The sequence below is a fragment of the Platichthys flesus genome, chromosome 4 (assembly GCF_949316205.1).
Source record: "Platichthys flesus chromosome 4, fPlaFle2.1, whole genome shotgun sequence".
Classification (NCBI taxonomy): domain Eukaryota; kingdom Metazoa; phylum Chordata; class Actinopteri; order Pleuronectiformes; family Pleuronectidae; genus Platichthys; species Platichthys flesus.
This window is the reverse complement of record NC_084948.1, coordinates 26,015,631-26,143,986: the sequence shown is the minus strand read 5'-3', so window position 1 is coordinate 26,143,986 and position 128,356 is coordinate 26,015,631. Positions and strand designations below refer to the sequence as shown.

The 128,356-nt window shown below is 44.5% G+C and overlaps 4 protein-coding genes across 5 annotated transcripts; 2 read left to right on the top strand and 2 right to left on the bottom strand.

Moving 5' to 3' along the window:
* Positions 1-8,375: 8,375 nt before the first annotated feature.
* eml2 (EMAP like 2) lies at positions 8,376-37,108 on the bottom strand. The gene is made up of 22 exons (XM_062386016.1): positions 36,836-37,108; positions 27,792-28,022; positions 27,150-27,267; positions 26,674-26,775; positions 20,499-20,527; positions 19,862-19,991; positions 18,604-18,753; positions 15,414-15,483; positions 15,161-15,271; positions 14,950-15,045; positions 14,679-14,813; positions 14,478-14,577; positions 14,242-14,396; positions 14,001-14,126; positions 13,770-13,901; positions 13,606-13,673; positions 12,587-12,675; positions 12,394-12,491; positions 12,193-12,280; positions 11,683-11,778; positions 11,043-11,173; positions 8,376-9,977 (listed from the first exon to the last, which is right to left on the bottom strand). Exons 1-22 carry the CDS (start codon positions 36,906-36,908, stop codon positions 9,852-9,854), a joined length of 2,454 nt encoding a protein of 817 aa, XP_062242000.1. The 5' UTR covers positions 36,909-37,108; the 3' UTR covers positions 8,376-9,851.
* Positions 37,109-39,151: 2,043 nt separating this feature from the next.
* On the top strand, positions 39,152-44,322 carry rhbdd1 (rhomboid domain containing 1). Its single transcript, XM_062386630.1, has 8 exons — positions 39,152-39,383; positions 40,026-40,201; positions 40,460-40,739; positions 40,973-41,105; positions 41,729-41,817; positions 42,095-42,160; positions 43,036-43,170; positions 43,501-44,322. The coding sequence occupies exons 2-8, from the start codon at positions 40,049-40,051 to the stop codon at positions 43,590-43,592; spliced, it is 948 nt and encodes a 315-aa protein (XP_062242614.1). The 5' UTR covers positions 39,152-39,383; positions 40,026-40,048; the 3' UTR covers positions 43,593-44,322.
* Positions 44,323-50,155: 5,833 nt separating this feature from the next.
* On the top strand, positions 50,156-66,718 carry galnt17 (polypeptide N-acetylgalactosaminyltransferase 17). The gene is made up of 11 exons (XM_062385207.1): positions 50,156-50,663; positions 52,247-52,430; positions 55,153-55,319; positions 59,944-60,118; positions 60,923-61,120; positions 61,787-61,904; positions 62,560-62,745; positions 62,930-63,067; positions 64,068-64,163; positions 64,763-64,924; positions 65,550-66,718. The coding sequence occupies exons 1-11, from the start codon at positions 50,420-50,422 to the stop codon at positions 65,682-65,684; spliced, it is 1,803 nt and encodes a 600-aa protein (XP_062241191.1). The 5' UTR covers positions 50,156-50,419; the 3' UTR covers positions 65,685-66,718.
* A 3,522-nt stretch (positions 66,719-70,240) lies between these two features.
* On the bottom strand, positions 70,241-120,411 carry caln1 (calneuron 1). 2 transcript variants are annotated; one of them, XM_062385179.1, is made up of 6 exons: positions 120,047-120,411; positions 109,065-109,186; positions 97,589-97,732; positions 92,751-92,863; positions 77,771-77,927; positions 70,241-73,157 (listed from the first exon to the last, which is right to left on the bottom strand). In XM_062385179.1, exons 2-6 carry the CDS (start codon positions 109,177-109,179, stop codon positions 73,030-73,032), a joined length of 657 nt encoding a protein of 218 aa, XP_062241163.1. In that variant the 5' UTR covers positions 109,180-109,186; positions 120,047-120,411; the 3' UTR covers positions 70,241-73,029. The 2 variants fall into 2 exon arrangements, with proteins under 2 accessions (XP_062241163.1, XP_062241162.1); XM_062385178.1 differs by lacking the exon at positions 120,047-120,411 and adding an exon at positions 118,017-118,508.
* Positions 120,412-128,356: the final 7,945 nt, after the last annotated feature.

The window sequence follows — 128,356 nt, the reverse complement described above, 5'->3', positions numbered from 1 at the left end:
TACAACACGACACCAAAGCGTCAGAGAACATGTGTTTGGGCTCAAACCTGCAAACCCCCAGGACGCTGATCTGATCTCAGGTCTGTGGTTTCTACAGATGTTTGAGACGAGTGCTCCAGCTGCAGGTCGACTCGTTGTGACCTGACAGAACACAGGCTGGTCCGCTCCACTGGGATCTGCTATCTCTCCGGCTGCACACTCCACTTCCTGGCTCTGCTGGAATCTGCAGGTGGGAGACGACGGAGGAATCAGAAAAAACAACGTCCATTTGTTTCTGTTTGGTGTCGGCTGATTGCTCAGTGTTTGAGCTGCAGGAGGCCGGCTGTGTGTTAAATTACCTTTAATTGTGTTATCATTCGATTTGCTGTCTGATTGAACCTGGCAGAAAACGAGGGAGAGGAGGGGGGAGGGGGGGGGTTCAGGTCCGTAGAGCAAATGAGATCCGCAGCCTCCGGATTGTTTTCCTCCCTGGAGCTGCTCTGTTTGTGAGCTGCAATAAGCAATGCATTGTGGGAGAAAAGTGTCAAGTGTGTCAGTAAATATGTTGATCTCTGACTCAGAAGAGTTGCTGTTGGAAACGGGGGGGCACATTAGTTTTAAATGGATTTATTATGGCAGTTTAAATCACATTAAAACTGCTTCCAGCTCATTAACTGTGTTTGTGTTTATGTCGCATCACTGACTGAATCTTTATGGAAGACTGACGCTAATCCATCATTGGATAATTATTGAGTAAACACCACAAACAAAGTCAACGATGAATAAACTAAAATCAAACCGGGATAAAAATAGTAACTCTGACGTTTCTAAGAACTAAGCCGTCCTGGGTTCAATCATTAGCTCGTCAGTGGGGACAGCAGCTGCTTGTTTGTCCAGGTCGTTAATGATGCTGCCTGTTTGGTCCAGAGTGAAACGTCCTCCTCCGTCCGCCTGAGCCCCGTTCACTGAGCCGTGTCAGACCAGGTGAGATACTCTGTAAAGTACTCTGTAAAGTACTCTGTAAAATACTCTGCTGCAGCCTCTGGTTATCTATGATTCACTTTTTGTCACTAATCACGTCCAGCTGCCGATGATGATAGCACTCAGAAATCAAAGGCCCAATTATCTGTGTCGCCCCCTGGTGGCTGGCTGCAGTTAAGACCCCATCTCCTCCAGGTTAGCAGATGGGACATGGGTCCAACTATAGAGTTTAAGTCAAGTAAGTCTTTCTCCAAGATGATTTCTGTCAGTTCTTACCACACTGATGTTCATGTTTCTGAGAAAGGGTTCAAACATGATGATTGACAGCAGCTAGTTAGCTAGTTAGTTTAGTTTGATTCTTCCTTGAGGCAGTTTAGTGATTTATTGAACTTAATCTAACTTCATGTCACATGTGATATCTTCCTGAAACACTAAACATTGTTATTCAAGTCATTCAGTATAAATATTTCTTCCACATGTTCCCATGCTGCACTAAAGATCACATGTTCAAGCTTTGATCTCCTGTGTGTATGATGTTTCACTGTGTCTGTGTGTGTGTGTGTGTGTGTTGTGTGTTTTTAGGGAGCAAGTTCAGAGCAGCATGTTTCTTTTCACATGTGTCCCACCCATCGTCCCCCTGAACCAGCAGAGGACACGTGGAGTCTGGATCCAGACCGAGCCCCTGACACACGGGGAGACTCCACAGCATGCCGAGATGAAAGCCCCGTCTTCACACACACACAAACAGACACACACAAACACACACACACACACACACAGACACACACAGACACACACACACACACCTTATGACTCAAACCAACAGGTGTGTGATGCTGGCGAGTCCGGAACAATACACAGAACTGATTTCAGCCAGTTCACACTAATGTGGAGATTTTTACAAACTGCTTTCAAAGATTTTTTAGATTTTCTAAAAGTTTATTTGTTATGTTCGTGTGTGCACGTGTAAAACTGAGGTTTGGGGAAACTATGATGTCACAGTCCAGTCGGTGAACGCCCCCTGTTGATTTGTGTAACGACTCAACAAGAGAAACGACGACAATGGTCGACAGCAGAAAAGGCTCAAATGCTCACAAACACACAGCGCCACCTGCTGGTCTGGCATGCTTGTTGAAGCGTTTGTCCCAAAACTCTAATATGCAGTCTTTGGTGTAAGTTGAAGTTATTACTGATAATTGGATCTTTTTAGTTGTAAAATGTGTTTTTTAAAGTTATAGCTCTGTAGAGTCTGACTCATACAGTGAGTCAACCTCTTTGTTTCAGACTGATCGGCTGCCATGTGATCTGCTGCAGACATTCATGATCCCCAGAGGATGGATTTCCTACAGACCTCCGGAGTTTTCATCAATCCAGCTAAACCTCATGTTTACTTCAGTGTCACGGCTGCGAGTGCAGCTCTGTGATTGGTTCAGTTTACTGAGGGAACTTGGTTTGTTTAGTTCACACTGCTGTGGTTCAAGGAGCTGCGACCTCCTGGAAGTCGTTAGAGACAAACCGCCGCCTCCGCTCGCACATCACACCCCCGGCCTCTCCGTCCCCGGGAGTCATCCGAGGCACCTGCCCTCTGCTGCGTCTGTATTTCACACGTGAAACTGGAAAGTTCAGAGCTTTGTTCTGGGACGATAAAGATTCAATACCCTAAATATAAATATTTAAAAGATGCTGGTAAATTCATAGGAAGACTTTGTCATATTAAATCACCTTCTGTTCTGCTCCCCCCCCCCGTCTAATCCCCATGACTTCCCAACGTTTTAATATAAACACGCACTTTGTTGTGCACGGCCATAAAAATGTTTGTTTAACCGTTAAATTAAAATTTGATGAAATATGGCAAATCAGATCTGCACCTGTGTTCCTGCAGCTGCACAGATGTCCTCTCCCTCTCCAGTGTTTTAGTTTCGGCCGCCAACAGAAACCTCCTGCACATAAAACGGTTCTCACGTGTTTTTTGTTTTTTCCCTCCTCTGCAGGATTCAACAACGCCCGGTACATCAACACGTTGCTCAACAGGCCCTCGGCAGCCGCTCAGACACCCCGGGGGGAACAGAGAATAGAGCGCTGGACAACCATCTACATTCTTGACCTTCTCTCCGTGCTCCTCCTTTCCTCCACTCCCTCTCTTTTATCCCTGCCCCCCCTCAGCTCGCTCTCCATCTGTTTTCTTTACCTCCGCACTCCTTCTCTCTGCGGCAGCGTTCCCTCAGAAGATGTACAGGGTCGCAGAGAGCAGCAGCTAGAAGGTCAGTTTGTTGATTTAAGATCCAAGCCACACGGGGCAATTCTTCATTTCACTAAATCACAGGTGAGAATGTGTGGTGCTCTAAAACAAACTAAAAAACAAACAACTACACAGTTGATTTCTCATTTAGATGAATATTAAGGGCTTTTTTATTTGAATAATTTATCCAGCTTCTAGTTTTAGTGCATTTGACCTTTGCAGATTAATAAAATAAATTGCTCTCTAGAATCTAGTTTCATTCTTTAAATGCAAAATTAAATCTTCCTCCTCTTTCTTATGTTTGGCCCGATAAGCTTCATACAAAGCTTTGACATGTATCTCTGCTGCTCATCAAACAAATCTTCTTAAATCATCAAGAATCAGATTATGAGATTCATGTTGCATCCAAGATTCTCAAAACCACAAAGAAACACAGCTTCTCTATCAAACTCACACACATGAGAGGTGGTGGTCCAGTGGCAGGAACTTGGACTATGGGCAGAGAAGGTCTCTGGTTCGACTCCACGGAGAGACAAAAAAAGACGAACCTGGATTGATCTGTCCAAAAATCCAAGAGTCTCCCTACCCTGTCTAGTGCCCCTGAGCAAGGCACCTTACTCCCCCAACATCTGCTCCCCGAGCGCTGTACATGGTCGCTCACTGCTCTGTGTGTCCTGCACCAGATGGGTCAAAAGCAGAGGTTTAATTTCCCTACCTGCATGAGTGTGTCTGTGCATGTCTGTGCATGTGTTTGGGACTAATAAATGGATCTTATGAGAACAGGTTTAAATATTATCTACATTTACTTATATTCATCTTTACTGAGAATTAAGAAACTACCAGAAATTGAACAAAACTATAACATGACATTTTTTATTTATTTCACAGAACCTTTATTTATCTGATACGAGGTGAAATCTTTAAGAAAGTTCCCATTTCAACATGTCACAGTTCACTCTTCATACACGAGCCTCTATTAGTCTGATGTTGTTATGAAAGCGTCTCTGGAATATTCATTTATTCTAAACAGGACATTTGGCAGACGCTGCTGTGTTTTAACTAAAGTGCAACACATGATAAACGTGTTCATAAACCTCAAGTGTTGAGAGAAATATTATTTTACTCAAGATGAATTATAGTAATAGATAAATAACAGATATACAACATTCTTGTTTCCCTCTCATCACGTCTATTAAATGAGTTTGTTGTTAACTAACCAATGAATTGAATCCTAGACCATATTATTTATCTTTACAAGAAAGTTTCCGTAATCATTTACTGCAAAAATGCAAACGTCTGATTCAACAACACGACTAGTTCTCTTTTGTGTGTCGTCTCTGTTGTGATTCACTCACAAGTTTTTGTGTTATTTATCGTCTCACTTCATCGTTTGTTGCCCTTTTGTAAATTTCACTCCCCAAACAGAAGAACCAGAGGTGGAGAGAAGCTTTAAAAGTTTGACTTCTGAAATAACAACACCCCCGAGTTGTTAGTAGCAGATAAATCTGTGTATCAGGAGCTTGAACCGGTTTCACATCTGTTGATACACAATCTGAATCCTCAGCACGACCTTGAAAGGAAGGAACCGGTCAATTCAACCTCCGTCACACCTCAGTCGTCCTGTTTGACTAAAAAAGGATCAAATGAGAACGTGGAGAAGTTTTCATGTGAAAAACGAGTCCAGGAGTTTATCTGCAGCTTCTTATCTCATTTATCTTCTCAAACAGTGGAAGCTCCTCCGCAGCTTCGTGTGAGAGTGACGCCCGGTAGAAGATTGACCACAGATAAACTGATTAGATGTGTATACACATACAATCTAAGGTTACATTATGTGTTTGTACCAGGGGAGAACAAATTCAAACACTTATAATAACAAACATTTAAGAAATCACTTGTCTCAGTTGATTATTTTGTCCTTAACAGTTGATACTGAGTGATAAAGTCTGTCGTCCAGGGGTTATGAGCTAAAAGTCAACTTACATCCTGTAAAGACCACAGACTGGAAATAAAGATGGACAGGAAGTGAAGCCAAAACGTCTCTATCGCCCCCTGGTGGGTGGCTGCAGTACAGGTCATAAACCCCGCCTCCTTCATGTGATAGACCAAATAAAAAACACCAGTCTGGGATAAAACCTCCTACGTCTGGGAGACACTGGTCTGTGGTCATAGATGGTCTAAAAAGTTCAAGTGCCCTTCGTTTGTGTGTGTGTGTGTGTGTGTGTGTGTGTGTGTGTGTGTGTGTGTGTGTGTGTGTCAGCCTCAGGGTTGTACATCTTGTGGTTTTCCATCCTGCCTTTTTTAATCAAGAACAACTCAGACTGATTCCGTTCTCACGACTCGTCTTCCGTCAGAAAACAAAATCTATCTCCGTCTTCAGTTTTTTACTTCAGAACATGTTTGGTTTTTATTAGAATTCGTCTCTTCCTCCTCTTCTTCTCTTCTGCTTCGTCTCCACGTCCGTCCTCTCTCCTCCACTGATTCACACCGAACACATGGTTAGTGCGTCGGCCTCGTGCAGAGAGACAAACAGTGCGACTGCATCAATCTGCTCTGATGTGCAGCTCACTCCATCTTCCTGGAGAAAAGGCCGGGGAGAGCAGACGACTCCTTCAGTGAGAATCAATAAATCTCAGCCCACGTCTCCGACTCACATTGAATCCTCTGTGTGTTGTGCTCAGGCTGAAGTCGCCCTCTTCAGGCTTCAGCCTCTGTTGAAGCAGAAAGCAGCTGTGAGCCCACTCCGGTGTTGAGATAAATCAATCAAGAAAACAGGTTAAAGATTCTGTATCTTCCATTTACATATGTGTGATTATCAGTTTATCTGATTAACCATCTATAGGTATGTGTGGAAATCAAATTCTTGTTCTATTCTTTAAACCACTGACATTTCTCCCAAATTCTTAATTCAACAGACGCTGCCATCGAAGGGCTGAGAAGCAGATTTAAGAGAAATCTGCAGAGTTGTATCTTTTAAGACACTTTTCAAGAGATGTTTCACTAAATAAAGGAAAACATTATCAAATGTCCTCTGTGTGGTAGATTATCAGAAGACATGAGAGGAAACAGCTTCGGTTGTTAAGTGTCTGTGGTTGAACACGTGACTCATCCTGACGAACATAGCAGTCGTACCAGCTTCCCTGAAGGTCTGTGACTGTCAGTGGTGATTCTACAGTTCTGATCAGTTGCTCCTCCGTGTCCTCTGCGTCGCCCTCGTCCCGTAAAGGTCAGTGTGTATTGTGTTGAACTTTGTTCAGAGAACTTACTGGGACCAAGTCAAGCTGAAGATATGGAACTGATTAAGAAGGAAAGTTTGATTAGTTTTACTTTTAAAATGTCTTATTTTAAATCACATGGACCAGTTTTCACCTCAGAACGCTCATTCTGTTGATTTGTGTCACATGTGTGTTTCCATTGATCATTGATCAGTCTACTCCCAGTTATGGATCCACAAGGATTATTCATAGTCATATTCATTTACTGTTCAATCACAAAAAGAGCTTTTAAATATTTGTGTAACTTTTAGTTCTCACGTGTTTCAACTGTCTTTGATTTTCATGTTGTTTTACATTTTGAGACGAATAAACAAACCCGTTATAATATAGTTTGGTTTGTTCCTTTCAACTTTATCAGGGAAAGGATATTTAATTTACTTCACGCAGTTTGCAGAACATTCCTGTGGACAAGGTTTCTGATCTTAGTACAGGTGCAGCAGCTCTTTTTCTTCATATGTTTCTCATGTTAAACCCTCAGAGTCCTGTTTTACTACGAGGACGTCCTCTTCCCCTCAGGTGTTGACAGACAACAGGACGTTATGACCACAACACCAGTTTGACCTGACCCCGCTCACCTGCCTGCTGCTCACTGGATAAACACTGAGGTCTTCCTCCTGGGCTTCGACCACCTCCTCCTCTTCCTCCCTCTCCTCCTCTTCCTCCTCACTTTAAAGACAGAAAACACCTAAGTTCCATAGCATCACTCCAGCTTTTATATTGGTATTTGTGATGAAGAGCTGGAGCTTTACTCATCTTCCTCAGTTTGAGTCTCAGCTGTGGAGATCTGCTGGATTGTTGCATGTCAAGCGATGAAGAGCGATGAAGAAAACACAACATACTGAGATGGTTCTGGTTTGATGAGCTGCTGCACAGACACTAATACTTCGGTCACTGCAGGAGGTCAGAGTTCAGTGTGAGTGTGTGTGTGTGTGTGTGGGGGTGACTCTGACAAACAACAAGGACACAACTGGAAGGGTTTTAGTTTGAAAAACCAGTAAACATTAATGTTTATATACTTATCTTACTCATAGTGTATTCATCGTACTTATATTATTCCATACCTCTTAACTTACTCTGTTTATAATATTACTACTACCTCATTCATTTCATTTTTGTCATTTTCATTTTACTACCACAACTTATACTTACACCTGCACTTTATATATATTTATCATATCTACACTACCTACTTCTATTGCTGCTACTCTTGTATCACTACTGTTCATATCCATATCTATATCTTACTGTACGTATCTTATTTATTTACATATTCCACTTTACATATGCACATACTCTGCACTTTTACTGTTTGTTGCACTTCTGGTTAGACGCTAAACTGCATTTCGTTGTCTCAGTACTTTGACTCTGTGCAATGACAATAAAGTTGAATTTAACTGAATCTGGTTCACTATTAACTCCAGGTGAGGCTGTGGGTGATCTGGGAATCGAACCCCCCCCCCCACACACACGTTTACCGTCAGTGGATCATAAAGCTCTCATCACATCGCCTCCTGTTCAACACCTAACTCTTTTTTTATTACGCACCAGTGACTCAAAGTGGAATGTTTTCACTTCTGTAAAGACTTTGTGTCGCCTTGGACTCAAGGTCAAACTTATTATGATCAAAGGTCAAAGGTCAAGGTCCTGTCACCTTCAAAAACATGTTTTCGGTCTTTTCAGTGCAACGTCTCAGGATCACTTTGGGTATTTCTTCACACTCAGTAAAAAACTTTGACTTGGACTCAAAGAACAAGTTGGTAGTTTAAGTTCATAGGTCAAAGGTCAAGGTCACAGTGACCCCCAAACCCCTTTTGTCTTGAGAGCACTTTGTCTTAATGTACTATCCAGAGAGAATCTTTTCTGGTTGGTGGAGGCTTGTTATCGCAGTGATGATTTAGAGCCACTTTAAGCGAATCATTTATTGAACACATTATCACATAAAAAGACAAAAGAAAGATTAGTACCATGTTTATTTAATATCTTATATATTCGTAGCCAATTCATCGTGAGGAGAAGAGCTCCCACTCGGGTCAAAACTTTAGAAACCAAACAGAAGAAGGCAAAGCACAGCTCAAGCTTCACTCAGCACAGTCGCCCTCTGTCGCTAAAAGTGCCACAAGATTATTAATAACATCCATCATCGTTACAGTTCAATATTAAAATAACACAGCCACTTGGATATACTGCATAATATATTTATATCAACTCTAGAGACCTTTGTAACTTGAACAGCGTCTACAGGATCATGCTCATTCTCTTAGTGCCATCTAGTGGCCTCTCGGAACAGTTACAGTAGTAGTACAATCAGAAACACAGCAGTTTGGGGGGGTGGGGGGGGGAGGAGCCAGCACTTTGCACCATTTACAATCTCTAGGAGGACATCAGTAATACTCATTATTATTATTATGATTATGATGTTAGTCAGGCAGAGGGATGGAAACAGGGTCAGAGTAACGATGTTGAAAAGGGGGATTCGACCTATTTCAGGGGTTTGAATACAATCTTCCTTTGCAGCTGGAGGAGTTTGTTGGTTCCTGGGAACACGCGTCACTCGGACTTGAAGCCAGAAGTTCATGAAACCTCGACGAGGCCACATTCTGTTTTAATTCGTCATAATTTCACATTTATTTATTTTATTTCAAGCTTTTCACTTTCACATGAATCAACAACTCCCCGGAGAGACTTTTTTTTAAAGGGACGCGTGTTTTAACCCCTTTATATCAACACAAGTACAGTTTACATAACAGTGCAGCATCTTTAAACAATATTTAATACATAATTAGGTGTATTTTTCATTCCTTGGTTTTCAATAAGGCATTGTTCCCATGCACTGATTTCAGAACTGTTGCATGCTTTTTCTCGTGCAGACTGATTTGAAATCTGCTTTAAATCATCGAACTAAATTAACTTTCAAGAGTTTGCAAATAGATTTTCGCTGCTTGATAAAAAAAAGAACAAATTAAACTCTGATATCAAACCCATACATATAAATACAACCCTAAACATGCGTGTGTAGCAAAAAACTAACTGTAAAGTGCACGTGATTTATAATAAAGGAGCTAAAACACGCTTGTCATGTAAAACAGGTGGATTAAGATAAACACGCTGTAGGCACAGTTAGCACTAACGCTAAAGTCACAGGCCACTTCCTGCTTCGTCACTTCCTGCCTGTCTTCTCTACATTCTATTACAAACAAGCTGGACACTAAATAATATTCCATTTATTACAACGATGATCTCGTCTGGTGTTTCTAAGTTAAGATGCGGGTGTGTACATTCCGGTAGGCACAGAGGAAGTGCTGCCCCCTGGTGGCAGGAGGGTAAAACAGTGTAGAGGTGAAGATGCTGGATTCGAGAGGTGGACTGCCACTCGTCGTGGTCTAGGCGACCACCCACTGCAGGATGCTGGTGTCTTTCCCCCCCGTGGAGATCAGGTGACTGTCGTCATGCAGGAAGGCAACGTTGGTCACGTGACTGCTGTGGCCACCGTACTCGTGGCTCGGAGCCTGGAACCGTGCAGAGGAAGAAGAGAAATGGTTTTAATGGTGGAGACGATGACTACAACAGGATCAGATGTTCAGCAGCGACAAGTTCAATTCAACACTTTTTAATTTAAGACCAAACTTGTAATGGAAACGCAGACAAATCTGAAAATACACTTAGACTCCAGCGCCTTGATTCCCATTGTCCCCAGTTTGAAAGACTTTGAACAGCAAAGATTGCTTCATGAGAACTTTGAGGGTTTATTAACAAGCTACTTATCGTTAAACTTGCATTCCTCCATCTTCATAAACTAACTAATCAATTTCTTAATATAAACTTAAGAGTAGAGACATTTTCATAGTGACGGGCCTAAGAGGTTAGGAGCCATCTAATCTGAATTTAAGACTTTATTTTTAAGAGTTTATTATGTCTTAGGCTATTTATCTGCTAAATTGAAATCAACACATTCTCAGACTTTTTAAGGAGCCACGTCCACCCTGGTAATAAATTCTCTAAGTTTATCTAAAGCCTGTTTCTTCAGGAGTCATCTGGTGCCAGCTCTGTGGTTGTGAGAGAACCAGATATCGGACTCATGGATTGAATTCTTCACTTGCACATTTAAATATTTAGCAGTGAATTGAGCTTTCGTCTTTATATTTGTACGGAACTGGTTGGTTGACATCAAACCTTTTGTGTCAATCAGATTTTCATGAAGTCCAAACGTGACTTTTTGGTTTCAGCCACTAAATGTGTGTAAAACTTTAAAGAGCAGTGTTTCTAACTATAAACACACGTTGGAAGTATTTACAGTGTCTGTGCTAACGGCCTCCAGCTCCTCTGCACAGACAGTTACGTTTACTGCTCCACTTTAAAAAGGCTGAGGCTCAAAATGACACCTTGCTGAGAAGAAGCCAAAGTCTCCATGTGGTTGTGGGCAGGAAAACACCTGGAAGTATTGAGGTGGATTATCTGCTGGTGAATCTGTGGTTGAGTATTCGGTTATGTCTGCTGAGCTTTCATTGTGTTTCACTGAGTTTGTTAACAAGTGGAGGGGAGCAGCGGGGGCTTGGCTCAGGAGGTGAACTGACCCTTGGTTGAGAGCAGGGGAAGGAGAACAAGTGCACTTTGCCGAAGTCGTCGGCAGAGGCCAGCAGGGATCCGTCATGTGACCGGCACACGGCGTTGAGGTCGGTGCCGTCCGCGCCGTCGGGCCAGACTCCTGAGAGACGCAGAGAGAGGGAGGTCAGTGAGCGGCTGAGAGAGGAGGTGAAGGAGGTCAGTGAGCGGCTGATAGAGGAGGTGAAGGAGGTCAGTGAGCGGCTGAGAGAGGAGGTGAAGGAGGTCAGTGAGCGGCTGAGAGAGGAGGTGAAGGAGGTCAGTGAGCGGCTGAGAGAGGAGGTGAAGGAGGTCTGTGAGCGGCTGATAGAGGAGGTGAAGGAGGTCAGTGAGCGGCTGAGAGAGGAGGTGAAGGAGGTCAGTGAGCGGCTGAGAGAGGAGGTGAAGGAGGTCAGTGAGCGGCTGAGAGAGGAGGTGAAGGAGGTCAGTGAGCGGCTGAGAGAGGAGGTGAAGGAGGTCAGTGAGCGGCTGAGAGAGGAGGTGAAGGAGGTCAGTGAGCGGCTGATAGAGGAGGTGAAGGAGGTCAGTGAGCGGCTGAGAGAGGAGGTGAAGGAGGTCAGTGAGCGGCTGAGAGAGGAGGTGAAGGAGGGCGAGGGAGTTTCATCCACCTACCAAAGGTGGTAAAGGCCAGAGTGCAGGTGGAAGTGGCCCAGTCCAGGTTACGCACCGTGTCCATGCTGGTCACATGTTTACCACTGGAGGCCTCCCCTGAGAAGTACAAACCAAAAAACACTTTATTCAACAACAATCCGTGTTTTAAACATGAATTTATCGTGTTAAAGAAACAGGATTCAGCTTTTTAAGTCACAGCTTCATCTGTCAGAACCAGCTGCAGCAAGTTGAAGAGTGAAGCTGAACTGAGATCAGTTAAAAAGACTCAGAAGTTAAAAAAACCAGAGTTAATCTCCAATACTCAGCAGGAAACTTTGAAATGTGATGAATTCTGAACAGAGTTTGGTGGATTTGTTAAAGCTGCAGCTCTCCTGGGTCAGGAAGCAGAGGATCATGGGTAATATCACGCCTCAGTTGTGAGTTTCCCTTTATGACTCAGACTTGTGGCTGCAGGGGGCGCTGTTGCCCAGTGAGTTACACAGGTGTTGCTCTAGAGGGCGAGTGACGTACAGAAGAGGATCTCGTAGTCTCCTGAGTTGGTGACGAGGTACTGGCTGTCCTGGGACCAGTCCACGTGGGTGACGAAGCTGGAGTGACCCTGAGGACCGAGGAAAACACCGAGCACGTCAGAGAACATGAAACTCTCAGGCAGTTTGTTGTCTAGTAAACAAACAAGGAAACCAGGTGTTTATTTCAGGAAGGTGAACGCACGGTGCATTTCCCCACGCGGCTGTACTTCCGTCCGTTCTCCGTCACGGCGTAGATGTAAACAAAGTTGTCGTGTGAAGCCACGGCCAGGAAGTTCCCGTCTGAGGGAACAAGGAGAACAGAGAGATCAGCTGACAGCTGGAGTGACATCGGAGTCCTGAAGGTGTGCCGGGTCGTGAACAGCTGATGTTTTTACCTGGTGAATACCTGATGTTGGAAATGATCTCGTTGCCGTCCGTGTGCATTGACACCAGATCCCGGGTGTCGGTGTCCAGCACCAACCACCTGCAACACACACGGGCCACAGTCCGGCTCAGTGGCCTCATCACAGGTTCAAGTCTCCAAACAATAACTCATCTGTCACATTCCTGCCGACCTCAGCACTTTGTCTTTAAATGCATAAAACTACTGCAGCTTTGCAAACCTGTCTCTTGATCATAGTCATCTCTTGATTTAATGTCTTGTTTACAGGCTAATTCTATTTAGTACTTTACTGTGTATCATTTACTTTGTTTTTACTATATTTTATGTGCATTACAATCTATTTTGAGCTATTTTATTTATTTGGATCTGTTTTATTGCTGCTCACTGACTAACTGACTGATCTTTATTATGACTACTATATTTCCATTATATTGTTAATTTTATTGTATTTATTTGTTTATCTGACCAGAACTATGCAGAAAAACCTTCGAACACGTCCTAGGACCTTTATTCACATGTCATTTACCTTTTGACCTTTTGATTTGACTTTTTAAAATCTAAAATAGTCACAATACAATGTTAAATAAAATTATACGTTAACCCAACACAAACAAAAAAGATCTAATTACATAAATCAATGATTGACTCAATTTTTGTGCACAAATCTAAAGTAGCATTTGTGAAAAACTGTAAATCAGCCATTTATGCTCTGACAGTTTTTAACCAAGAAATTAATTAGGAAAAGTGTATAAATATGGTACAGTATTATAGTACAGTTAGAGTATTACTTCTTAAATAGTATATTACACAGTGCTATAGTTTATATAATTTACCTTATCTTTAAACAAAGACATTATTTCATTATGAATTAGTTTACTTTTTAAGTGCCTGTAAAATCAACTGAGCTCTACAGCTTCTCATGATTATTGTTGTAAGAGATCGATCAGTTGTCATCTTGTGTAATGGTTGTTCCACGGGTTGTGGATGTTGTGTGAAGCGTTCGATGCCGACCTTCCAGTCATGGTCCCGACGGCCAGAACGGCTCCGCTGGGATGGAAACCTGCCGACCGGCCTGGATCCTGCAGCGGAGGAAGACATGAATCAATCATAATGATCTAACTGTTAAAAACAGAATCCCTCTCTCAACATCCTGATGTTCTCCCCCTCCTCCTCACCTCGATGGTCTTGCTCCAGAGGGGCTGATGGGAGTTGGTGTCCCAGAGGTGAACCTGCTTGTCCTGGGAGCAGGTGGCGAACTGCTCCATGGTCGGATGAACATCCAGACCCCACAGCTCGTCGGTGTGACCCTGGAACACATCACGCCTCCGTCAGTTCAGGAGGGAAGGTGGAGAAACTACATCTGTAAAGAGTGTGTGTGGAGGAAGGTCTTTGAAACGTGTGTGTACCTGTACAATCGGGGTCAGTGTGTCGGGGAACGCCGCTCTGATGATGGCGTTCTTTGTGGTTCCAACAAAAAGCTCTCCTGGTTTTCCCTCAGTCAGAGCTCGAACGGGACCAAAGGCCTCGCCGACCTGGACACACACACACACACACACACACACAAACACAAACACACACACAACACACACGTTTAAAGACTTCTCTTTCCTTATTCTCTCTCTTTCATCCACAGTCCAGCTCCATCACCTCCATCTCCGACTGCTTCCTGTACTCGTGGTCCCACAGCGCCACCTTGCGGTCCTTGCCTCCTCCGGACACCATGGTGCCGTCCTTCAGGACACACAGGGAGAAGATCCCGCCCTCGTGGGCCCCCGACACCACCTGGCTGATGCGGTGACCACCTGTCAATCACAAACAGGACGTGAACACCGCTGGAGATTCAAAGGTTTGGCTGAGGAGGAGTTATTCAGGTTTTTTTTTACCTTTGGCCCAGATGTAGATGTTCCCACTGGAGTCTCCAGTGATGGCGTCTCCGTTCTGAGCGAACGCCACGCACAACACGTACTTTGGTTTCTCATGTTTCTGGAAGGGAAAGAGAGAGAGAGGACATGAGGCTCAGTTCCTTTAATCCGATTAGAAGATTGCTTTGAGGTTGTCGGTTGTGTTTGACCTGTTCTTCGTACCTCGAACAGGCCCTGTCTCTTGCTCAGAGTGTTTCCCTCCATGGTCCAGAAGTTGATGTGAGACTTTCCACAGGTGACGATCAGGTTGGCGTCCGTGGGATGGAACACGGCGCCCAGCACAGAGTCGTTGGAGCACTGCAGGGACGGAACACAGGACGAGATAAAACGCAGAGTTTACAAACATTCGTATTCATTCTGGTTATTCATTAAGTGGAATCCATCACGACAGATGTATGAATGAGAAAAAGGTCAAAGGTCAAGGGTCAGATACCTTCACATCAGCCAGTTGTTTCTCCTTCTGCCAGTTCCAGACGGACAGGACGTGATCGTTGGCGTCGTCCACGGCGCAGAGGAAGGCGCCGCCGTTCTGAAAAGACGAACAAGGAGTCAGAGTCGGATCTTAGATGGAATTTATTAAAACAGACGAATGTGAACCACCAGTCGGTCGCTCACTAAACTCGACAGGACGTGAAGCTGCTCACCGACTTGGAGAACGTGACACAAGTGACGGCTCGGTCGAACACGCCCATCCCGAGGACGTGCAGCGTGTTGAGACTCACAGAATCCCAAACGCGAACGTGAGGAGCCAGCAGCTGAGTCAATGAAAACACACTGACAATCCATCACAAGAAACTAAAAACATTTTAAAAACTTTGTTCAAATGCAAAATGTGTTTATTCCTTCATCTTAATGTTTAAGAGCCGAACTATGTCTGGATGTAGAAGGAGGAGAAACCTTTCCATCTTTAGAGGTTCCGGCCATTTGCCCCGTGGCGATGGTCACCATGTCAGGATGGACACTCAGGCTGATGAGAGGAAAGAAATCGAAATATTATCTCATCTGCCTTATATTTAGGGCCCGAGCACCGAATGGTGAGAGGCCCTATTGAATCTGTAAGGATTTTTATTATTATTATTATTATTATTATTATTATTATTATTATTATTTCCCTTTGGGGGGCTTTTTCAGGGTCTAGACATGCTCAAAAAGTTATGAAACTTTGCAGGAAATTCAAGGTCTGCGGATATTTTAGTATTCTGGAGTAATTGGAATTGGGCGTGGCAAAATGGCTCTACAGCGCCCCCTGGAACCAGCCCCTAGGTTTCCACATAACGGATTTTCATCAAAATCTGGATATAGGTGTATCGTGACCAGTCATGAAAAAAAGTCTCATGGAGCATTATGAAAAACGCAACAGAAGTCCGCCATTTTGCTTTTAGTGGCCATTTTGGCAATATTCCACATTTTTACTTTTACGTACTTGTCCCAGGGCTTTCATCAGATCAACTTCAAATTCAGATGAGTGTCATCACAACAAGATGGAGATAAAAAATGATTGAGGGATTTTTTTTTTATCACACCGTGTGACCGTGGCATGGCGTTAAAAATTGGTTACACGCCATCAAAACACGGGCATCTGTATCTCGGACATACATGTTCCAATCAAGTCCAAACTAGACATGTAAGACAATAGTCCCCGCCTGATGACATCTATGCATAAATGATGACTTAAAACCGCAGCGCCCCCTGGTGGCAACAGGAAATGTCTTGTTTTTTGCTTGTCTTACCATTGGATGAATTTCTCCTCATCCACTGACCTCAACCATGTCAAACTGTATCACATGGGTCCCAAGACATTGACAATGAAGACATAAGATTACCGTGACTTTTCGTCAAACGCCATATGAATGGCGTGGCATTAAAGTTCATCAACTCGCCGTGAAACACGAAATTGCTGTAACTTCAGTGTTCATGATTCTATCTCTCTCAAACTACATGTGTGTAACAACAGCCCCCCCCTGAAGATATTCATATGGTTTTAAGAAATGGGCGTGGCAAAAAAACTGACCAGCGCCCCCTATAGGGCAACCCCGGCACTACGATGGCCGACATTTATACAAATCTATCGGGACATGTGTCGTTTCATAACAAACAAAAAAATATCTTGGATAGGTATGCTTGACCAAACAGGGAGGCCGCCATTTTGGATTAAGTGGCCATTTTTTTTCCATATTCCACATTTTTACTTGATGCACTTGTCCCAGGGCTTTCATCAGATTAACTTCAAATTAAGATCAGTGCCATCACAACAAGATGGAGATAAAAAGTGATTAAGAGATTGACCTTTCGTCACACCGTGTGACCGTGGCGTGGCGTCTTGAGTTTGATTAAACGCCATCAAAACACGAGGTTCTGTATCTCGGACATACATTGTCCAATCGAGTCCAAACTAGACATGTAAGACAAGGGTGCCATCCTGATGACATCTACACAGAAATTATGACTTGAAATTACAGCGCCCCCTGGTGGCAACATGAAGTGACATGTTTTATACTTTGATGAACTGCTCCTGGCTGCTTTAAGATATACAGCTCAAATGAACTCAGTCAAGTCATTGAATCAAGGTCAGAATTGTGACATTTCCTCAAACCGTGTAAACATTGATGTTTGGCGAAGGATCATCCTTCGCCAAAGGACACGATGTTTTCATAATTACACTGTGCATTGTCCTATCACTACCAAACTTCTGTCACATGATAAGAGTACAAGCCTGAACAGCTCTATGTGTCAATATTTCCTCAGTGTCATAGCGCCACCTACTGATTCACCAGGAAACAGGAAGTACTTTGTTAATCCACTCTGCATTATCCAACCGGCTCCAAACTACTGACCTATGATCACAATCCTGAATAGAACAGCTCCATATATGAATATTAGTTCAGGATCATAGCGCCACCTATTGATCAGTGTGAAAATTAAGTTGCGGAAACATTGTCCAATTGACACAAAATTGCTCACGCTACATCAGAGCGCCTAAATGAACAGATATATATGTCTGTGCGTAATAATAGTGATGGCGCCACCTACTGGCAAACCTACTGCCGCAGAGCGCAAAACGCATGCAACGTGGAGAAGTGCATGCTCGATCGATGATGTGCGCTTGGTCATCGATCGCTCTCTCCACCGACCGCAACAGGCTTCAACGTGCGGGTGCTCGGGCCCGCAAGTGCTACAACGTAGCCCTAGTTGTATTTACATTTTCTTTATGGAGGAAGGAGTCAAATCCTGGAGGAGCTGATTCAGAGTTAAGAACAGTGAAGAAACCAGGACCAAGATTTATATAGACAAGATAGTATAAGGAACTCAATTTAAAGCCCAAAACATGTTTTTAAAAGCTCATCGACACTTGAATTTGTCAAATTCTGTGAATATCTTTCATGTAATTCTGACTGAATGAAGTTCATTTAAGTGAAACCACAGTTTTATGATTCTGGAGCTGGACTCGAACCAACGGCGTGGGAGAGGAGACCACATTTGTTTCCCTGCAGAGACCAGCGTCTTTTCCCAGCATGCCCTGGGGGGATTGGGTTTGTTTACGTCCCAGTGGCTCCACTTCAGGAAGTCCACTGGCGCTCGTCAAGTAAACCACAACTCCCAGTAATGTTTAACCCAGTCAGCTGCAGGAAGACGTCACTGACACGAGAACAAGCGTCATGAGAGGAGCCGAACCTCGGCTGATGTACGAGGAATATTGAATTTGTACGACAACGTTATCCCCAGTACGATCAATAAAACCAAAATTCCCATAACATATGATAATTCCATCTTTTAGATAAAACTAATAAACAGTGATGTCATCAGGCGACTCATGGTACGTCTGTGTTTATGTTTCTTGTGTTATCTGCGAATGCAAATCAAAAATCAGTTTTTTATGCTTCTCTTCTTACGAGAAAAATATGAAAGAATTTAATTTGTACTATTTATTTATTGTTTATGAATCTTTAGTGTTTTCTCACTAACTCACTCACTTCCTCCCATCGCTGGTTTGGACTGAATAACACACGTGGACGACCGACAGGAGAAATAACAAATCAGATATAATAAATCTAATTCTGTGTATTGATGAATATCGGTGTCTTCTCACCATTTGACGTCGTCGTTGTGGCCCAGGTAGTGTCTCTGCTGCTGCTCCTCCGTGTTGTACAGAACCACCACGGAGGCGTTGAAGTACACGATCTCTCCCGTGGGCAGCAGGTAGAGGTTGGAGCGGCAGTCACGACCACGGTATCCGTACCTGGGCTAAAGTTAGGGAATCGAACCGGAGCGAGCTGGAGAGCTGAGAACCCAGAATGTTCTCAGGAGTTCAGTTCCAGCTTCTTACTGCACGTTATTCTACTTTAGACATTTCTGGATGAACAACAAATAAAAAGCTGCATCTTCGAGAACACATTTCAAAAAGCAGAGTTATAAGGAAAGATAAAGGAAAGATTCTATGACGCAGATTATGCTCTATATCAGAGGTCTTCAACAGGAGGTCCGCGACCCCTAGGGGGTCCGCGGAGGTACTGCAGGGGGTCGCAAAATGTTTGGCTGATTTTTTATATTTTTGGATTTATTTTCAAACCAATTTTTTTTCAAACCACAAAATTAAATCTCTTTAAATTCACATTAACATGCATCCAACATATTGAGAGGCTGATTTAAATTGAGAGATAAGATATTGAGACATAAGTTGTGTTTTACCCATCAGGGTCCGACATCTCACTAATGTTGGAGTATGTGTGCCCTCCACAGATGGCTTGAGGATTCACTGTCTCTTCTACATGTTTAAAGAAAAACATGAATCTGTGAATTATTGTAATAGCTCAGTGTTGTATGCAAGATGTATGTTTATAAATGGCAGTGGCATGGTCACCCTGTACCGTGCACATGTTTAAATTAAAAACATGAATATATGAGCCTGTGTTATATTTGAATAGCTTAGTATTGAATGCACAATAACAGGGGAGCTATGTTTATATATGGAACTAGGCCCAGTTTAATATAAAACACAATTTTAAACAATAAATATAGGGGTCCCTGCTCCATCTCTCCACCAGTTTGGGGGCCTTGGCCTGAAAAACGTTGAAGAGCCCTGCTCTAAACTATAAATTGAATGATAATAAAGTAAAATATCCACTTTTAACCAGTGGAGCTTTAAGCCATTAGCAAATGATTGACCCTTTCTCTTATACAGATGACAAAAGCATATAAATAAATACAGAAATCAATCATTTAATACATAAATATAATATATGTATATATGGTACAGTTATTTCTGTATGTATTTCTTATTTATTTTTGTCCTTCCTAGTACGCCTCATTCACTTCTCCACTTTACATCCACTCAGTGTGAAGGATACACCCACTGCAGCTTCAGCTTGCGGTCCGGCAGCGCCACCTTGTGGTCGAGGCTGTAGCTCTCCCTCTGCTGGTCGGGGAGGTGCATGGTGACGGGACGTCCTCTCAGGAACATCCTCACGTATCCGTCCTCTGACGGGACGAGGAGAGAGGAGAGAGGAGAGGGAACGAGTGAGGAAAGGAAGAGAGGAACAAAAAGGAGGAGACGCAAGATGCACGTCTGAACTTGAAGACATTATAGATTGATGATATCTACAGTTCATTCATTAGTTAAAGTTATTAGCTGTAATGATCTAACATGAGTCAGCAAATCCAGTTCTTCAGGAACCTTTAAATCGATACTGATGCTTGAGAAACAAACACATGCTCCCTAGTTCCTCCCTCTGTCCACTGGTCACTGCTGCTGTTTTAATAAGCTGCTTCAGAATCAGTTCTTCCCTTAAAGACCGAGGGACGACTTCTCCAGGAGGTTTGATGTTTCTCACGAGAGTGAATGGCTCGAAAGGACAGAAATAAAAATCCTTCAAGGGAACGTCGAGGCTCCTTCAGCCTAATTACCTATCACACATCATCTTCCTCTTTAAAGCTCATTACATCTAATTAAATCAGACACACAGATATAAAGCTTCAGCTTCTCACCTGAGTTCAAGGCGCATTCTTTTGATTTGCTGAAAAAGAAGAAGAAGGAGAAATTAATGAAACGTCTCCTGTGAAGTTTGATCTGCAGATCAGCTCAGTCAATATCAGTTTCATCATCATCAGTTCACACAGAACATTACAGTGTTTATTAAAGCTCCCATCAGATCCTCCTATGAGACTGTGAATTATTCATTCTCTCTTCATCTATCTGGACTCGTCCTCACTCGCTTTCACAGTAGCTGAGATGTTCATGGAGAGAAGAGAGAGAACAGGTCCCAACTCCAGTGAGGAAGAAAAACTCTTCAGATCTGTAACTGCTGTGAAAATTACTTCATCCAACAATTAGAAGTTTGCAAATAAAAAATGTAAAGCGTTGTATTTAAACCAATTACACAATGTTAACTTTTCATCACTGAAATAAACGCGTTTGTAGAAAGACTTTAAATGTTGATTTTTGATCCATCTCAGCTTTAGATCATCTGTCGTTCTATTGGTTGCAGAGATAGTTGGAAAAATGCTTTTTTTATCTATGCATGACATCATTTTATAACTTTTTTATGATGTCACTGATAATATGACATCATATCATGAGACATAACCAATAGCAGTATTAGATTGTCTCTTATTTTATAGAAATATTTTGGGGAATGTGTTTTTCTGACCATATTTTTGTCGACCTTGAAAGTTGCTGATCATCTTGTAAAGTTAATAACCTGCCGATAAACTCCAAAGTAATATTGAGAGTAGATCTGGAGCTGAGAAATCATCAAGGAGTGTTTCTTTCAAGACGGTGAGAAGTGACTCAGAGTAAAAGTGACTTCACATGTGCTCTGAAGTTTTTAGAACTGGACGGACTCTTCTGTGTGTGTCTCATGTAAAGAGACGTTTGGTGTTAAAAGCAGCACGACATCGTTCCAGCCCAGATTTAAAATCCTGACAGAACAAGTTCCAGATCATTTATCTCACTGAACGAGAGAAGCGTTGAAGAAAAGAGGAAAAGACAGAAAAAAGAAAAAGCAGCCGTTAAACTTCCTGCTCGGGGGGCAGTGGGTAAACAGAGAGAACTGAATAAAATCCTGCTTCTCGCACATCATCACAAAACTGAAGGGAGGGGAAATAAAAATAGAACTTAGACAGGTGAAGAACTTCAGCTCAGTTCTGTAAACTTTACAGATATTCCTGTGAGTATAAAAACTCATCCTGCTCTGGATCCTTGTGGGTCTGTGTTCACCTGCACTCACATTCTAGTTTGGTGCCATTGTACTGATTCACAGTTGGAGAAATTAACATTAACACAAATGAAAAAAACAACCAGGGAACAAGGACGTGAACCAAGAGAAACATGGTTTAAGATATTCAAGTAAATTAGCTTTGCATCCGGAAGGAAACGTGTTCCAAGCATAGTCTGACATGAAAGCTCCCAAAAAAAAAAAAGAGGCTCAATCATCTTGATCGCCCCCTGGTGGTTGGATATACGTCATAAATCCGGCCTCCTCCATGTTAGCAGATGGGACGTGGCACAAAACAACAAAGTACACACAGAATAAATCTTTCTCTAAGATGGTTTGTTCGGCTCAACATCACGATCACCACGGCACAGACTTAACCACCGGAGGTGTAAATGACGGCGCCCGAGTCCGACATGATATTATCTTATCTGTATTTACAGTTGAAGGTTCCACAGTTATTACAGGTGTCTGTGTGTAATTTGAAGTCCTAGAACCAGGATGAGCAGTGTGCGTCTACACAACCTGACATTTGTTTAACAGGGAGTTACTCCGTGTCGCTCTGAACAAGTCACATCAGGTTCTCATTCTGTCTATAGAAGCCACCGTGTGTTTTTACAGATCAACGAGAGGAGGGAACTAAAGTTAAATCTATCTTAAAAAGCTCATCGGACTTTTGTCTCTTCACAAATTCTGTGAAGCCGAAGAGAAAAGATGAAAAGACAAAGTAAACAGTCGACTGATCTGAGGCGCGGCTGCTGGTCTCTGGTCAGCTGGAGGCGAGCAGCTCTGTGAAGGCAACACATAAAGGCCTGTTTGTCTGTGTGTGTGTGTGTGTGTGTGTGTGTGTGTGTGTGTGTGTGTTTGTGTCTGGTCTGCCAGTAAGCTGAGGCATGGCCTGGCTCTAGCCAATGAGAGGACGGGGAGATTGATCCAGAGCCTGTAATTAGTGCAGGGGCATGCTGGGTAACGGGCAGGGCCCATGTGGCTGCAGTCCGTGTCACCAGGTTTCCAGGGAGATGGAATGCACCAACACACAGACCACTCGTGAACCAGGAGCGCTGACCTGCCTGCTCACTGGGAACACAGGGAACCAGAGCACTGATGAAGACGAGCCAGGCTTCCTCTGAGGAACGCTGCATCATGGGAGAGTTTCGTAAACGTCAGGAGACTTTGAGAGGAGCTTTGTTGAATTTGGCTTGAATGTCAAACTACTTCAAAAGTAGCTTGAGCTGCACTAATGGGCACAGAGACCCAGTTCTGAGAGAACCCATCACAAGTGTTCACCTCTTGTATTAAAACGCTTGAATTCGTCTTAAATGATTTATGGGATGAGGATTCCTCTCAGCAAAGTGCTTCATGCAGAGACCACAGAGATGCAGGCTGTGGTCTGAGTGGTGGGCCATAACCCCCTGAACCGTGTGAGTGCTGGGAACAGTGGGAGTGTTCCGGCTCCATTAGTACTGCGTTGGTTCGGCTAATGGACACAGACACGTCGGTTCAGCTCCGTGGTGAATATGACACCAGACTAATCCGACACTGACAGACAATGCGGTTTATTCAAGAGAGGAAGTGAGAGAGGAAACGATGTTAATCTTTCACACATGATTCAGATTATTTTATAGCTTCCTCACTCAGAATTTGCATCTTTTCAGTCGGTTCAAGGTTTAATTACATATTTTAATTTTAGAATATGGAAGAGCTATATCTGTGGATCTGTCCCAGACAGATACACAAGATGAAAATGATTTCCCTCTTCCTTGTATTTGCATGAATTCACACCTGTTGCAGTCATTACCCTTGATTTTTTAAAGATATGTCTTGAAATGAATAGAAGAGGCAGTCACTTTGGTTCATTGGTGTTTTTGGTGCAACATGCAGTCAGAGACGTGGTCGATATATCTGCTCCATGTTGAGCAGGAGCTGCGATCGATGTTGTCAGTGTTTCTGCACGCTCAGCAGAACTGGTTTTCGTACCATCGGTCCGTCTGTCTGTGGTCGTGACGCTTGTCCACATGTCCACAAAGGAACTGTCTCTGCAGCACTTTGTGTGAGACGCTCGGATAGAAGCCGTCCTGCACGCTCGAGAAATTAATGAGTTGATTAGATCCACAATGGAAATTCTCCCTGATTAAAATGTGCCTCTGCAGTGTGTGATGTGTGTGTATTGTGTGTGTTGTGTGTGTTGTGTGTTCAGAGCAGCTGAGCACAGTGTGACTTGTTCCTGTCGCTTCACATTCACTCTCACAATCTACGTGTTTCATAATAACTGAGCAGGAATGTGACGAGTTTCATTTGTGCCGACGATCATTAGAGAAACAACGGAGCCACTGACGACACGTAAACACAAGAATAAAACACAACACAGGTGTGTGTTTGGTGTGATGACAAACCTCTCGCTCACAACACATCTTGCTTCAATTAAAGTCAGATGTCTTTTTTTTAAGACGACAAACAACAAGACTGTAGATTATCGTCGTCTCACGTTTCAAATCAGCAACAGAAACTTTCAAACCAAACAGAATTTAAATAATTGGTATTTTGTGCATTTGTGTCCAACCTCCCTGTTGTAATCTGATCTGTTTTGCATCAACACAAATGTTCTAATTGGTTTCATGTTCTCTCCACACAGCCCCCCCCCCCCACACACACACACACACACACCCACACCCACAAACAGGGAAAAACCCTCTGCATCAAACTGCTTGCTTGACAACAGAGTTTTGTGAGACAACACAACTTTCATGTGTGGTTGTGAAGCAACACAACAGCCGCTGCCTGTGTTTGAACGGGAAAGAACTAAACAGCTGCAGAAACAAAGCAAACCTCTCTGAGCTTCACTGTTTAATCTATTCAAACATTAGTTCAACTATGAATGAGGGAGAAGCTGGGTGTGGCACCTTAAAGAGCTGATTCTGAATCTGCCTTATGCATTTTGAATGAAACTAAAGCTACTCAACCTTTTCTTTATGGTTTAGCAATGAATCATCAAGAGCTTCTCCTGTTAAAAAAAAAGAACAACCTTTACCCATAAACCATCTGTGCTGCCAGTGTCTCTGTCAATCATTGAGTATCTGTTGTAAACGAGCCGTTTACCTGGAGGACTTCTTCATGTCGGCGAGTGTTTCCGTTAGAGTCGAGAGCAGAGAGCAGTCAGAGCCGTTCCTGTTCTGTTCACCCGTCACAGCCACAAAACAACTTCCTCCTTCTCTCTGCAAACTTTTAGCTCTGCCCGAGGGCCCCGGCAGCCAATCACAGCGCACTTCCTGACTGTGCTGACCCGCCCCCTCATGCAGGGGAACCACAGCCCTCCCTCGTTTAACATAGAGCTGCATGAAATGTGATCCATCAGCAGAGGAGGGGGGGAGGAGGGGGAGAGAGAGAGAGAGAGAGAGAGAGAGAGAGGGGAGTGAAAGACAAGAGAGAAGAGAGAGAAAGAGAGGGGACGGGAGAGAGAGAGGGGAGAGAGAGAGTAGAGGGGAGAGAATGACAAGATAGAAGAGAGAGAGAGAGAGAGGGGAGAGAGAGGGGGAGAGAGGGAGGGGAGAGGAGAGAGAGAGGGGAGAGGGGAGACAGAGGAGCGAGAGAGAGGGGTGAAAGAGAGAGCGTAGAGGGGAGAGAGAGACAAGAGAGAAGAGAGAGAGAGAGAGGGGAGGGGAGAGGAGGGGTAATAGAGAGAGGAGAGGGGAGAGAGAGAGAGAGAGAGAAAGAGAGAGAGAGAGAGAGAGAGAGAGAGAGCGTAGAGGGGAGAGAGAGAGAGAGAGAGAGGGGAGATAGAGAAAGGAGAGGGGAGAGAAAGAGAGAGAGAGAAAGAGAGAGAGAGAGAGAGAGAGAGAGAGAGAGAGCGTAGAGGGGAGAGAGAGAGAAGTGATGAAACGAAAGAAAGGAAACTATTGGAAAAGACAGATAGGAAAGGAAAGTAGAAGAGAGGAAAGGAAAGGAGAGAAAGGGAAATGTAAGAAGAGAGGAGGTAACAAGGAAAGGAAATGGAAAAGGATAAATGAGAGGAGACTAGAGGAAAGTACAGTTTGTCTCCTGATGCCCTTTGTGTTGTGTCCACTCGTCTCTGGGACACGTGGACACTCCGCTGTCCGTCAGACTCACGGCCTGTTACACAAACTCATGGTGACACCTGAGTCACTGCAGGTCGACGGGAGGAGCTGACTGAGGATCAGCTATGATGACGAGACACATTCTACTGAGGAAGACGAAGACGAAGACGTGCTTCTCTCTCTCCTCTCCCAGTCTGAATAATTCAAAACCTCTCAAACATCATGAGAGCAGCTTTAAAGTTGAAGAAACTCTGAACCACCATCACCATCATCTTCATCACATGCACAGAGGTTCAGTCATCTGTGAACCATCCTGATGACAAACACGATGAAGATATAAAAACTTTGACCTCAGAAACTTTTCTAACGCTTCAGTGAAGTTCAAGCGGCTGGAGCGAATCCCAGAGAACTGCTTTTAGAAGGAGACAGGCTGCACCTATCACATCTGAGTTGATAAGGTCATGTGACATCATCAGGATCAGTTGTGAGTAGGGGTGCACCGATTTGGAAATTCTTTGATAGCCGACACCCATGTTTGTTTATTTTGTTTTTGTTGTTCTTCATTCACTCTTTTGTGCCAGGAAAATAATTAAATGATTACTTAAAAAGCTCTATTTTAACTTATTTCAGCCCTTTATCACTCTTTTATTTTAATGAGCACAAATTCAATCAGATTCATGAAACAATCTTTAACTAAACTTTATTTAAAGGAGACATATTATGCCCATTTTAGGTTGATATCTACCACTAGTCTTTAAAGATGATGTTCATGGAAACACTGGAGACATTTTTTCCACCTTGACCCAGGAGGTTATGTTTTCACCCCCATCAGTGGATTTATTAGTTATAGAGAATAACATCTAATTTCCTCTCAATCCAGCAGGATGGAGTCGTTACCTTTTGCCCCCGGAGGAGCTGCTGGAGGAGGTGGTTCGACTCCGACTCTCCGCCCCCATCTCCCTCCTCACCAGGGTGAGGCGCTCTGTGGACATACTCTTCCTGTTATAACAGAGAAATAAAGTTTAATCAAATCAAGCAAAATTTCACTTAGAGCCCGACCGGGGTGAATACCAACAGTAACGTTAGGACATAGAGGATTCAGATACCAATATATCAGCTTATATATTTATATTTTTTTAAATAATGCATCAATGTTGTTATCAAATCCTTGTGACAAGTAAACTGATGCTTGATATTTAATATATTAACAATAAACTTATGAATAAAAAGAAAACACAAATACAACCAAGATAAAAGAACTTCTTCTCTACTTTGTTTGTTCTGTAAAATAAAAGTTTTATACGATTTGACTGTGAAAAGATTTGATCTGACTGTTTGTTTTCAGGCTCTGATGTCGACTGCTCTCTTCTTACCTCTTATTGGACTGCAGCACTTCTTTCTTGGGAGAAGACGGGGAGGACAGGAGGCGTTTCTGTTGAGTGTAGCCGTTACTCAGAGGTCGGGAGGGAAGTGCCTGCAGCAGCTGACGCACTGAAATCAACACAAACATCATGAGGAGAAGAAGAATAAACGATTTCACACACAATTCATACAACAACTGACCAGACCTTTGAGCTGCATGTGAGCTGGTGTTGTTTTAAAATCCATTTAATCATTATTTTCTGTATTCGACACGAACATGACGAGAATCCGACTCCCACACGTTCCCACAACTTTCATTCTTTCCACTCAGTTGAATCGGTTTTCAGCAGAGGAGGTGAACATATGGAATAAAACATCAGTTTAGAGTTGAAAGAAGCTTTCAGCGGTTTATTCTCTAATCTGACAATAATTACTACAGCTCCGGTTTGGGTTTGACAGAGATTCAGGCCTCGTCTCCTGTGGACACGTCCCCACTGTCCACACCCCTCAAACAAGCCTGCCAGGCCAGTAGGTGGCGATACAGTCTATCAACTATTCCAGGCAACAGACACCAGTATATAAAGAGTACTTTGAATCACAAAAGATGAATCAATGCACCACCATTTATATTTAATTAAAGTTATGGTACTAACCCTTGTTGGGCGCTGCTGAAGCTGCGGTGGCCAGAGGTCTCCTCCCGGCAGCATGGCCGCCCCCTGGTGGCTTCCCCTGGCTCTGCTCCTCGCAGTAGCCCAGTCGGCGCAGGGCGTCGGCCAGAGCGGCTTTCAGCAGCTGGATCTCATCCTCCTGCAGCTGCAGCCTCTGCTCCAGGTGGGACACCCGGTCCTCCACGTCCATGTTGCTGCTGGCCGACACCGTGTCATCTGGACGGGGGGGGGGGGGGCAGAGAGGGTCACAGTTTGAAATTAGATTTAACAGAGTATTAAAGTGCGTAGTTTAAAAGAGAGCAACATCTGTTTATTATGGGAAAAGTAATGTTTCAGATTTCAATCCACAATATTTTACTGATTTTACTGAGATGCAGAGATCATGACGCTGTTGCTGCTTGAGCATCTGAATATTTAGACAAAAACACAAAGAGCAGCTTTAGGTGTAAAGAACTTCATCTGCTGCTGCTGCTGCTTTGTCCACCGATGGTTTGAGTTTCTGTCCCTGAACAGGATCCTTCTCTGGTTTTAATAATTCAGACTCCGAGAGAAAGAGAAAGAAAAACACGCAACAGCAGGTTGTGTGTTTGTTTTGTTTGGAGCGAGGTGGCGACCATGACACTTTGGCTTCACTAGTGCAGAGCCTTCACGTCGTCCATCTTTATTTACAGTGCATGATCTCATGTGCTTCATATTTGCTGTCATTTCTCAAATGAACTTCTGGGTCACGTTTACGATTTAATAAGGAACCGTCGCGGGGAAAACCGGGTTTAACCTGCAACAGGTGAAATAATTAAACTCCAACGTAAAGCATAGTCTTTTTAGGTATTACCTTTATTTGTATTTATGATTATAGGACAATTTTAGAGCTGCTGCTGATTTCAACTGCCCCCCCCCCCCCCCCACACACACACACACACACACACTGCTTCCTCTGCCTGTGTTCCTCTTGAACCTCCTCCAGCCTAATCGGCCACCATCTCATCCTGATGACGTCACTGGACGGAGGCCCACAGCGGATTATCAGCCCGAGGCTCAGGTTAACAGATTAACCTGAGTAAGTCAAAAACTAATTTGGTCAGAACATCTCATGTGAAGCTCTCGGTTAAAAGACTCTGCAACAACCACGTCCTCGTCCTGAGGAATCGAAATGTTCGTACAACTTCCAAACTCTTTTAGTTTATAGCTTTCTATGTTATTGTATTCATTTGATATTAATTCCCTTTTGTTTTGTAAGTTTACAACACTTAAAGCTGCTTAACATATACATGTAGGTCTTATATTCTCCACATAAAAGAAACTGATGAGGGATTTAATGTAAATTAAATTTGGTAAATTTGGTAAATAAAGAGTCAAACACTCATTCAGTTGAGATGAATGTTTCTCCTGAACAAGAATCTCCACAGATTTCAACCCTTAAAATTTAATTTAATTTTCTCTATGTACATTTTATTATATTTTAGTTTTTTCATGAAAACAAAACAGTGAATACTCAATTTTTCAATTAAAACATCCATTTAAAAGTATTGGATCTTGTATTTGTAGAATAACACAAATTCATTGAAGGAAAACACCTTAAAAATTGAAATATAAATACAAAGCAAATGCTAATCCCTAAACTTCCTTCCCTGTTGTTTCAATGCAAACATCCCAGTTGTCACATGTTCACTATCCAGAGCTGTGAGCCGCAGCAGAGTCAAATATGAACATTAAACCAGCAGTAAAAGATCCCGACTCTTCCAATTCGTTACAGGCCACACGGCTGCTCCCAGCATGCATCACTTCAGCACAGGAGTGACTGTAACTGTATCACATCAGTCAAATGAGGCAGGAAGCAGCCGCAGGGAAATCAAGAGTCAGATTTACATACAGAGGAGAAGTTTGCATGTCAGGACCTGTGGCAGCGTGAAGTCGTAAATTACTGATAAACATCGAGCGACTGGCTTTTTATTTCCTTCTTCGTTAATAACAAACTTTAATAGCTTTAACTTTCTGCTGAATCATCCGCTGCAATAACTAAATACCCCAAAACATGTCCAGGTCCACTATCAGAAATGTGGCTCTGATCAAAAGCTTCAGCGATTAAGAAGAAAAATCTAATTACATTATTACATTTGTTCTTCTTACATATATTAATAATTCATATCATGTGATGCAAATGTATAACATAGTTTCCATAACAGCTGTTAAGGAGGTTCAGCTTCTTTCTTTTTTTTTTTTTTAAACAGCTGCCATCTTGTAAAAGCTTTTCATTCGTCTTCATTAATGTTTAAATAATGTTTCACAATCAATGGCCCATTTAAAATTCCAGACAATGTATATTAATAATGGAAAGTTAATTTCAAACAAAGTATTATTTCTATGATTGAGATAGAAAATCTTTCCTGAGAATGTTTCTTACTTCAAAATCCGTCATTTAACAGCAACTGAACATATCATTTATTTCTCTATACTCACAAACAATGTGGAAAAAAACCCACAAGGCAATAAAGAAAAACAGAGATGAGCATTAATAGAAGTAGGCGAGAACAGATTGTAGGTGGGAGGAAAGTCAGAGTGAGAAAAGAAACGATTAGAGAGAGAGAGAGAAGATGATTAATTATAAACTGACCAGTGTAATAATCCTGTTTCTAAACCACTTCAACCATTAAGTTCACTGAACTGATCAGAACGAGGAGGAGGCAGCGACATAATGAAAAGATGCGGAAGAGACGAGTTCAGGCCTGAGATGAACTCGCTCTTTAACGTGAACGTTACTATGAACTACACGTGTTACTGGAGGACGCCTCTAGAGGGCACACACGAGCTCGGCACTATAGAACTACATATAGAAGTATCCGATTCAGATGATGGCGCCGTCATCGACATATGGCATCCGTCTCTATCTATCTATCTATCTATCTATCTATCTATCCATCCGTAAATATCTTTTTATCTGTCTATATGTCTGTCTATCCATATATCTATCTATCTATCTATCTGTCTGTCTATCCATATATCTATCTATCCATCTATCTGTCTGTCTATCATCTATCTATCTATCTATCTGTCTGTCTGTCTGTCTGTCTATCCATCCATCCATCCATCTATCCATCTGTCCGTCTGTCTATCTATATGGCCATATGTCTGTCTATCATCTATCCATCTATCTATCTGTCTATCTGTTTATCTGTCTATCTATCTGTCTATCTATCTATCTATCTATCTATCTATCTATCCATATATGTATCTATCTATCTGACTGTCTATCTATCATCAATCCATCTATCTATCTATCTGTCTGTCTATCATCTGTCTATCCATCCATCTATCCATCTATCTATCTAAAGATGAAGTTTGTCCTGAAGGAGGCACCGTACAGAGTAAAGTTCCCGCTGTGACCTAAATCACTGTCTAGGCTTCCTTCCCATCTAAGCTACACTGAGCTTTGACTTGAGGTTTACATGCACGTCAGCAGGGATTTGACCAACATCCAACTCTGGGATGTTGACTTGATGAACTTTAGCATCTGGGAGTTCATTTAACATTAATTTTTAAGTTTTAATTCAACCCCTAAAAGGAAATTGTGTTTATACGCAGGTCCATGAGCAAGAATATGAGAAGCGGATTTCTGGAACCTTTAAACTTTTTCTCCCCGAGTCTGTTAAAACTCACACAGATCTGAACATTTTAATAATAAAATAGATATTTTTGATAAATCCCTTCTTTGTCCCTGTAGGGAAAATGGTTTGCAGCAACAATTACAATTCAAACTAACTGTGGATTGGCCGAGGTACATTCGGTACACACCAGCTGAACAACCTCATTTCTGTGTGTGTTTAGTTTGTGTTGTGTGATAACAAGGAAACGACAGAGCAGGAGAGGAGGAGGACACATGATGAAAGAAGAGGAGAGAAGAGGACTCATGATGAGAGAAGAGGAGAGAAGAGGACACATGATGAGAGAAGAGGAGAGAACCACGATGGAGAGATCGGCCGGGTTCACCTTCGTCTCCTCTACTGTCAGGACACCTGTGTAAAAACACTGCCAGGCTCTTCTTCAATTTGCCCTTGAATTAATCTCACACACATACACAGACACACACACACACAGACACACACACACACAGACACACGCACTTCTCGCGATAGTTGTGAGGACACTCGTTGACATAATGCAGTCCCTTGTCTCTTACCGGAACCTCAACCATCACAACTAAACACCTAACCCTCAAACAGGCCTTGGACATTCTGAGTGAACATTCACAGTGATGGTACTGAACAAAACTTGTCCCTCATAACTAAAGATAGACAAGCGCACACTCACACCCACACACACAAACACACACACATTGTAAGTGTTACTTTGACACCACTTCACATGAGACATGGCTGCTAGATAACAAACAGAGAGGAGGTTGGTGGAGAAAAGAAGTGAATGGATGAGAGGAGGAAGAAGCCAAGGGGGGATGGAGGGGAGACGGCCATTAAGATATGGATGATGAAACACGAGGGGGGGGGGGGGGGGGGCTGTCTGTGTGTGTGTGTGTAAGACATCTGCTGGAATATTCATGGTGCAGTCAGGTGATGGTGCAGGTGGAGCTGGTCTCGCCTACCTGCCATCGTGCCTCCTGTCAATCAAGCAGTCGGTCGGTCCACAGAGAAACAGACAGGTCTCCCACTCGCTCTCTCTCTCTCTCTTCCTCCCCGTCAGCCTCTCTGGACTCAGACTCCCTCCCCCCTCCCCGTCTGTGACCACTGGTCGATCACTCTCTCTCTCTCTCACACACACACACACACACACACACAGACACACTAACACAAACTCCCATCCCCTCCTGCCAAACCACTCCCTCCTCCATCTCCACTTCCTACAAGCTCCCTCGCTTCCAGGTCCACCTCCTCCTCCTCCTTCCTTCTCTTCATCCCCTCCTCCTCCTCATCGATCTGAGCCAGAAGAGGGTGGAGCCTGGACCCACGCACACACTCACAATCACGCACGCACACACACACACACACAAACACACACACTGCTGCAGCAGCATCAGCATATATACAGCCAGGCACCACCAGGAAGAGAGACCACACAGCCAACCTCCAGGATCAATGACACACGCACACACACAAACACACACACACACACAGACACACACACACACACAAACGGTATGACATCATCACACGTGTGTCACTCGTTCTTTCACAAACAACTGTAGTTAACTTTGAGCCCTCGTGAAACATCCTGTCGCCACAAACATGCACATGAGCAACAAATGAGAATCATCCACAGCTGAAAACTGTTTACTGAGAAACGACAGCGTCCAGATGTTACAGAGGAAATCACTAAACTTTTAAAACATTCAACTATATCAGTGATTCTCTTTTACACACCACTCTTTCTTATAGAGATGTTCCAAATACATCTGTCTCCTCCCCAAACCGATTCCAATATCTGAACTTTGGGCATCGGCCAAGTTCCGATCTCAAACCAGTGCATTTAAAGAAGACGTCACAAACCGTCTCTGACAAATCCTTTAGGCTTTGGAATCAATCCCATCGGTAAACTGTGAAAAACACTGTGACTAAATCAGTTAACGTGCCGTGATTGACAGCTCTTGTTGCTTTACCCCCCCACACACGAACTGACTCAACCATCAATCATTTCACTTTGCAACAGCTGAAAGAACAAACTGTACTCTGCACTGCTAACAGACACACACAGGATGCATGTGTAGCATCGTGCAGGTCCCACACCGTCTCTTTACACCGTGAGAGTTCATGGTGTCACCGTGTGAACGAGCTGCTCCTACAGAACTGCACAGATAAAACCAGACGCACCAGACAACAGCTGATCCCCTCGACTCTGCCGACGCCGAAGAGGACGACGTTTAATCAGTGACTCAGTAAATCATTTAAATGCTTCTAAAAGTATTAATTTAATGGTAAGTTTGCTTGTTTTATATACTTAAATCTCTGAGCTAATGTTGATAAATTGATTAATATTAAAAATGAATATGTTGCCAGGGGCAGTTGTATTCGACTGATATAATGCGAGTCTTGGTGTTTGTTTTAAACAGCCTGGAGTCCCAGACGGGTGGAGTTTACCTCAGCGGGATAATTTAGATAAAGCCGTGAAGATTCTCCGCAGTAGAGAATCTAAATCAACTCGCTGTTTGACCGGACATGACACATTCGATGTTCCCGAGACCAATAAAGCTTTAAAGATGGTGAGCTGTGTTTGGCTGAAGGTGCGAGCAGGTGGCAGAGGAGAACGGATCTGAAGAGCGTGGACGAGCTCTGGTTACAGTCAGAGGGCAGATGGTGGAGGAGCAGACCAACTGAAGGAGGAGAAAGAAAGGAGGGAAGCAGATGGATGGATGGAGAAATAAAAAAAAGAGAGAGAAAGACGTTGGCAGATGCAAGATGAGGAGATAGAGACTCTGCTCTCTGTGATACACACCTATTCACTGTTTCCCTCTGACTTCATCTCACACTCAACACACACCTATTTTCAGCATCAGATTTCAGCAGTTTCCACTAATGTGCTCTTATTCAAAATTCATGTAGTAAATGTAATGTTCATGTAGTTCTGCTGCATAAAAGTTGTTCAATTACATTTATTTTGCACATACAAATACCATTAAATGCAAAACTCCTTACAACTTTACACAACAAAACCACACAATATATAAAAACTTACCCTACTACAATCACTTAACAATAAACAACAGTGTCACTGCTTAATACACTACACCTACTTGGAAATAAATACTTTCTGATTCTGATTCTGAATTAACATATCTGTATTCAGACACCTGTTAATGGAGATTAGTCTAAATGTCTTCTGGATCTAAAAGGCCTTCAAAAAGATTCACTGGTTATGTTTTGTGTGGAGAAACATTCAAGTCTTGTGATGAAAGAAACGAGTTGGACTGAAAACTGTGTACGGAGAACAGAAGATGGAGTCTTGGCCCAGATATATGTTGTCTACACCCAAATATTCTACAAAATATGATAAAACACAAAGTATGAACAACATTACACAATCCGACAAGATCTAGAATCAATGCAGATTTAGCATGTGCTGCCCACTGGTACACGACCACGCACAGAATCTGCCTGAGCACAAAACAGTGTCAGAGTGGGTTGAATCAGCTGTGTGGTGGATGAGAGGCTGCCGACTCCTTGTGTTTCACAGTAACAACGAGAAAGACACAGAATCTGTCCCAGCTCTGCAGAGTGTGACCTCTGACCTCTGAGTCAGGAGAACGACCTCCCTCTCTCCCTCTCTCTATCTCTCTCTCCCTCAGCAACACACACGGGCCTGTTTTCCTTCTCTGGTGAGGACCATCAGCAAACATTTGTTTCCTGATCAATGACCTTTTAATTAATTGAAATCCTAAATGGACCATAAACCAGAACTGAACCCATGTCTCTCTCTCTACACACCTCACTGAATGCGTCTCTCTCTCCTGCCCCCTATCTGCAGGAGCAAATTCAGGTTTAGTCTAAAGCAGAAATGTGCTTAAATTAAACCAACAGGTAGAAACAAGCAGAATCAATTAAAGTTTTTTTTTCTTTGCTAACTGCTACAGATATAAACTTGAATGCCTTTATTCAGGATGACACTGGATAGACAGCCTAATATAAAACACACCAATTAGCCTCAGCTTCTGCGGAGCTCCCTAAGCAGAGCCGGTTCTATTCTCACTGACGTCCCCGGGCGAACCCTGATCCCGGCCAGGAGCTGCACGAGGCTTCGGACGACAACACTCACCAAACGGTTTGCATCACGGCACACGTTACAAACATCACAGCCTCGATCAGACGGCCATCGCCCCTCGCTGCCTCGCCACCTGCCGCTCAATATGTTCGTCTGAGGAGTCGGGGACGGCGTCAGAGAGCCACCTCAGTTTAATTTGACTGAACTCAATGATATTCACACTGAGTTTGTAACACAAAGAGATAACTGGCCTCATGTGAAGCTTCTTTCTTTGTCACCACAGATATAATCAGGCCTGGTGGAGTATTTGCATTATGTTTGTGAAGCAGGATGTGATCGACACACTGGGCTGCAGGAGGAAGAGGAGATAATGGATCTGACACATCAGAGAAATGAGATACGAGAACACGATCCCTCACTTTCCTCATCAGATGACGACCAGCATCCTTCCACCTGGTTAGTGTTACAGGTTCAGAGCCTGAGGAAGAAGCTAAAAGCCAAGAGCAAGAAGAACTACACAGAAATGGATGCTTCCTCTATAGGGCTGGACAATCTGGATACAAATTATGAATAAGATAAACGATGAATGTCCCGTATTTCTTTTAAAGTTTGAAGATTGGACTGATGTGTTTTATCTCCTCACTGATTTTGTACGATGCATTATTGGTTATATCATTTTATGACTTTGGCTAGATTGCTACTGATAATAATAATAATAAAACATTATATTTTCATTTTGCTTTTCAACAATGCTTTAAGGGATAAAAAAACTAACAGAAGGCAGATAACTAATATAAAATACACATGATCACACATAGGTGAGGTTTTAGTGGTCGTTCAGTTTCATTTGATGAAAACTATATTGTGATAATTATGATTAATGTTGATTCATAGCCAAGCCTTCGCATCCACCAATGATCCAAGCAATGCTCAGGCTGACATGTTCATTGTTTTGTTTTATTAATACGGAAAGATGGCTACATAAGGTTTATATTTTCCAACCAGAATAAAAAACAAATAGCTCTTAAAATACATGCAGATGAAAATAAAACAAAGAAATCATGGCAAGATCATTTGAGATGAAAAAATCTTATCATCTCAGAATATTTTAGTAGGACCAGTAGCTAGGAAATATTTTTATATTTCTATTCCCACTTTCACTTCATGTATTGATGGATCTTTCTGCACATTTAGGCCTGAGGGTTTTTTGTTCTCTCTGTATTTATCTCCACAAACAGAGACAAATGATCTTCAAGATTCAGCTGAGCAGCAGCGTGTGTGTGTGTCTGTGTGTGTGTGTGTGTGTATGTTTGTGTGTTGCAGCTCACCATTGTTGCAGTACTGTAGCAGCAGGTTGCTGCTGTCGTACAGACTCCCACACGAAGCGATCCTCTCAGACATCAGCCCGCTCCTCGGTGCTCCTCTCCCCGCTTCTCGGTGCTCCTCTCACCGCTCCTCGGTGCTCCTCTCACCGCTCCTCACTGCTCCTCTCCCCGCTCCTCCGTGCTCCTCGCCCCGGTCTCTGTCTCCTCTTCAGTCCGTCCTCCCTCCCTCTCATTCATAGACACACATGCACACACACTGACACACACACACAGACACACACCTGTACCTGCCTCGGGTTCCTCTCTCCCTCTGCAAGTTCACTGCCAAGCTACAGATCACATGACAAACCACACTTCTGCTCCGTGCCTTCAAAATAAGAGCGTTATTGTCTGACAGCACATTTGCTGGTGGCCCCGATGGGGGGTTTCTACGGCGGCTGAGAGAGCTCAACGCACTGCAGATTAAGAAAACACATGGTAATAGAAATAAACACGTGTAAATTAAGACAATTCATCGATTTGACGACACACGCTGCAAAAATCCAGAACGCATGCAGATACAGACGTGCGCTGCAAATAGTGAAAGAAGAAATGTTTCCAGGGGATTTAAAAAGTTATGAACGTGGCTGTAGTTCAACGCTTTGTGAAGTTACTGAAGTCTGCTACTTGTCATGGGTGATGGAACTTCACAAAGCGTTGGGTTGTGGGTCAGGTGCTTTGCAAGGTGACCTGGAGTATCGGCCCAGTCGGCCCCGAGCTGCACACACCAGAAGAAAGTGTTTGTATTTTTGATTAGGTCTCTTTGTGCAGTTAATTCATTCATCATTATAAAATAATATGCATGTTTGGTTTATTGGTATGATTTCAAAAGAGCTAACGCATTCATAAAATTACGCAAAAAACGACTCCATCGATAGACATGGGATCGGGATGTGGTTTGATAAGCTGCCAGTTGGGCCTTGGTGGAGTTCTAAACTCTACTGGGAGACATTCTAACGGTCAAAGTTGTGGTTTGGTGTTCTCTCGCAAGTGAATCCTTTTACTTTCTTTTATTTTGAAGAACCAAACCTCTGTGTTCCGGTTCGAATCCCGCTCAACTTGACCGACCGGCTATCTGCCCTGCGTAAGACTGTTACTATAGCAACAGGCTCCCACCAGCTCTGGCTCGTGATCAGTGAAATGAACAAACTGACCACGTGACGTTTCATCCATTTTTATTAAATCACAGTGATGCTTTTATTTCTTTAATTTAATCACATTGATGCTTTTATTTCTTTAATTGATTCACAGTGATGTTTTGTTTATTTTATTAAATTACACCGGAATGTGAAAAGACTGAGGAACTTCCGGTGTTAGATCACGTGAATAATTAATAGAGAAACGGTGCGTTACACGCGCACCTGTCTGTAATTGATGCCATGGTGATAGACAGACTGACAGATAGATAGATAGACAGACAGATGGATACATAGATAGATAGATAGAGAGACATACAGATGGACAGATTGACAGATAGACAGATAGACAGACAGATGGATAGATAGATAGATAGATAGATAGATTGCTAGATAGATAGGTAGATAGATAGATAGACAGAGAGACATACAGATGGACAGATTGACAGATAGACAGATAGACAGATATACAAACAGACAGATAGATAGATAGACAGACAGATAGATAGATAGATATATAGATAGATAGATATATAGATAGATAGATAGATAGATAGATAGACAGACAGATAGATAGATAGATATATAGATAGAGGGAGACAGACACACAGACAGATGATAGACAGACAGACAGATAGATTGATAGATAGATAGATAGATAGATAGATAGATAAATAGATAGAGGGAGACAGACACACAGACAGATAGATAGATAGGCAGACAGACAGACAGACAGACAGACAGATATATATATATATATATATATATATATATACAGATAGATAGATAGATAGATAGATAGATAGATAGATAGATAGATAGATAGATAGATAGATAGATAGATAGATAGATAAATAGATAGATAAACAGACACACAGACAGACAGATAGATAGATAGATAGATAGATAGATAGATAGATAGATAAATAGATAGAGGGAGACAGACACATATACAGATAGATAGATAAACAGACACACAGACAGACAGACACACAGACAGTCTGTACAGTGTCTATATTTTTGTCTCGTTTTTTTTGTTTATGTTGTGTTACAGGAAGGTGACTCGTGATGCGCCTGCGCAGACAACGTGGCTTTGTTATTGTCACGTGACCACTAACTACAGCCACTGACAGGTTCCAAGTACTCGCTGGAAACAGGAAGTGATGAAACCCAGAGACACACAGTTTCCCGCTGACTTTCCACTATGAATCATCAGTGAGTGAGAAGAGTTCGAGTCCTGGAGACTCCTGCTGAAGCTAACCGAAGCTAACTGAAGCTAACTGAAGCTAACCGAAGCTGCCAAACCACTGGTATTAGCCATTAGCATTAGCATTTGCCGGAGCCCTGCTGTCACAGCGCGAAGAAGAGAAGTGAAAGTGAGTTCGTTTCTGACTTTAACTCACGTGTCGGTTGCGTGTTTTTAAAAACAACGAGCATCTTGAAGTCTGTTGTTGGACTATCAGCTGTTGTTAGCTTAATAAAGCGCTGTGGCTAATAGTGGATCCACGTAGCGCCACTTCCGGTCGTAACAACTCTTTTAAACTTAACATAAACTTTATTAATTAGAAGAAAGCAAAGCAACACAAAGCGCATATAAAGTAACAAAACACACACATTTACAACACATTGTGCAAACCCTCCCCTGGTGCGTAAAGTACTTTTGTTTCTTAGTTTTATATTTATCTCACATCTTATCTTTGCTCCTTGTCATAAACACATAAATAAGACAACCAACCAAAAAACTAAATACCGTAATATAGTTTTGAAAAGTTATTATAAAAATAAAAGCAACACAACGTTGGCTAATACTATTGTGATTAAAGAAGGGAACATAACAGATGCTTTGTCTTGTCTGAGTCTTCATGTGGGCGGCTCTCTGATTAATGGGCTGTAGCTCTATAGAATACTATTCTTCCAAAGTTTCTCAGACTGATCAAGATGTTATATTTCTAAATGTGACCTTCACATTCTGCCATTTCTGTTCTCACGAACTCTTTCTCTCACCACTTCAATTGTAGGTTGGCCCAGAGGTCTTCTCAGGATGCGGGGCCGACACAGGGGGTCCCACATGGGGTTGTTGCTCCTGGCCTCCCAGGTGTTTCAGTTGGGTCTGGATAACATCCCACCCGTCACCCTGGGGGTCCTGGCTCTCAACGTGTACCTGTACCTGTTCCCGGCAGCACCACTGATGCAGGTGATTCACAAACACGGCACTGACGATACAGAGTTTAGATTATTAAGTCAAATTTTAAAACTCAACAGATATTTGAGCATCTAGCCTTCTTGTCTAATTTGAAACTTGGATTTTTTTCGTTTTTTGATTGTATATTGTAGCTGCGACTGTAACAAGTCATAAAACCAGCCATCAGGAATCAAATGCACTGTTACCTTAGTATATTATCAGTGTAACTATGAGTACTAATATGAATACTACTCTCTATTCGATCTGTAGACCTGTGTGAGTGTGCAGCAGGCGTACTGGTTGAAGGACTGGCGTCGTCTTCTGCTGTCGCCGCTGCACCACGTGGATGATTGGCATCTCTACTTCAACATGGCGTCATTCCTCTGGAAAGGAACCCGGCTGGAGCAGCGGCTGGGCGGAGCCTGGTTCCTCTACCTGCTGTCGGTCTTCTCTCTGCTCACTGGATTCGTCTACTTGGCGTTGGAGGCAGCGTTAACAGAGCTCACCCAGGACCAGTCGTACAGCCTGACCTGCGCGGTCGGCTTCTCAGGTAGAGAGTCACACTAGAACATCACCTTTAGCATTAAAGAGACTCTGGATCCTAATGGGCAAGATGGCAGCAGTCGTTTCTGGCATATTTTAGCTTGCTATCTGAAAAGCAGGAGGAATCAGAGACACATACTCCATCTTTGTATTCAGTCTATGATTGTCTTTATGTACAGTCGATGATGTCACCATGGCATCATGTCCTCCTGCGTATTAAACTCTGCATCGTGCTTCTAGGTGTCCTGTTTGCTCTGAAGGTGGTCTGTAACCATTACCAACCTGGAGGTGTGACCCATGTGATGGGTATCCCCGTGGCAAACCGCTATGCTAGTTGGGCGGAGCTAGTGATAATCCACGTGACATCACCGGGGTGAGTGTTCAAACAGAGCTTTTTGTATACAGAATTCACCAGGATTTTGGAATTCACCTCCTGTGTATACCTATGAGATGCCAGTGTGATGCTAGCCATGCTAATGCTAATGCTTCGGAGGGATGCCCCCGGCTTTAAGGACCAGTTCACGAGTGTTTAACTTGACAGAGCCTTTGGTTGCCTGTCCGATGATTCAGGCGAAAAACAAAGAAGCTGATTATAAAAAACCAGCAGAAGTAAAAACATTTTTTATAGATGGCACTTGGAGCATGTTCAGGTTTTATAGAGAAGAGTCAGGTCTGATGCAAAAAAACCCACCAAGAATAGAACTGTTACTTTCTGTGGTGAACCTCACCCCCTTATGTCAGTTTGCAATCTCCCTTTTCTGTCTCTGATCCTGCATGAAAAAAAAAACATACAAACAAAACAGGGAAATCTTCACACCTGAGGCCTGAACTTTGGGATTTTCCTGCTCCAACGTTGAGTGATGCTTCTCACACTGAACACAGTCACAGCCACATTCATGACTAGCAGGTTACAGACGTCCAGTGCACTGCATCAGAGTGTCCATGAGAGGGCAGTGTTTCGTTAGTAAGGAGTTAATCTGTGCTCTGCTTCTTCAGGACCTCGTTCGTTGGTCACCTGGCAGGGATCCTGGTGGGTCTGCTCTACACCTCTGGACCACTGAAGACTGTCATGGGGAAATGTGCAGGTTTGAATTCACGTCTTATTCACAAGTTTTTTTAGACGTGTCCTTGATGCTTAATGGTAATTTAAAAGTATTTTATATACTGTCATTGTGATTCAAATATGGTTTAATCATATACTTATATTTAGTGACTTTATAAATACAGTTTGCTTAGTGACAATAGAGAAAACTTTGAGTTCATGCAGATCTGTTTGCCTCAGTATGAATCCATACACACATTTAAAGGAACCTCAACAGTCCTGTTTTTGCACTGAAATTGTCTGTTTTACATTTTCACCAGAGCTTGTGTCGGGGAATGGACTCGACTCAAGGTCCAGAGGATACTACAACTCTTCAGGCTCCTCAGGTAACACAGCTGATTTCTCTGTGGCATAGAGTTCCACTGCTGTTCAGAAACGCATCACTCGCACTGTACTGATTGACATGTCCCTTCATCACCATGAACACACACAACTTTGTGTGATTTACATATTAAACACACACAAACACCATCCTGCTTCTTTAAATATTCATAGGAGCATATTTTTATGGGACTATAATTTACAAAATTCACATCATGCTGTACTGAAGAAGACTCTAAACTATAGATTGAGACCATAAAGTCCTTATGAAAATGTTCACTGACATCATAAATTAAGTGAGAAGAAGAGTTTTTAAAGAACTGACTTCTTTTACAACCAAGAGAGTCGCCCTCCGATGGTCAATTGAGAGAATACAGGCTTCAACACTTCAGCAATGACATCACTTCACTCTACGTCCATTTTTATAAAGAGACAAATTAAACTCAACATTTGTTTTTTCTGGCCGAGTGACACAGACTTATAGAGCTGTTCATTAAATGTTATTGTTATAAGCAGTATTAAAACTATGCCAGAATCATATTTATCAACTTATACTCTGTGTGTGTGTGTGTGTGTGTGTGTGTGTGTGTGTGTGTGTGTGTGTGTGTGTGTGTGTGTGTGTGTGTGTGTGTGTGTGTGTGTGTGTGTGTGTGTGTGTGTGTGTGTGTGTGTGTGTGTGTGTGTGTGTGTGTGTGTGTGTGTGTGTGTGTGTGTGTGTGTGTGTGTGTGTGTGTGTGTGTGTGTGTGTGTGTGTGTGTGTGCGTGCGTGCGTGCGTGCGTGCGTGCGTGCGTGCGTGCGTGCGTGCGTGCGTGCGTGCGTGCGTGCGTGCGTGCGTGCGTGCGTGCGTGCGTGCGTGCGTGCGTGCGTGCGTGCGTGCAGGCCGCAGTGGTGGATCCACAGGATATCGTCAGCAGGCACCAGATGACACATCAACTCGTCAAGGCTCTTACACAGGGGGCCTGACGGAGGAGGAGCAGCTGCAGGCGGCGATCAGGAACAGTCTGAATGAAGGAGGTACAAGAGGAGACGCAGAACGCTGACTAATCAAAGCTGATTGAAGTGACAGTGAATTCTAAAACCTCGACCAGTTAAAAGTCAAACACAGGAGCAAAATGTTTAAAGTTAATAATAATAAAACATTTAAAAATCACCAGTTCTGAAGATCCTGTCGTGGTGAATCAACCTTAATGACACCAGCTCAGACAATTATATGACCTGTCTCCTTTCTGTCATTGGAGCATGGCCCGGAGTAGAGCTTCCATTTTACACCTTTGCTCCCATTGTCGCCCACAGATCATCAGGCTTTGCTGTGTAAAATCTAATATATGTTTCTTTGCCTTGTAGGAGAAAACCGCCAGAGACGAGCTCCTCCTCCGTATGGATTCAACGCCGCGGAGGAAATCCGACAGAGGAGACTGATGAGGTTTGACCGATGAAGTTTCAGGCAGCAGACGAGAAGAAGAACGTTTCGGTGACGACACAGAAGAGGAACTTCCTCCCTCCTGAAGCTCGGTCCAATTCTCTGCTTCTACAGGCTGAGCAGGAGCACCACAAATGTGAAGGTGTAACCAAACAGGCAGACACAGTGCACTTTCCACTGTGTGGTCCTTTGCATTAAAACCGCTGAGTTTCTATTTACTATAACGTACATCTGCTAATGAGCAGGTTTTGTCTCGGTGTTCTCCACAACGCTGAAGCTCTGGCTCGCAGCTTCAATGTGCGATTTAAGAGAAAAGTTCAGGAATAGTTCCCCGCCGACTTTCCACAGCTGCACCTAAAGTTGTGTAACGTACCAGACATTATTTTAAATGTCCTGAAGCTGTTTAATACATAATTTCTGACTTGAGAAAATTATGTCTGTGAAAACAGATAAGAGCAGTATAACTACTTCTTATCCATTTAGACCACAAAAGACTGAGGATTCATAAACTTGTAGTCAAATGTGTCAAATCTAGTAAATTTGATCTTGGATGACATGGAGGAGGCTGTGTTCATGACCTACTCCAGCCAAACACCAGGGGGCGATCAAGACACCTTTGGCACCACAGAGCGGACATGTCCTCCATCTTTATTTTCTGTCTTTGCATCAGAGCGTACATATTGTGGTTTCATGGGGTCGGCTCGTGTTTTGGTGAATCTGTAATAAAAGCTTAAGCATTAAAATGACTGCTCATGTACCTGATTCTGAATCCAGTCAGGGGTCCACCTGCAAATAGGCCTGAATCTCATCATGTGCTGACGAGGACGTGAACAACCAGCAAACAGGTCATCAGCAGGAAAAGCATTAAATTCTACCTCATCTGCTTTTATCAACAAGTCAAGAACCACGGTGCCTCTGAAGAGTCTCCACACGAACCCAGTTTACACCCGTCACCATCTCAAGGGATCAGAGCACAATGCATCCGAGTGGTTATCTCCACAGAGGAGGTCAGGTTTCATGAAAACTACTGGAAGGAGTGAAACGAAACTTGGTGGAAGGATGTGGTATTGGTCGGGAGAGAACCCATTAATATTTGGTTTCCAATCTACCGTGAATCTAGTGAATTTAGTGTGGTTTTATAAACGGGCTGTTGGATGTATCCGCGCTCTGAGTGCCCTTCTAGCATTTAGAGCTGTCTACTTCTGATTTCAACCCTTAGCTGAGATGGTCTGGGACACATTTTACCCCATCTATAAAACAAAGGTCTCCAGATATGGCCCTGAAAGGAATGAAACCAGGAGGTCAATGCAGGACTCAGTTGAAAACGTGCCGACGCCTCAGATAATCAAAGAAGAGAGTTGTAGAGTGTGAGCGAATCAGAAGCCGGATCTCTCTTTGGTCAAAACACTGAATCCAAAGTAAACCAGATGACTCCTGTCATCTCCAGGCTGTTTGCATGGACACATTAGAGACACAGGTGTAGACAGGGATGTGGTTCAGCTGCCTGTTCACAGGCGACGTCTTAGAAAGAACGTTGTTGCCTCTGATCCACTGAAGCCCTGAGGCATGATGGGAAGTAGGACAACTTCAATTAGAGCAGAGAAACCCAACGAGCCACACATCGCTCCTTGTGGGTCTGATCCCAAACCGCAGGAGATACCATGAACATGTGCGTCCCCGTCCCTGAGGTAGTTGAGAGAGAAGAGGAGGAAAGGTTGTGTGTTCGATTTCCAGATTCACAGCAGGTGGATGTGAGAGTTGAAGCTTTATATGGGATTGTGGGATTTTACAGGGGGCCAAGGAGAGAGAGAGAGAGTGGGAGCTGAGTGGAGCATGGCTTCCTCACAGAAGATGAATGGTGGAGGCTGCAGATTGACAGTGTTGATGATAGGATGGGGACAGGGAGGACACACACCACACAACAGATGCTGCTGTGCGGTGTGTGTCCTTGAAAATGTCACAGAACCCCTGCTGTGTACCGCAACTAAAGCATTACTCTACTAATAGATACTAGACTGAACCTTTTGATTTGATTCACCGATGGAAGTCAAATCCTCAAATCACTTGAGGATCAGTTCTACGTTAGGAGACGTTGTAGAATGCAACATAAAAAACAGAACAGTACTCAGGCTCCGTCAACCGCCCGGCACATGATGGTGAAGTTCTCATTGAAAAGAAGAAGAAGAAGAGGGGTCTCATAACCTAAATTAAAGTCAAATGCAAAAGTTCTTCCTAAGGTCATTCCCAACCATTCCTCAAAACTGATTGGATTTCGGTTTGGTAGTTTTAGCATAATTCTGTTCACTCAGTACAGCACATAGCACCACCAAGGCCCGACTGTCCCCTTATTAAATTCCCTAGAATTCATCAAGATTCTAAGTCCTCCGTGTATTCGTGAAAATTCTTCTCTGTCACAATGTTAGGTCCGGAATTTCATGGGTTCTTCTCTGGGTCGTACCCCACGCCTCCACAAGTCTTCTATGGAAATCTGTTGAGTAGATTTTTTGTGTAATCCTGCTAAATATAGACGAAGAAGAGTGGAGGTAAGTGTGAAAACTAACACAAAGAATGGTAAAATGCTAAAATATACATGATATATAGTTAAAGAGTGACAGGCTTTAGTCCTTCAATGCCACCATGATAGAAAAATTCACCCATGAGCCAGAAGGTTGTGTTTTCCTCTAAAAGAGCTCTAAAGGTCATTGTTTCTAGAGAACTGTGCCGTGAGTCATTGAGGTTACGCTGTTCGATTAGAATGTCGTCTCTTCAACACGACAGGTGGGCTGTGAACTCTGTAGACATGTCATGACCTTTTGTAACCCCCTCTGGTGTTTGACGGAACTTAGCGGCGACGTGCCCCCCCCCCCCCCCCCCCAGCTGCCACGAGCTGCACACCCTGATCCCTGCTCTCAATCGAACGTGAAGGTCAATTTGTCTTTGCATAAGCCGGCTCAGATCACAATAGAATCCCATGAGAGTGATAAATGTAGCATTGCGTGAATGAAACCAGCTTCTAGTGAAAGACGGCGCCCCCCCCCCCCCTCCTCCCCCTCCTCCCCACAGTGCAGTGATTAACTTCATCACACTCAAATCCTGCTCAGCAGCTCGTAAAGTCTCATGGAGAATGGTATTAACTTGTGTGCAGAGGTATTAGCCCAGGGCAGATTTTTAGAACAGTGATATCACTCGTGTGCCAGAGTTGCATCCTGCTGTTGATGAGGAGAGAAACCCCCCCCCCGTCACTCCCGGCAGACCCTTACCCTCCCACTTATAATTACCCGGCTGACTTTGCTCTCCACTCTGCCTGTTCCTCCCCATCATGGAACTTAATGGAACTTCCTGAACAGTGAACCCCCACTCGGTGATTAGAGCTCTCTCCTCGTCAGACAGGATAACTTAAAGGTCCAGTGTGTGGGATTCAGGTGAAATGGATCTTTAGGCAGAAATTGCATATAAAATACTCCTAGTGATGTTTTCCCTAGTGTGTTTCATCTCATCTTCAAGTTGTACAATATTGAATTTCTTTACATGTACCGCTCTACGGAGGCAGCCATGTTTTTTTTATGGTAGCCCAGACTGGACAAACTAAACATTTTGAGTTTATTTATGACAACTGAAGCTACCGCAGGTTCTGTTTGGAAGGGGAGGGTGAGATGAGGGGTGTTTAGCTGCAACATGCAACTTCACCTCTAGGTGTCACTAAAACACTGAACCTTTAACTCACTACAACCAATAACTGCAATACAAGTTGTTACAATACAACACAATACAAATGTTCACATTTTGGGTCTTTGCAAGAGTCTGGAGCTAAAACAAGGAAGTTAGGCGAACCAGCAGTGTTTCTGTCATTCTGTTCAGTTTGCTTAAGACATGAACTCTCCACCACTCGACTTCCTCCTCTACAGTAACTTGAGGGTTTGACATGAGGACGTGAGACAATCATGTTTGTCTCATCAACAAATATCAAGTCGGATTCACTTTCTTTTAGCCGGTTGTGTTCTGCGCCGCCGTCACACAATCTCGTCTTCTTACATTTTCTCTCTTTTTGTTCTCTCCGGCATTCCAGCATGCCCCTCTCTCATCTGCTTTAGGATTTTTCACTTCCTTTGAATTTTGATTCCTCCCCAGTGTCTGCACTCCACTCCCCCCTTGTCTCTGTATCTCTGCCTCCTTGTGTTCATCTCACTGATGTGCTCTCTCTTCTTGGTTCTTGATGTTTCTTTCTGTTTGTCTCTCGGTTCGTTTCTCACCATCCAGCGCCGGGTTTGATCTCCCTCTACCTCTCTTTTCCTCAGTTTCTCTCTCAGACATGCTCTCAGACTGCCTCTCCTCCTGGGCTGCCTGCAGATCATCTCAATGAGTTGCAGAGTTTCTGAGCTCCTTGATTCATCCTATTTTTTTTTTCCGAGTGACCTATTTCTGTACAAACTCACACATTTGAATGCTGTGAAATGAAGTTCTGAAAAGTGTTTTAACCCATTAGTTCAACAATACACCTATCTCACCAGGAAGTGACGATTTCTCCACTAATCAGGGACCTAGATTTGTTCCCTGTTGTCTTACAATGAGGATCGACTAAATATGAATAAATCCAAACACAATCCGTATTGATAGGATTGTGTTTTGATAGCGATATCATAGCTGATAGCGAGTGAGCTAACTGACCTCCACTAAAACAGAACATTTACCAGTTTTTACTACGTAGGTTGTAGACCCCAACTGGTCCTCACAAAGATACCTGTACAAAAGCAAAAACACACACACACACACATACACACACAACTGCAGCGACAAGAACAAGGATAATTAAGCATCTCCTCATAAAATGGATCATAGGAGGATTGAGTTTAAAATGAACATGCAGGGGCTTTTCAAAATTAAACAAGCATCTATGGGCATTTAGCTTGTGATATGAAAGTCTTTAGATAACAGTGAGTTTCAGTTTTATTCCAACTGGGTCACGGAATAAATAAAAAACAGAACAAGATGCAGCTGTGTGTGGAAACATCCAGAAAGTAGAGTTTTAAGGAGTAAAGACAATTCAGTTTTGTATTCGTCTGACATTTGCAAATAGTCATGTTTGTATATTTGTGCACACAAAACCTATAATAATCTCATAAATCACTATAAATTGCTTTCTTTGAAACGACCCAGTATATCAACCATCACCTGCAGTGTGAGCACTAATGCATTCAGTTCACATAGCTGGTAACACGTCCATAACATCCTTAAATATCCCTACCTGTAAGGAAGTAGCTATTTTTATTTTGTGGAGTTTCTACCTTAAAAAAATGTCAGATCTTCCAGCGCTGATAAAACTGCGAGGGCCTGAGGTGACTGGGAGAAACGACTGGGAGCCAGAGATCAGATGCTCTCACAACTTCTCCCTGCAGGCGAATCTGTGGAGCTCTGTTGACATGCATCTGAGGAGGCTTCAGATTGAGTGAAGAACTGGGTTGAGTCTGTACTGTGGCGTTCGAAGGTTAATTGCATTTCTGAACATCAGTCTGCTAAACGTGGTTTTCCCTGTTCTGAACTAACTGTTAAATTAAAGATAAAATACATTTTACCCTCGTTACATTTATAATTGGATTTTTTATCGGCCGTATTGTTTTAATCACATGTTTGTAAGTTTGGACAGTTTTCACAATTGTTTAGCAATTTAAAACATTTAAATTGGTAACACACAAGTTAATTTTTCCTCCAAAGTAAAGTTACCGATTGTGAAAATAAAGCTTGTTAAATTTAAGTTGAACACATCATATTTATAATAATTATATAGTGGAAAATAATACTCCCTCTGCCTAATTGGGCTCCAGTGATGAGCCATCTCCCCCCCCCCTACCCCTGACCTGCGGTGAAGCGAAACGTCACCGGTTCCACGCCACGTTTTTCCCCGCGCCTTCACGCAGCATCGTGCACGTTTCATGGGAGAATCGGAGGAAATAACAGGGCACAACAAACAAGAAGGGCGTGCGTGAATAACAGGAAAACGTCGCTGTGCGCTGAGGAGGGAGATATGAGGGGGGGGGGGGAGTAAGGACGTCCTTCTCTCTCTCTCTCTCTCTCTCTCTCTCTCTCTCTCTCTCTCTCTCTCTCTCTCTCTCTCTCTCTCTCTCTCTCTCTCCTCACTCTCCTCACTCAGCGGAGGATGCTGCTGCCTCTCCATCTCCGAACGTTATCCTCTCATCCTCGTCCCCGGTGCTGATCATTGCAGCGGGTGACGGCTGCAGGACGATGCGCTGAACACGGAGCCTGACTGGAGCGTCCCCCCTCCCCACCCACCACCACCACCCCCCCACAAGCATCTGCGAGGACACCGGTGCACGCCGCGGTGCAGAGACACGCACCGGATCAGCATCCTCGCCCTGTTCAATTATTCAACCACGTATCCGCTCCTCACGCTCATAATGTGCCGCCGCTGCCTTTGTTTACTCCCGTGCACCAGCTGAGAACCGGGGTGGGGGGGTGGGGGGGAGAGGGGAGGACCAGGCGGAGGGGACACCGCGGACGGACACCGGTGAACCCAGATTTCAGCAGAAGACGGGAGGGGGGAGGGGGGCTGGGGGGGGACGCAGCCTAAAATAACCCCGGTGCCAAATGGTGAGAGAGCGGACTCCTGAGGGTGAACCAGAGCGGCGGTGATGCTGTAGCATCTCTGCGGTGCATCTGCGGGTCTGACCCGGTTGGCTGCTGAGTTCTCCCTGCGGAGCTCTGCACGACGCACATCGAGGAATCCGTGACACATCCTGCGTCTCCGGAGACACTGTCCTCCCCCCCCTGCTCCCTCCTGCACCCTCCTGCACCTCCATCACTAGAAGCCCGGACACCGGCGACTCTTTAATGGCTTTCGTGTTCAGGAGGTGGAGGGTTCTACTGGTGCTCAACGTGCTCGCCGTGGCCGGCTTCATGACTTTCTGGGCCCGGTGCAGCACGGGACGCAGCGTGCAGCCCGCCGGTCCGGAGGCTCCGGGGGACTGGACGAGGCCCCGGGGCAACGGGACGGCGCAGGGGCCCAGCGTCAGCCACGAGGTGCTGCTGAAGAGGCTCAGCTCGCTGGAGGACGTGGTGTACCGGCAACTGAACGGTAAAGTGCAGGGGCCACATTCACATCGACACACCGGGTCGACCCCTGAAGGGCCACAGCAGGAGAACTCTTTCCTCCTGTGGCCCTGACACGTGACCTGACAGAGGAAGAAAGACCATTAATAACCTGACACTTCATTTCATTCATTCTGAGATGATTCACCAAAGATCTGAATCCACTTCAATAACCATTTTTCAAAATAAATGTCACCAGCTGTTAAGCATATGGCTCACTCAGCTGCTCGGTGGCAAAGATCAGCAATAACATTACATTTAAAACGATGACTCGGCTCATATATTCATATTGATAAATACTTTACACTTTTCATTTTGTTGAATAGCTTTTCACTTATTGCTCTTGTGCGTTAGGTTCCCGTCTTTATCTTTCTCGTTGACTTACAGAACGTTTTGCTTTATCTATTTTTAATAATATTTGTCATGCACTAAAAGCACAGATGCTTATTCCTTATACGTTTAAAACCTATTTAGCAACACATCTGATTCTGATTCTTCTTTTCTAAGTGTCAAAGTTGCATTTAATTGGATGTAGTTATCCTAACCACTGCAAGAAATGACCAACACAACATATGCGTTATCTATTTAATGTATTTCAAAGAAACAATGAAAACTTCTTTTTACCTTTCAAAATGAAGTGCAAAATTCACAATGCATATGTTTTTTTTCTTGTTTTCATATTTAAAATGGTTTATACAGGGTCCTAAAAAGTCTGAATCTATATTTTTGATCTTAAAAAGTCTTAAATATATAAAATACTGAAATACTTTTAGCCCGGTCTTATTTCTGATGCATCTAAACATTTTCTTTTTGTTCTTCAGAGAAATATTTTGGACGCATGTATAGTTTGTAAGGTTTTTTTTCATTGATAAACAGATGTTAACACACTGTGATAAAACTACAGACAGGACACATCTGGAACTGATGTGGTAAAGATGCTCTCTGCCTGGAGGTTGATAGATAACTTGGTGTTTTGTGGGATATACTCTCTAAACTTCATCTTACCTCCAATGTGAGGGACTCTGATATTCCCTAATATCTGTCGCACTTGACATTTATTCCTTAAATTTCATTCATTATCGTCTTAGAAGGTCTTAAATCCCACTTGTTGGATTATAAACCCTGTTCAAGTATCGGATGCCTTTATCCCCATGCAGCGAGGTGCACTGTTCCTCCCTGCAGAGAGGTCAGAGGTCAGAGGTCAGAGTCAAGTCTTTTCAGGATTCTTCAGCAGGATGTTTGCCAGCACAGACGCAGGTGACATCCTGCAGCTGTTGGCCGGCAGCTTACATCTAATCCCTCCGCCACCCAAAAGCACAGCAAGTCTCACAGAGAAGAATCTCATTCTCTCCCTAATGTGAAACGGGGGAAAGCCTTGAAGCTTCATTAGAGGCTCTGAAATGAAAGGGTTTGAAAGTGATCTGACTTTAGACATCTAGCAGAGGGTTTCTGTGTGTGTAGGTTCAATCAGTGAGAACCCCCCCCCAGGATTCCAGCCTTCCTCAGCTCAGAAGTTCAGCCGGACTCAAAGATCCTGACATCTAATCTTCCCCTGTTTGCCTCGCACAGGTCTGTCCAAATCTCTGGGCTTGATCGAGGGCTTCGGGGGCCGGGGTAAAGGAGGCCTCCCCGCCACGCTGGCCCCGGCCGAGGAGAGCGACGCCAAAGTCCTGAGGGAGAAATACGGCTACAACGCCTACCTCAGCGACAGGATCTCTCTGGATCGGACCATACCAGACCACCGGCCCAGCAAGTGAGACACTCTGAATTTCACTTTCACGCTTGTCCAGTCGAGGACAGACATTTGGTTTGGAGATGAGATCTGTTTAAAGAGATTCTGTGAAGATGAATGAGGGTTGTTTGTTTTTTTTAAACGTCCTGACAGCGTTCAGAAGTTTGCCCATCTCTCTGTCAGTGAAAGTTTTAATAGGAACTACTTCTGTGGGACAATCAGAGGACATGAGACATCCATTCATATTCCTGCATGTGTAAATCACAGCCATTAAAAACCTGCTCGCTCATACAACCATCACACACGTGTGCGATGGATACAAAGACATATTTGAATTTATTTTTGTCGTCTGTATGGAAAATCCAAAGCTGCACAAATGAAGTCGGATCTACAGGCATGAACACACAAATCAACTACACAAACACACACCTACAGGTCACGTTTCGGGACATTACATAGATTATTAATTTCTTAACCTTAACCGCAGACCAACAAACAGGGGACACACTCTCGCCCTTGTCCACAACCAACTGCTCTTTGGTTTAAAAATGTGTCCACGTGACACGTTGACATAATGTGGACACAACTACAAGTGTAACCCGGACCACTGATCCCAAATCAGCTTTTGTTGTCCCAAATCCACTGGTCTTTGGTCTTCAATGTGTCCTCCAGATTAGCTCTGTGCAGTGTTGAGTGTATCTCCATGCATGTTGCAGAGTCGGCGTCCCCCATGGCTGCCACCGGCCCTGTGTGTGTGTTTGTGTGTGTTTGTGTGTGTTTGTGTGTGTTTTGCGGATGATGGTGCGGTGGAGGGATCAGAATCCAGTGGCTTCATTTGTCACTCGCAGGGTCTTTTCTGTGGCGGGGGTCAAAGTGGCGTGTGAAGCGAGTCAGGGTTTGATACCTTCAGGCTCGGCAGCAGCAGCATGGACGTGTGAGGAGCCCGTGGAGGCTGCTGTGTTCACTCATTCATTTAAACAGCGTTTCTACACACAGCTCTTTATATCACAACATCTCTACACAGCTGTCAGGTTGGGTGTCTTGCCTAATGACACTTAGAAGCTGGGGATTGAACCACCGGCCCTCTGGTCACCAATGGTTTCTTTGGGATCTTCTTTAGATTTGTCTAATTCAAAGTGTAAAAACAGAAATGTAAAAACACGAGTAATCAGCTGATGAGCCGCCTCCGACATTCACACTCCGATGGGCCAATCAGGAGGCTCCTGTGACGGGTTCACACTCTCACACTTCTCCACGGTCACACACTCCTGCCTCCGCCTGTTCTTATTACCAGGATCACTGTTGCTTCTCTGGCCTTGTGCGTTATGAACATGTACGTCAGTGGGATATGACTCAGACTGATGCACTGGTTGTTTTCCTCTGCGTTCTATTAATCTGTGAATGAAGTGTCTGATTGAGTCTTAATTCATCTGTTAGATTTACATGTGAAACGTTCTTCTTGTGGAAGGTTAGGTTTCCAGTCTGGGTCATTCTGGGTCAGATCCTCCCACTCTCCGGCCACACGCTCACAGATCTGGATTACATTGGATGGACGCTTGTGAAACTGGACTCTGCATTTCATCCATCTCAGATTTACAGAGATAAGAGATGGTTTGAACCTTTTGGGCTGAATCTCTGACTCTGACTGGTCTCCCACAGACAAACGGTTCGCTTATCGTTTTACTGACATTAACCATATTTATCTAAAGGGTGCGTTGTGCCCAATGTTAAAAAAATAAGAGCCCTATTAGATCAATTTAAGATAAATGACATTCACCATGTCACAGCAGCAAAAAGGGATTAGTAAAACACAAGGGGCTATAGAAATATGTAAAATATAAATAAACACAGTAAAACAGTATAGCTCATATATACAATTAACAGAAATATGCATTAACAGAAATTCCTTATTGCAACTTGAAATTAAAAGTCATTTTATCAGTTAAATTGCTAAAAAAGGTAACGTTTAGAAATTGCTTTGGTGTTTGGTTTTAGAGTCGTCACTGAGATGTTTAAATCCATATGTACTGTTGTCGAACAGGCGTGTTCAGGGTCAAGGGTCAAAACAATACAACATGGGTGGAGAGCCCACATTTGTCTTGTTATCCAAGATAAACCCTTGGTTCCATATGTTTCTGGTCTGCTGTGATGATTTGACACGGAATGACCCATTTTAGTTTCAACTAAACTTCCCCTGTTGGTCTCTGTTCCTCATGTTTAATCCATTAACAGCTATTTTTGAATCGGTTTCCTGGCAAAAAACAACAAAACAACAATAATCCGACCTCATGAATTTTCATGAAAATGCTGCATTCATTATAGATGTTCTCATAATTAACATTTGATTTCACGTGGAAATAAGATTATTGATTAAAGGAGATTAAACAAGTGCAGGGAGGCGTTTCCTCTCCCACTCTCCTCCTCAACTCAGAGCCTCACCCGACCTCCTTCCTCTTCATTAGAGCACTTTAAACAAACCTCTGGTAAAAATAGACCTCCTATCTGCAGCTGACACACTGTGAACACGCCAATTTGAGTTTAAATAAAAAGCCCACTTGGTTGCAGCTCTTCAGCCTCATCGAACAAGATGTCAGCCGCTCCACGGAGACGCTTTGTTCTTCCACAGGAGCGGTGGTGGACGAGTGAAGCTTGTGAAAGGGCACGCTCAGTAGGTAGGCATGGAAAGGTTCTATAACACAGATGCCGTGTGTGTGTGTGTGTGTGTGTGTGCGTCTCTTCGCAGATGCAGAAAGGTCAACCACCCCAGGGACCTCCCGCAGATCTCCCTCATCTTCATCTTCGTCAACGAGGCTCTGTCCGTGATCCTGCGCTCCGTCCACTCGGCCGTCAACCACACGCCGGCTCACCTGCTCAAAGACATCATCCTGGTGGACGACAACAGCGACGACGGTCAGTTGAGAGATCACTTGTTTTTATCCGGAGTCAGACTCTGTGTCCTCCTGTGTGGAGGGGAGAAGATGAGGTGGAGCAGCAGGTCTGATACAAGGCCTAGATATTATTAATATCTAAATAAACAACGTATATTGAATTTATGAGGAGCTGAACATTCAGGGACAGAGTTCTTGTGTTTTTTAACCAAACCCTGTCATCAAATAGTGAAACTTTAAAATGATAGATTGTACGTTACAGGAGATATTGATAGTTTTTATTGTTCATTGGCCTGCGGGTGGTTAGCTTAGCTTAGCTTAGCTTAGCTTAGCTTAGCACACAGAGTCTAACTAAAGCTAACAACCTGACAACCCATCTGAGAATCCAACTGATTAACTTGTTTTATCTCTTGTGCTCGAGTACTGAAGTGGAAACGACTAATTTCTCCATTTTACTGGACGTCTCATGTTGGACTATATGTCTTGGCTCCGACCAGTTGCCAGTGTGGTGTCAGTCTAATGAACTAATGGAAGTTATGGTCCGTGCCATAGAAGAGGATATAAACCTGGGATCCAGATGTTATCATCGCCACATTGAAAATAATCCTCAACTCTTTTCTATGTTGAAGGATTATCTGCTTCAATAGTCTCTGATTTCTAACCTTAAAGATATAAAACATGTCACAGACTCCAACACACCCCGGAGCCTGTGATTATCTCTGTTCCTCATGCTAACGAGTGGCTAACGGGTCGAGGGCGTCTCCTTCAGCTGCGGTCGCTGCTGCAGCCGAGCTGACGGATGGGGCAGAGTTGTTGCAGTGCAGACAGATTGAGGCGGAGAGCCACAATTGGATGTCACGGCAGAGATGTCCCCGTCTTATTTATTGGGCAGAGCTGTCCGGGAGATGGAGGGACGCAGAGAGACGAGGGGAGGAGGAGGTGAAATCAGGCCGAGCGAAAAAAAAAAAAAACGAAAGAGGAGCTAAAAGAGAAAATGAAAGGGCGAGAGATGTTTGCGTGGGGGGGGATCAGGAAAGAAGGGATGAGAGTGAAGGAGAGAGCGGTCAGGGAAAAGAAAGAGGTCAAATGCTTTGAAAATAGGCAGAACGAGAAAAAGGAGGGCGGAGGAGTTAAGAGAGAAAGGGAGAGGAAGAGGCTTGAGAGAATGAAAGGAGAGTCTGAGAGAGCAAACCAGGCCATTAGAGGAAGTGGTAGAGTGAGGATGAGAGACAGAGGCTCTAAGATAAATGAGGTCGGACAGAGAGGAGGAGAGAGAGAGGGAGAGAGAACAAGGGACTGGAGAGAAAGAGAGGGATCTAACAAAATGGAAATAACAGGAAAAGAGAGAGCGATGAAGTGGTCAAGGCCTCAAAGGACAAAACCACTAATGGTCTATTTCTCTCCTTGTTGACAAATCCAATAGAAACACCAAAACCCTGCCATGTGTTCATCTGTCAATCAACTCTTCATCTGTCACTCAACACTTCATCTGTGACTCAACACTTCATCTGTCCCTCAACACTTCATCTGTCACTCAACACTTCAACTCAACACTTCATCTGTCCCTCAACACTTCATCTCTCAATCAACACTTCATCTGTCACTCAACACTTCATCTGTCACTCAACACTTCATCTGTCCCTCAACACTTCATCTGTCACTCAACACTTCATCTGTCACTCAACACTTCATCTGTCAATCAACACTTCATCTGTCCCTCAACACTTCATCTGTCACTCAACACTTCATCTGTCCCTCAACACTTCATCTGTAGCTCAACACTTCATCTGTCCCTCAACACTTCATCTGTCAATCAACACTTCATCTGTCACTCAACACTTCATCTGTCCCTCAACACTTCATCTGTCACTCAACACTTCATCTGTCACTCAACACTTCATCTGTCACTCAACACTTCATCTGTAGCTCAACACTTCATCTGTCCCTCAACACTTCATCTGTCACTCAACACTTCATCTGTCCCTCAACACTTCATCTGTCACTCAACACTTCATCTGTCCCTCAACACTTCATCTGTCCCTCAACACTTCATCTGTCACTCAACACTTCATCTGTCCCTCAACACTTCATCTGTCACTCAACACTTCATCTGTCCCTCAATACTTCATCTGTCGCTCAACACTTCATCTGTCGCTCAACACTTCATCTGTCAATCAACACTTCATCTGTCACTCAACACTTCATCTGTCCCTCAACACTTCATCTGTCGCTCAACACTTCATCTGTCAATCAACACTTCATCTGTCAATCAACACTTCATCTGTCACTCAACACTTCATCTGTCCCTCAACACTTCATCTGTCACTCAACACTTCATCTGTCGCTCAACACTTCATCTGTCAATCAACACTTCATCTGTCAATCAACACTTCATCTGTCACTCAACACTTCATCTGTCACTCAACACTTCATCTGTCACTCATCTTCTAACGGAGAGAACACAAATGTCTAAAAACACAAATACATGGTTTAATTTTCTGAAGAATACAAGAACTTAGTGCTATTATGTTTTTTTTTTCGAAAATTATATTCAAGTAGGAAATAATAACTTGGGTATTGTGTTGGGGACCAGCTGGAATGTTTCAGGATTCATGTGGGGTCTAATTTGTGAAGTTTGTGTCTCTGTCAAGTGTTTTCATCTGCGTTTGTGTGTCTGTTACTTACCAAGATTCCATACAGATTTCTATGAAGGATGTGGGTCAGGAATCATTTGTTGTGGATCCAGGAGTTGGGTGTTGTTGTTTTTGTTTTATATTTTCACCGATCAACCAGGGAATCATTCATGGAACAAGAGATGAAAAAGAATCCGGTAAATTTAGGGAGCTGAAATCTCAGTCCTCTCAGAACCAAGAACACTTCAGTGATAGGGAGTATCTATATGTTTTTGTTTGCTCCATGAACCATCTGCTAACATGGAGGAGGTGCGATTTACAGAGAGAGAGAGAGAGAGAGAGAGAGAGAGAGAGAGAGAGAGGGGAAGGAAAGAATAGAGGTGGGAGGAGAGGGGAGAGAGGGGAGGGGAGATAGGAAAGAAAGGAAAGAGAGGAGAGAGAGAGTTGCCACCACTCCTCACCCCTACACCTCCTCAGCCTCCTTACCCACTGGTCACTCTCTCCTCACCCCTGTTCCTCCTCACCCTCCTCATCCTCCTCACCCTCCTCACCGACCTCACCCCTGTTCTTCCTAACCCTCCTCATCCTCCTCATCTACCTCACCCTCTTCTCACCCCTACACCTCCTCATCCTCCCATCTCTTGAGGCTGCTGATTGGCTGAGACGCAGCGTTCAGTCACACGAAGGAAGAGATGACACACAAACAAAAAGCAGTCACTGCCTGTGTGAGTCGCTCAGCTCCATGGCCTTGTAATGCACACAGCCGAGTGTTAGTGTGTGTGTCTGTGTGTGTGAGGGAGAAGAGACAGCATGGGGAATGAGTTTGTGATCAAGAGTGTGTGTGTGTGTGTGTGTGTGTGTGTGTGTGTGTGACAGAAATAAAGATGCAGACACAACAAAGACGGCATGAGAAATGTGTTTTTGTGTGAGGGAATTTGAAGTGAGTGTGTGATTGTGTTGCAGAGGAAGCAGGGTTGTGCGTGTTTGGGTTTCGGGGGAAACGGCTGATGAGTTGACGCAGAGATGAAAGTCGGAGTCGGTGTTGACGCCCTGGAAGCCGCAGACTCCCCTCTGTGTTGTTCGGAGCGAATAGAGCTCAACAGCACCAGAGGAGACAGAAACACAACTGTGTCACCGCTGTGTTCCTCCTGCGTGTCTCTTTATAACAACTCCTTGTTGTGTACATGTGGGTGAGCTCTGTGTTGGTCTGTCGGCAGGATTACACAAAAAACAACTGGATGCATTAACGAGGAAACTTGTTGGAAAGATGTGGTGGGTCAAGAGAGGAACCAAGTCCTTTTTGGTGTCAGGGGACGAATCCAGAAACGTTAAATTAATAATAAAAGTTTTTTCAATATTTTAAACCGTGTCCCCCAGAGAATATTTTGTGGATCTTGATGAACACAAAAATCATCACATTAGAGGACACACATTTATGAGTGTGTGGCCTTTGGTGCAGTTTGATTCGATTGAAGAAACCTTTTTAGTTTTTTTGTGTGTTGGTGCTTGACGACAGTGAAATCTTCCAAATGTTAATTGGCTAAATAAATAAATAATACATTTCATCATCTAGTATTCAATGATACGTTTTTATAAACAACATAAAACGTGCTCTTGAATTACATTTTCGGTATTTAAACATTTATTCTGGAGCTTAAAAGCGGTTTTTGCTCATACAACAGTTCTTTCACTCAATCGAGGTATTTATGAGCGTTATGTAAAGATCTAAATGTCTCTTGTGAATTTTGAAATGTCAAAACTGTCACATGGGATTTATTGTCTGGTTCTGATCCCTAATCTGTGGGATGTTGACAAGCAGGAACATAAAATGTGATTCCTTTACTGAGAGCTGTAAAGAAATAATCGAGGTTGTTACGCTCGTCTTCAGTTGAAGGTCGACTGCTGCGTTCTCCAGGGTTTCATGATGTTGTTCGGTGACTCGTCAATCATGAAGGACGAAGCCGTGATCTCAGGTTTAACGAGCGTCTCTTCGACCTGTCGTTCACCCTGCAGAGCAGCTGAAGGGCCCTCTGGAGGAGTACGTGAACAAACGCTACCCCGGCCTGGTGAAGATCGTCAGGAACCAGAAGAGAGAGGGACTCATCCGGGCCAGGATCGAGGGCTGGAAGGCGGCCACCGGCGAGGTGACGGGATTCTTCGACGCCCACGTGGAGTTCACGCCGTCCTGGTGAGTTGAATCTGGAAGACACGACAGACAGCCGCTCTCACAAAAGACGTTTTCAATCATGAACTCCGGAGGACGTCCGGGACTGGCTGTATAAAGTCCTGAGTCCAGTGCATGACTGATAGCAGCTGAAATGAAGTCTGGACTGAATGAATCTATGAATATTTGACGTCAGTAATTCAAAAAGAAGGAATCTGAATTACAAATCGCGATAGCAGCAAAAGCAAATGAGAGACTTTGTGTTTAAAGGAGAAGTTTTACAGAAACGCTGAGCGAGGGAACAAGGGAGAGACGAAGCAGCATAAAACCAACACCAGGCAATTTCACACCTGAGAAGGTCCAGGATATGGAGGAAGGAGAAGGGCGGAGTCTGTAGACGCAGGATTTAAAGATACTGTCGAACATAAACCTCCAGAAAATAACAAAAGAAAACAGAAACACAGCAAGAAAAGTCAGATATCTGTAGGAAGAATCTTCCTTTGAGGAATAAACACTTGAATGCTTCAGTTCAGCCACACCCCGCTGACACCGCTTTGTCGGTCCCACGTTGGTTTTTGCAGCCCAGTGTGTGCTTTAGCATGTGTGTGTCTGTTTGTGTGTACACAACCCAGTTCACTCAGCATAAATAGGAACATGCCCTCCAGAGCTGCACTCAGCTGAAACGAATAGAATCAGTAATAAACTTGAGGGACTTTCTGACTGTGAAGTGGGCGAGAGAAGAGATCTTAAGAGAAGCTGCACGCTGTGGTGTGTGTCTCTAAAGTGTATGTGTGTGTCTGTGTGTGTGTGTGTGTGTGTGTGTCTTAGGGCCGAGCCGGTCCTGGCCAGAATAAAAGAGGACCCCAAGAGGATCATCCTGCCGTCCATCGACAACATCAAGCACGACACGTTCGAGGTGGAGCGCTACGAGAACTCGGGTCACGGCTACAACTGGGAGCTGTGGTGCATGTACATCAACCCGCCCAAACAGTGGTGGGACGACGGGGACACGTCCGCCCCCATCAGGCGAGTCAACCTCATCTATTAAACACATACACACACACACAGATCAACACAAACACATACACACACACACAAACAGATCAACACAAAGCCTGACCGTCTCTGCAAATTTTCTCTCTGAATTCACACATATAGATACAAGACCTTATTTTCTTTACCAGTTCTCGTAAAAATACTGAACTCATTTTGAAGAAGCTGATTGTTTCACCTTTTAAATGTGTTTCCTAATATCTCGTTCACGCTACACCATCTTCAACGACCCGACAACTTTTGGAACTCGCCAACAAAATCCCCAAATTTGTGTTAAATCATCAGTCGCCAGTTGTTGTGTTTGAAATCATCAGAGACGGGGTTCAAGTCGCCTCCTCCTGACAGATTTCTAGCAGCTAAATATTTAGTCGAATCAGTGGTAACTTCAGCCAAGCAGAGCAAAGGAGGAGGTGGTAGGTGGTAGTAAGATTGTTTTGTTGTCTGATCCCTTGTTGCTGCTCAGTTGTGTAGCACGAACGACTGCAACACCCCAGATCACGTAACGGCAAGTTGTGTAGCGCAAACTGGAGCCGGAGATTTAGAATCCATCTGCATCCACACATACAAAGATTCAGATTCACACCAACAGTCACACACACGTCTCACAGTCCACACACTGTTGTGTTTCGCTGTCTGCAGGACGCCCGCCATGATCGGCTGCTCCTTCGTGGCTAACCGGGATTACTTCGGCTCGCTGGGCCTGCTGGACTCGGGCATGGACGTGTACGGAGGAGAGAACATCGAGCTGGGCATCAGGGTTAGTGTGTCACCCCCCCCCCCCCCCTGTAGGTTGAAGTGGAGCAGTGGCCAGCGTCGCGTGACACGGCTGATAAACGAGAACCCATTAAGAGTTCTGGAGGAGCGGCCCTCTGTCTGCAGCTCTCAGCCGGCGATGGAGACAGATAGGTCACACAGAGTGGGAAGCCACTGGGATGGAGTTTGAAATGTAGAGGGTTATTTTAGATTTTATTTTGACAAAGTATCTGTTCTATGTATCGACTATTAGAGCTGATTGATGCATTTACCAATAATGGAGATTAAAATGTTCTGAAACCGATATATCGGGCGATAGATAAATGATAAATAGATTATAGATGATAGTTATTCAAATAAATGTTGATTGTAAATGATCCTGATGTTGTTGTTATCAAAGCCTAATGACAAAGAAATGTAATTCAGGCTTTTTATTTTACAGTTTAAACGTTATTATGAAAAACCGTAATGAAAAGAAAACAGAAGTAAAACCAATAGAACTGGAAGCACTTCCTTTTTTTTTTTACATAAAATATATATATATCCTTTTAATACAGTCTTTCCTACATTGTTTACTCTACTCTCTCATTAATAGAGACAAACACACACAGATCATGATAATAATAATGAATATAATAAATAGTATTATCTCCCTGCAGGTGTGGCTGTGCGGCGGCAGCATGGAGGTGCTGCCTTGCTCGAGGGTGGCTCACATTGCCCGGATGAAGAAACCGTACCACAGCAACATCGCGTTCCACACGCGGCGTAACGCCCTGCGTGTGGCGGAGGTCTGGATGGACGAGTACAAGTCCAACGTGTATCTGGCCTGGAACATACCAATGGAGGTGAGGGGGGGGGGGGGGGGGGGGACAACTTGGCTCTTATGGAAATATAGAGTAAATCTTTTATGAGTTGAAAACGAAATGAGCATTTGTGTGAATTTTTCTTGTTATTTTTAAAAATTCATGTGAAAATAAAAGGTCTCCGTAAAGCCAACACTTCCCATAATGCCTTGCTTCACCCACACAGAACCACGGTATCGATTACGGAGACATCTCTCAGCGGGTCGCCCTGAGGAAGAGCCTGCAGTGTAAGAGCTTCGAGTGGTACCTCGACAACGTGTACCCGGAGATGAGGCGCTACAACAACACGCTGTTCTACGGCGAGGTGAGAGAGAGAGAGAGGGAGAGAGAGAGAGAGAGAGAGAGAGAGAGAGAGCAGGAGAACACTCAACTCCACAGTGTCTGAGCTGTAACATGTCTAAACTACATGTAGATCTTTATTAATCTGTAGTGTTTGGTAGGTAGTAGATCATTTGTGCTGTTTGTAATCCAGTATGGATCACACTGGTTGAGTTGGGAGTCAGGACATTGGTCGTTTTCCACATATGTCAAAGGTCAAGGTCACAGCATAGCGTCTGGATTTTCAGCCCAATTCTTTAACATGGGAAATACACAGACTGCAACACACACTGTCTTAAACTAAATACAACCAGAACTGTGTCGAGTGTAGATCTCTGCCTCATAGATTTGAGTTTCCTGCATGGGCCTGATCCCCCCCCCCCCCCCCCCGTCCTCGAGTGTCTTTCTCTCCACAGGCGCCAAAGTGCAGCTCGTTGTGGGAACTGTTGGTTTCTCCCGTAATTGTTCAAGGTCTCGACCTCAATATGTAAAGTGCCTTGAGATAATGTACCTCAGGATCTTTTATTGCCTTATGAATCAAATTGAATTGAAATCTTGTGACGCTCACCCTCTGATCCGGATCTGGAACAAAATGTTATGACTTCCGTCCTGAGTCATGCCGAGTGTCACAGTAATCTGTTGAGTAGTTTGTGTGGTATCCTGTTAAATATAAAAACAACACAGATAAAACACACAAACTCCTCTGGGGTAAGAAAACAACACTACATCAATATTCATTGCTACACAAAACACACGTCCACAAAACATAAATAATACGCTCATTTCAATCAGTCTGTTTTTAAAAGTTAAAACATTTGATACTTAAACATTTAAACAATGCAGCACATTTGAGATATTGAATCCTGGCTGTAGCATCTCTTGAGTGCTTTTTGTGAGAATACCTGAATACTCTGAGGTTGGTCAGATTACTTGTGAATATTGAAGGGAAACCATTTCTCAGCGATCGATTCTCTTCCTGATTTCAGATCCGTAACTCTCGGGCGAGCCATCTGTGCATGGACCAGGGCATGAAGGAGAACCACACGGCCACCCTGCACCCGTGTCACGGCTGGGGTCCTCAGGTACAGACACCACAGACACATCCCTCAACACAGCCGGAGCTCATTGGGTTTCAGCAGCCACATGATTCACAGCCGAGCTCCTCCCACCGGCTCAGAGGCTGAAACCCTCTCAGGAGGAGCTGGTGCTGCCACAATGAAAATTTAAACATGTTGCACTTTTTGAGCTGAAGTCCTGAGTCAGCCGGCATTTGTGGCCCGCACGCTCGGCCCCCGGGGGCGTCTCTGTGTTTAGCTTGCAGTGGTAAACAGGTGCTTTGGGAGGCAGCTCTTGGCTCCGCTAGTAAAATGCTAAAAGCAAAGAGAGCTAAATATAAATTCTGGTGTTAAGAGCTATCGAGATGTCACTCAGCACAAAATATGCTTTTCTGAGGATTTGGTTTTGTGCAGCTACACAACAACACACGTCTTCACTGTACAAACATGTGAGACACAAATATCCATGTGAAACATGTTCCCATCGATCCCAGTGAGCTGAACACCAGCTGCCCAGGAACGTTCCTGCATTATTTCCAAGTTGAACGACTCTGAGAAGAAATCAGCTCATGGTTCCTAAGAGATGCAATTGACTCGTCTCCCTGTGTCTCCGTCTCTGCTCTCAGTTGGGACGTTTCTCCAAAGAGGGGCAGCTGTTCCTCGGTCCTCTGGGCAGCACCGGGGAGGACACCCGCTGTGTGGTGGACGACCAGGTCAGCAGCTTCCCTCAGCTCCTCAACTGCGACAAGGTCCCGAACGTGAAGCAGAAGACGTGGCACTTCTCTCAGGTGAGAAGGAACAAGAAGAGGAATCATATGAGCCTTAAAAAAGCAGCTGTGAGAATGTTGTTCGTGGCCTTGAAGAAGATCAGACCTCGACCTTGTGAGAATGTTGGTAGATGCAGAAGGTACCGTGCTCCACAGACCTTTGTGTGGCTCGGTTGAACACTAATTATTCAACTAATTGACTAATTAACTGCAAATGAGCTGTTTTTTCAAGTCGTAGCTTTTTGTTTTCAGTTTGTTTACCATCGACACGTTTTTCCATCAGTTCCACTTGAGAAACCCAGAAAAGTCAAGAGTCAAAGCTTTTGGTTGCAAGATAAACACAGCGTGGGGGGGGGGGGGGGGGGGGGATTTTAAAAACTGATAAATAAACCTTCTGCTCAAACGTGTTCTTGACCAGGAGCCGATGCCCGGACACAAGAACAGCTGAGACAATGTCTGAAGCAGTTTATAACAGAGAGCACAATGATCTGTGAGGACGTGAAGACCTGAGAGACAATCTCTGTTTGAGTTTAATGATGTTTAACTTACCTGGAATCACACCAGTGTTAATTCCCCAACATCTGTCCACATCTGGCCTGCCAGTAAAACCAGTTCAAACCCCTCTCTCTCTCCTCCCGCCCTCCAGAACGAGTCCATCATTAACCGAGCGACCGGACGCTGTGTGGAGGTGGTACCGGCCAACGTCTACTTCGGCCACCTGCTGGTGCTGCAGCCCTGCTCCGGCCAGAGGTGGACCATCAAGAACGCCATGATGCAGTAGGCAATGTGGTCAAACGTCACTGGGACCAGCGAGAGGAGGCTCAGGGGCTGTGGTCTGACCTCCGCCGAGCCCATGAGGAAGAGGAAGGCTCCTCGTCTTCAGGAAGAGACGGAGACGCGGTGAATGAGACGAGCTGCGAGCGTCTCGGACGGGGAACCGGGTCTTCTGGGAAACGTTTTTCTTTTTTACAAACTGGATTTTCAACATGATGCAAGTTTTGCATGAGAACTTTTTCTTTGAACGTCCGAGTTCGACAAACTTTCAATGTGACGTTGCCATGAATCCTGTCCGTGCCACAGTCTGAAGTGTCCAACGCCGTCTCCATTCATTCTGTGTTAGGGAAATCATCTTTAAGGAATAAGACACCTGGATTTGCACTGATCATAGAACACTGGTAGTTTGTTAGGTTTCATCAGTGGCTCCACATTTTATCCGAAGACAAAGAGCCGCTTTCTTATCCGGCATAAATCCAAGTGAATTATGCATTAATGCCCCAAAAACTGATTTATATTTTCTTTTTACGAAAGTCTAGACTTTGTAAATATTTAATCTAACCAAAAAAAAAGATGTTAAATAAAGTATCGGGCCCCGGGTGTTTCTTAAGTTCGTGTTAATCACCTCGTCGAGGGCTACCGGGCTAAATCATGGTTTTCTATGTGGTGGATGTTTGTGTCTTTTCCCGTCCTTCTTACTTCGAGCGTCCTGTAGCACCAGGTGCAGTGCGTCCTGTAGCATGATTGTAAAGTACTGTTTGCACACGGGGACAAGTGGAAGTTGATTGGTTCCGTTTCTAGCCGAGTGTGATAACCGCTGCAGACGGCCAAGAACGAGAGAAGCACCTTGTTCTGGGACGACGAGACGGAGGTCGAATCAGGATGACTGGTGGGGGGGGGGGGGGGAGGCTGGAGGCCACTGAGGTCACTGTTGTCAAATGTGTTGAGACGTATATGATGTCATGTCTTCAATTAATTCAATGTTATCAGTTGGAATTTTGCTCCTGAAATCGTCTTCCAATAAACAACTGATTTCCTGTTTGTTTGTTTGTTTGTTTACAGGATTACGCAAAAACTACTGAACCAGTTTGGTATCCGAATATTAGAATATCCTGGTAAACTGGTTTCTCTTTAAAATGTCGAGATAGAGAGTTTGTTTTGTTTGTATATTCATTTTATTGATATATTTTATTTGTAAATCCCATTTCCACAAATCACAATCAGCCTCATTGAACTTAACAAGGTGTGAAATCCCTCGACTACAGTGAGGAAAGAAAAAACCTTTTAACAGCGGGGGGGGGGGGGGGGGACATTTCCTTTTATGTTTTGAGTTTCATTACATTTTAATTTTTTTGATTTTATAGATAATAAATACTAAATCATTTCCCTAAGCAGTGTTTTTAATGGACTTTAGAGCTTCAGACTCATTATGTGACCTGGCTTATTGAACATATCCTTTAATATAAACCACACACATCAGCCAGCCTCGCCTTGTTCAGCCTGACATTAAAACCACGATGGTATAAATATAAGTTCTGGATGAAGTTGCGCAGCAGCTGAGCGTCCTCGACCTCCTGCTGCTTCCTGTGGCCGAGCTGCTCAGGAGGAGGCACCAGCAGGAGGAGATGGAAGTGAACAGGAGGAGCCTGCTGAGCACAAGGGCCTGTTCTCAGCACAGCGCTGCAGGAGAGGCTGCAGCAGCTCTGGACAGAGTCTGCATGTTAACACCCGGCTGCAGCAGCTCAGCTCTGCTCATCACTGCCCCACGCCTACTGGCTTCCTCCGGATCGTAATAATACACAGTGTGTGGGTTCAAATCCTGATGTAGGTCAGTCAACGCTCTTTGTAAATAACAACAAATAGAGTTTAAACAGAGGGCTTGTGTACTTTTGACAACTTGATGTGTGAAAAATTACAAAAAGATGAAATTCCAGACAATTAACAAAACTTAAATACAACAATTCGAAATAATTGGGATTGCTTCTTTATGTACTGACTTATTTTTTAAGGTGAAATCTTTAGTTCGGTTAAATATTTGTGAAATCCTTCAAAATTAAGCGATCAACAGTCCAACTGCATCAAGCTGCACCACACACACACACAGACACACAAACACACACACACACACTCAAAGATTTCAGTCCCCAGGAGATTTAAGTATTTTATCAAAATCCACGAGTTATTCTCTTTAAAACAATGGAAATGTAATATTATATTTATAATCCCTATCTCACAACATGATTTAACAGTTTCCTCCCTGAGCTCCAACACATCCTTCCATCGACTTCCATGGGAATCTGGATTTCTGCTATTCTCGGTTCAAACTTCATAACCTCATTTTGGAGGTGAGATCTGTGGTTTGGTTATTTGTGAGTTAAATCCATTAAAATAAAGAGTTATAATAATAAACCACAGAGCTGTGATTTTTATCCCAGTGACAGCAGCTGAGTTATTGCTGTTCGTTTACCTGACTCCAGATCTGAGTCACTCTTCGTCTTCTCTCAGCCTCCTGGTGAAGAGCTGCAGTGATTTTTGTAGCAATACTTTCATCATTCATTTATGACTTATGAAATATTCGGTTTATTTCTGTCCACTTCATCAATTTTTTAAAGAAACTGTACAAACAGTAAAGCATTAAGGAACAGGAACTTTAGTTTATATGTATATGGACTAAAAAGGTGCTGAGGCAGCAGCTTCTTGACGCCTGCTCCTCTTACACAGAATTTATAATATAAAAATAATAGCATTTCAGTTTTGTATTCAGCATCTGATTAATATTTTATATTTTATGCTTTTACTTCATCATATATTTGTCCTTCCCCTTGTTTTCTTACCTTCTCCCCTGAGTCCATTCTAAACTCACTCATCTTTGTTTACACAAGACTTATTATAATGTAGAGTTTCATTATCAGAGCCTGATGCTTCCCCCTGGTGGTCATAACGTTTATTTACTCATGATTCTTCACAGATGACAGAAATCACAAAGCTCTTGTTCAGAGGAAGTCGAGTCTCTTTGTGTCAGTTTGTTCACTTCGTCTTTGACCTTCAGCAGCAGCTCTCCCCTGATTGATTAACAAGCTTTTCGTCATAACCTCTCTCTCTCTCTGTCTCCTCAATGCTTTTGTTAAAAAGCTTCTTTCCACACAAGGAAACGTATTTATCAAAGATGCATGGATAACGTTCGAGAAATGTTATAAAACTTCATCCTTCAGGAGTAAAACACCTTTAAAACCTAAACTGAGCGTTGAAACTTTCATTGAGGAGCTTGATCAAATTTGAGCCTCAGTAAAAAGAAAGTTGAGATTATCCTGAAAAGAATTATAATAAACATTATATATACAAAGCATGTTTATAAAACGGGTAAAAACAGAGAAAGTGTGTATTTATCAGCAAACATCTGTACGACTTTATTTAACTTTAACAGTATTATAGTGAAATTTAACTTTAAACATCTCTGGTCTACAAACTTTCATAGAAATATCAGTAGTTTCTCCACATTGTCTAGAATTTATCTTTTGTGTCATTGCCTCACTTGTGTTGTCAACACGTCACAGTTCACATACAAACTACACAATTATATTAAAGAAAACACAAGCAAGAGTAAACTTTGTTTTTTTGATTGCATTTTGGGTTGAAACATTGTTTAACTGCTCATTGGTTCATACTCACCACGTGTTCCTCTAATCAGAGGCACCATGTTGGACAGCACTTCCTGGTTTGTCCCCCTTTTGTGAGGTCATCATGACATCACTGGGGTAAAACCAAGTGAAGGGGGGTTTATTTTCTACCAGAAAGTTAGTTTTGGGGATTTTTTTTGACAATAATAGTTGTGTGTATATAACGAGCTGTGAGTTGGGGGGGGCGGTGATGCCACGAGCTCGTACCTGTTTTTCAATACATCTAAACTTACTTGAGGTTTGGGAGCTGTCCATAAAACATATTCACCTCTGAACCAACAACAAGTTGGAGCTTGACCCTCGAGTTACAACAGAGGAATAAATCTATTTATAATATATATTATAACTTTGTGCTAAGTGAGTTGTTGAACATCTGTTTTACTCGGTTTTACTTTTAACAGTTCACAAGTTCCACAAAGCTGCTCTTTGCTTCAGCACAGGAAATGAATAAAAATGTTTTATTACATTTTGGTGCATATCTGAGTGCAGTGGTTTTAATTTAATATTGAGAACTGGCACTTTTCAACATATTCATAAAACCCTGACATGTTTAGAGGACTGATGTTTATGATTGTGTGGAAGTTTAAATGTAGTTTCATTAAGTAGATGTTGGGCCTAAATGATCTGTGAGTCATTCTGATTTTTAATTGCTCCATTTTCACTGAACACCTCATATAAAATACAGAAAGTCACTAAGGAACAAATCTCACAATTTAACTATTCCTATAAAATTCAACATTACCGTGGAATTAATAAGTTGTATTTTTTACACTCTTATTTTATTATTGTTAACTTTACATTTTAAAGACGACCCTGATTCCAAAGTGTTTAAAAAGTTTTGTCCAAGGGTAAAAAATAAAACAGAAACACATACAAAAAACACTTTTATTGCATCAATGCTTATTCCTTTGACTTTTGTACAGTTTCATATTTACAGGATCATAATTATTAGGCCTCTAATAAATAGTTCAACTGAAAGTCTCTCTCTAGTCTACATGTTTAAATATTGCACATGCAAAGTATGTGTAGTATGTGCTTGTCTAATAGATTATTAGCTTTGTACAAAGTTACATGACAAAAAATACAACATGGGACTCGACTTCCCCTTCAAAATAAAAGTGTGCTTCAACGATGGAGACGTGCAGCCACTGCATTGGGGAAAAGATGGAAAGACAAAGTTCTTCTCAGAGAACAAATAACATGAAACACTTTCCAGTTTTAACAGGACAGCAGTGACGAGTGCATTTACAACTTATCATACTTTCAGGTAAAAAAAGAATAACACCAGTGTGACCTACAGGGTTTCAAATTGTACAAGTGATAAATCTTCTAAGAATGAAAATCTGTTCCTCTAAACAGACGTGTTTTTTACATGAGTGTTCGGTTTCGAGTGCTGCTCTACCCAGTGCACATCAAAATCATCCACATCTAATATCTGAGAGCCTGACGTCACATTCCCATGGTGCTTAGAGTGAGACACACACAGACACACACACACAGTGATGGGACATGAACGATGTGATCTCCCCTCAACCTCTAGATGGTGCTCTTGCACAGACCTACAACTGTGTGATGCCATGGGAACTGATGACAGGTACAATGCAAAATATAAAAAAAACACAACCACAGGAACAAACCCAATCCTGCATGACAGAGAGATCTGCCAGGGAACAAAGCCTCTGGGTTGCATTGTCTGCTTTCTCACCTCTGAGGAGTTCTATGGCTTTGGGTGGAGGGTGGAGAGGAAGCAGAGAAGGGGCCTTGGTGGTGGAGCGGCCGCCTCCTTGTCCGCCGACCTCCCTCCCTGCGCCTCTGGACCCGAGTGGGCAGAGAGCACCAACAGTCATGCACACAGAGACACTGTCCATCACCTCGGACGGACACGTGAGACACTTCAGACGACAGACGACGGTATTTACAGGAGACACGACTTTTTTTGCATGCATTCGATAATATGGGTGTTCTGCGACCCCCCCCCCCCCCCGGCCGGGTGGACATGTTTAGATGAGGGTCAGTGCAGGAGTTCAGAGCCGACGAGTCAGCACTGTGGGAAACCTCCAAAACAGGAATCTGCTGCTAATGTAATATGTGAGTATTTGAGGTCTTAATCTGTGATGGGCACAGTGAGTTTTATCCCAGGAGAGGGAGGGAGCTGCCAAAGTTCAAATCATATAAATAATGTGAGCGTTAAAGTTACATTTGGTTCATAGTTTACATCCTAAGTTGCTCAGATCTTCTTCCGGCTGCCTTGTTTCCATCTATAATAATAATACAACTTTTCATCAAAGCTCTAATCGTGTATAATGTTCACTCTCTCTTATCGTCTGTGATGAAAACTTGTAAATATTCATAATAAAATAATCAATAAAAGCTGATAAGGGATTGTGTGATGAGGCGGCTTCGTTTTGCACAATGATTTTAAAATGATAAAAATCTAATTTAAAGGGAAACTAATGATGCACAGATCAGAAATCAAATATTAAGCTTACTACCACCGGTAAGGATGTTGTGTTTTCACCATAATTACACAAAAACAACTGGACAGTTTTCCATTAAACTTAATGGAAGGGAAGAAATCAGGCATTCAGAGGACTGGTATGTATGAGTGTGTGAAATCTGCCGCAGCTGGATTGAATTTGATTGAATCTAAGGGTCTGTTGGGTCTCGGCTGAGAATGAGCTCTAGTTTTGAGCAGAGGAATCTGAAGGGGATCAAAATTTATCACAAGACTAAGATATGTTTCATGCAGAAACAGAAAATCCACCCTGACACCAACGATCTGATAAAAGACAGTAGTCTGAATAAGACAAAGATCTAAAGTTCTGATTCTCTTAACCAGAGACAAGGTCATTTTGGAAACTAGCAATTATCCACTTAGGACTAATATTCTGATTATTTTTATGTCTTGATTGCATTATAACGTTCTATCTCACAGCTTTCTGCCACATTGTTTTCTACTTATTCAAAATAAGGTCGATAGTATGAACATTGGAGTCCATGTAGGCGCTAGTGAAAACTTCACAGGATGGATTTTCTTTCCTTTTACTAATAAAGACACAGAAACTTCTTCTTTTACACTTTGAAGTCTTTAAACTAAACAAGTTTCCAGGAGAGAGAAGATCCACAACCACACGTTCAGAGCCGGTGCATCCACGAGGCCGGCACTCCAGCCTGGATGTTCCTCTTTAACATCTCACCCGTTGCCTGCTTTGGTTTGTCAGGCGGATTTACTGAGGCCAGCACCTCCCACCAGTCTCAAGAGGCCATCTTCTAGAACGAGAGGTCACATGTTTCTCTCTCTCCTGGTGGGTGACACATCTGCACACGACACATCTGGCTGGAGAAGAAGCGCAGCTCTGGACTTCTGCACTCGACGTCCTTTGTGTACATTTGTTTTATTGCATCAGGGAAACAGAGAGGACGTAATGTGTGATGTCAGCCCTTGAGTGTCCCTGTCAGAGTAAAGTGGGAGGAGTCCTGCACGACTCCTCATGCTGGCTTCACAGTTTCATTGGACGTCGGAAAGAAAACAACGAGTAAATTTTGAAAATGGATTCCGTCGGAGGTTGTTTGTTCGAGTGTCACTCCATGTGGTTCTGTTCCTGTCCGCGGGGATATGACCTCACCCACTGGCATGCACATGCAGGCTGGCCCCCCTGCTCACAGTGGGCACGGCTACTCCATGCCGTTCCTCAGCATCTGATTGGCTGCGATGAGCATGACGCTGATGATGAACGCCATGGCGAAGGCGCAGATGAGGCTCTTCCTCACGCATGTCTGCCGGTTCTTCTTCGCCGGGTGAACTGAAGAGGAAACAAGGAAAAGATGAAAAAGCTCCTGAAGGGACATTTTCATAAACTTCACTGAGATGCTCAAAAAATTCAAATTCAATGTCTGACCCAAGTCTTCTCTCAATGTGGATATTTATTCATGAATCCGTGAAATTCTCCTCTGTGTTTCAGAGCTCAGGATCAGATCTGGACGTGTGATCTCACATCGGTGTTGCCGGGCAGAACTAACAGCCTCTCTGGACCCCAGCTGAACGAACAGCGGGAAACCAGAGAATCAGAATGAACCACTCAGTGTGACAGTGGGACAGTCAGCTGATGCATGTGGATGCACAGATGGACACATTCGAACAGAGAGTGTAAATCGAGATCTTGTAATTTACTGTTAAACAATCCTTTAAAGGGGAATTCTACTAATGTTGTATTAGTTCAGTTATTAACGAGGAGGAATATTGAACATGTGACACCAGTTGCATCAGAAGACATAAACCTGATGATGCGTTCAAACTGAATGTGGGCAGATACGATCTAATGGACGATGCTATTGAGGTGCAGAAAAGAATTCTCATTCATGAACAGAGGCTTCGATTAACAGCCGTAATGTTTTAACCATCCCAGGTAGAGCTACGAGAATGTGAAACAATGTTTTTCTCTCCTAGAAGCCACAAGTCAGTTTTATACCAACTTATAGGGAAATGTGTTTTCGTGCAATGTCAAGGTAAAGAACGACACTACCCACAATCCTCAGGTGTAAGAATAGGGAGATCCCTGATTGGTCGAGCTCACTGTTGTTGCTAATTTACCAGGATTACAGAACCCACTCTCCAAGTGTCACTGGGTTAAAGTGCAGTTGAAGCAGCGAGGACTCTTTACACACTGAGAGGAAGTGGAGACATGTCGTCCATCTTTATTTACAGTCTCTGGGCCGTCGGCTACTGGACAACTTTAAAGACAGAAGCTATGAGAGGACAAATGAATAATGACACGTTGAGCTGGAGGTCATTACGCAACAAATCCAAGCTGACACTCACGATCACATTACAGCCGACTGCACTCGGTCTCTCTGATCATTCTCTGGTTCAATCACCGTCCGGCGCCGACCGGTAACTCAGCAGCCGGCTGCGAGAGACTCCAGCGATTCCACCGGGCCGCGGTAATTAGGGGAGCCGGGCCAATGACCGGCCGCCACACGGCTCCGCTCACTTGCTCTATTTTTAGCTTTTAATTTGAGAAGCACTGAAGTCATCGAAAAATGCTGCTCCAAAGAAAATGCAAAGTAGAGCAGCAGTCGCTCCGTGTGTTTTGGCGGAGGGGTTTTTAGTTGGCTGCTGTTGAAGAATACTATTCCAGACTCATATAAAACATGACTCAACGTCTGGCCAAACAGATTATCTAAGATCGGACGTTCAGGTGATGTAACTCAACGTTTGATGAATGTTGCTCTGAGGCTTTTTAAACTAATTTGTACCAGGAGAGGTTTCCGAGAAATAACATCACAGCTCGCGCTCTCTCATCGACACCTAGAAGCTGCCTCGTAGAACCACAGCTATAAGACATTTGTAAGCAGGGCAGCAGTTCTCCAAACTGAACCGGTACCAATGCAACTCCAACACAAAAATCCTGTTTCCCAACATTTAGGCAAAGCCCCCCCCCTATGGTGAAAGGTTGAGGAGTTCGGACATCTGAAGGAGAGCTCGGAGAAGAACCCCTGCTCCTTCACATCGAGCAGGGACAGTTGGATAGTTCAGGGATCTAATCATGATGCCTTTTGTTCTGGGCGACTTCCAGGTTTAACAAGCATCCCCAACTGGGAGAAGACCCAGTGGTTGACCCAGATCTCACTGGAGGGACTGAATATCCCATCAGGCCTGGGGTATGCTTGGGATCATCCAGGACAAACTGGAAAGTGACAGGGGAGAGGGAAGTCTAGAGCTGAGCCAGCTACCGCCACAACCTGGATGGATGAGCGGAAGACAATGGATTGATGGATTGATGGATTGATGGATTGATGGATTGATGGATTGATGGATTGATGGATTGATGGATTGATGGATTGATGGATTGATGGATTATTGGATTGATGGATTGATGGATTGATGGATTATTGGATTGATGGATTGATGGATTGATGGATTGATGGATTGATGGATTATTGGATTGATGGATTATTGGATTGATGGATTGATGGATTGATGGATTGATGGATTATTGGATGGATGGTTTTTTTAAATGGACGGACCCAGGGTGAGATAACTTGTTCTCTTTAAAGACTCAGAACTTGATCCAGGCAAAAGGACTTCACATTGTGCAGCTCTCCTGATATGAAGCCCCTCTGGTTGTGTGAGCGATGCTGAGTGAATAACGCTCTGATGGAAACACCATGTGTGCAGCTGTCGGCTGAGCTCCAGCCGGGACGCCAGCCCTAACAATCACACCTTACCTAATTCCTTTGTAATGAGAATTTATACTTTCTGGTGACGTCTTGAGGATCAGGTGTCCACTTGTGTGACATCTGTCAATCATGTCAATCAAAGAGTAAACAGTTACAAACAAGTTTAGGTTTTCTGTTTAAAGTGCATTTCTCCAGCAACTAACAGGACATTTATTCTCCTCCTCTCATCTCTTGAGTCACATCCACAATGTGATGTAAAGGATAATTTAATGTATTTAATAAAAAATGTTGTGTTTTAGTTTTGTTTGGTTTATTTCACACTAAACTAATAGTTTTTTACATTAAAAATAGTTCATATAAATTTGTTTATAATGTATTCAAACTAATTGTAATCCATGAAAAAGTTCATAAATATAACTTATTGCTAAAATCTGGTCCGTCTAGAACCCGAACGATATTAGTTATTGGTAATAATTTATCAGCTAATTATTAAACCCTCATGACAAAGTACTTTTATGAATAACTATGAATAGAAACAAAATACCACCAAATATATAGAACTTGAATCAGGTAAAACATATTTTCTGTAAAGTTAATTCTTTGAAACAAAAGTTTTTACATCGTATATATCAACAGCAATAAGCGCTGACAGGCTCGTGTGTGTAGAAGCCTCAAACTGCCTCATGTCATCATAACTCCAACAGACTCGAGTGGCAGCGCTGAGGATTTCTTGAGTCTTGCTTCCCCCCCCCCCCCCCCCCCCCCCCACACGTTTTGCTCGGCGATGATTCACTGCTTACAATGTTTACCATGTTGTTGTTTTCTTGCTGCTTCACGCGTATCGATCCCCGAGCGAAGGTGAAGCCAGAGGGGAAATCAAGTTCCTGTTCTGCTCCCTCGTTTATCAGAGAGCCGCAGCCCCGAGCGGCGGGGGAGCTTGATGAATCAAGCTCGGTGTGAATCCCACTGTGACACTGGGTATTGATTTGTCCGTGACCGAGCGCAGTGTGGTGTCCCCTCGGCGGCAGCTGGTGCTCGTGGAGCTCGGGGGGGGGGACAGATGTGAACGTGTTCGATGCTGCGATGGTCACTCGTCATCATAAACGCAGCAGGAACAGTTTTTTTTAAAGATGTAACTTGTTGAAGATGAAGTGTCTGAACTCCCTCTGCGACACATTCACAGGTCGGTGATGTTTGGAATCTCAATGCGACTGAATACTAAGTTGAATAGAATCCATGTGGCAGACACTTGGTGGTGAAGAGCCTCTCGCTGAAAACCAGAGGAGGTCTGGACCCGGCTCGGCCGTCAGGACACGAAGGAACTGCGACATCATGACTCAACATTTAGCTCCACACCGAATTCATCTGAACGCTTCAGGACAAAGTGGACGACACAGAGGAAGCTGCCGTTTGTTTTGCTGATTTCACAAAGAACATTATTCTGTGTTTATGTTTCTGAATTATATAATCCATTGACTTACAAGATCTTTTATGTTATCTTTTTTATTTTTGTTTTGTCTTTTTGCTTTATTCTCATGCATGTTGTACAGCACTGTGTAACTTTGTTGTAGAAATAAAGTTTTACTATTATCGTTACTACAAATAAAGTTGGATGATACATCTCTACTTCCTACTGTCGTAAACCAATGAAGTATCTCCTGATTTTGTTGTTGTGGATCTGAGGTATCGAGGTTTAAAAAATACTTTGAAATAGAAATAAAACTTGTTGGACACTTTTACATTTCCTGTCTTACTGCTGACAAAGTGAAGAAGCCCAGTGCTGTGTCTCTATTTGCATATTTCCTGAGTCACACTTCCTGTTTTAAAGCCTAAGAGCTTTCACACTGACGGGTGCTGCAACATGAGGACGACTTCAGCTACGCAGCGGAAGAGGAGGGACCTCTAACGTATTTTGGTCGTGAAGCAGGCGGCCTTCATCTGTGAGCCGTGCGGACTGGGAACACAGGCAGTGTACTGGGTGTACTGGAGTGTACTACAGCACTAGAACTCTCTGCTGCTCTGATATCCACGGATCTCCAGTTCTGCAGCGAGAGGTCATGTATATTTCATCAGCTCCACTTCAGACCAGGTCTCAATAAACCAGCAGGTGTGTGGTGACTCTGCTGGTTGTAGGTCCTGATGAGGCAGCTTGAATTGTTCCTGACAGCGTGAGCTACTATCTTTCTCCTCCACCACACACACACACACACACACACACTCAGGTAGTTTGGCTCACCTCCCTCATACTCTGTCTGACAGTTCCCGGAGTTCTGCTTCAGACTCTCCTCCTCGTTGATGATGATGTTCTCGATGTCCTTCATGGTCAGGTGGTCGCGGAAGGCGTAGAACAGGATGTGTTTCAGCTCCTCCAGGCTGATCTGCTGCATGTCGAACTGCAGGGAGAGGGAGAGGGCTGAGGTGAGACTGGGTGTGTGTCTGTGTGTGTGTGGGTGTGTGTGTGTGTGTGTGTGTGTGTGTGTGTGTGCACTGCTGAAGGAAACAGCAACTTGTGCTCAGTCTGATGTTTAATCTGCTGGACATAACTCGCATTAATTTATCACCACGTATGATCCAGATGTTCTTCACCATGCAAATCCAGATACAGCTGATGCATTGATTTAATTGAATGTCCTGAAGTTATGACCTGTGTTTGATTTGTTGTTCAGTTTGAACCGTTACACAATTCTTTCCACCATGCGCACACAAACACGCACACACACAACACAACTTGTAGACAAGGGGGATTTGAAGGTCTGATTGAGGGCAAACACAGGGATGGGGGGGTGGAGGGGGGGGGGGTAGTTTGAGAAACTTTCAGGAAGACACTTCTGGTCGTTGATCACATCCTGTAAACTTTACCACAGTTACACATCTCACTGTTCTTACAGGATCTCAGCACAGACACACAGGATATAAACATGAAAGCCACTGACCCTGGAACTCAAATCCCTCTGATGGTCTGAGACCAGTTTGGAGTGACAGTCTGCAGCGTGACGCCATAACCGAGCAATCTGTGACTCAGAAACGTTTTCTCCCTCCATGACCTTGTTGGTTCTCTTGGTCTGAACTGAACCACAAGATAAAGTCTCTCTAACTTTGACCCAGACTCAGTGAATCTAATCTGTGACATGGAGTTGAATCTGTCACGAGTCAGCAGACCTGCAGCAGCCTGCACCTGGTGGAGGAACTCATCCCACGCTTCTCATAAAGTTCTGATGAAGCAGAGTCACAGCGTCTGCGTGGATTGAAACTGATTCTCTGGCTTCAAGACACAGGTTGGTGTTTGTGTTGCTGTCAGGGGGCGTGGCTGATCCGCAGCAGCGAGAATATTATGAGAATTCTATGATCAGATATGTAGGAGACTTCATGACCCTCATGAGACCACATGCCTTAAAACGTGTAAGTGATGGCAGAGGTCTGGCTTAAAGTTTGACTACTCAAATATCAATTATGTTTTTTCCTTTATTTCAATTTGCAAAATTCAAAAATCCCAGGGTGCTTTTCTATGAGACAGACCCACTGGGAAGATAATGACACAAATCACACTTACAATCAATACCTCACCTCAGAGTGAGCTAATGAACACACACCAGCCTCCACAAGGACTCATCACCAGAGCCGGTTCAAAGCTGCAGGTCAGAGGAATGAATCTAGTTTGATGCGTCGTTAATCAGAGGAGTATTAAAAAAAACTAAAAACGTGAATTATAACAAGGTAAATATAGAGCAGAAGAAATGTTTACACAACATGTCAGCTGTTTAACTAAACAGACAGAGAAGGGAAGCCCATAGAAGTTAGGGATTATTTAATTCCAACAACGTATGAATTATTCATTAATTTGATAAAACAGCAGCTTCTGATACAGCCACAGATAAATAAATAAATAAATCCCTGCCAATGCATTTCAGATGTCTGTCACTTGAATGATCCAAATGTTTAAATTATTTTATTATTATTCACGGGAGACATCATCTGTGAAGTGAAGAAGGACAAAAAGACACTTCACAGAGAATGGACCCGTCAGAGGAAGATGTGCTGCACCTCAGACACTCAAAGGTTCTCTGACGCTGATAAACACACGTTCCAGATCAGTAACACAATCGTCAACGCACACAACATCCCTGTGTGTATAATTCATATCACGTGTCTTGTACGGCAACATGAAACAGATGTTCAGACGGGATTTTCCCTCTGGGCGAAGAATGAGATGTAAACCTGCAGCAGTCGGCTCCATTAGTTAAAAAGTTAGAAGATGGCTGCCGTGTCACTCCCCCCACACGTACACATGTCAGTTTCCACGACCTTCGTGCGACCTCGCCGCCGCCTCGCGACGCCATCGCTGACAGACATCAAGAGACTGAGCGTCACCTGCCGGGGACGAGATGGACGAGCCGGAGGACAGATCCATTCACCGAGCTCTCTCCAGTGGCTGATAAGAAAAAGCCATTTCATTTTTCTCTTTCCACGTCCCACCGACAATATTCACATTCAAGCAGGGACTGACCTTTACGGGACAATATGGCGGGGGGGGAGAAAAGAATGACGCCCCCGGGACGTGAAGTGACTCTCACAGAAAGACAGATCTTTAGTAGCACACCCACTGCTGTGTGACCTACAGTTTCATACAGAGCCCGACACAGTGTGTAGTTCTCTTTGTCGCACAGTCTTCACTCAGCAGCACAAAGAGGCACTGAGGCTTTTAATGGAGAATCTGAGAGTTGGAAATGTCACGTCCTGTTAAGTCCGAGCTGAGGAAGAAGCTCGTGGTGAACCGAGTCCCTGACGGAGCGAGGACGGAGGTTTGCACGGACACTTAAAATCTACCACAATGAATTAAGCATCAGTTTACTAAAAAAAAGCAGAGATGAGGTTTTCACACCTCCACTGAATTCTGCAGAGTTTAAAACCCACTGAGCAACATTATGAATAAATATATTCTAATTCGGAATAGCAGGATTTCATATGTACAGTTTATAACTTTAAAACAACACAAAAATGTGATGAATCATATCAACAACAAGATCATTTCTTCAGAGTAACAGGAACAATACGTTAAGTGTCAACACGGATGTGGAAGCACTTGAGGGGACAAAACCATAAATCTTCAAATCCATGTTTACAGGAATAATTACTGTTCCTGTTTTTTATTTTACAAAATATATTTAATCTATTCAAAGTTTTAAAAATAAAGATGATAAAAATCAGTATTATTTATCTGTAAAAAGCTCCAGTCTCTTCACCGAGGTGTCACGAATCATCACATCACAAACACTCATGTTTCATGAGATGAATCACGGTTGATTCTCTCAACACCCTCGAATTAAGCCGTGAAACTTAAGTCGGTTTTTGTTCAATCGATAGCGAGCGTGCTCTTCACGCCGCAAAGTGGATTTCGTGTCGAAGATGAGGAAGAGGAGTCGCTCCTCTCTGCACTCTGTTCAGCAGGCGGGGGGGGGGGGGGGGGGGGGCAAGGTGCCAAGAAGCAGCATCGATCCATCTGCTGAGTTCAGCCCGTCGCGGCGCGGCCAAGTCACGCAGCTACAGATGATGATGCTCGGCGCTCACACAGAATCCAATTATATGCATTTGCTAATCTAAGTTTTTAACGCCATGGGCTGGCAAGTAATTTGGTTTTAATGGCGGAAGTATTACTGCATCTGAAACGCGGCACAGCTGGGAACAAGCTCATCATACTGGGTCAATCGATTTCCAGTCATAATTATGGGATGTAGCCAGAGGCACGAAGTTCGACACTGTTAAATATCTCTTCACTTTTTATAGTGTCAGTTCCAGTGATGTTTTGCAGGGATGTGATGGCATCCTAACACTAACCAGTAGTAGAATCATGGTGGAATCTGTAAATTAATATCTATGTTAATAAAGATTTTCTCCCACTGTCCAGACGTGAGAAAACAGAATTGACAAAAACCATGTTCAAGAATTCATTTGAAGTGTATTTAGCCTTTTTTGCTTTGCCCCATTTCCAATCCACTAACACGGAGGAGGCGGGGTTTATGACCTATACCACAGCCAGCCACCAGGGGCTGAGACCGACTCGATCCCAGGAAGAGTTCTCCGTCTTTATCTCACTGGTCATATTCTGCAGAGACATGTTTTATTTACCAAGCAGAGTAAACACACTCCTGCATTATTCACTGAACCCTCTCTGAATCTGAATGGGCTCCTTTTCTCATAACTACATTCTTATCTTAGCTTCTTTTTTTTATGTTTGTTCACATCTGGAGGCAACATCTGTTTACACAGAGTAGTAAATATGTTCATCTTCTCATCTGTGGAGTCTAAATGTGCAGCTGCATTAGAAAAGTAAGTTGAAGGTGTCGTCCTGAGATTTGTGAAGCTGCAACAAGAATCAATCAATTCATCAAAACCATAATCAGCTGATTTAGTGACCATTGGTTTGTTGTAGCCTTAAATATTGAATTATTTTGATTCTGACCAACTCCTGTATTCAGCTAGATACTCTAAAGATCAAATCTGTAACGTCTATAATTATTATAATTTAATTTATTATAATTATTAACAAGGATTTTAATCCTGCAGATTTGAAAACTGTCTTTCTACAGGATCTTCAGGCCACAGGTACTAAGACCCGACTGAACTTGATCTATCCCTCACCTCCTCCTCTGTCATCCTCAGATGCTCAGGTCCAACACAAACCCATTCTTCTCCTCATTGAAGCCGATGCTCAGCACCTTTATCGACCTCTGCTTCCTAACAGCACCTCCACCATCTCCCCCGAAAGGCCCCGAGCCTTCAGGAGGATATTTTATGTCTCCATTACCTCCGCGTCATCCGGCCGTCAAAGTCCAGAAGAGCGATAGAGCGAAGGAGAAAACATAACGTTCACCATGAGGGTCACAACAGCCGGAGAATAAATAGGAGCTCTCGTCTCGAGCAATGTTGCCGGTGATGTAAACATGGGCCACATGAGGAATTAGTGAAATTAACTTATACTTCAACAAGTTTAACCCCTGATGAAACAAACCAGATCTCTGTAACGCTTCACATCAAACCTCTCAATCAACAAATGGGCTGAAGGATAAATGTTATTTAACTGACTCGGATCAAAAAGGCGATGATAAACTCTGGAATCAGGAAGCTACCATGTGAGAAGAAGAAGGAGTTGGGGACAGTGGGGGAGAGACGGAGAGCTGAAGAGGTGGAGGAGAGATGTGGGAGGACAAATTAATTCAAAAGCTTTTACTCCGAGGTTTATTTGGGCTCAATAGGAACCTGAGCATATTCAGCACAAGGTTTAATTAAGCCTCAAAGGGAAGCAGCTACAAGAACCATTCTAAACCCGGGCACTGGTGATGAACCTCATGAGAAAGTGGTCAAAACTTTAGTTTTCACTTTCACCGAATTCCTAATTAGGTCCGACCCAGGAGCACCGGATCGTACGGGTTCGCAGGAGAAGATTCAGGAATGAAATAAGCTCTAAAAGCTCTTTTCAAACGCTGGAGAAGAAGCTGAAGACCTCAGACTTTTCCTCTTTTTGACATTTTGTTCTTCTCTTCTTAAGTTAGGCACAAAAAGCGTCATCCAACAAACAGAGACGCTTCGGCTGCTCTGTTTGAGTTTGATGACAACTGGACGAAACTAGAATTATCTCCCAGCAGCTGGATTCCTCCACCAACCAGTAGCTTTTCAAGACTCACATGTGAGCTCACCATGACCACTGGAATCTGATCAATTCCTCTTTGAGTCCAAGTGACAACTGGTCAAATTTGAAGGTTTTGAAAAATATCAAGTTCAAGAGGTCAAAACATGTTTTGTGAAGTCAGAGTGACCTTGACCTTGACCTTTGACTACCCAAATCTAATCAGTTCATCTTTGAGTGAAAGGGAACATTTGAGCCACATTTGAAAGGGTCTTCTGGAGCCGTACTAGAGAAACCACGTTCACAATGGAACCTCAATCAGGGGACCATTGAGTTCAAGTGAATGTTTGATGTTGTCCTTCAAATTCTCATCTGTCCATTATTGATCTCAAGCACACGTTGGAACCAAATTTGAAGAAAGTCCCTCAAGACGTTCACGAGATATCGTGTTTACAAGAATGGGACGGACGGACAACCAGAAACCATTCAGCATCCGGCCACTAGGAGGCGCCAGCACTGAGCCACAACATGTCAAAACATGCAGGAATATGAGATCAGCTGAGGAGACGTAGAAAAAGACTCCAACTGTGACATAAGTCGATAAATGATGCATCCTGAGGAAAGTCACATCCGAGATAATCACAGGATTCATTTTGTCTGCAGCCTTGACGAGACTTTGAAATACAACTCAGGGAGAAAAAGGGTTTAACGGCCCCTCAGCTGATGTTGGTGCAACGATCCATGAACAATGAGAAAAGGACCTTTTCAGTTGAATCCAGAAAACAAATGATTCCCCCCCCCCCCCCCCCTATCTAGAAAACGATGCCCTGTGATTATTCAGTGGACAGAAATGAAGATGCTGCCCTCCTGGAAATCCAGCGTGTCAGTAAAATGCATAAATGTGGTCGGAGGCATTTATTCCGAATGGCGGACACATCATTAAAATTCTGAGCACTCGCTGTGATGCAACGTGTGTGTGTGTGTGATGTGCTGCCGACACTTCTCCGAGCCGCGACGGAGTGAATCACCGATGTAGCCGAGCTGACTCACATGTAATTGAAGCTCCGCGGGAACATAAGGAGGAGGTGCGGGCACCAGGAGAAGGGAGAGAGGCTCCTCTGAGGTTTGATATGTGACGGAGAGGAGGAAGAGACAGAGTCAGACGAGCTTCACTCCTCAGGAGGCCTCAGGGTCCGGGCTGCAGCAGAACTTCAAACCACAGCCGCCAAAGAAAGAGAGAAACCAGCTCCACTGACTGGTGCAGTCGCTCTGCTGCTGCTCATCCTCATCCGTACATTATTCTGGATAAGGGCTCAAGTGGTTCAGGTTTTAATCTGCGTGTAAAGCTTCTTACCGGGCACAGCTAATATTCTGCTTTCAGAAACACAGACTTCCTGAAGTGAGCTTCACCTGGGATCAAACTACCAACGTAAAGAACTGCAGTAACAAGGACAAAAGAACGAACTGATCAGAAACATTAACACTTGGACAAATACGACAGAAACCATCTTTGAGAAATTAAAAAGTATTTGACATGTACATCCACTTTTTAGTTTGGAGGAGGCGGGGTTTAAGACCTATACTGCAGCCAGCCACCAGGCGGTGATCAAGAGGACTTTCATGTCTTCGAACTTTGTTTACAGTCGGTGGTTTGTACGATTTTATAACTTGTTTACGTTCATACAGTCATCGATAGTTAAGCTAGTGATTTTACTTTGATTTCTAGGTGCATGGAGGAGAAGTGACCAAGTGTCCACGCGTGTGCGTTGGAGTCGATTAGACGTCTCTGTCATGTCTCTGTCATGTCTCTGTCACGTCTCTGTCATGTCTCTGTCATGTCTCTGTCATGTCTCTGTCACGTCTCTGTCACGTCTCTGTCACGTCTCTGTCACGTCTCTGTCCCGTCTCTGTCATGTCTCTGTCATGTCTCTGTCACGTCTCTGTCATGTCTCTGTCACGTCTCTGTCATGTCTCTGTCATGTCTCTGTCACGTCTCTGTCCCGTCTCTGTCATGTCTCTGTCACGTCTCTGTCATGTCTCTGTCACGTCTCTGTCACGTCTCTGTCATGTCTCTGTCATGTCTCTGTCATGTCTCTGTCCCGCAGCGCAGCACCTAACACTCAGCACTTCTTCATGAAACTTGGAATTATGTCTGCTCCGGTTTGTCAAGTGAGGGTGAAGAGGGATAATAAACGTTATTTTAATCCAAAATGAAAGTGGGTATCAAACTTTAAATTCTGTCACAGGCTCCTGTCTTCAATGTGACCTGGCTCGATAAGGGAAGAGATGGAAATGAGGTTTGAACGGATGCAGTGTGGCCTTGAATAATAAAGTCACACTAGTCACAAGATATCGATTTTAATTAAGAAATTAAATAAGTTAAATATCAAGATAATGCACATTTCTTCTGCATAGTTAATATCTGCAAACATCAACACTGATATCGTCTGTTAAAGACTCATATCAGCTGATTTTTATCGGTCAACTTATAAAGTGAGAAAATGCCTCGTATCTCTTGTGTCCCTGGTTCTGTCCATGTGTCCTTGTGTCCTTGTGTCCTTGTGTCCTTGTGTCCGTCCTCCTGCCGGATCACCTGATCACCCGAGACTCGACCTGCTGCCGACTCCACAGACCCGCTGACCTACTTCTACTGGGCTCGTTCAACCAGACTCCAGATGGTCCCGTCACCTTCAGGGTGAGAGATTCTGCCAACTTAGAAAAACTAAAAGTAACCTTTGTTACTAAACCTGTGAGCGTGTGGTTCAGCGGCCTGACCACGTCCAGCTGGTCTCTGTCTCTGCTCTGGATCCGAAACACTTTGCCTTATATGGAAACTAACTCTGGAGCTGAACCTCTGATCCAGGTTTAGACTTTTCTAAAAGTTTATCTGAGTTTATCAAAGCAGAGGAATCAGCTGTTTCCCAACCGTCCTCTTATGAAACTACATTTAACTGTTTACAGATCTGCACCAAATTACTCACACGGATAAATATCACTCCACTGAACGAGCAATTTCTTCATAGATTCAGGAATAATAACTATTATTCTCTGACAAATCAAGATAAATGTTGAAAGTACTGTTTGAAATGTTAAGAAAGGAAACAAATGTGAATGTAAATGTGATGTATTCTTCCCTGACCCTAAGTGGAACCTTCAGCGGCTTTTGCATAATCCCGCTGACCAATAAAGTTATAAACCAAAACATAAACAGGCCTCGGTGGAAACACACTCTCCCTAATGGAGGTGAGGAAATAAAAGTTAGACACGGCCCCAAATGAAGAGCAATGGCTTCTCTGCAAGGGAAAATTCTTCCCCAATGAAAAAGCTCATGAAAACGAGACTTGAGAAATCTCTCCCTCGTGCTCCGTGTCGTCCATCCTCTCGCTGCCGGGAACACAAAGAGGATCTTTAAGCTTTTATTTGTTCTTGTGTGAACATCAGCTGATGACAGTACCAACAAAACACAAGCTCCACAGGCGGAGCTGCACCAGAGAGACTCCGGGAACGAGACAGGAGGCGACAGGAGGCGATGCGTCATGGTTCTTATAACAAGCCGCTCGGCAAATGAAAAGTAATTTCTTGCTTGAGGCCACATTCATTCTGTGATTATGGTTTTTGTGCATTTGTGATGAAAATGAATCAAAGGCATAAGCAAAAACGAGAGGGAGTGGAACAAACAAAAATAAAATATTATATTTTTAGATGATCAGCCTCTAACTCTGCTGCTCACACACAAATATAGATCTATGAGGTTTGTGGTTATCATGAAACTCTGCAGCCACGTTCGTCTGGAGGTGAAAAATATCAACGCTCCTTCTTATCATCTGCAATAAGTTCAGCTTCTGACAATCGTCTTCAATCGTCTTCAATCGTCTTCAATCGTCTTCAATCGTCTTCAATCGTCTTCTATCGTCTTCTATCGTCCTCCCTCGAGCTGCGACATGAACTGAAGCTCCAAACGTTCGATAACCAACACAACGCTGCTGAGACTCACACTCCGGCTTCATGCTCACTCACCGACAGGTCAGTGGAGAACAATGCACCTTTTGAAAGATCATTTTTCAAAACCGTTCCACCAGAGCTGCAATGCTCCAACTAAAAATAAACGTAGTGAACTAACAGCAAATCAACACTGCACAAGCTTGTTGTGCCTTATAAGAGTCTCACATTTAAATGCCTTTGAGTTTAATTCTCCGGGATTTGTCAACATTTGATAAACTTTAAACTTCATGTATAAATGATGAGACTCGATTTGCATTTTTTGTGCTTATTGAGGAGGGAAATATACGAGCCTGTTTCCCAGAGATTATTCTTTAAACTGCTGGAAGCTTCAGCTCACACTGAATCTGCTCAGGTCCTGTTTGTTTGTTAAAGAAAGTCCACAGAGGGTTTTACATGAACAGGATCCGACTGTGAGAAGAAAGAGACAAATGTGTGCAGACGTGTTCTTCAAGAGAATAAAAGAGACTGAAACATCTGGATTCAGGTGGAAATGCAAGTTGAATTTAAGAGAATAAAGAATAAATAAAGATTCAAATGTAAAGCAAACGGGAAACATTTAGATCAGGATTGTAAATCTGGTTCATATTGTCACTTCAAGTCACATTTATTATCCCGTCTGGGGGAAGTTGTGTTACAGCGCGGCGATAGAATACACACTCACCTCGAACACAACATAAAAATACAAATACTAAACAGACGACAAGGACAAAAAAAGTGATGGTTGCAAAAGTGACTGAATCACGAGAAGATGTGATGTGATTAAGTGACTTAATGGAATTTTTCTATATCTATAAAGGTCAGGTCACCTAAGAAGAATCCAGTGTTGATTTTGAAAGTCTTTTTGCTTTAGACCCAATCTGCCATATTATGTTGAAATGAAAGAAAATACAGAAGAGAACACGTTGTTGCAGAGACAGACGATCAGCGTGAGCTCCTTCCAGCTCCCTCTGTTCTCCACAAATAAAATCAAGTTATGAATCTGAAGCAGATGGAGAACTCAGAGTTTGACACGTCGTGACTTATGACCGTCGAACGTAATGGCTTATGAGTTTTTCTCCCGTTATGAATTATGACTTCTAGGATCTGCACTTCCTGCAGCCACACACACACGGAGCTGCTGCTGTGCACGTCACTGTGCTCGGGTCACTCGGCATAAAACACCACCTCATGATGAGACACAGGGATTGATAAGATCAGAGGAGCGGACGCTGACCTGCTATTAGAAACACAAAGGAGCGAAGATCCTCTAAAATATGGATCTCACACATCTTCAGTCATTATCACAGTCTGTGGGAAATTCCGTCAATCCATTGGAAGAAGGTATCAAAAGCAAAGAGGTGTGGAAATGAAACGTAAACAAAATGTTTGACGTTTTGGGGAACTGCTTTTTTAATCAACATTCCCTTCAGCGTTGATTTGAAAGCACCACTTCCCAGTTTCCCAGTAGAGATCAGTCACTGGTGTCATGATGTAGAGGGAGACGTCTAAAACATTTGACACTATGAAAGGTCATGAGCCATATTCAACCACTATATGTCAATTTTTTTTAAATTAATTGGGTAACAAACTAAAATCCCAAACTGTCTTCTGAATCAAAGACCAGTTTTATAACTGAGTTCATCTCTTTAAATCCTTCTGTTCACTGTGTGTAGTTTATTTTACCACACGAGTCGAACATTCCTCCACCAAAAACACAAGCAGCTGCTTCTCCAGGTGTTTTGGGTCCAGATGACATTTTGGAAAATCTGTATCAGCAGCCGACACATTTTGGTCACTTCAATATTTAGCTTCTGTCTCTTCACCTCTGTGTCGCCTGCAGGCGAGTGAAGCTGGACTCAAACTGTCCTGAAACCAGAACGCTTCCGATTCTGCACCCTCACATATCGAATCTGTTTTATACAGAGATTCATCAAAGTACAATAATCTGTTTGTTATTCATAAAACCAGTTTTTTCATGATTGTGCCAATAATGATTTAGCGAAACAGAGGAGAGTTAAATTGCCGCCGTTCGATTCCCAGCTCAGAATCCTCCAGACGGGTTAATTAGCCGATAGGACTGAGTGAGCGTGTGACGGCTGGTGAATCATGGGCCCGTCGCTCCAGCTGGTGAAGACGTGACACATGAGGTGACTGGGAGCGAGTCCTGCCCCCCCGACACCCTCAGGCAACATAAATACTTCATGGAAAAATCCCACAAGACTCAAGAGGGAAGCGACAGTTTCATCCGGAGACACTAAAATGATTTTTACAGTGGATTTTAATAACGAATCATAAAACTCCTCCAGCCGAGTCAGGGAGGGTGGAAAGTTTTTTTTTTTTTTTTTTTTAAAAGCTATTGTAATTTTAATAACATCCTACGAGGAAAAAAATATTGAACACATCACTTTAACCGCTCTGATCATCATTAAGCTGGAGCTGGTGGGGCGAGGCGTCTGATGTCAGATGGTAGTGATGATGCAGAACATTTCTCTTTGTGTCCTTCTGGGCTTTTTCCAAATGATCTCCGATGGTTCTTTGAGACAAATAGAGTTTTTGGAGCCTTTGTCTGCAGCAGGAACACGTGAAGGCTAAGTTCGCCCTGACCCTGACCTGATCTCCACATGAAGACCCCCCCCCAGTAGGAACACGAGCAGTCAGCAGAACTACAGTGTTGTGGATGTTTCGTTTTTCTGAGTTTGTATTTGTGAATTTCTTCGTGTTCTGTAACAAACTGTTCCTCATGCAACTCTGAACGACCTCACCACCGGAGCCAGGTCCTTTCCAGAATCGAAACGCTGCTGTGACTTTGTCCTGAATAAAGATGAAGAGGTCAGGCAGGAGGTCATGGTTCTATAAAAACAACTTCAAGAGTTTTGTTCTAACTTCTCTTCGGCTGCTGGGTTTTCTATGATAAGGTTAAAACTACACTTCTTAATCTCACACATAAGAAATCACTGTTTCCTTTGAATTTCCAAGTAAGTCAGTTCACTAATAAACTAGTTTAATTTAATACATTTTATGGGGTTTTATTCTTCAAAGACAAATGGTTAAACGAGGATGTGTTGACTGGATGGACTGTGGTGGAGATTAAAGAGGAAGTTAAAAATAGACCAAAAAATAGTAAACATAAAAGCAAAGCTGTTGACAAATATAGAGACTGATCATTAAATCCTACAGGGAGAGAGAGAGAGGGGAGAGAGAGAGAGAGAGAGAGAGAGAGAGAGAGAGAGAGAGAGAGAGAGAGAGAGAGAGTGTATGAGTCATTGATTCATATCCTACAAACATTTATTCTTCTTGCATGTGGAGAATATTCAGTATAATGCTGTCATATATTACAGGCTGGAAGACACATGACATATTGTCTTTTTTTGGTTATGATGAACATCATGTGCCAAAAATCATTAATCACATTAAAATCTGCAGATCTAATGTTTCCGTCATCATTATATATATATTATATTATATATAAAGGAAAAGTTAAATTAAAACATTGATAGATTTGTAGATTGACAGGTGGGTGGAGCTTCCGTCGAGGTTTCTGCCTCTTAAAAGGAAATTGTTTCTCTGGTCAATGTCCGGTCTACATCTGTTTTATATGAAAAAGGACATTAGATGACTTTGGATAATTTGGTTTTTCATAAAGCAAACTGACCCCGACTTAACGAGCTTCTGGATTTTTAATTAGAGGGGAATTGAGAGCATGAGTCGTCCCAGTCGATGGTTCATTCAGTGTTGGTGCAGAAGTCTCTTTCTTCTTCACGTAGACGATTCAAGAAAACACAAAATGCAAGATCGCTTTTATAAAAACGATCGTTCTGTAGATTCTAAAGCACGAGGAGAAGAATCCTTCAGGATCTAAATACTCCATACATTCAAAAACTTTCTCTTCACTGCAGATTTTCCTGCAGGATGACTGAACACAGAATAAACACGTAGAAACCGTCTGAGTCATGCTCCACAGTCCATTAGCAAACTAAACTAGGCACACAACTGTAATACCTCGAGCAAGTCATTTCTGTGAGGCGTGAGGAGAAATAATCATGATGAATCAACGTCGGCTCCACATTTCTTTCCTCTGAATATGCTCCACACATCAGACGAGGTGTCGCAGCCAAGTCCCGCTTCCAGGCATTAATTCATCAGAGGAGAAACGTGGGTTTGGAACTGGAGGAGTGACAAAAAAAAAACCCTGAAACCCGGCCAAGCCACGAGCATCAGCCTGACACGGACGGGTAGAAGAAGAACTTTTTACAGGCCGGCCGCTCCCCTGCACGAGTCAAGGTCAGTGCAGGAGTCCCACGAGGCCGGCAGCGTTAACCACATCTCCTGCCCCCCCCGAAAAAAACCCCACGGGTCAAGACCATGATTAGATCACGAGGACGTTACCGCCAAAGTGTGACTCTCCGAGCCAAAACGCCCCCCGCTCTCTCCCTTCACACCTGCTGGGCTCGTCTCCCCCCCCCCACTCCCACCTTTCATCCTCCCTCTCTCTCTCTGTTGTCTGCTCATTCATCACTCCCTGTCGCTCTCACTCCGACGGTTCCTCTCTTGTTTATTTCGTGTGAGTCTCCTGCACAGATGTTCATGGTCACATCTGTCCGGGAATCATTTAACCATCACCCGTCACAGAACCACTCAGAGGACGTCAGGTGCCGGACACGCAGCTCCTGTCGGGCCCCGCCCTTCAGAAGGACACGGGAACCGATGCCAGTGTGGAAACCCGAGTTGAATAAAGCATTTTTCCTTTAGCGTGATTTATAGATTGCATTAGTGCAGAGGGGAAGGGAGGACTGAACACTGGAACCCTGAGAGTAGTTCTCCTTTCAGCATCATAAAATCCTCTGATCACTGGTTTGATTTTGGGAGATCGTCTTTCATCAGTGACACGAGCAGCTTCACGAAGGAAGAGAGTGAAATGAAGAGCATCAATCTCAAGATCTAATTAAATTCATCATGTCTTCTTTAGTCTAACTTTAAGTGGAGATGGATTCTCCAGTTAAAGCATCACGTTCAGGTTCTGCTCCGGTCCACGTGTGTTATGGTTTGTTTAATCAGGATCATGCAGAGACTGCTGAGTGGATTTACACTAAACCTGCTGGAAGGATGGAACAAGTACCAGAAAAGAACCTTTTCCATGTTTTACTGGGATCCGAGCAAAGAGGACAAACTTGTTCATCACTTTCTTTAACATCGTGAGATATGAGGTTCTATGAATTTCATGCATTCCCCAGACGATAATTCAACATCAGGCTCATTTAAGGAACTGATATCTGTGAATGTGTGTGAAGATGCTCGTCCACAGACCAGATGGTGTGACTAAGCTTGTGTGTGACAGAAAACCGTGTGTGTAGAAGTGTTATATGAATGCATGCATGAATGGGTGAAGCTCTATAAAAGGCCTGAATACAGTCCATTTCCCATTGAGGTGTTTAATGCCTCACTTGCACTTTGGTGTGTGTGGTGCTGATGCTTTTCACAGCTGGATGCAGAGGAACAACTCAGTCAGCCTGAAGTTAACCATCCACCACATGACCTTAGCTCAGGGGATCATTCACTGCTTCTTTAAAACACAACTTGGAACCAGCGCAGGAAGAAAGACGAGCTGAAGACTCACCTGCCAGAAGATGGTGTCTATCGTGCTGCCCAGGAAACCTTCTCTCGTCTCAGACGACAGGAGCTTGGGTCCCAGGATCGTCATGAACTCGTTGAAGTCCACTTGTCCGTCACCTGACACAAGAAATAATAAGTCAACAACAAATTCAATCTTTTTCCCAAACTATTTTCTGTGATTTTCGCTTTCATCACACTGATGCTTTACTTATTTGATGCATTATGAACGGGGTGAAACCTTGATACTCTAAGTGACCAGTGGAACAGGGCAGAACCCACATCCGGGACATCGTGGCTTCAGTTTGGTACATCAGGAAGAAGTAGTGAAGTGACGTCCATCTTTATTTAGAGATTACAGCCGTTTTCAGTCATGATTTCTGAGTTCCCTTTTTTACACATACACAACTCAGCAGGAGGTTTTCTGCACAACAGCATCAAATAAGTCCTCCATTGTGTTATTCAGGAAAATCTATCGGGGGGATCGACCCCCTGCTGTTTGTACAGACTTCATACTTGGAGGCCAGGTGGATCTCGGACGTTTGTGTTGACCCCGTGCACGTCCTCCAGAGACAAAACAGAGGACATGTGTCTAATAGCAGCTTTAGTTTGTGGCCAAATCCATAAAACACATAACACTCATCCCATCTTCCCCCTTCATCTCATAATCTAATGAACAGTTCTTCCGAGTCTCCACAACAGAAAGGGAAACATGTTGTAAGTGTTTCTGGGTCTGAATCTGTGGATCAGCTCCTTGTCTCAATGTTAATCTCAACTTTACCAACTTTAACAATCCTTCAGACAGCTAGAACACGTCTCAATGTGTCCCTCCATCGGTTTGGAATGAGAGAGCATAGGAACCAACAAATGCTGCTGGTGTCCTACACAACTCTGGCTGATGTGCCTCTGAGCAGAGCACTCAGCTGCCAGCAGCCTGCAGCTGAATCCGTGTAACAGCATCAAGTGAAGTCGGGTGTGGAGGGAAAACAAGGACACGGGAATGAAGCTTTTCTTGGATTAAATTAGAGTGAAACAGAACTGAATCCTTTGGGGCTGCAGGACATTTCTGCAGAAGCTCAGTTATTATTTCTCCCAGTGTTTTTAGCTTAAAACAAAAGATATGTGTGTGTGTGTGTGTGTGTGTGTGTGTGTGTGTGTGTGTGTGTGGTTATTATCCGAGGCCATGCAGCACGCTTCATATCACACAGTTCAATACAGCGTTCACTGCAGACACCAGAGATAAAAACAGACTAATTCTACACCAGTGGATATGAAATAGATCAAACTCCACAGCCACAGTGTCGCTCACAACGTGGAGCTCCTGCTGATCTCATTGATTCCAGTCACACTGATCTGGGATCCTGCTGATCTCATTGATTCCAGTCACACTGATCTGGGATCCTGCTGATCTCATTGATTCCAGTCACACTGATCTGGGATCCTGCTGATCTCATTGATTCCAGTCACACTGATCTGGGATCCTGCTGATCGCTGCTGCAGCTGCTGCCAACACAGAGTCCGAGAGGGGCGGAGCTCAGTCACATGATCGAGGATCCACGTCCACGTCCCGCTGACTCTGCAGATTCACATTTTCACTCCTGAGAGTCGAGGTTCACGTCTTTGTTCCTTTGTTGACTTTTGACATTGTATGAATTTAGTTTGACACACGTGCCTAGAACAAAAGTCGTGTTTCTGTTTGAATTGAAGAAACAAACGAGCCGCTTCACCTCGTTAACTTCGTTTCCACTGTGAAATCATTACGGTTCTAAAACCATTAAAGTGAACGTCCTCATCCTTAAAACATGAAGTCGTTGGAGATGAAGACTGCAGGCAATCGTGTTGTATTTCCACTGACACTAAAGACTGGATGTCATGTGAAAGTCTTTCTAGGGCACATTTACTGGTTCTAGACCTGGTTCTAGCTTCAGGTTTAATCCATCAACCTCCTGACATCATCTACTCCCTGTATCCTTTGAAGGAGGCAGGGATTTAGATGAATCTAACTCCAACCTGCATGTCTTTGAACCGTGAGAGGAAGCTGGAGTATCTGGAGAGAACCCCACGCAGGCACGGGAACAACATGAAAGTATTCAAACCGGGAACCTTCCTGATAATGGAAAAGCCCTTAAGAGCTCTGTGCGCTAACGTATCAGAGGCTTCTCTTCTGTGTCATTTATTTAATGTAACTTTATTATCATGAAAAATGTGGGATCATTATTCATCCTCAGGCAGTCGAACATTTTAAAGTCAGAGTGAAATAAAATATGACTCGTCTGGATTCATAATTCTCCTGATGACATCACATTCAGCCTCTTTCCCTCCCGGCAGCTCCAGTAGAAACACAAGAGTAAAGATAATAGATGCAGGAGGACTCAAATACATCGATTCCTTCTACACTGTATAATCTGCTTTAGGTAACATGAAGAGGTGAACGTTTGGATTTATATGTTTTATGTCACACTGATGAAGACGAGGGGGCGTCGGCGGAGGAAGGAGAATGGACGAGGGTGTCGATGTGTTGTGAGCAGCTGTGAGGATCTGATCCATCGATCCCGAGCTCCAGCTGATCTGCAGGAGACACCGAGGAGTTCTCTGCTCGGCTCGTCTCAGCCGTCACATCCCTGTGATTGTTATCGAGCTCCGTTCGCCCCCGGAGGAGAAGTGAGGGAGTCCACTGCTGCAGCCGCTTTGTTGTTTCCCCATCGATCGGCCTCGCTCCACTTTGCACTGAGGTGTGAGTGACCTTGAGGTGTGAGTGACCTTGAAGCCGTGTCTCTCTTGAAATGAACGTTTAGATCTGCGCTCAACAAACATTTACTTTTCATTCCCTCCTGTCTTTAATCTGACTCGGTCGCCTTCAACTGGAGGAAACACGAGTTCACGTCTCGCTTTAATAATTCATTTAATGTGTTTCCAGTGGATTCTTTGTTGTGACACAACACAGGAAGAGGGAGGATGAGAGCTCGGACTGTGACGGACTAGGACTCTGGATATCGTTGAGATGCCACAAAAACATTATTTGTTAGGGAGGCGAACAAGTTCTGTAGATGGAAATTGCATTTTGGAGAATTAATGACGAAATAAGTGTAAAATAAAGACTGAGCAGCTGTTTAATCTGGATGAGAGTTTAAATCATCTTCAGTTTAAACATTTTATCAAACTATTCAGTCGTGTTGTCTGCGCAGGGTTAGGGTTATACGTCTCTGATTACCCAGCAGCCCTCGGGCGCCTTCTCGCAGCAACATCAACAATGGCGGACTGCAGTGTCTTCTCGACAGTCCGGCTCCACCTCACACCAAAGTTACAAATATTCACTGTCAGATTTATTGTGACTTCTGCCGTACACATGACAGAGAAGGGAATGTGTGTGTGTAAACCTGTTGGATCATCTGAGTGAGATGTCCTCAGCAAATTAACAAACACAAGAAACGACCTGAGCACCGGTCGGTCCTCAGATTCAAAGAGGATTAAATAAACAACACCAATGATCAGTCGATAGAAACGAGCTCTGGTGCTTTCAATGGAAACAGGTTCCACACAGAGACACAGAGAGGAACCCGGTTAATAAATAAACATCTCTTCACTTCTCAGAGACAGAAAGCGTCTGTGACCTTCATCAGAAATTCTCCGGAAGCTGCTTCGCCTGCGACTTGACGAGGCCACGCCCCCGATGCCCAGAGGCCACGCCCCCGAGCCCCCGAGGCCCAGAGGCAGTGCCGGTCTCCTGAGAGTCTGAAGCTCATGAGTCAGAAGAGGAATAAAAACACTAACTCCTTAAACTTTAATATCCAGCCTTGAATTGACTGTAGTTCTCCCTCCACACTGAGGCTGAGAAGCAATTATCAGAGGCTGAGGCAGCAGCAAGATGAATATGAATATTTTCCCAGTGATCAGACATTTGCATATCGCTATTTCTTAATCCCTGCCTTGCAAAAATATTCAGCGACTTTTTAAAATGTCAATCACATCTAACACAACCGGCTTTGCTGTGTGACAGACGTTTTGGTGTTGTGATGAGAGAGAAATATTATATAGGAGGTGACTTTGACCTTTGACCCCTCACATCAAATCAGTTCATTCTTGAGTCAAAGTCACAACTGGTCAGAATTTGAAGGAATTCCCTGGAACTTTAGATTTCATGTGAAGTGTCAGATGGAAAACTCAAAAACTAAATTCCTCCGGTCACTGGCTGTGGTCAGTGAAGAGATGTGACAGGAGCCATAATTCCTGTCCCATGATCATAAATGATTATATAAGCTTCAGGTCCTGTCCATAGATCCTATTAGATGCAGAAATACACAACTATGCATCACGTCACTTATCATAACAGGAATTAAGTTTTTGACAAATAGAAACTTTAGATTTTCATTTTTATTTGTTTTATTTCTGTCGACCTTGACTGTGACCTTTGACCAATCAGCTCTAAAAGTTGACTAAACAATACTCTCAAAACACAAGTACTTTGTGTATTAAAGCAGTTTTTAGATTCACCTGCTGCTGTGAATACTTCTTATCGTCTGATCTCATTTTCACTGAACACCCGATACGTGTCTGTTTGTTTCATAAGCATCACGAGTGAAGTGGAAGTGACGAGTGGGTGAGATTGAAATCAGTGCATGGAGCGTGGAGGCATGAGTAACTGTCACAGGGGAAACGTGCACACTGAGGTTCACTGTAACTGTCAGTGAAAGTTTCCTGTTGATGAAACCGTGTCAGTGGCTGAAGGTATATTTATAAATCTGTTCACATGAGAGGAGGAATCCAATCTGTGTCACTCAGTACCTCTTTACACCTGTGTGTGTGTCTGTGTGTGTGTGTGTGTGTGTGTCTGTGTGTGTGACTCACCATCCATGTCTAGTCTCTGCATGATGATGGCCAGCTCCACCTCACTGGGCATGTGACCCAGCGAGCGCATGGCCATCCCCAGCTCCTGTTTGGAGATGAACCCGTTCCCGTCGCGGTCCAGAACCTTAAACGCCTCCCGGATCTCTGCCAAGACAAAACCAGGAAATCCTCTGAGTGTCTGTAAACCACCGGCCTCCTGCTTCCTGCCTCCTGCCTCCTGCTTCCTGCCTCCTCACTCCTGCCTCCTGCCTCCTGCCTCCTGCCTCCTGCTTCCTGCCTCCTCACTCCTGCCTCCTGCCTCCTGCCCACCTTCCTCCTTCCTCCTGCCTCCAGCCTCCAGCCTCCAGCCTCCAGCCTCCTGTCTCCTGCCCCCTGCCCACCTGTCTCCTGCCCCCTGCCTCCTGCCCACCTTCCTCCTGCCCCCTGCCTCCTGCCCACCTTCCTCCTGCCCCCTACCTCCTGCCTCCTGCCCACCTTCCTCCTGCCCCCTGCCTCCTGCTTCCTGCCTTCTGCCTCCTGCCTCCTGCCTCCTGCCTCCTGCCCACCTGCCTCCTGCCTCCTGCCCACCTGCCTCCTGCCTCCTGCCCCCTGCCTCCTGCCTCCTGCCTCCTGCCTCCTGCCTCCAGCCTGCAGCCCCCTACCTCCTGCCTCCTGCCCACCTTCCTCCTGCCTCCTGCCTCCTGCCTCCAGCCTGCAGCCCCCTACCTCCTGCTTCCTGCTTCCTGCCTTCTGCCTCCTGCCTCCTGCCTCCTGCCTCCTGCCCACCTGCCTCCTGCCTCCTGCCCACCTGCCTCCTGCCTCCTGCCCCCTGCCTCCTGCCTCCTGCCTCCTGCCTCCTGCCTCCAGCCTGCAGCCCCCTACCTCCTGCCTCCTGCCCACCTGCCTCCTGCCTCCTGCCCCCTACCTCCTGCCTCCTGCCCACCTTCCTCCTGCCTCCAGCCTGCAGCCCCCTACCTCCTTCCTCCTGCCCCCTGCCTCCTGCATCCTGCCTCCTGCTTCCTGCCCACCTTCCTCCTGCCTCCTGCCCACCTTCCTCCTACCTCCAGCCTGCAGCCTCCAGCCTCCTGCCCCCTGCCTCCTGCCCCCTGCCTCCTGCCTCCTGCCTCCTGCCTCCTGCCCACCTGCCTCCTGCCTCCTGCCCACCTTCCTCCTACCTCCAGCCTGCAGCCTCCAGCCTGCAGCCTCCAGCCTCCTGCCTCCTGCCCACCTTCCTCCTGCCCCCTGCCTCCTGCCCCCTGCCTCCTGCCTCCTGCCCCCTGCCTCCTGCCCACCTTCCTCCTGCCCCCTACCTCCTGCCTCCTGCCCACCTTCCTCCTGCCACCTTCCTCCTGCCTCCAGCCTGCAGCCCCCTACCTCCTGTCTCCTGCCCACCTTCCTCCTGCCCCCTGCCTCCTGCATCCAGCCTCCTGCCTCCTGCCCACCTTCCTCCTGCCTCCTGCCCACCTTCCTCCTGCCTCCTGCCCACCTTCCTCCTGCCTCCAGCCTGCAGCCTCCAGCCTCCTGCCTCCTGCCCACCTTCCTCCTGCCCCCTGCCTCCTGCCCCCTGCCTCCTGCATCCTGCCTCCTGCCTCCTGCCTCCTGCCTCCTGCCTCCTGCCTCCTGCCTCCTGCCTCCTGCCCACCTGCCTCCTGTCTCCTGCCTCCTGCCCACCTGCCTCCTGTCTCCTGCCTCCTGCCTTGTTAAGATTTCTTCTCCTGGCCAGTGATTCATTTCTCACAGCTTTTAATTCATTAGTGATTTTTTAATGAAGTTAGTTGGCATTTCTTCCTCCTCCCTCGTTCATCATGGTTCACACACCTGTCTCTCCTCCTTCCTCTCTCCCTCCCTCTCTCCCTCTCTGACCCAGCTTTGGGCTGCACGTTATGCAATTGGCCTCGCACCACTGACTCAACTTAACAAGATCAATCCACCCATCGATTCATTTCCTCCACCTGCTGTCACCTCCTCCCGTTTCAAAGCTCTTACACTCGCCAGACAAACTCTTTGTTTCCTCTTTTCATACGTGACACCTCAATCTTCTAGTTTGATCACGACTACAAGTATTTACAAAGGAGCTGGGTTGTGGTTTGCTCAAGGGCATCTCGTCTGAAGTGAAACGTGTGACCTTCCGGATGTAGAATATCACTGCTCAGTTCTCGGATAGAGAGAAATCACATTAAACCAACAAACAGGGGGGAAGTGAGCATTTTAAAATCTGCTCTGGTTCAGCATCTTGTGTAGATTCAAGCTGCGAGTCCTCAGGGTCTCATCTTATCTGCAGTTCTACCTTCACCTGATGAAATGACTTCTGTACCTTGGCAGCAGTGGGAGAAAGAGAGAGAGAGCAGTGGTTTTTCATATTTTCACTTTATAGGGACCCGAGCTTGTGACAGATAAACGACAGGAAAATAATAAAACATCCTAGAGTGCCACTAAAAAACAGCAATTTCTCGTTGGGACTCAGATGTTAAATCAATTCAGTGGCTTTTTTTTCTGCGGAGCTTTTAATAAACAAGTCTAGAAAAGCAAAAGTGCAGAAAGTCGACTTTTCGTGATCACTGCTCCTCTTTCCAGAATCGGATTCATCAGAATTCACGATGAATGAGCCTGAAATTCAAGTTCAAAAGATTTACAAATCAGATTCATTAAAGGCAGGTCAATGACAGAAAGTCGGTATCAACATTTGTGCCAAACTTGAAAGAGTTCCCTCGGTGAGTTCTGAGGAAAACTTGTTCATGAGGTAAAACGTGTTTGTGCGATCACCGTGACCTTGACCTTCAGACTTGAGAAGGTCGTTGAGATATCACCAGAATGGGATGAACAGATGAGGTGAAGCCTGAGCGCCTCTGACCTCAGACTGTCACCATCGCGGAGACATAAAAAAAAAGTCAAATCAGGGGATTCTGATCGTCGGATCTTTCATATTGTCCTCCCATTTTCAATAAATCCTCACAGTCTTGGGTTTTATGTTTTAATTGAGGTGTCTCTACAGGAGAGACTGACAGGCGTCTGGTGTTATTAAATAGAGGTGGAATGTCACTTCTCTGGAGAACACAGTGGTTGCACCGCTGACACGCATGAGCACACCGACGGGCTCCGGATGATCCGAGGGCCGGGGAGTGGAATGGATGGTTTAACTCCGTCCTGCCCGGGAAGCACAGAGGCAGAGGCTGACTGCATCTGACCCAGCAGCTACACAACATACAACATCTGTGCAACACAAGGACTCCATTCACTACACATATTCTCACACACTGCACATATGTTTTTATATTTATCATATTTCCTTTCACCACACTGTGGGACTGACAGAGGATTATCTTATCTTATCTTATCTTAAGTTAAAACGGATATTAAAATGATCAAGTTGCTTTACAGGGACTTTAAAAACAACACATACAAAATGACAGAGATTAAAAGAAGAAGAATTAGAGCCCTGATGTTCTCGTTGAATCAAACGATGGCAACTGGCTCGTAAACGTTGTTGTTGTTCTTATTCTTTGCTTGATCGATCTATAAGTAGTTAAAAAAATTGAATAAAATAAAATAAGATGTAATAATATAAACTAAAATACAATGAAATTATGGTATGACACCATCAGGCCGCCATTTTGGTCCAAAGGAGAAGAACATAAATCTCACCTGAGTGAAACTTAATTGCTGTTGATTGTTTTTTATGAACAAACGAGCTGTGACAGCTTCTTCTGACCTGAAACCACCAGTTCCCCAAACTGAACCAAAAACCAGTCATTAAGAAACGAGCCCATCAATCAGCCAGTTACCTGAGACGCTGCTGCGACTCGGAGCCGCTCGGGGGGAAAACGATCTGGAAGCAGGAAGCGTCAACGAAGAGTCAGAAGAGAGAACAGTGATGTTAAGTATCTGCAGCAGCTGATCAGAGGTCAGCGTCTCTGACCTGCATCAGAACACCATGTGACTGTTTCCTCAAGCAGCTGCTCCACAGAAAATAAACGCTCCATCATCATTCGGGAGAAAAGCTTGTTTCAGAGATAACGTTTTCCAGGATGTGCACAAAGAACCGCTGACAGACCCGAGCAGCCTACGAATAAATCCATCAGGGATTCAGGCCTTTATTAAAAACTGCTTCCTGGGCATGTCGGAGCAGAACAACAACACACACCAGCTTTATGTGTTCAAATGACTGCGTCCATTTCATGCACAGACGCTTCCCGCGGAGACTCACAGGCACTTTGGGAGTTTTCAGCTTCTCTCCGACCACAAATCTGACATTTGTTGCAGCGATAGTTTCACCAAAAGGAGAAAAACTAACAAAACTCAAACTCGTAGCCGAGCAGAATCCTGACGAGTTGGTTCATGTTGTGTGGAAGCGATGTTGTGCGGTGTTGAAGTGTTAATGAGGGCGTGTGTGTATCGAGTGTTGGTTCACATGATGTCAGCTGCTCCACCTCTTACCTACATGTGTGTTGTTCGGCTTCACCGGAGACACAAGCTGCTGCTCGTGCTGCTGTCGTCACCTGACCTTTGACCTCATTAAGAAGGGACCTGACCTGGAACCTCGCCTGTCAGGTGATTCAAACTCTGCAGGAGCATCAACTGGTTTGATTGACATGTCTTGTCTACTTGTTTTTGTCTTTGAACATCTGTAAACCACCGGCCTCCAGCTTCCTGCCTCTTGCCTCCTTCCTCCTGCCCCCTGCCCCCTGCCTCCTGCCTCCTGCCTCTTGCCTCCTTCCTCCTGCCCCCTGCCCCCTGCCTCCTGCCTCCTGCCTCTTGCCTCCTTCCTCCTGCCCCCTGCCCCCTGCCTCCTGCCTCCTGCCTCTTGCCTCCTTCCTCCTGCCCCCTGCCCCCTGCCTCCTGCCTCCTGCCTCCTGCCTCCTGCCTCTTGCCTCTTGCCTCCTTCCTCCTGCCTCCTGCCTCCTGCTTCCTGCCTCCTGCCTCCTGCCTCCTGCTTCCTGCCTCCTGCCTCTTGCCTCTTGCCTCCTTCCTCCTGCCTCCTGCCTCCTGCCCCCTGCCTCCTGCTTCCTGCCTCCTGCCTCCTGCCCCCTGCCCCCTGCCTCCTGCCTCCTGCCTCCTGCCTCTTGCCTCCTTCCTCCTGCCTCCTGCTTCCTGCTTCCTGCCTCCTGCCTCTTGCCTCCTTCCTCCTGCCTCCTGCCTCCTGCCCCCTTCCTCCTGCCCACCTTCCTCCTGCCTCCTGCTTCCTGCCTCCTGCCTCCTGCTTCCTGCCTCCTGCCTCCTGCCTCCTGCCTCCTGCTTCCTGCCTCCTGCCTCCTGCCCCCTGCCTCCTGCCCCCCTGCTTCCTGCCTCTTGCCCCCTGGTGGAGCTCGGCACGTTCACTGTAGGAAGAGTCCGAGCGTGGATTCAAAAAGATGTCTCCCTCCGCTCTGTCTCTAAACCTTTAAATGAAGCAGCCTGTTCTCAGTCCGGGAGCTGAGCTTCACCCTGGACTTCACTGTGGAGTCAGACTCAGCTCAGCATGTGGTGGAGATGCTGCTCCGCTTCAAACATTAGAGACAGACAGGAGCCCCCCCCCCCCCCCCCCACAACTCCACTGCCCCAGTCTACTACATCTGTGGGTGAAGCTGTGGATGTGGAATATATTAGAGTCATAAAAACCCCATAAAGAAACGTCCATGTCCTGCTGTTGCTAAAGTGGAAATAATTTAAATCCTGCTTAACGGGGTCACAGCAAAGTGTGGTTAACATTTGATTTGCATAAAACCAAAGAGAGAACTCGTTTCCCTGACTGCACGGAGGGAACCGAGGGTCACGACCTCTACAGCTCTTTAAATCTTCATCACAGTTATTTATAGGCCGACGTCTTTTCAAACGCTTTCAACTCTGATCTCTACAAACAGATCAGCGTATCAGTGAAGACGCTGTGGACGAGAGACGAGATGTTAAAGTCCTCAGGTTTCTGTCTCTAGTTTGATCTCAGGTGGAGGGAACACGAGGAGGAACAGACTGACAGCGTTCACATGCAGATCCTACAACGGTCAGTGTGTTGTGGGATAAACGTTCCACTCGTGCAATAAAAGAAGCTTGTGCAAAGTGAAAGGAAGACGCCTTCTTCTTCCACTGGAAACATAACAACATATCTGCTCTATTACTAAATTATTGGCCGTTGCCACACACGTTGATGAATCGATGGAACATCTCATGGATTCTGTTTGAATTAATCTTGTCCCAAACCGACATCATCCATCAAAGCTCCTGGATCGACACATTTAACTCTCATTGCTGCCGAGGAGGGAAGTAGTAAAGTACAAATACTTAGTTACTGTCCTGAAGTGACACACAAAGCATTTTCCAGTACAAGTTTACCATTCGTCCATTCACACACACACGTTGACACACTGCATGTATGTGCAGCTGTTTCTCTATCACACATCCGTTACACGCAGCCGTCACTTTGTCACGAAACTGGGATCGAACTGCCGACCCTCAGGTTAATGGACGACCCGCTCTACCACCTGAGCCGCAGCACTGCACTTTCTAATCCTTGCAGTTTCAAAACAACTTATATTATCCTTCATCGAGCGCTGCCTTCACCTCCTCGATACAGATTCCAATCTAAATGGACGATAACAAAGAGAGAAGATTCCTTGTGTGTGTCTATCGGTGCAGATCACGCACAACAGACGTAACACAACATGTGGAATGTGTCCAATATCAACATCACTGATAGCGCTGAAACATTCCCAATCCCTGGAAACAACAACACAAACACAACTGTCTGTTCTTCTGCTTCAGCTCTGTTTCCACCTGACGGCTCCCGTCTTCAGACAGACACTCACATCACAAAGTGGCTTCTTCTCTGTGCAGGTGGATAAACACAAGCTGCCTCCTCAGAGTGACTGACTCACGCTGTCTCATGATCCCTGCAGAGCACAGCAGCTTCTCCTCAGAGACAGAGACACAAAGAGAAACAGCTGAGTGATGCCACCGCGCCGCCCGTGTGACAGCTCGTTCTAATGGCCCCGGACAAACACAGTGAATGGCCTGTTTGGATTATTGTGAAGCAGAAGTGTTGAATGTGCAGAGTGTGTGTTCGCTGCAGCGGCGGGGGGGGGGGGAGACGCGGCTAATGATGACAGCAGGAAGGTGAACGCCGCCCCCCCCCCCCCCCTGTGGCGTCTGATGAAAAACACACAGCTCCAGATCGACAGTTTCATTTCTGTTGTTTCCTGCAGGAGAATCAGAAATGTATTCCACACTTTAATGCTTCACCTGAGAGCAAGGCTGCCTTCTAGCTCCTGTATTTATAGATTCAATCTTTACATGTGCTGTGAGTAAACATATCATATTTTGTTATTGTCAGAATAAGAGTAATTTAAACACTAACCTGACTGGATGGACGATGACATAAGAACCAGTGCTGTCAAAGGTCCAATTAAATGGTTTGCTATTTTACTGAATATTTCATTTTATATTTTAAGTCCTTATTTATAGTTATCCCCTTGTTTGTTAGTTATTCAGCAGGAGTTCACTGATTTCCATGAAACTCATAACATTCTGGTGCAGATCTGGTTCAGGGCCGGATCCAGGAAGTGATCGGCTGTTTGCTTTAGTGGACGTATGCACTCATCAGAACATCCTTCTACTTGACTATAAAGTGCATGTTCATTTTAAATATCAAGCCTGAATGAAATCTGATGAATAACTGTCATGAGCTGATATATCAGTTTTATTATTCTACTCAGTTTATCAGTATTTGGCTCTAAAAAAAGGTATGTTTAAGTATTTTGTCACTTAAACAGAAGTGAATGGTTAAAATGGAGTTTCATTGTTCCGATTTTGGCCAATTTACAAATCTGAAAGAAAACCTGCATCTGTACTGAAATGATATATAGACATGATAACATGGATCTTAGAGGATTCATGGAAAAGTCTCCTGGAATAAACTAATAACTACAAACTGCCCTTTTCAGTGCAGATAGGTCACAGCAGGAAAAAGCAAAGTTATAAATAATAAAATGAACAATGGCTGAATTCCATTTAGCTGCTGTCTCGTGGTCGTCACCACCACCCTGAGCTTTTCCTCCTGTAGAAGAAACCTCTGCAGTTTGTTTCTCGGTGTTCACTCGACCTCACCCTGCAACCACCGAACTGTTTGTTATTCACCAAACAACACGCTTTCATGAAACAGGAATGAGAAAAGCACCCTCTGCTAATATCTCCATGCACATTAGCCCCCCCCCCCCCCCCCCCCCCCCGACAGAGCGTATGCAGTTATCACCGTGCAGCCAATTTCCCAGGCGGCAGCTTAATGTTGCATCAATGGATTCATATTTCTGGCGTTGTGCCTGCGGGAGGCTGGTTTGTTTGTTCGCGAGGCGGCCGACTGCTGCCGACGGCTATCGATCAGGTTTGTGTTGGAGCGGCTCCGGTGACTCCTCTCTGACAGACTCCAGAACAAAAAGGGTTGATAACCGCAGCCGGGAGTCGGACAGAGGAGCCTGCAGAGCGACCCGGCTCCAGGTGAGATCAGCTCTGTATTGAGGACAGAGGAGCCTGCAGAGCGACCCGGCTCCAGGTGAGATCAGCTCTGTATTGAGGACAGAGGAGCCTGCAGAGCGACCCGGCTCCAGGTGAGATCAGCTCCGCAGAGAGGACAGAGGAGCCTGCAGAGCGACCCGGCTCCAGGTGAGATCAGCTCTGTATTGAGGACAGAGGAGCCTGCAGAGCAACCAGGCTCCAGGTGAGATCAGCTCCGTAGAGCAACCCGGGCTTCAGGTGAGATCAGCTCTGTATTGAGGACAGAGGAGCCTGCAGAGCGACCAGGCTCCAGGTGAGATCAGCTCCGTAGAGCAACCCGGGCTCCAGGTGAGATCAGCTCCGTAGAGCGACCCAGCTCCAGGTGAGATCAGCTCTGTATTGAGGACAGAGGAGCCTGCAGAGCGACCAGGCTCCAGGTGAGATCAGCTCCGTAGAGCAACCCGGGCTCCAGGTGAGATCAGCTCTGTATTGAGGACAGAGGAGCCTGCAGAGCGACCAGGCTCCAGGTGAGATCAGCTCCGTAGAGCAACCCGGGCTCCAGGTGAGATCAGCTCCGCAGAGAGGACAGAGGAGCCTGCAGAGCGACCCGTCTCCAGGTGAGATCAGCTCTGTAGAGAGGACAGAGGAGCCTGCAGAGCGACCCGGGCTCCAGGTGAGATCAGCTCCGCGGAGAGGACAGAGGAGCCTGCAGAGCGACCCGGCTCCAGGTGAGATCAGCTCTGTAGAGAGGACAGAGGAGCCTGCAGAGCGACCCGGGCTCCAGGTGAGATCAGCTCTTTAGAGAGGACAGAGGAGCCTGCAGAGCGACCCGGGCTCCAGGTGAGATCAGCTCCGTGGAGAGGACAGAGGAGCCTGCAGAGCGACCCGGGCTCAAGGTGAGATCAGCTCTGTAGAGAGGACAGAGGAGCCTGCAGAGCGACCAGGGCTCCAGGTGAGATCAGCTCCGTGGAGGGGACAGAGGAGCCTGCAGAGCAACCCGTCTCCAGGTGAGATCAGCTCTGTAGAGAGGACAGAGGAGCCTGCAGAGCGACCCGGGCTCCAGGTGAGATCAGCTCCGCGGAGAGGACAGAGGAGCCTGCAGAGCGACCCGGCTCCAGGTGAGATCAGCTCTGTAGAGAGGACAGAGGAGCCTGCAGAGCGACCCATGCTCCAGGTGAGATCAGCTCCGTGGAGAGGACAGAGGAGCCTGCAGAGCGACCCGGGCTCCAGGTGAGATCAGCTCTGTAGACAGGACAGAGGAGCCTGCAGAGCGACCCGGCTCCAGGTGAGATCAGCTCTGTAGACAGGACAGAGGAGCCTGCAGAGCGACCCGGCTCCAGGTGAGATCAGCTCCGTGGAGAGGACAGAGGAGCCTGCAGAGCGACCCGGGCTCCAGGTGAGATCAGCTCCGTAGAGAGGACAGAGGAGCCTGCAGAGCGACCCGGGCTCCAGGTGAGATCAGCTCTGTAGAGAGGACAGAGGAGCCTGCAGAGCGACCCATGCTCCAGGTGAGATCAGCTCCGTGGAGAGGACAGAGGAGCCTGCAGAGCGACCCGGGCTCCAGGTGAGATCAGCTCTGTAGAGAGGACAGAGGAGCCTGCAGAGCGACCCGGGCTCCAGGTGAGATCAGCTCCGTGGAGAGGACAGAGGAGCCTGCAGAGCGACCCGGGCTCCAGGTGAGATCAGCTCCGTAGAGAGGACAGAGGAGCCTGCAGAGCGACCCGGGCTCCAGGTGAGATCAGCTCTGTAGAGAGGACAGAGGAGCCTGCAGAGCGACCCATGCTCCAGGTGAGATCAGCTCCGTGGAGAGGACAGAGGAGCCTGCAGAGCGACCCGGGCTCCAGGTGAGATCAGCTCTGTAGACAGGACAGAGGAGCCTGCAGAGCGACCCGGCTCCAGGGGAGATCAGCTCCGTGGAGAGGACAGAGGAGCCTGCAGAGCGACCCGGGCTCCAGGTGAGATCAGCTCTGTAGACAGGACAGAGGAGCCTGCAGAGCGACCCGGCTCCAGGTGAGATCAGCTCCGTGGAGAGGACAGAGGAGCCTGCAGAGCGACCCGGCTCCAGGTGAGATCAGCTCCGTGGAGAGGACAGAGGAGCCTGCAGAGCGACCCAGGCTCCAGGTGAGATCAGCTCTGTAGAGAGGACAGAGGAGCCTGCAGAGCGACCCGGCTCCAGGTGAGATCAGCTCCGTGGAGAGGACAGAGGAGCCTGCAGAGCGACCCGGGCTCCAGGTGAGATCAGCTCTGTAGACAGGACAGAGGAGCCTGCAGAGCGACCCGGCTCGGCTCGGATCAGGAGGAGGCTGCTGGTGTCGTTTGTCTGACTGAGTGATTTCAGCATCTGCTCTTAAAGCCTAAAACCTCGAGGGCCTCAAACCCATCACCTGAATATCAGATGAAGCAACACTTTCATTTACAGCCTCATGTGTTTAACATGGTCGGAGATTTCCCTGTTTGATTCCAGCCGGTGCGAGCGGGGGGGGCGGATGAAACAGCTGCTTCATGTGGCACAGCAGATCTTAGACCTGCGTCACGCGGGGGGGGGGGGGGGGGGGGGGGGTTCGAGCCTTCGTGCTGTTACATCTGATTGAAGTGGCTCCGAGTCCAGCTCTCAAATCAAGACTCACCGACGTTCAAGAGCCCGTTCAGCTCTTCACTGGTTTGTAATTATCAGCTGCAGCACGTTGAAGAGTGAAGCTGATTCAGACGTTATTAAAAACCAGAGTTTATCTCTATATTCATGAGATAACCTTTAAAACGGGAAGAATCCTAAAACAGAGATCGGTGGCCGAGAGTGAACATTAATGTGAGCCTGAACATAAATCACCTGAAAACGGATCAGAACAGATTAAAGCTGCTTTGGGTGTTGATCCGAACAAGGAGATCATGTTGGATAAACAAATGAATCAACTGTATTTTTCTAAGTAAAAACATAAAACAAAATATCACCTGCTCATAGTCATAGTAGTAAAAAGCTGGCAGTGGTTGTGGAGGTGGGAAAACAGGAAGCAGGTAAATCACATGTGACTGGGAGTCTTACCATCGAGCTCCTCCACGGAGATGCTGGCCATCACGTCGCTCTCGCTCTCCGACAGCGAGCGGCTCAGGTAGTTCCCCTTGTAGAGCAGCCCGGCCGTCACGTGGTGGAACGGCATCTTCTCCCTGAGGCGCAACAGGAGGACACATTTAGAGGTCGGACAGGGAGGGAGGTCTCACTCACTCACGGGGGGGCTTACGTGAAATTAATTCTGGACACGAGGACGAACAAGGAGGGTGGTGAGAGAATGTAAAAGATGAATTTCTGGATCCAACACTTTATACGATTGTGTTTCAGAAGTCAATGTTTTCTTCTTTGGGTCACATCCCACTCCGACACATCACATCTCATCATATACCAACTGTCCATCCCTTTACTGGCTATACTAGCCCCATGCACAGACTGTTACCTTTTACCACTTACATATTCTTATATATTTATATATAAATATTTTGCTGTTTTTATATTTATATATATATATCTGTTTGTACTATCCACTCCAGCAGCACAAGAACACTTTCATACTAGACACTGACACAATCACATCATTGCATTCTGTACCTTAGGTTCAGACCCATTCATGTACCTGTATCTGCAATGTTCTGCCTATGTATATGGGTTTTATGAATGTATGTCGGTTAAGTGTATAAGTTACTGGATTACCTAAATTTTCCTTGGGGATTAATAAAGTATCCATCTATCTATCTATCTATCTATCCATCCCTCCATCCATCCATCCATCTATCTATTCAAAGCAAATCGGTTTGGCGGTTCTGCATGATTCTGCTAAAAAACAATACATCATATACACATTAAATATCAGGTCCCTAAAAAGATCAGATCTATTCATCAAAATCCATTAATTGTTCTAAAATAAAGGAAAATGTTCAAACCCTTCACAAAATGTCATTAAATCAGTGCAGTAGGTTTTAACAAACAAATAAACGACAAGCCAATGAAAAGCTCCACAAACTATTTATGTGTCTAATTAATGTGATCAGACATTCAAACGAGCCACTAATCAAATATCCCACTTATGAGAAACGACCTGTGAGGAGCACGAATCCTCCGAAGACAAATAAAAAACCACAAGCGGCTGCAGGGAGCCGGTTCATCCATTTCTGATATTTGGAGAGAAAACAAATCACCGACCGAGCGGCGTGAACAGGATCTATAAACGAAGCAGAACTCATTCTCTAAATGGGAAGTCACACAGTGAGGGAGACTCGTATGAGAAGAAGTAAATGTAGGAAATGTGTGTGTGTGTGTGTGTGTGTGTGTGTGTGTGTGTGTGTGTGTGTGTGTGTGTGCACGTGACTGTTTGTGCAAATGTGACGGAATAAATTATTAAATAAATCGAAGCCCGAGGGCGCAGGAGGAAATAAGAGCACATGGAGGATGACCTCCTCTCTAATTGGATTTCTTCTCGACGAGCACGTTGAGGAGACAGAATTCAAAAACACAGAAGTTCTGTGAAACAGCCACCTGATCTGTGAGTTTGTGATTTCATCGACTGAACTTCACACGTTTCTGCAGAGTCAGATCCTAAAGTTTAAAAAAGCTTTTCTATCAAGAGGCAACTTGTGAGACTGAAGAGGAATTTAAACATGAAGACGGACGAGGTTCGGTTCTTTTGGGTCTTGAGTCAAACCTGCAGTTGTGTCCTCAGCCAAGTTTCCAAGAACATTAATACTAATAATAGTATTTTTAGACCACGAATAAACTGGTGCCGAGTCCGAGAAGTCGGTTCCCTCCTGAAGATAACGCATATGATAAATAAATATAGATCCAGAGCATAAAATCCAATTATGAATAAAATAAATGATGTTAGAGTAATTGATAAACACATATCTTTGGAAGTTTGGACCCTGCGAGTCGTCTGCTGACTCTCAAACTGAAAACCGCTCCCTTGCATCTTTCTTGTCAGTTTAATAAGCCTTCACATCAAAATGTCCGAGCCTGCGCCCGAAGCTCTCACTTCCTGATTCATCAATTATTCAGTCATCTCTCTGCTGTCAGTACGAATATTACAAACGTCCTTCCCTTCGGCTCTTTCCCTGTCACCGTCACGAGGAAGGTCGTGTGTTCTCGACCGTCTGACCGTTTCTGTCAGGAGCTTCATTGCTTTTTTAGAAAAACCATTAATCTCTTTTAATCTCATGTTTGATTCGTCAAACAGCGTCTGGACTCGGGGGTGAGGAGTAATAAAGCATTTCCATGAAACACGGTATGTGAGAGAACAGCTGCTGCAGTCGGAGCACTGATGAATAAATTGATTGGTCGACAGCTGATCAGTGTTTTAGTAGAAAGCTGCTCTGCTCTATTAATAGATTAATATCAAAACCCCACAATGTAAGGTGTTCGATCTATTCTTCTATTAATTGAAGCCCGAGGGTCAAAGTTGATTTTTGAACAAACTCTCAAAACAGACTTTTCCAGAAAGGTTTAAATTTTATAATTCTCAAAAGTTTATATTTGTTACTTTTTACGTTTCCCTTTGTCCTCTTCTTGTTTTTCTTTCAGTTCTACAGCCTCCTCCTCCTCTTCAAGCATCTTTAGTCCCATTGATTGAAGTTACTCTCATATATCTTTAAAGAGGAGATTAGAGAATTAGAATCCTCATCGATGTTTAAAGTCCCTCGAACATCGAATCTTCTTTTATAACCTTCGGTAAACGAAACACGCTCCGCATCCCTGAGCATCGACAATTACAAGTCCTGACACGTTCTGTTCAGAGAAAACTAAAAGAGACGAGTCACAGGAAGCTCAACACATTAAAGGTCCACGATTTAGGAGAAAGGATCTAAAACGAATAGAAAATAATTCTAGTGATGTTGTCACAAGTTTGTTTTTAATCTAAATTGTACAAATTTTTTAACCCAAGAATGAGCCTTTATATTCAAATACTTTATATTTACATCGGGAGAGGATGCTCTCTATGGAGGCAGCCATGTTTTTTACAGAAGCCCAAACTGAACAAATTAAACCTTTTGAGTGTTTTATCAACAACTGAATGTTAGAGGGTTGGAATGGATGAGATGAGATGTCATTGTACGACAGCATCTCAGGGACATCATGTTGATCATCACAGGAGATGAGGAGTGAGATCATGTGCTGAGACCTCATATAAATAAAGCTTTCTAGTTTCTCCTGGTGAGGAAATTATGAGTAAATAATAATTTCTCCTCATGGTTAAGATCTTAGTCATTAACAAATCCTCCTCACGTGAAAACCTCAGGAGAAGAAGAAAGTGAGAGTGGACCTTTAAGAGGATTAAGAGTTTCTCCGGCAGAGGAGGAGGAGTCGTAATGAAGTGAAGCTCCACTGATTTATCAGGAGGACGATAAGAATCTGTGGTTATGAGTCTTTCACAGCCGCGTCTGTATCAGTGGGAGAGTTTGATGCTGATAGGAAAATGTTCATGTTACTGAATGAACACTGTAGAGCTTCTCCAGCTTCTCTTTCAGTCTTTGGTATTTCCACGCTTCCTTCTAGATGTTCCCGTCGCTTCGGGATCCTCATTGATCAATCATATTTTATTTGTATAGCCCATAATCACAAATCACAATTTGTCTCATAGGGCTTTAACATGGTGAGACATCCTCTGTCGTTAACCCTCAACAAGAGTAAGAAAAAACTACTAAAACCCTTTTAACAGGTAAAAATACCTGGATCTCACACCCTGCTGTCATGAGGTGGACTGTCTCAGGTTGTCTCTGCACAGCCTCTATCTGGTGTGGTGGACCCCTGACTCTTCTGATCCTGTGCTGCCGTGATTAGAGCCTCTGTGCAGCCTCCTCCTGCCACTGGTAGGATTTTCCTACTTTCTATTATCTCATCTTATTATTCTCCCTCTCACTTCTCTCCCCATGTCTTCCTCTCGGCCTGAGCTGTAACCCTGGGGTTGAGTTTGACACCCGTCTACTAATTGAGTTCATAGTAGAACACGTCTCCTCGGCTGTTTGCTGTCTCAGTAGTTTATGGTGGATTAACACGATCGCTTAAAAACTAAAAATAACATAAACATGAGCAAATAAACGAGCATCATGGAGTGAGAAGGTCATTTTGATTCTTCTGAAGTCTTCCAGTAAACAGGCTGCTCATGATCACAGCCCTGACGGAGGAGGAGAACACAGCTGCATCAGGACACTGGGTGAGATTGATCCTCAGGAGCTGAGACCCTGAGGAGCAGGACAGTAATCACTTAAATCAGGAGGTGATCACCGCTGCCCCCCCCCCCCCCCCCCCCCCATCAAACAGCCATCCCCTGTGGACTGACATGTATTAGCTGAAGAGAAAAAAGGAGCAGAGGATTATGGGATTTAATGCTCAGATTGACTGGCTGGTTAAAATGAGCCATGGAGATAGAACCAGTACCTCAGCGTTTTACTGGGCAGGCGGCCGAGACAAATTCAGAATCTCCAAATCTTTACCAACACGTCAATGCCGATTTATCATTGTTTTTCATTTGTTAGTCTATAAATTACGAAATAGTTAATACATAATCTCAGAGTCCAGATACGCATTAAAACCCTTTTTGTATCACACACCATTCGTACGCTGATGTCAGAGGAAATCAGGGATCATTATATTTCCCAAAGAGGTGGAGTTGCCGGGAAGGTCGAACCACCGACCTTCCTCGGTCAGGATCTCTCTAAAGTGCATGTTTTTAAACCCAATGTAACCTGCTTTGAAACCGGGAAAATAACCAGTCCTCATTTACAGGCTACGACAAAGAATTAGGATCATTAATAAACAAATTGTTATTTGTGAATATGGGCTATGCAAATCAAATCTGATTGATTGATTTAAAAAGTCATAATTTTAGGAGAATACAGTTTTAATGGAGAAGCAACTCGTCTTTATATGAGAATAAAGTTCTAATTTTAACATAATAAAGAAAAAAGGCAGATTCCTGATTTCATAACAGAATGATCGTCTGATGTTCCTGCTCTAAAAGACACGAAGACAAAAATTATGACTATATTTTCATAAAAATTACTTATTCTTGAAATCTACGATTGTTTTTTCAGCCCATGAATTATCATTAAATATAGTTTTTGACTCCTCTCCACTTTCAGGGGAGTGAAATGTGTAGCTGCCTCACAACAGGGAGACGAGCGGCTGCTGAACTGAGACATCAACAGTTTAATGTGTGTACGATCACACATGAACGTGTTCAGATGAAACATGTCCGTGTTTTATGGACCAGTAACTCACATTCTACATGACGCTCAAGCCCATTAGCTGATGCTGCTTCCCTAATGGCCTCACTGGGACTCAGCGTTTGGCTCAGACGAGACTCTCGAGTGATGACGGCTGCACTCGCTCTGATTGGACACCTAAAGCTTTTACTCACTCTGACGTCTGAGGAGCTCTACTGGTAAATACAGATGCATTTCCCAGACCACGATAAAACCAGTATATTTGTTTCCTGGTGACTGGAAGTGAAGGTTAAGTTAGATGTTTGAGAAACACGTGGCCACAGAAACAGGTCAGAAATCTGGAACGTGGCTTGTGTGTTTTTCTGGAGGTTCAGAACTCAGGGAACTTCTAGAGATCTAGAAAATTACCAGTACTTATGACACATCTGGCAGCTTGTAGGGGAAGTGCAGCATATTTACATTTTGTGTTTACTGTCAAATGAACAATGACTCTATGTTTTATGGTTCTTAGATGTGAACAAATTAGCAACTTGAAGATTTTATTTTGGATTGTATAGAAACTAATGATGCTCATGTTCCTGGTATTGGCTACAACACAGATTAATTAATCATACCAAGGAGGTTATGTGCATGTGGTTATGAGATGCATGGGCTTCCCAGGGAATTATTGTGCGTTCATGTTGTGTCGAACTAATCTGAAATATTTGTTCGGAATTGGGAAAATTCACATGAACGCCACCTCAAGTCAGAAGAATTCAGAAAGTCTGAAAATTATCGAGTTGCTGACGTCATCACAAAGAAAGACGTTCTTTCTTTCCCTGATTTCCAAGGGAATAATTAATGGGTCTTGATGAAAACGATCAAACATTTTTATATTTATATATATTCAAGTCTGTGCAATTTGCTCCAGCTGGATTGAATTAGGCGATTCCACCGAGTGCAGATCTAGTTTTAGCAGCTCTACACCTCACAACTCTTACACAAAACAAGAAAAACGTTTGCTCTCAGACTTTGAAACCTTTCAATTCTCCTGCATTTCCCTGAGAAGCACTTTACACACCCCGCTCCGCCAGAGAGACGAGGACGAAGAAGAAAGTTCTGCACACAAACAACCAACGGCATCGTTAACCTGAACGAAACGACCTGATTGGTCTGAACACTTTGACTGATCCTGCGTCTCAGAGCCGCCGCTCATCTCTCTCCTCTCTGATGGATCACGGTGATTTAAGCAGTAGAATGAAGCTCGTGGGTCGGCTGCTGCTTTAATGATGATGATCAGTCACAGGGAGGAAGATTCTTCAGAAGGTAAAAACCACTGGAAGCATAAATTCAAAGTGTGTTTCCACTGTAGCAGCTCGGTGCGACACAAACTATTACTGCATCATTATCGAGCTTTAAAGACTTCTCAGTGTTGTTAAGACCGGGTCACAACCGGGCTGAACCCAATTACAGCTGTGACATAAATAAACCTCCACTCAACGTGTGTGCACGGGAAACACTGTGCACACGGTGACACTTCAAGGATGAGACAAAGATGACTAATCCAAACACTTTGACCCTGAAGGAAGGAGCAGGCAGACGCCATGTTGACATTTAAACGCTGCAAAGAACTGGACATCCGTGACGCACCTGAACGCAACACATGGAGGTGAGGAGACCAGACCAGGGAACTGAGCACAAAGCTAAATATCAGATATCTTCACGTGTCGGATGTTTTCATCAAAATGAATAACTCTGGATTCATGTTCTCCTCGAAGCTGTGACGTAGTTGTGTGGACATGGGAAACAAAATGTGTTGAGTTTGTGTGTTTAAGGTGTTTAAACCACACAGACTCCTCTTTTCAATGTTTATATAATAACAGAGCAACGATTATATAGATATTATATATATCATATAAACAAATAAAGTGTTGCCTGCTTGTGAAAGACGAGCAACCTGCTTTGCAAGTTGCAAGTGACAAAAGTAACATGTGCCTAAATTCAGATTAGAAGCAACTATTTAGAGCCGATTTCAAAATTACGCTAAGTGATGACAATAGAAACTTGTGTACCAATACTGTCGGCAACTTTCTGAATTTCTGAGGTGACGATCACAAGAATTTTGTGAGTCAATAACTAATATTTATGACGATTCTGACGCCACATGACGCACAATTGTTCCCTGGGAATTTAGTCAAAAACTCGTCCCCGGTCAAAGTTTCATGGAAATCAAACAGAACCAACAGACAAAGAAACGGATAAAAAAATTAACTAACTGGGAGGTTAAAACAATCGTTTTTTCAATTAGTAATTTGTATTCAAAATAAAATACTTACATAGCTTATCGTCCACATTTCAGAACTATAAATCAGCAAGTCATTGTTGTTTTGTTTGATTTCTGTTGAATAAGTTATTGATCATTTGAATTCAAATATCTTGTTGTGGCAGCTGTTGTGCTTCTCTATAAAACGTCTTTATAAAATGATGAAGTGCATTGAGATCGTTATAAATATCAATTGGATTAAAATATCCTGTAAACATTTTTTTTCCTGAGCGTCTGTAAATTCTTCAGAAAAAGAAAATATCAAAAACCAATTCTCCAAATGTTTACATAAAAAACTTGTTAGGAAAGAATAATAATTCTACATCCAACAGTTCCCCCAATTCTATTCACGTCGGTGGAGTCAGCTGATCGTCCCTGAGCTGAAACTTTGTGATAAAACAACATGTTGGTCAGAACTTTGAGTTCAAACCTTTGTGTCTTTAAAGACCGAGTTCCAAACCTCTCGACCTTTCTATGAAGAAATATCTCCTCAACACACGACCGGCTCCAAATCACCAAATCACCAAAACACGGAACCAGCCCTCGGCTCGGAGTCCTGCCTCTTTGAAGAGAGCACGATGAAAAGAGCTCATATTTATTCAAAGCTTTCTACATGACAAGGAGGCCAGATGGCAATGTCTCACATCAGACCCCGCAGCAGGCCGTGGGGGGGGGGGGGGACAAACAGAACATTTTGTACCGGCGACCACAGAATCTAAAATATAAACCAGGTAAAATAAAGTTATCAGCAGACCACGGGGGGGGGGGGGGGCTGCACGTTGCCTCTCTGATCACATCCTCCTCACAGAGACCTGGAGACAGCGTCCCGGTGACGTCACAGAGGGACGAGCGCTCACATTAGAAAGTTAATTATAAAGTTTCCACTCAAACCGAAAGATGCAGCAGCAGCAACTTTTCACCGGTTTCCTCCAGAATGTCCAGAGGACAACTCGACAACAGGGAGCAGGTGATACAAACACACACACACACACGTGAGGGAACGACAGGTTCCTGTTGAATCTGTGAACTTTACATCGGAGCACAGGTGACGTATTCTGATCACACGTCAGTTGTATCACCAATCTCACACACCACTGATGAGTCTGTGCACGTTTCATTGTCGTGCACGCTGCAGCAGCAAACACACAAATAAGCCAATATGCTAAAAAACCAGAGCAGGTCATCATGGAGATGAGTTCCTGACCAGTGGCTGCTCGTCTGTCGCTCTGCTGTGAAGAACGAGCTGAGATCATCACCGAGCTTCACCGAGACACAAGCCTGAGGCACTACCATTAAAGGTTAAACGTGTGTCCCAGGCGATGGGACGTGCTGGGAGACACACAAGTGCTGGGAGACACATCAGCCAGGTGCAAAGGTAATTCATCAACCCATCACTGCTGACCGGGAGTCAAACGTCCACCAAACTGTCCCACAGGAGTGTCCCCGTCCTCCCTGCAGCTACAGTCCCCCTCTCTGGCTGGTTCTTACCCACACTGCTGGCCGGGGGTGTACTGGGCAGGATACTGCAGCACCACAGGATCCCTCAGCGGACTCTCCATCACGTCCTCCGACCCGTCCCTCAGGCACGGGTTCCCCGGCAGGTCCCCGTTCACCTCCGAGTGCGTCCCCGGTGGAGGAGCGGCGGGCTCCAGCGCCTGAGGATCGGGCTCAGTGACCTCCTCCTCCATCAGACGCTCACACGCAGCCTCCAGCAGCAGACTGCCTGTCCACGCACCACTGAGACGGGCTGCCTCCACAGTTTGGGCTGGTCCCAGAGCAGCAGCATCGGTTCCCACAAATCCCTTGTTTAATATTTGAGCAGCGAGAGCAGCAGGTACGACGGCTCCTCTCACGCTCTCCCTCCTCGGCTCCTCTCTCACTCTCTCGCTCTCTCTCTCTCTCGCTCTCTCTCTCCCCTCCTTCGCCGGCTCACTCGCTCTCCAGTGCAAACATTCCTCCACATGGGGAGACAGAGTGGAAGGCTCATTAGTGAGTCCCAGTGACAGACTCAGCCCTGCCTGCAGCCGCGCTTGCAAACTGCACAGGGAGGAGAAGGGGGGGGGGGGCAAGGAGGGATGGGAGGAGAGAGGCAGAGGAGACGGGAGGAGAGAAAGAGAGAGACGGGGTGTGGACAGACACTCCTGCCAAAAGCAAAGGACATGCATGGGAGAAGGAGGAAGCAAGACTGACAGATGAGGTGAAAGAACGAGAGGAGAGTGTTGGTGAGTGTGTGTGAAGCAAACGCACACACACCCACACACACACACAAACACACACATACACACACACACACAGAGAGACACACCTTATCTCTCACCATAACCAGGAGCTCAGAGATGATGTGAAGCCTCATTAGGACGGAGCTTTGTCCCCATGAGGTCAATAATCAATCAATCATATTTAACTGTGTCTCATAGGGTTTAACAGCAGGTGACCTGGTCCTCACAAGATCAGTGTTACAGAGGAGGAGGTGACAAACACACAAACAAACAAACACACACACACACACACACACACACAAACAAACACACACACACACACGCACAGGTGTGTCTCCATAGGACATTACATTGAAAACCTGTAAACCTCACCTTATCCAAACCTGAACACGTCTTCACCTTCAAATGTTATCATTTTTAATGGGGATTTGTTTATTGTCCTCATAAAGAGGACATGTCCCCATAATGTGAGCGTGTAAAACGGATTCAGGTCCCAGCAACAACCAGGACCAAGCACACACACACACACACACGTTTTCTGGATTCTGGTCCCCATGAGGTCCACTGGCTCCCATGAGGTCCACTGGTCCCCATGAGGTCTACTGGTCAGTGTTTAAACTGGAAAAGGTGGTGCCAACAATGGAGTCCACACGCACACACTCACGCACTTTGTGTATAGTAGTGAGCTCGCAGGCAACAACACAACGTGCGCCACCATATGGAGCTCGAGAGGTGGATGCTGCGTAACTTGTAGGATGGATGGTGATGGATGGTGATGGGGGGGGGGGGGGGGGGCGCTCTGCTGAGCCATGTCACAGCTCCACGACGTCTCATTCGCACCCCCCCCCCCCCCCCCCCCCCCCAACACGCACACGCATCCACGCACGCACACGCCCGTGAACTGCGTGTGAACGGTGTGAAAGGGTCTGGATCAACCAAGATGCAAACTGCGCTCACATCCTGTTTTCTTATGATTTACTGGCGTCGTTTTGAATCGAGTTCACAGAATCATATCTGTCACGTCATGTTCAAAATTCTGGATCTTAACATTTAACATCTTAAACAGGTCACGAGTCAATATTTAATTTAAGAACTTTAGGGGTTTTATCTCAAACCGTATTACGCTTGAAGGAAAAGTAAAATAAGAAGGAGACTTTGTTCTTCAGACACTCACAGTTCACCATCAGCTCATATTAGAATCATCATCATTATTATTATTTATGTTATTATTATTGTCACTGATCCAATCAACAGGTGTCTGACAGAAGAAGGAACCTAAAAGCTCGAAGGCTCTCTCACCTCTTGAGGCTGCGAGCACGTGATCACTCAAATCCGAGAATCGATCCCAGCAGAATCCAGTCTCCAGACTCCGGGGGTTCGAATCCCTCCACCAGCCTCGTGGATCGATCCGGCTCCTCTGGTTTGTTACTGCTGCGTTATTCCTTTAATCCGGGATTCAGAGCAGCTGTTTATTCCCACGGTCATAATAATAATAATAATAATAATAATAATAATAAAAAAGATGGAGATGTCACTTTTAACCAAACTCTCATCAGTTCTTCTCCTTTAATCCCCCCCCACTCGCTCCTGCTTGGATCCGGGAGGAGAATTAAAGCTCAGAGAAGATTTCACTGCTCAGCTGCGACGACTCAAAGTCAAAATCCATGCACGACAACACACACACACACACACACACACACACGCACGCTCACACGTGTGGGTTGTGTATCGATGAGAGGCGGGCGTGGCCGGAGGAGACGCTCCAACCCGGACGGAGCGCGCTGATTGGCTGAGCTCGAACTTGTGCGTCTCTGATCTGTTTTCGTTTTGTCGATTCTATTCGGAGGGAAACACGTGACGAGTCCAACACTGTTCACGTGACACGTCCAATCCATCACTGCTCTCATCTCCATCCTCTGACAGAAGTATAACTAATGTAGGTGAAGGATAATTAGATAAGACGATGATATCCGGACAGAACCTTCAAAGTAAAGTCCTCACTGGCCACCACCATGAAAAAACCATCATCGTTATTATTCCTATTATTATTATTTGACTTAATATTCGAGAACAAAGCTCATTAATAAACGTTTAGTTTAATTTATTTGCTCTTCAGTCTCAGACAGTTTGGTTTTTATGATTTAATTGTCACTGTTAAATCCTCCAGTTCCCGGACTTCCTGCTTTATTTTCCTAAACTACACAAAAACATGACTTTTAATTTACACATGGCACAACTTACTTTTGAGCAAAAATATGATTTGCTCAAAATACTTTTTCTGATAAATCATTGTTGGATGTAGGATTGTGGGACAAGAACCGAAGAGGAAAGAAAGAAAGAAAGAAAGAAAGAAAGAAAGAAAGAAAGAAAGAAAGAAAGAAAGAAAGAAAAGAAAAGAAAGAAAGAAAGAAAAGAAAAGAAAGAAAGAAAGTCATATTGTTTTGAATATTGATTTGTGTTTGCTTTATTTTCTTATTTAAAAATTGCGATGGCAACAAATTCGAAATCAAATGATTTCTAACGTGCCTCTATCAGATATATAAATTAATTAATAAATGAATTAATTAATAAATTAATTAATAATAAACATATTATGAACAGACAAACTGTTGAAATAATAATAATCTGACCAGTGAATAATAAAAGGAATTTAAGGTGAACATTTTATATAACTGAAGTTATGAACAAAACAAGTCAAACATAACTTTATAAAAGAGGAGGTTATGTCAGGAGAAGTTTAGTTGAGTCTTTTCTCAGCAGCATTTCACTGACTCTATATTTTAATCTCCTGCTTCACTGAAAAACACATTTAAATTCTACTCAACCGTTCAAAGGGTTGAGAATCTAAACGTCCTGTAAATAATCTCTCAGCTCCTGTGACGCTTCATCTCTCCCTCTGCACTCCCACTCTCTTCCTCTCTCCCACTTCCTGTCAGTGTAATCAAAACCAATGTCTTTGTCTCACAGCGTCTTGTAACTTCACCTCAGGTCTCCATCTGAATTCAGGGTAATGTGCCCACGGAGACCGAGAGGGAAATGTCTTCTTTCACAGTTTGGACAATTACTGTTTCACACTTTGAGGCTTTTAGCAGGTTTTCACTCGGTGGGACTTCATGTGAGTCGACAGGGAGGAGAAGGAAGCTCTGGGTCATTTGATCGTCTCTGTGAGGAGGTGAAGAAACGTGGATTTACTGGAGACGTATTCAAAAAAGCATTCGATTGATGTGGAGTCTCCATCAGACAAAATATCTGAGCCCTGGATCATCTGCTGTGTCGTGGAGATGTGTTGTACCTTCCTCCAGATCTCATCTAGTTTGACAGATACTTAGACACGTGGTCGATATGAGAGCGAGGCCTGAAAACCAGGCAACACAAAGCTCTGCCCGAAAACCAGGCAACACAACGCTCGGCCCGAAAACCAGGCAACACAAAGCTCGGCCCGAAAACCAGGCAACACAAAGCTCAGCCCGAAAACCAGGCAACACAAAGCTCTGCCCCAAAACCAGGCAACACAACGCTCGGCCCGAAAACCAGACAACACAACGCTCGGCCCGAAAACCAGACAACACAACGCTCAGCCCGAAAACCAAGCAACACAACGCTCTGCCCGAAAACCAGTCAACACAAATCTCTGCCTGAAAACCAGGCAACACAACGCTCGGCCCGAAAACCAAGCAACACAACGCTCTGCCCGAAAACCAGTCAACACAAATCTCTGCCTGAAAACCAGGCAACACAACGCTCGGCCCGAAAACAGTCAACACAAATCTCTGCCTGAAAACCAGGCAACACAACGCTCTGCCCGAAAACCAGGCAACACAAAGCTCTGCCCGAAAACCAGGCAACACAAAGCTCTGCCCGAAAACCAGACAACACAACGCTCAGCCCGAAAACCAGGCAACACAACGCTCTGCCCGAAAACCAGGCAACACAAAGCTCTGCCCGAAAACCAAGCAACACAACGCTCGGCCACAAAACCAGGCAACACAACGCTCGGCCCGAAAACCAGACAACACAACGCTCGGCCACAAAACCAGGCAACACAACGCTCGGCCACAAAACCAGGCAACACAACTCTCTGCCCCAAAACCAGACAACACAACAATAAAGTGACAACAGTAGATTGTGTGCTGTAAAGCCTGAAGTGCACTGATGAATGAAACAGACACGAAGAGAGAAATGAACACACGTGAGTTCTGATGTTGTAACACAACCTGTATCTCACTGTGAGTGACAGTGATTGACACCTGACTCACTCACACCTGTTATTCACAAGCAGATTGACGTGGTCATGTGACCTTCGTGTTATTATGAGTGCATATATACATACAAATATACAAACACATGTACATGAGGATATGAATAATTTATTTGGGTGCAAACTGTATTTTTTTCCGGTTTGATGGTTTAAATGCTTCCTTAGTGAGATCTGACCAGTAGGTAGATATTAATTATATAACAGTATCTGCCTCCTGCTGCTCAACCCAGCCCCCCCCCCCCCTCCACCAAATGTGCTGGATATTTTCCTGCTGCTTCTTCACTTTTGAAAAATCTGAAAACTAGAAGATCCTGTTTCTGTGTGAACGTCTCTGAACGTGAATGAAACACCAGTCGAAACCTGATTACGCTCAGTTTGTTAATGGCTGTAATGGTTCCCAGGGGAGTGAGATCAAAAGGCTCAAGAGCCCAGTTGGTTAATGAGACGCCACCGGAGAGAAGAGCTGCAGAGAGAGAAGCTGATAACAAATCCCTCACCGAGCCAGAGAGGCAACTTGGAAATAAACTGCTGTCTTTGCAGTTTTATCCGTTTTTTGGGTTTGTCACGCAGGGAACACTGAGCCATTCTCCTTTAGTACACACACACAGACACACACACAGACACACAAACACACACCATGTATCACATATCCAATCTGTGCTCAGCTCCTTCACCAGTTCAGCCTCGGAAAGCTTGTCACCATGAGGTGTGTGTATGCGCATGTGTGAGTGTGACTGCATATCTGAGTATGTGTGTGTGTGTGTGTGTGTGTGTGTGTGTGCGTGTGTGTGTGTGTGTGTGTGTTCTCAAAGCAGTGAGTCACAGTGTCTCTGTTCCTGCTGTGGCTTCATCTCACTTCTTCAAAGAGGAATCTAATGAGTCAAGAAGTCGGTTCTGGATTCGCTGCTGAATCTCGTGTTGTAGGAGACGGACACAGGAATCTACCGAACGTTAACAGGACAGAGACACTGGAGGAACGTTCATTCAAATGAAATGAAGTCCAGGCAAAGAGAATGAAACATCAGACAGCATGAAGATATAATGATTATTTATCTTGCCTTAGTTGACAACATAATGTGATTCTTCTCCAGGGACGGTGATTATACAGAAAGATGAGATCAAATTAGACTTTCAATCAGTTCAAGGTGATTGGAAGTTTAAACAACAATAATTAACCAATTCAAAGCAAAAGAAAAAAAACATTATGTTAGAATAGAAAAGAATAGAATAGAATAGAATAGAATAGAATAGAATAGATCTCTATTCTCCAACAAGAGGGACATTTGTCTTCAGCCTCCAAAAAGAACAACAACATAAAAACAAGCCAGAGGAAAGTGAAGGATCTTGATGGCTTGATGGGATGAGGGACTTCTTAAATACACTTCCAGCTATAGCGCCTCCTGGAGCTCAAGTCTCAAACTGGCTGTAGAGACGATGGATGGTGTCTGCCAGGATCGTCTGATTTTCATTCTTAAAACACTGGTGGTGAATACAAAATTCAGTAAATTAAGAAAAAGTAAGACTTAAGCTGTTATCTTGTATTGTGTGAAATGCTACACACACACACACGCACACACAGTGTTTCACACTTGTGAGTAGCTGCTCAGTGTCGCCTCCTCTACACACTCCAGTGAGTTTGTGAATGAGTTTGAATGTTTTGCTGCAACGAGGCAATAAAAGCTAATGTGCTCATTTGAATAATAACATTTAGACCATTTACAGAAGTATGTTTTATGGACAGAGGTAAATATATTTACCTGAGGAGCCATTAGAGTTCAGGTTAGCTGTGACTGAGGGACACAGGGACATGAGTTTACATCCTGCTGCTGTTTTAGGACCAACGAGGACAAACGTCTCCTGTTTCCACCTCTTCTTCTTCTTCCAGTCAGACTGGATCTCTGTAAACTGCGTGTGAATCAGAAGAATCTGAAGGAGAGGCTCAACAGTTTGGGGCCAAAAGGTTTCTGGTTTTTAGTTTCAGTGTGGAGAAACATTCTGGGATAAAGAAACTCTCAGAAAGACGAGGATGGATTTAGTGGCGTTTGGTAGAAATACAGCTGCAGGACATCTTGCTGCATTCATCTCACTCAGCTGCAGGAGCTCGGACTGAGTCTGTGAGGAAATACCATCGACCTCCTCTCTGTCCTACAACACTCGTGATCCAGGCTGAAGTGTTTCACATGTTTGTCTCACACAGGATCTGCTGTGTCCATCAGGAGGCTGCACTGCACACGCTGACGTTTCCTTTACTTTCATCTCAGCTGCTGAAGGACGCTCCTGCTCCTGCTCCTGCTCCTGCTCCTCCATCGGCTCCATCACCTTCCTGCCGAGCTGCCCACCGAGCTGCAGGACGTTTCTCCACACAGCAACCCAACGATCCGTGTTCTGGGACTGGTCACGTGTTTAATAACATGTCCACGTGCACAGACGAGAGCTGCTCAGTCACACACACACACATGAAAACTCTCACATCACAGCATGTTCTTGTGTTTTGAGACAGAATCTTCTTTGCAGCACGTTGAAGGAACTCAAGGAGAAACTTCATCTCAGCTGAGACCGAGATGAAGGTTCATGTGCACGATGAAGATTAAAGACTCATTATAAAAACACTCTGCGCCTGCTCGACAGAATTTAATGTTCTTCTAACGACAAACGAGTGAAACAGAGGAATGAGTGGTTTGTGTTGACAGATGTGCACGGAGGTGAAAGGCATTCTGGAGCTCAGCTCTGGACCACAGGAAGGATCTTCTGCTGTTCTGGGTTCTCTCCTCCTTCCGTCTTCTTCCCCCTTTGATCTGTTCTAAGCTGTGAACGCTGCTTTTACCCAGTTTGAATAAAACCCTGTGGGCTGCTGTCAATCTGCAGAGCGAGGCCGACACGCAGCTCAGCGTGTTCCAGGGGAAGGTTAGAGAGTGTTCAGGTAAATCCCACGTGTCTCTCATCAGCCTTCCATCTGCAGCAGAACGTGCACACGCGTGTACACGGCAGGAACTGTAATGTGTTGCGTAACAGTTGGACTGTTAATGCGATAAGGCATTTGCAGTATTGCATGATCTGCATTAAATTATGTAGTAATGTTAAAGAATGATGAGAAGTTTGCATTTATTCCTCTGAGCCACTGACGGGTCTGTTATGACATTCTGTAATTTTATGGAAAAGATCAAAGGACTGAGCCAAACAAGCAGCAGGTAAACAAAGAGGTAAATAAGACTTTCTACAGCTGGTGCTATCCCTAACCCTAACCCTAACCCTAACCCGCAGGAGGGACTACATATCCCATGTGTCCCGGTTGGGATCCCCAGGAGAAGCTGGAGAACTGGGCTGTGGTTTGATACCTGGAGTGTGCAGGTGATGAAACACGGGTGGACGTCTTCATGCGTGTGCTCATGACAGCTGAGGTTGTGCAGCAGGAAACAGACTCATCGATATTGTGAAGTCTCTGTATATTCACATCTGCAGCAGACAAACAGAGAATCTACTTCTTCTGATTCAGTCCCTCACAGGTGTTCTCTCTCCTGCAGCTCTGGTTCAGTCTCCATCTTGGTTTGACTCTGTTCTGCTGCTGAAGAGGGAGATGATGATGAACATGGACTGAACCATTATCCCGACTGCTCTTTGGAGATGTGTGCATGTGCCCAGGGACCAGGAGCCAATCAGGGCCATGGACCTAAAGATTATCACTGTTTAATTTATTGATTATAAATATGATTTAGAAAATGTTGCACGTTTCTGAGAGGCCTTCTGTCCAGAACCAGGAAGACGACTGAACATTAGAACTTTTGATGAAGGCTCACACATGTACGTCCACACCTGAGTGCTACACAATCTGTGTGCTACACAACATGTGTAATAAAATAAAAGCTTGTCTCACTCTGGAGGTGATTCAAGTGTCACTGGTCTCGATGTCTGTCGAGAACAATCAGCTACAGAGCATCTTTATCCACTGTCTGTGTCTGTCGCTTCTAAACCTCTCGTTAATATCTTAAGATTTACAGCAAACACGGAGCAAATCCTCAAAGACCCAGTGTGTGTCTGTGTGTGTGTGTGTGTGTGTGTGTGTGTGTGTGTGAGAGAGAGAGAAACAGAAGCTGACAGATAAATCACCTTGTTGATCTTGTAACTTTTGAAGTTGCGTATAAAAGACTAAACAGTGCTGAGAAGCTGTGGAGGTCCATGAATCTTTAAACACGAACGTGATCTTTGATTGTGTTTGATGGAGCGGAACCTTGGTGCTGTGAAACAGACCATGTGACAGCTGGGCCTCAGGGAGAGAAAGAACCATCCAGGATCCACAGAAGGCAATTAGCTCACACCTCCTCTAATCGCCGAGCTCATCATGGAGACAGATTTTCTATGATTCATCACGCTGCTGTGTGATTGGCCACCAGTCAGTTGTCAGGCGTAGAATCCGTTTGGCCATTAGAATGCAAATCCCCCTTCGAGAAGAAGAAGGCCTCAGTTTGCAGAGCGACCGTTTGGTTAATTGAGTCGCTCTGTTTAAAGAGCCGATTAGCACGGGAGCCAATCAGGGTCGCTGCCCTCAAACACCCGGCTCAGACAGAGGCAGGAAACTAGGAACCATCCGGGGGGGAGGTGTGGGCTCCGAGCCGGGGATCGTTCTTCAGCATAAGTGACGGACGTGGTGAGGTCCCAGAGGTCAAGTGGTCAAGAGGTCAGCAGGTCAGGTGGGTCAGCCTGTTGACAGAACCTTCAGCTGAGCTCCAGGGACGTGACACATGGATACAGCTGGAGCAGAAACACACAACCTCACTCTGGAGCTCAGATGTGATTGTGTTCCACTACATCAACTCTACATCGATACACTGAGCTTCATGCCTTTGAATGATCTTCTAGAGGAGACGGAGCGTAGAGCTACAACAGAGGACAACATTTAAAACACATATACGTCGTCTTAGTGGAAGCATCAGACGACTTTTAGGTTGAAAACTTGTGTGAAATGAACTTTTACGTGTTTTGAGTTGAACTTGAACGTCGGGGCTCACTGACACTTGGATGACATCACAGGATCAGAACAGTTGTGTTGTTTTTGTGTAGTTTTTTAACGTTTGAAGAAGTGGTCGCCATTCAATGTTCACTCTGCCTCCACGTTTCATGCTTGACCATCACATCCATAAACTTATCATCCAGATGAGCAGAGTCGGTCCAACAGCAGAGTGTCCACGTGTCTCCATGGAGTCAGGGAACAATGAAGCTGAATCATTATCTGCCAACGACCAGGATCAGCCAGGAGGGGACATGAGAGACAGATGGACACAGACAGGACGGGCTGAGGGATGGTGGTCCGCTCTGAGACATCTGGCTCAAACACACAAACACAAACACAAACACAA

Coding starts and splice junctions, on each gene's coding strand:
- eml2 (XM_062386016.1), bottom strand. CDS start 36,908: ATGTCTGAGAGGATCGCTTCGTGTGGGAGTCTGTACGACAGCAGCAAC. Junction 27,268..27,791: donor TTCAGCAGCGCCCAACAAGG/GTTAGTACCATA, acceptor TGTTGATTTCAG/TGCGTCAGCTGCTGCAGGCA. Junction 13,902..14,000: donor CACTGACCCCGATTGTACAG/GTACACACACGT, acceptor GATGTGTTCCAG/GGTCACACCGACGAGCTGTG.
- galnt17 (XM_062385207.1), top strand. CDS start 50,420: ATGGCTTTCGTGTTCAGGAGGTGGAGGGTTCTACTGGTGCTCAACGTG. Junction 52,431..55,152: donor CCAGACCACCGGCCCAGCAA/GTGAGACACTCT, acceptor GTCTCTTCGCAG/ATGCAGAAAGGTCAACCACC. Junction 60,119..60,922: donor GTGGAGTTCACGCCGTCCTG/GTGAGTTGAATC, acceptor TGTGTGTCTTAG/GGCCGAGCCGGTCCTGGCCA.
- rhbdd1 (XM_062386630.1), top strand. CDS start 40,049: ATGCGGGGCCGACACAGGGGGTCCCACATGGGGTTGTTGCTCCTGGCC. Junction 40,740..40,972: donor CTGCGCGGTCGGCTTCTCAG/GTAGAGAGTCAC, acceptor TCGTGCTTCTAG/GTGTCCTGTTTGCTCTGAAG. Junction 42,161..43,035: donor CAACTCTTCAGGCTCCTCAG/GTAACACAGCTG, acceptor GCGTGCGTGCAG/GCCGCAGTGGTGGATCCACA.
- caln1 (XM_062385178.1), bottom strand. CDS start 118,216: ATGGAGGAGGAGGTCACTGAGCCCGATCCTCAGGCGCTGGAGCCCGCC. Junction 97,733..109,064: donor CTCCGTGGAGGAGCTCGATG/GTAAGACTCCCA, acceptor TTGTCTTGGCAG/AGATCCGGGAGGCGTTTAAG. Junction 73,158..77,770: donor TCAGACAGAGTATGAGGGAG/GTGAGCCAAACT, acceptor TTTCCTCTTCAG/TTCACCCGGCGAAGAAGAAC.